General features: G+C 37.3%; 4 protein-coding genes across 11 annotated transcripts in view; 1 reads left to right on the forward strand and 3 right to left on the reverse strand.

The window, feature by feature from the left end:
* Positions 1 to 7,816: 7,816 nt before the first annotated feature.
* On the reverse strand, positions 7,817 to 10,221 carry p2ry1 (purinergic receptor P2Y1). The gene is made up of 2 exons (XM_028465619.1): positions 9,794 to 10,221; positions 7,817 to 9,211 (listed from the first exon to the last, which is right to left on the reverse strand). The coding sequence occupies exon 2, from the start codon at positions 9,180 to 9,182 to the stop codon at positions 8,082 to 8,084; it is 1,101 nt and encodes a 366-aa protein (XP_028321420.1). The 5' UTR covers positions 9,183 to 9,211; positions 9,794 to 10,221; the 3' UTR covers positions 7,817 to 8,081.
* An 18,277-nt stretch (positions 10,222 to 28,498) lies between these two features.
* Positions 28,499 to 101,186, reverse strand: LOC114474075 (muscleblind-like protein 1). 8 transcript variants are annotated; one of them, XM_028464050.1, is made up of 11 exons: positions 100,971 to 101,186; positions 80,408 to 81,454; positions 54,145 to 54,315; positions 48,099 to 48,302; positions 44,624 to 44,863; positions 42,590 to 42,643; positions 41,465 to 41,615; positions 37,726 to 37,761; positions 37,033 to 37,115; positions 36,696 to 36,769; positions 28,499 to 32,277 (listed from the first exon to the last, which is right to left on the reverse strand). In XM_028464050.1, exons 2-10 carry the CDS (start codon positions 80,579 to 80,581, stop codon positions 36,713 to 36,715), a joined length of 1,170 nt encoding a protein of 389 aa, XP_028319851.1. In that variant the 5' UTR covers positions 80,582 to 81,454; positions 100,971 to 101,186; the 3' UTR covers positions 28,499 to 32,277; positions 36,696 to 36,712. The 8 variants fall into 8 exon arrangements, with proteins under 8 accessions (XP_028319851.1, XP_028319852.1, XP_028319850.1 ...); XM_028464051.1 differs by lacking the exon at positions 100,971 to 101,186 and adding an exon at positions 95,411 to 95,540 and having other exon boundaries at positions 41,465 to 41,582; XM_028464049.1 differs by lacking the exon at positions 100,971 to 101,186 and adding an exon at positions 95,411 to 95,540.
* A 26,525-nt stretch (positions 101,187 to 127,711) lies between these two features.
* On the forward strand, positions 127,712 to 128,887 carry LOC114474818 (succinate receptor 1-like). The gene is made up of 2 exons (XM_028465352.1): positions 127,712 to 127,728; positions 127,889 to 128,887. The coding sequence occupies exons 1-2, from the start codon at positions 127,726 to 127,728 to the stop codon at positions 128,852 to 128,854; spliced, it is 969 nt and encodes a 322-aa protein (XP_028321153.1). The 5' UTR covers positions 127,712 to 127,725; the 3' UTR covers positions 128,855 to 128,887.
* Positions 128,888 to 134,114: 5,227 nt separating this feature from the next.
* aadac (arylacetamide deacetylase) overlaps positions 134,115 to 144,179 on the reverse strand; it is a 10,738-nt gene continuing 673 nt past the window's right edge. Inside the window, exons 2-5 of the mRNA XM_028464792.1 lie at positions 141,976 to 142,204; positions 141,520 to 141,589; positions 138,473 to 138,644; positions 134,115 to 136,419 (exon numbers count right to left, since the gene is read on the reverse strand). Of these exons, the coding sequence (XP_028320593.1) occupies positions 135,811 to 136,419; positions 138,473 to 138,644; positions 141,520 to 141,589; positions 141,976 to 142,204 (1,080 nt within the window). The 3' untranslated portion in view covers positions 134,115 to 135,810. The remainder of the gene's footprint in view (positions 136,420 to 138,472; positions 138,645 to 141,519; positions 141,590 to 141,975; positions 142,205 to 144,179) is intronic.

Consider the following 144,179-nt stretch of genomic DNA (forward strand, 5'->3'; position numbering starts at 1 on the left):
CGGAGCCGCATCCAGTGGAAATTGGGGGTTAGGGTTAGGGTAACGGAGGGTTAGGGTTAACACATAATGACAGCTTTCATGACACCGTATTCATGCTAATTACAGGTGTTATGTTATAATAATGACAGAGTAATATCAGCCTTTATGTATAAAACTTCCAGTAAAGTGTTACCGACTTGTGTTTTAATTAAAAATCCTACATTTTAATTTGGGTGCAGTCACCGATTCAGTTTATTTGTGCTCAATATCCAATGATTTAAGTTTGTTTTCAAAGTTATTTTTTATTTGTGTTTGTTTCATAGATATTTTTGTGTTGTTTCCTCTTGTTAAAGTCAAGACAATTGAAAAAATATATTCTCATTTCAAGTTTTCAATCGAGAGGGTGAGACTCATGTCCATCCACACATAAAAATAAGTTCTTTGGGTCAAAGTAGGCCAACGCCACAGGAACCAGCCAAGCCAATCACCCCCAAAGATACTCATCACTGTTTCATCTCTGGTGACATTTAATGTCAAAGGCAGTCACCATCCACCCCCCCAGGGTTTGAGGTACTTCTGATAGCTGATCATTCATACTCGAAGGCTGTATTTGTCATGTCATGCTATCAGACTCAGTGTGTGTATAGAAAAAACTACAACATAGGATGCTGCTAAAATATTTAACATGATTTTTTTCATTCTATCCAACTCAATCAAAACAATGGAGTTAATATGTTCCTTGCTTTTCCTCGTAAATTCAGTTTGTTTTTGTTTGTAGCTTTGAGGCGTACTAAAACTTTGTTATTGTCTTTTTTTGCAGAGTGTGACTCGTTTTGCTGAAGTAATGCGCAACAAAATGCTTTATGTTGTGCAAAAATTACAATTTGTATGCTCAGTTGAGAAAGAAGCATTCAACCTGTTTGGCTTGGAGTGCTTATGAAAGCACAAGTTGTAGATAAGGATTTCATGTTTTATTATGTAAGCAAAGGAAATGAAAGCATTTCTTTACGTCATGTAAACAATATAGTTGTCCGTTAATGACGCACAGTGTTAACATAACAAGAAGGTAGGCTATGTTTATGCATGAATGAGTGTGCATTAAAAAAGTGAGCTGTAAAACATTAGGCTGTAACCACTAGATTCCCTCATTAGGTAGATCTCAGTGCATATAGAGATAAGCACACTACTACACTAGAACTCCTGCTAATCAAAGCACATGTTTCTCATCCATTGCAGGACTCCTCCATGGTTCCCGGTTTCAAATTTCAAACTTGACACAAATGACCAACCTTAACACTCTTGGTTGTGAATAAAAGTGCTCCAGCAGTTGTCAAAGATGATACGCAGCCTCTCTGTGCGTTTTTTCTTCTTCTGTGGATTCACACACATTTCATTCTTTCTAAGCTGGCTGTTGCTTTTATTAAATAGGTGTGATTTGTCCTGAACTGACCTGCGGTTTGTGGTGAGACTTCAGAACGAAGCCTGGGTTTCATTTCATGAGCAGATGGGAGGGACCTCTTTTTGAATAAGGATATTTTGAAATGAAGAGAAATTCCTAAAGTTGGGTTGTTTAGTCTACGTAAGTTTATATTTTCAACAACATTTCCAGGTATTGAGCGTGGTGGGTATTTTTTTATTTAATATAATCTGAATTTATTAAGGCATAGACATAAACACAAACGATCTAACAAATTAACTAATAAATAGTGTATGCATTTTATTAGAACTATAAAGTATAGTTCATACATTTAATACAGTTTCCATCTTTAACCCAGCTGTGTTTTCACTCTGTCTGGACCATTTAATAGCATCTTAATTAGGTTGTGTTCTGTTCTGTGTCCAATTCCGGTTGGTTTTGGCCCCAAGCAAACTGTGACATGATGAAGGATGGGGACTGTCTGGTGATGTCTCACCATAAATCTTTGATAGCAGAGCTCAGTGTTTCAATTGTGCTATCCTTATTGATTGAGCTATGGTCCCCTCACCATCAGCACGGTTCAGTGGGAAACAAAAAACTTTGTTGCCACAGTTTAACAGCTTGAGGATATATTTTCACTTGCATTTATTTATTCTTTTGTTTGTCTGTTAGCAGGATTACGTCAAAAGTACTTATCGGATTCTGACAAAATTTTAACCAAAGGTAGACCTTACACCATGAATGATTCCATTAAATTCTAAAGGGGATCTGGATCAATATACTGATTCTGGATCATCTTAAAGAAAATTGAAAAATATATGGCAAAACATCAGAAATATATATCACGGTTTGTAATTGCCTGATCTTTATGAAATTTGAGTTATGTTGGGTTGGTTGCTCAACAACTTCACCGTGTTTCATCTGGATTACAAATTTCATCCTGATTTCACCTCACCCTCTCCTTGTCCATGCCTTTGTCTCCTCAAGACTGGATTACTGTAATGGACTTTTTAATGGGATCACCTCCAAAAAACATTCAAAGATTACAGTACATTCAGAACAGTGCCGCAAGAATCCTAATGCAAGTACGCAAGTATGAACATATCACTCCCATTCTATACTCGCTCCGCTGGCTCCCAGTCCTCTTCCATATTCAATACAAAACTCTCCTTCTCACCCATAAATGTATCAATGGCTATGATCCATCATACCTACAAGAACTCATCCCTCTCCAAAGCTCCACCCGCACCCTGAAATCATCCAGCAGCCGGCTCCTCTAGATTCCCTCCATTAAGCTCTGAACCATGAGGGATATAGCCTTTTATTTGGTTGCACCCCGGCTATGGAATAGCCTCCATGTGGAGCTCAGAGGAGTGCAGAGTCTGGACTCATTTACAGCTGAACGAAAGACACATTGGTTTAGAAAAGCATTTAAGTGTTAAATCTTGTGTAGTTTTATTGTGTTTATGAATGTAGCACTTTGAGATTCCTTGGAATGAAAAGCGCATTATAAATTAAATCTATTTATATTATTATTGAGGATAGAAATTTCTACCAAGCTTTTAAAATGTGAATGATCATTGTACTATGATCAGGATCACTGATTCAGATAACTGCCAATATCTGACAAAGAGGGGATTAGGGGCTTGGTGGAGGTTTTCACTCTGTAACCTCTCTCTCTCTCTCGCTCTCTCTCTCTCTCTCTATTTATAGTAGATTCACCGCCTTTGAATAAGAGTGATTTTTTATCGGGGAAAGTTTTCAATATTCAAATAAATCAATCCATGTATTTGACCACTTGAAATACACATCATCATAAATTTTCTAGTCCCATCCCTCAAACACATCACCAAGAATTGCTCTTTGGAACGCAAACTCTTGTCCTCCAGGGCAGCAGTTCTTGATGATTTAATGTTTCCCTCCTTCAACGTGATTACAGTTGGTTTGTGAGCATGCGTTCTGATGATTCAAGGGAGTTGCACCAGGGTAACACCTGAGAAATGCCTAACCCTCCTCCTCCCTTAAGAATCGAGGTCCGCTCTATTGTGGAAGCTCAATCGAGCAACATTAAATGGAATTTACATCCTCGTTCCAACGATTAATTTGTCTTTCTGTTCTTTACTAAGGTGAATACCTTCATTACTTTTCAAAGTGTTTAAAATGCTGGGTGTTTATTTGAAAATTACCTGAGGGTAATTTACATTTACTTTCATCTATTCTAATCCGATTTCACCCTATTGTAAACAAAGGCACAGAGACAAAGATATGGGTGCCTATTTATAAGCCCAAATCCATGTCCATGATACAGTGGTTCCTTTGTGAGAATAAAACAACTATCAAACGGGTAACAGAAATACCACATACAACCGCCTAGTGCTGCACATTGCACACGCACTCTTTCTTGGACCAGATATGCAGTTTGCAACCCAAAGCTAGGAAATCAAAAGCTGTTTGTATTCATGGGCCTCGTGCAGTGAAAAGAGGGTAGTTGGGTTTCCTGTGCCCACATCATGCATGCAGCCGCAGGGACCTGGCAACGGCTCCACACTTCTGTCTGCATCAATAACTCCTCACTATTGTAACAAACATAAAGAAGGTCTTGGGATAGGCCAGGAGTAAAAGGTAGCACTCTTTATTCCTGCCTCGTCCCTTCACTTCCTCTCGGCTATTGAAGGAGAGAGTCAAAGAGCAGCGCGGGGGAACAAGGAAGAGCAGTTAGGACACGTCTTCACACATTTCTCTATAACTATTAAGGTCTCTATGCCTTTAAGACAGCATTTGTGTCTTCATGAAAACATATTTCGGTAGCTGAAACGTACATTTCTAAATCAGTAATTTTACTTGTACTTACTTAGGTTTTAAAAAAAGTTTGTTTTAAAATGATCAATGGACATTGTGAAACTACAAAAATTTAAATGCCCAGACAAAAATAAAATGCATCACATCATAGCCGACCAACCAGATTAAACGTAATGCACCACGCCAAAATACCATTGAATGCAGGTTATTTTCTTAGTTTCAGAGTTCATAAATTTAGCTAAACTTGGAGCTAGAAACATTTTCATTTTGAATAGAATTCATTAGTGTTATTTTATTTAAAAAATAATTGTATATTTTAACAAACCTTTATTTTATAGAAATGCCTTTGTGCAAGATCTAATCTTTTCCTTTTTAAGTTTATACGTACATGAGATGTTTAGGGAACCATGGCAAGATTTTTTAACAAAAATAAATGTGGGAGAGGGTTAAAGTAATTAGTAACTTTTACTTTGAGTACTGCTTAATTGAGCAACTTTTTACTTGTACTTGAGTATTTTATATGTGACTTACTTGTACTTGAGTACAATTTCAATCTACGTTAAGTTGAGACTTCATTCATTCCGACAAGGTTTTTCAGGAAATGTTTTATCTCCTGATGAAACAACACCCTAACTTAACATACTATTCATAAAGAAGACAAAATAAATCTCGCTGGAACTATTACATGGAAGTCAAGTGAAACTTCAAATGAAGCATCAAAGGCAATCAGCAGAACTCCTCTGACAAAGACTAGCAGTCGAAATATTTCAGGACATGAAAATGTCCAGAAAAACCTTGTCCGAACAAAATAAATCTCAACTTAACATACTATTAAAAAAAACAAAACAAAATTAATCTCGCTGGAACTATTACATGGAAGTCAAGTGAAACTTCAAAGGAAGCATCAAAGGCGATCAGCAGAACTCCTCTGACAAAGACTAGCAGTCGAAACATTTCTGGACATAAAAATGTCCTGAAAAACCTTGTCTGAATGAACGAAATCTCAACTTAACATACTATTCAAAAAGAAGACATAATGAATCTCACTGGAACTATTACAAGTAACAGTATTTCTACTTGAGTAGAGTATATCAGCACTCTTTACGCCTCTGCTGAAAAGTGACACATTCTAAATTAAGTACATTGTGTTGTATTATGTAAATCATAAACACACGTGGCTCACAATATCATGTACATCTGATTTACTTCGTCTGTGTACACTTATAACTGTCAACATTACACATTTACAAAGGAATACGTATTACACATTAAAAACATTGACACAGACCTGGGTACGATACATATCTAGAGAGCGTCACAGTCCTTTCATCAGAATGTTTACAACAAGTACAGAACAGAAGAGAGTTGAGGCCACAACACAGATGCAGTGCACTATATTCACTAAGAAGTACTGATATAGATCCTCAATATATTAATGCAATCACAAATCTGATGACTGAGTGTACGTGAGGAGTGTGTTTTAGTTTTAATACCCTCGGTGCTACAAATGAGTGGGGGCACAGATAATTATCGACTCACAAACATCTAATTTGCAAACAGTCATAAAAATCAAAGTAGTAGTTTCCTTTTTTAATCACATCTAACACTTCTTGCATTTTCCTCAGAGTATACCACAGTAAAAAAAAACTACTACAATCACTTTTTGCTTTTAATCTCAGTAAGTAGAAAATGAGAGCGCACTGGAACTACAATAGTTTACGTGACTACGTGACATGTTTACACAAAAATCCAACATCTAGGTAATGAAAGCATTTGTAAGTAGGAGACTGTAAGTGTACGTCCAGCTGTGGTGCTTTGATGATGATGCACTCATGCTCTAAATATCTTGGAGTAAGGAGAGTGTCACTGGACAAGAGCAAATCTAGAACATCACAACATTCTGTGCACCAGGTTTGAACAAACAATCCAAATCAAGGGTTTCAAACTCAAGTATGGCCTTACAAAGCTTCCACTTCGGACCGCAGGAGGAATTTGTTTTTTCAGACATTACGTTTCGACCAATAACAACTAAAACATGAATCATTACCCTGCGACCCTGAAAAGTGGAGCAAGCAGGTCAGAAAATGGTTGGATGAACATGAATCATTGTGTAAATCATTATCAAGTATCATTTTAGATTTCTCAGTCCCTCGAAACTGTAACCATTTTTTACAGGGACTTGAAATTTATATCTGCTTTTGGTTAAACAAATTCGGTCATTTTAATCACAAATTGTATGACAGAACTTTTTTTTTCTTTTAGAAAAAAACCCTGCAGTTTTTGCTAAATAATTCCTGAAAGAAACAAAAAGATGAACAAATTCTAGGACTTTTGAGGTAACAGATCCTGGAGTGACTAATATGTATCTGTGACTTCATGTTTTACACCTTAGTTATAGATATTTCTCAATACATTTTGAAATTGCTCTTTTAAAGCTGCAGTATGTAAGGTTTTTTTGGCGTCAATTGGTCAAAAATCCATAATCATCTTTGAGCATATTGTAATCCAAAGTGTTCTGAGTGAACAGTGAATCTCTTCTCCTTCTCTTGGTCATAAAAATTAGCTTTAGAAAAAAAAAAAAAAAAATCTCTATATTTTTCTGCGATGGCTCACTTGAGATTAAACTAAATTATAAGTGGCCCCTGAAGTGAAATGAGTTTGAGACTCCTGATCTGAATTGTACTTTCAAACGCTTAAGTCAACATTTAGTATGTACTTCTTGTTTTTTTAAATTAATAAAGGCTAAAGTTAAGACAAGTAAGAATAAGGTTAGCTGAGACTCTGACCTCAGAGCTGTCAGAGAGAGAAAGAAGTCCACTTCATTCCTTCCTCACCCAGTCAGTAATAGATGGAGAAAGAAATTAGCAGTGATAAGTAACTCTCCGAGCAGTCAGTGCCTGGTCATAGTGCATTACAGTGACTGCACGACACGACCGTGCAGCAATCTCAGGTTTCAGTGCATTTACTTTTCCGACTGAACAACATCCTCTGTACTTTTCTTTAAGCATTAGCTTCTCGCCTGCTGAATAGCTATTGATTAGTAGTCAAAACGTGGATGAAGGTGCCATCCATTCACTTTCCTATTTAGCAGAACTGAATGATAAACAGAGCCATACTGCCTCTCGAGCAACATATCAACTTCGACTGTTTTATCATTATATCCAAGGAGCAAGCAAAGGCCAACAACAGGATATGATACATTTAAACCAAAACTCATATCTCAATATTTTTTCTCAAAATGACTATATACGATATTAATCTTGATATTTTTAACTGAATAAAGTCTTACCAGAAAGACAATTCTTGGTTAAATTTGCTGATGACAAATGCAACACAGGCACATCTATTTACAAACAGCTGCACAATATGTGTTTGTCCTATAAGGGACAGCATGTGTGAGTGACTTCTGTAGTGTGGCTTGTTTAGAGGAAGGTCTGGGTTAGGATGGACTCAGAAATCCAGTTCAACTGAGCATTTCATGTTGTTTTGAGAAGTAACGAAAGCAGCGACTCCTAAAACAAGTATTTCAAGTGCTATGGAAACATTGTAAAGAAGGACACTGTTTGACTGTGCTGTATGAATAATACAGTATATAATACTTGTATGATGTGATTTGTACTGATTGTAAAAAAAGAAAAAAGAAAGAGAGATATATCTCAATATTGGCAACATTGTCATTTTCTATCTTGCCAAAAAAGAAAACTCTATATATCTTGAATCGTGATATATTGCCCAGCCCTAGAGCACAGTACAAATAAGTTACCAACATCAACAGCCTATATGTAAGCAATGTCTGTCACAGGGTTAAGGGATTTCTACCTTCTTAAAGAAAAACTCCCGTTAGTTTTCAGTCGACACAGTGCATTTATCTTATTTAAAGTCCATTCTAAGGCGAACACGCAATAACACAAAGTCCCTCTGTCACGTTCTGCTTGCGGTCGCCGTTCTCCACGTACTCGGCCAAGCTATTAAGTGCTGTTTCTTCGCTCTTTGACTGTAAAACATTGTTCCCCTTCCTGGAGGGTTTTTTAGTCGCGCGGGAAAGCTTTCTCCTGAATGTATCTCCAGCCAAGAAGTAAAGAACAGGATCCACACAGCTGTTGAGGCTGGCCAGGCCCCGTGTCACCTGGTACGTGGCATAGACGCGGTTGTTAAAGTCGCACATGTCAGGGCTCTGGAAGTACAGCCTGGCTCTCATGTTAAGGTTTTTCATCACGTGGAAAGGAAGGTATGAGCAGGCAAAGACTGCGAGCACGATAATGACCAGATGAATGGATTTCTGCCTTAGGGGCGCATTGTCCATATCATTACAGATTAACGCTTTGACGATCATGCCGTAGCAACAAAATATGATGATGAAAGGGATACAGAATCCAAACACAGTCAATGTCATGCTGTAGATGAAATAACCTGGTAGTTCATCCTCAGTGGTGGTGTCATAACAAGTGGTGGCATTGCGTTTCAGGCCAGTTCTGGAATAATATAAGATGGGGGACATACTTAAAAAAACTACCACCCACACCAACGCACTGGTAATAACGGTATTTTTCTTTTTCAGTCGACCCAGCGACTTGAGCGGATACACGACCCCACTGTACCTGTGGACACTGATGCAGGTGAGAAATAAAATACTCCCATATAGGTTAACGTGGAATATAAACCGTTGGAGGCGACACAGGAGGTCTCCAAATATCCAATCGGTTTTGTTGAAGTAGTAGAAGATGAGGAAAGGCAGAGAGAGGACGTAGCAGAAGTCAGCCAGAGCCAGGTTGAACATATACACAGAGATGCTGCTCCAGGGGCGCATGTGGCACACGAACATCCAGATGGCCAGGCTGTTGCCCACCAGCCCGGTGATGAACACCATGATGTAGACGGTTGGCAGGTAATAAAACTGGAAGCCCGTCTTGGTGAGAGAACATCCTCTTGTGTGGTTGTGGAGCTCCGTCACATTGAGCAGGGAGGTCAGGTTCAGGACTGAGGTCATGGTGTCAGGGACAGAGGGTGGTCCTTGTTCTGCACGAGGAGAGATGCATATAGAATCAAAAGCAAGATTTTTTGATTTATTTATTTTTATTACTTTTATTTTTTAACACATTGTTTTCAAAACACAGCCATGGTATGCACATCTAACCCTGTTTATAATATAAAATATGGCTCTTTTGCACATTGTTTCTCTTCTTTTAAGTATGGATTAACTATTTTGTTTGAACTGTGTTCCTGTTGTAATTTACTGTATGGCAATTGTGAGAGTTTTAGTCCTGGCTTTGTTTTATCACTAATATTCTGTTATTGGTCATAACTGTTCCCTTTTGTCATGTTGTAATTTCTCTCTATCTTAATACCTTTTAAACTTTAAGTATCCTTTTAAAATCTGCCCAGGGACACCAGATGAAAACGAGTCTGGACATTTACAGCATGTCTGTTTATTTAATGTGCATTGTCCCTTTTAAATAATCAATAATAATAAGATCACTTGTCAACAGAAGCCAGATTCACTCGAGAACATTTAGATTCACACACAGACCTCTAAACGAATAGCTGATTGTGCCTTTTTAACACCAGTAGTCACAGTAAAAAGGAAATAAAGGCACTCACCGCTGGGTTAGACTGGAATTCCACATTCCTGTAAGAGTCACAGTCCCAAAAATGTCAGTGAAGACGCGTGCAAGCTTTCAGGTATCCTCCTTCATTCTCAAACTGCGCACAAGTTTCGTTTTTCCTTAAGTTTTACACACAGAAACCTCACGGTGTAACGGAGCAGGTCTGCAGTAGTTTGGGTCACGCACACGGCGGAGCAGAGGGACGCAGCACAGACAGACAGACAGACAAACAGACAGCTGCCTGCAGGCTACGGCATGAACAGGCGGCTCTGTGGATCTGTGGATCTCTGCGCCACGGCACGGAGAGGAGAGGGCGGTGCGCGCGTTCAGCGTCTCCAAAACGCGCGCTGTCTCTCTCGTGCTCCCTCCTCCAGGTGGACCATTAAAGCGCACAGGCTCGGACGCGTGCGCACCAGTGGTGTATCAGATACTGATCTATTTCTCTTCTCAGTGGTAGCGACATACTGAGGACGTGCTTTCACTTTCCTGAAGTTTCAGGAAGAGGCTGTCAATGGCAACACCTAAGATCCGCCAAATAAACTATTGCAGCAAATTATACAAGGGCTTGCTCGTCACAAAGCAGTCTGTCTTTATTTCTGCGCCCCCCCAAAGATAAATACAACATGTCAACAAAAATACAGACAATGGCTCCAAACATAAAAGGACCAAAAAGATTGCACTTCTTTTTGACCTTCGACAGCATGTGCAGGCAAGATAAAAATAAAAATAAAATTAAAAATACAAATAAGCACCCAAAAAAGGAAACAGTCATGACAGTCACATGCATATGAATTGCATCTTTTTTTGGAAGAGGGAATGTGGACAAACACTCCACAGCTGGGGTCTCCAAACCCCAGATCACAGCACAGAGCCATGAGACAGCTTATCCTTCATGGCCCACAGACACAACAAGAATGGGATCAACCCATTCCTGAATTTCTGTGGTAAATGATATGCATAGTCTAGCATTAAACACCAAATACAAAAAGGTTAACTCCACACTTAAACTTTATTTAGGATTGTTTTGTAACAGCCACAATATATTCAGTTCCGTGCAATGCCTTTGGGCTGGTCTATCTTGTTTCAATAATAAAAGCACACACTTCCTGAATGGTTGCTTGAGTAGCAACGTGTTTCACCTTGGCATGCATTTCATTATCATTAATAACAAACATAATTGGAAAAGCCGGTATTTTAATCAGCTGGTGCTTTTCCCCATTCCTGAAATGAGGAAGAGATAGAGCATGGATTTCCCCTTAAATCAAACACAATGTTTGTCATTTAAAAACCTCTGACACTGTTATTTAAAGCAAGGTGTGATTTCTTCAGAACTTCAACGTACACTTCTCTCGTACACTTTGCAAAAACAAAAAAGTTTTCTTAGGAAAAAAAGGCTTTTGTGCTTCTTTTCTAACTTCATGTCATGCCGATTTGTTCCTACAAATATTTAAACTCATTTTGGTTCAAAATATTGATTGAAAATGTTTATCAAATAGCTTTGGTTAAAATGACAATAAAGTAGAATTAGGTAGTTATGAAAAGATAAGAAATACAAAAAAAATATCAGAATTTTCCACCAAAAAAAAATAAATCATGAATCCAATCACATTGTGGATGGAAGAAAATGCGTAAAGTCCTTAACCTTAATTGCTCTGGAATGGTCAAGTACAGTGATACATGGTTGTATGGCTAATGTTGACAGATAACACTGGTAGTTTACCCACACACACACACATATATTATTCCAAACACAAGAAGTGCTGCAGGGGTGGCCTTATTTGACTTCCTGGGTGAAGATCTGCAACCTCACGCTGTGGAGTTTGCATGGTTTCCTCGTGCATAACTGTGGGTTTTCTTCAGATTCTCCCTTCTTTTTAAAAACCATGTATTTGAACTAGATTGTAGTCTCTAAATTGCTCGGAGTGAAGGTTGCAGTGAATGACACAGACTGGTGTACCATAGTTGTATCTTAACATACCAGCAGACCGTAATGACCCGTAGATGAAGTACGTAAAAATAACAAAACACTGTTCTCTAAAACTATATGTTGTTGTTATTGAAACATAAAATGATGGCATGATTAAAGTGGTTAAAAATGTAGAAAAAAAAAAAGAGTTGTTTTTATGTATATGTCTTTTTGTTAAGCAGCCTGAATGTGTTTTTTGTTATAGTATTACAGGAGTCCCTGAATGTTTAATTTTCTTGGAGGATGAATTAAATTCAATTAAACTTTAATTCATTTCTGATTTAATTTAGTTTGATTACATTTATGCAGTGCCAAATATAACACATCCATCTAATGGCACAGTTTGACATGCACCAGTATAATTATGAAAAAATACACACAAAAAATATGTGATATATTGGATTGTAACAATAAATTACACAATGCAAATTATTATTTCTGTATTTCATTGTTTGTTTGTTTTTGGCATTTTTTGGAGTAAAGATGAGAGAATGAAAAAAACAACGTAAGAAAATAATCTTTTCATGACTTACAGTAATTTCAACTTTTCTAATGGGGAAGAACAAAAATCAAGGAACATAACTGGGACCTTCAGTAAAAAAGACAGGCCTTCTGTGATGTTTATTTCTTGTGAGTCAATTGGTACTATGGAGTTGTGTTGCTATGTACATTCCTTCCAGGTGTGAAGCTCGATAAGGCCGGGGTTAAAAGTACCTTTTTTTTTTCACAGTTTTGCTGAGTGTAGATAAATTATCACTGCCCTCAAATGTGCTGAACCCTAATTCCATCTTTATTCAGGTTTTTTAAGTAAAAATAGCCTGCTAAGAGAGGATAGCATACTGACACATCACTCCTCAAACAGTATTCTTATCTTTAATCAGCCATGGTTCCCTCTTTTGTTTCGCATTAAAAGCCGCCTAAGGCATAGGCAGTAATAGCACATCACGTCGCAGATAGAATCACAATGACAAGCAATGCGACGTCACGTGAATTCAACCTAATGACGTAAATGACAATCATTGGCCTTTATATTAGGCTTCAATTTGCCTAAAAAACAAGTGGACTCAGCATGTTTAAACTAATACAAACCAGTATCTTTATTATCCCCTCCCCAAAAACAAGAACACAATTATTTTTTATTTCCACACCTTCAAAAAAATTGTACGCACAGTGCGTACAGGATTCCAGCTGGCGGCGCCACTGTCTGTGAATATCATCTGCTTATATGGTAAACACAAACCTCACAGCCACACAGTGACTGCACCATGCTGAGCTAATGCATGCATAAGACAAATAGGCTGACGTGTTTGTTATGAAATATTTGTATTACAATAATCTACATTGAACTACTTTGATTAGGGGTGTCAAACTGATTTTAGTTCGATCATAGGTGTGGAGGGGGTTAGTTTTCAATATCAGCTCAATTTTAAATGAATTTTGTGCCATTTTTTTGTGAGAAATTGTAATATTTGTGGGAAAAAATTAGAGTTCATTCCACAATTTGAAATTAAAAATGACTGCAGACATGTGGTATAAAGAAAGGAAACATGCAAGCCCCTAAAAATGTGTCTATAACTGGATTATTTGGTCATTTACACAATAATTCATGTTTTGTCGGACATTTTTACTTTCTCCAGAGTGCCAAATTGGATGCTCTAAAGGGCTGGATTTGACACATGTAACTTTGATAATCAAAAGTGTTTACGTTTTATTTTAAGTTAATTAAACAATAATTTCTTATTCCGTAATGTATATGGTCAGGAAAACGTGTATGACATGAGTAAGTTGGTATATATAATTACCAAAATTATTACACACTCTGAACCTCCTTCCACTTCTTTTGCTTGTATAATTCCTTTCAGCCTCCAAATCCTGATACATCACACAAAAAGGAACACAGGCATAACTTACAAGCATGGCTTGGCATTGATATTTCCTTATCAGCTTTCCAACAGACCACACTACAAAAAAAACTGTTGATTCTTTCTTTCCACGTTTCTTCTGTCACTCAGCACCAAAGTATCCTTCAGCCTTTCGCTGCTATCGCATCATCTCTTTTCCTTTTTTTGCGTGAGATAAACAGCTCAGTTGTTATTTCTTGCTCAGACATCTAGCCACACATTTATTTGGCCACACACCTGAGGTGATTCGTGACTTCTAATATCAGAGTTGTATTTTATTTTTCTGTGATTTTTCTGTTCTTCTGGCCTAAATTCCCATCATCACTGTACAACATTCAGCCACATTTCCACTAGTAGCATATCAGATAACGTGCTTGGCTGGCTTCCTGTGAAATTCTTTGGAGTAATGATTTTAAATTGCTTCCTTAGAAACAAACTGACTGACAGTTAGACTGCTGTGCAAAACATGTGAGAAGTGCCAATTTGGGCTTGATGCAGTGTAGCTGTAGCTGTGTGAATTCAACTTAGCACAAGCTGGAAATATCAACCTATTGTTTTTTAATGTTGTGTTCACTAAGCAAAATAGGGTTTGTTTGGTATCTGACTAGATCATTACTACAGGCCTGTACTATGAAGCTGGATTTCTCCTTATCGCACTAACTTTCGGGACTTAGCCATATGTCTTGTTCTACAATGCTAGCAAACGTTTTTCCGGGCTGAATTACCACGGTAACTTAGGCTTAAAGTCTGAGAGAACGTCTCCATGTCCCGCCCTCAACAGATCTACTTCCTCTGCCAATCTACCAGAAGCGACGCCTCTGTGCACAAGCATTGCAAAACCTAACAAAGTTGCATAATTACACATTTATTGTTAGAATGTCACAACTTTTGATTAAAACATGTTTATTACCTGTCCATGAGAAATGTCGCCAAATCCTGATCCGTTCAGAAGTCCCTCCATCTTTGAAAAGCAGCTCCAAGATCAATTCTGTTGCGATCACAAAGATGTTTATTCACAAGCTTTGTACCTTTTCTTTACTTTTTTAGTAGAAGCTTTATATGTTGGCATGTTGGCACACTCCTCCATGACGTTATGATACCGGTTTGCTGTTGTGACAGTGCATGCGCATTCACTTTGATTGATAGTGACCTGCTCCGGGAAGTTGAAGCCTATTGGCTGGGCAAGTTGGCGCTTTCTTGCATTTGTATCGGGGTCTATAGGACAAAGGCAGGACTTATATACATTAATGTATATGAATGACCACCGGCAGTAGACCATATTAAAAGACTAATTTAGTATTTTTTCGCATTTCAAAAGAATCATACATAAACATAGATTTCTCAGAAAGTCCGGATATCAGCTTTAACACCTAATCTGGTTGGTACCAGGTCATGAAGTGGATTAGATCTGAGCGAGTACAAAAGTCCCGCCTCCTGACGAGTCAGTTCTCTTGGAAAATGATCTGCCCATTGTTAGAAGATCCTTGTTTAGGAAAGAAATATTATTAATGGATAAATGCAATCCTTTCATTTACCGATGACATCCTTTAGCAAAGGTATAGACAGCCACAGTTAGCTGATGAAGCCTGTGGAGAGACACGGATTACTGTAAATCATTCATTCATACATACGCTATGGTGACACGAACAGTGTCACCAGGAACATACTACAGTGAAACAATGCATTCTCTCATCCCAGTGTGATAAATTGAGGAGGACTTCCTGAATAAAAACACATCTGTGATCTAATAAAGCGAAACTAGCTGATCAAAGCGCTGTCCGTTTGTCATCCTATCGATTAATATTGTATAATATAACGTTTTGATACATTAATAGTGTCGACAGATTCCTGTCTGTGTTTTTTTCTTCCTGCTTTTACTGCAGCAACAGTATTGTTTTTGGTCTGAATTATGGATTTTAATTCTTCATATTTTTTATTGTGACGTAAATTACTCTACATATTTCTCTGTGATTGTGATTGGTCTGACGCTAGAACCTGTCACAGGAGCCTGTCTGAAATTACCTACTGTATAGCTGAAGTGAACGTATTTATATCCAGCTTCGTAGTACAAGCGCCTAATGTTACAGTATGTTCTCTGAACAAAATAGGGTTTGCTAGGTAACTGACTATAGATTATCAGTTCAATAAGGAGCTTTTGTAAATGTTCTAATAAATAAAAGAAGAAGAAGAAGAAGAAGAAGAAGAAGAAGAAGAAGAAGAAGAAGAAGAAGAAGAAGAAGAAGAACGTGGATCAGTGGTAGAGAGGGTCATCGAGTAACGGTAAGGGTTTGGGGTTCAAATTCCGCTCTATCCTTGCCCATGGACACAATGACAATGACTTCATTGTCATTGTGTCCATGGGCAAGGCACTTTACCCACATTGACTCTTATGAATGGGTATGAATTGTGCATGAATGTTGGTGGTGGTCAGAGGGGCCGTAGTTGTGAAATGGCAGCCACGCTTCTGTCAGTATGCCCCAGGGCATCTGTGGCTACATTGTAGCTTACCACCACCGATATGACCGTGTGAGTGACTGGTGTAAATGAAGAATGGTTTCTGTACACGCTTTGAGTCTCCTTGAAAAAAGCGCTATATAAATCCAATCCATTATTGTTATTAAGAAAAACAAGAAGAATATAATTGTGAGCAAAAATCCTCACAGTGGATGGAAATACATTTATGAACTATTTAATGTGTTCAGAAGAAAATGGCTGAATTTGCTTTTCACTGACTTTAAAAGAAGGGTCAGCTATGTGAACTGTAATTTTTATTTATTTATTTTTATTGTCTCTGTCTCTCTCTCTCTCACACACACACACACACACACACACACACACACACACACACACACACACACACACACACACACACACACACACACACACACACACACACACACACACACACACACACAGTGTCAGGAACTGACAAACAGCACCAAAGGTCACCTCCACCACTGGATACCTCTGACTGCTACTGTGATCAACAGGTTAAACTTTATGACCAAGCCTTCATGCTGGGCCGACTCTAGCTTCCCTCCCTCTTTAGTCTCCGTTCTCTTTCCAGATTTCTGTCACACCCATTCGTCACACCCACATTCTGTCTACTTGAACTGCATGTCAAGTTATCATTTCCTTGTTCCTGAGCAACATTGACCTGCTGTCTTTTTTGTAATGTGATCAATTTAGCTGAATGTCAGCACAGACTTTCAATCAAATAGAGAGAAGGTCAGAGTGTCTATTATACGGAAATACCATCAGAAATACATTTCCTGTCAAGTAATCACAATGTCAAAATGACTCAAAAATGGAAAAACAAGGGAAAGGAGTATATTGAGAGAAAAGTGTTAAGTCATGTCAGAGACATCTTATTTTACAGTTTTATGTGTTAAACCTTTCATCAATAAAGATTTTTTTTTTAAATACAAAATGAAGAGAGCCTTGCTAACGTGACATTTATAAGCAGATTCACAACAATCTGGGAAAAAAGTAATATTATTTTCATTTATTTTTGAAGAAACATCTTTCAAATCCTATATTTTATCATGTGAAAACATGAGTGACCTTATAAAACTGTAGATTTTATTTTTTAATACATTTTGATTGTAATCAGGTTACCAAGGTAATCAGGTTGGTTTCACGGATAATTCCACTTCATAAGATGGATTTAAATAAAAATGGGAGATATTTTCAGCTCACAGATAAAATTAACCAATATTAACCATAAAATGTGATATTGGTTCTGTGATGTTTCATTTGATACAACATATAAAAATGTATTTATGACATTTCATTTCTAAAGTTGATTAAGTTTTGCACAGATGTTTATTTGTGGAATTACTCCAGTGGGGCATCACATTAAAAGTACAGCAGCTCATCCATCCATCCATCCATCCATCCATCCATCCATCCATCCATCCATCCATCCATCCATCTTTCAACCCACTTGGTCCTTTTCAGTGGGGAAAAAGGAGAACTAACTTGTTATATCCATGGATATGTGACCTAAAATGAGGTTGTGGGAAGGGGATCTAATATATAATATATATAAAGGGTATATAATGGTATCGATTAATATCAGAATATAAAAATTCAGTGTTGAAAAATGTTAGATATATTAGATATTAGGGAGAAAAAAACCCCAATATTGAGCATTCCTATAGGCAATTTACTAGAACTTTGCCGTTTAAATACATAATAAGTGCCTCTGTACTTTTGGTTAATATGTTCTTTTTTTTTGACAGAATAATGATTGTTTTATGTCTGAATTAGTTTAGGATCAAGTTGTTCAAGTTCAAAGGAGCACTGTAAATATCCTTAAGTGTATGTCATATATTGTATATATTATTATCCAGTGAAAACCATCTATACCTGGTGGATGAAAAGAGAGCTGATATCCCTGCAGGAAATTCAAAATAAAAGATAAGATAAAAAAAAGTTAAAGCAAACATATCCATTTGTATTATTTCATTCCCTCACCCAATGAGAATCGGTAAGGAATCAAATTCATAAGCAGTATCGATAATGGAATCAGAATCACAAAATTATTATCAATTCCTCTATCCCTAGACATGAGGTTGTCAGATTGAAATGCTTTCCTGTATCTCAGCATCTTGTTGTCGCCCCATTTCTCTAGTAAAGTAGATCTGGAAATGCTGAGAAGCTCCAAGCAATGTGAAAGAGAGATAGACAGGCTAATGGTACCCATTAGTGCAATGCTCATATAGCTGAGCCTTATGATGGGGTTAATGTGAGCTCACAGGAAACTCTAGAAAAGCTAGATAATAAATCTGGGATGTACACTGGTTTTAAAGGGCCGTATACATTCTACCTGGACCAAAGTTAATGTGATGATAATCGAATATTGTCCTATGATGGCTACCTTTGTTTTTATAGTATAGCTCAGAATATGGCTGTAGAAAACATATAGAGTAGGAGTGCAGGCTGTAATTCTCTAAGCTTTAGTGTTTTAGAAAATAATCTACTTTGTATAAGGGAAATCTATATGAATACATCAGCCACGCTTTAAAAATACACCACGCTTGTCCCGTCTGTGAACCATATCTAAAAAGATTCTGATTCACTAAGTCTTTAATGGAATAACAACAGCTCTGACAAATACAGGGAAGGGAGAAATGAAAAGTAGAACTAAAAGGGGAAATGGCATGATGCAACAAGTTCTCTCTCACACACACAGTTAATTTTTTTTTTTTTTTTGGAAAAGATTAACCACATTCCAAAACTTTGACACACACACAGATTTATTATTGGATTTATAACATAAGTGCGTTGATGTAAACCCTCGTTACAGACTTGAACAAAATAAAAACAGCAAAATGTTAATGTTCATTTACACAAAAAGCTTGATGAGCTTTTGTTCAGAAAATTAATGATAATATTACATGAAACCACATGGCAGCTTGGGAAACCAAAAGAGGTCCTGAGGTAGTGTCTGTTGAATTAAAGATTAACTTATGGGTTTAGCAGAGCGGTGCAAAATGGTCTATTTTTAACCGGCAGTTTCTAATCTATTTTATTCACCATGACAGAAGCGGTGGGGTGATGAATGAAGCTCAGAAGTCAATTAAATACAAGCAGAAGTTAAAAATTGTTCTATTTAAAATGGGTAGTGATAAAGAAGAGTGGCCAAGAAACAGTGAGAGAGGGTGAAATGACCTGGATTAGATCAGTGAGCTGAAAGTATGGAGAATTTTTACTATGATGACACAATTATACTGTAAAGATGAACATCTGGATAGAACAGATCATCAAAGGGTGAAAGTCCAACAACTCTTGCCACAGAGGCAAAAAACAGACCAGGCAGGCAATATTTCACAATCAGAGTTGTGTAGCATTTGACTCCAGAAGAGAAGAAGCAGACTTTGCTATACATGAGTTTCAATAGAGGAAAATATTCTAGAAAATGCAAATCTTGAATCTTAAACAGAGCTGCCAAAAAACAGAAGTTGGTGGGGAATTAGGACCTTATTGTGCCAGCCAGCAAGCCTGGAACAGTTTAAAAAAAAATCAATTATCTTAGCAAATACTATGGGGAAAGTCTGCTCCAGATGTGAGGCTGGGTCCCTGTTGGAAGATCAGTCATAGAAGGATGCAATGGCAAATTGATAGATCAGAACAGATGGTAATTGCATTACGAGTAGGCACCGTACTGTTACTATGCTGTAGTCTGATGATTGCCAAACGGTTTGTCTCTCTTGGTCGTGGATTGTGGACAAAATTGGTTAAGTGTGTCCACTAATGTCCTCAATGTGTTTTTGTGTTTGTTTGTGTTTTTTATGAACCCCCTAGCCCCCAAATCTATCTATCTATCTATCTATCTATCTATCTATCTATCTATCTATCTATCTATCTATCTATCTATCTATCTATCTATCTATCTATCTATCTATCTATCTATCTATCTATCCCTCTGGTTCAATTGAATTATTCTACATTTGTCTTAAACAGAAAAGGCTTTTACCAGACCTTTTCACTTCTTGTGAAACACCTTTGGGATTCAATGAGCACCACTTTCAGAGCCGTATAAGGATTATGGAAGAATCAGGACCAACTGGTCAACCTTGTGTTTGTGTTTTTAAACTCATATTTTTTGACAATTGACAGTTGTGTCTACTTTTTCACAATCTTAAAATCATTCACTTTCAATCAGTTTTCAAAAATGCTTCATGTAGCTCAGCCATAGTGGTTTGTTCTGGTTTTCTGAAGTGTGTTGCTGAGCCACTGTGTTAACTAATTTCACACACAGGCTTATGAGGAACTGCCTGCTACTGGTTCTGCTGCCAACATGAATACACTCAAGCTGAAGGTTGCATCAAGGAGCATGCAAAGGGTTGGGTTCAGCAGCAGGAAATAATAAAGTGATTGCTTTGGCAGGTGCCAACCCAAATAGCACTCCTAATTTCTAAAATTTCTTTTTCAACCAAGTTGCCCCACCGCTATGATTGGTATCTTGTGTTTACATAAAAATAAACATTTCCAGTTTTCCTTTAGTGCTGACTAGATTATATGATCAGATAATAGAAATGTATTGAAGCCAAAAATGGAAACTCTCAGTGTTTGGCCAGTGACCAGTAAACTAAATAGAAGTTCAGTCACCCAGGGGAAGCTTTATGTGAAGCAGCTGCTTCTCCTAATAGAGAGGAACCAGTTGTAATGGTTAGGGGGTCTGTTTTGCTTTGCCCCTTCCTTTGGAGGTGTAAGCTACCACGCTGTGCTAAATTGGATAAGACCCCTGGGTTAACCAATGCTGGGCTAGGGAAATTGATGCTCTGGGAATACCTCGAGTCATGCCAAACATTTTGAGTGACTCAGCATGGTGATGGGGACATAAAAGCGGGAACATGGAGTAGAAACATGCAAGGACAAGTTTTGATGATTGTAATGGGTTGAGAGATCCATAGGAAGTATTTTATCGAAAGTAGAAACCCTCACTAACTCCCTCACTGTTCCATATTCACAGCCTAGAGGGTGACTTGAATCGTACTTGGCTTTTCTCTGATGACTATTAATTTTATCCTCCAAGCTGTCCACACAATCCTGTCACATGGAGTCGATTTGCAGCTGCTAAAACACATTTCTTTTTTTTTTTCTTTCCAGAGTCTTCACCCCATGGGTTTGAAATACAATAGAATCTTTCTTTAGGCTTGACCCTTTCTTTCATTGCCTCACAATCTTTTGATTGGTCTAAAACACTGGTAATTATTTACCCATATTACAAAAATGACCCGCTATCAAGGACTTCTCTATAATTGACATCATGCAGTATGCTAATAGAATCTACAGTGTGACTTCTGTGACCTTGTTTCTTTCTTTTATATTGTCTATGTGTGCCACACTTAATGCCGAGGGACATCCTGCCACCAAGTGAATAGTGGCTTTTCATCTGTGGGCCTCAGCTGTGCCTTCCACTTCCTGTATTGTCAGCAAAAACACCCGCAAGTAGTTCGAAACCCCAATTCGTCCCTGATGCATTATTTAAGAACTAGAACATTAAGAAAAAAAAAACTCCAAGTCCTTTGAGGAAGGAGGATGTTTGAAGTGACCAACTGTAATTTCAACACTTTCTTGGTGCAGTAAGCAATTAATCTTGTAAGGAAAAAAAAGCTTGAACTGCAAATACGGTAGTTTGACCCTGAGCTGCCATAAGTTTATAATCATCGGACTCATATTTGTTCTATATTAGTTTAATGAAAAAATATTGTCCATTGAGTCATGGATTTCATCAAACCCTTGACGGATTTAAGAATTTAACAATAGACCAAACAACTCTTGTAAGTGAAGAGAGAAAATTAGGCCAATTCAGGGTCACTTCATAGACAACATTGGAATGAGATCTAGAATATTGGAGGCCAATCCAAGGTCTTTATTTAGCTCAATTAAGCTTACGAAACTATGTATTTCTTAAATGCAGGGGGTATTGTCCTGCAGAGGAGAGGTACAGTAGGTTCACATTGCCTGCAACATTTCTATGAGTTCTTATATCCAGGTAATTTGAGATGCAGGACAAAAGATTCCCAACAAGAGTGTTGCATTACCCTCACCATCTTGTCTTTATACTCATGCTTCATAGGGCCCTACTGTTTTCCAAAGGCAAGCAATGCGCATACACCTGCCTTTCCATGTCATGTCATAATAAAATGTGATTCATCAGACAAGGCCACGTTCTTCCTTTGCTCAATGGTCTAGCTCACGTTTCCATTGTTGGTGTTTTTGACAGTGGACAGAAGTCAGAAATGCGACGCTAAAGGGTTGTTTCAAACACACTCTTTGTCCCGATACCTTTTTACTATCAATAGTAAAATAATTAATTTCATCACTTTGTTAAAGGTGCAGTCTGCAGCTCTTATAAAAGTGACTTTTTTTAATCATATTTGCTAAAGCTGTCACGAAAGGACAGCTTTACATCAAACTAGTAGTTTGAGTGAAAAAAAAGACTAACTGAGTCCCCACTGCTGCTCCTGCAGCCTTTAGCAGATTGCCAGAATGCACCGCGACTGAGCAAAAAGAACCAATCAGAGCCATAGTTGTGTTTGATGGGCTGTCTGACAGCTGTTGCTCACGGGCCCTGCCCCTTTCCCGGGGCTGTAGCACCGTCTTTTTTACAGTGTATGGTCTGGAGGAGTAGAAGATGGAATTGGTGACTTTTCTGCTTGCAAGGCAATTACTGCTTCTTGATTTACATTATGTTTGATTTGTAATTGTTACACTACAACTCTGGAGTGCATGTGTTGTCCGTGAGTGCGCATCAACCTCCGTGTGAGCTGCTGTAAGTGACACTGTGTTGTTGCTGCTGCTGCTGAGGTGTGTGCACATAGAGAGAAGCACTGCAGTAATATGCTTTAAACAGAGCATGTTATATTACTGTGATGGGCTAACGTTAGCTTGTTAGCTCCTCTGAGGGAGGGACTTTGGAAAGTTTGGAGGCAGGGCAAGAGAGCAGCGAGGAGGGAGGGGGAGAGAGGGATCAGAGAGTCGCAGACTGCACCTTTAACACCAATATTCCATCATTTGACAATATTTGAGAGACTCTGACTACTTTATGTTCTACTAGTGTATCAATTTGGACAAAGTCATCTAACCAATGCATTTGGCTATTTTTTAACTGGTGAAAAGTTCCCTGTTTTTCTTGCTTATGACAAAAACTAAAGGACAGTAGGCTATAGTTAATTACCACATGATGTATCCTACAATATTCTCCTGTTAGTAGTTTTAAGTTTAACATGAGTTTGTGTTCCTACATCCAAACAATCTTAAATTGTCTGACTGCATTAGATCCACATTTTTTCAGTTGTTAAATTTCTGACACAATGTATCCTCCATTACATGGTGCAAGTTGACGAAATAAATGGATATAGACCGAAAATGTTTGGCATCAATAAACCGTGTTTTTGAACAAGATAAAGTTTCAAGCCCCGTGAACTCACTGGCCGGAAGGCTGCATTGCAGAATAGTGGCGCAAATTGTCATGATGATCCTCACCCAGTCAGATCAATACCTTTTCTTTTCCAAGAGGAGATGTGATTAATGTAACCTGCTGCACCATCTCAATCCACTTTTTCCATCAACACAGGAAAACACTCAGCGCGCAGCCGTGCAAGCTCTAAAGAACATTAAATGTTTGAAGCCTGTTCCTGATGGCACTTAGTAGAAGTGAGTCAGCCGGTAAATAATGCAAGTGGTGGAGATACAAAATAATAAACTTATCATTTCCAAATGAAGGTGTCAGAGGAAGATTGGTGGTAATTCAAGGTTTCTGTCTTTTATTCTATGTTTTTTTTGTGTGTGTCTTTTTTCTTTCCTGCTCATCATGCTTTCCCCCCATGGTTCCACACAGCTTCCTCTTCTTACCTTTGTTCCGTAATTAGCATTATAAAGGAGTCAAAGCAGTAATTAAGGGTGCTGTTGAAAAACAGCATACATTGACAAATTCACATCAATGTATCTCATTGTTAATTGAGCAGAAGTAATTTTTTTTTTTTTTGTCTTTGTCTTTTGGCTCAAACATAGCACTTTTGGGTTTCTATTGTAACGCTCATTTGCCCTTGAGAAAAAAAAATGACAAAATGGTATTTATAGTGCAATCAGGCAGAGTCCTAGCGACTTATTTATTTATTCAACCACTTGGGTTACGGTTAAAGTGACAGCTAAAATCATACATTCCTTTGCCATCTTAGCAGCTTTAAGTGTTGTGTATTGGTTGAAAAACTGCTTGTTGCAGCTGGTAATTGAGATTCTTGATGCTTCGTCGACATGAGGCTCTCTACATCATGCTTTGTGAGACAGGCGACAGAATAAATTGCCATTATTAGATCTGCAGTGGTTCATTAGGCCTCCACGTGATACGCCCGTGGACTGAAAGCTTGGAGATTGCTGAATGGAGAGGATATACAGACATGAGAGAAAATGAAGGGACAAATGCTTGAAGGGAGAAAAATATGGAGGGAATGTGACAGAGCGGAAGAAATTAATATGCAACAGAAAGAGAGAGAGAGAGAGATGGAGAGAGATATCACCATGTGATGGAGCATAAGCAAAAGGGAGGAAGACAAAGTTTGAAAACACAATACTGATTAAAAAGAGGTCAACTTTTAGCTTTACTGACATTTCACATACTTGTTTCAGTAAGTTATTCAAATCCAGAAAAGCGAGCAAAAGGAAGCAGTTCATTGAGCATACTAACTAGCACTTTCCTGCTAGAACTGTTGGCAACTGTTAGGCACGCACCTTTGTAGCTATAATTATCACCATTTGGATCAAAGTCCCAATGAATTATTTGCTATTGATTAACACCTCTCCGGTCGCCTCTCCCTTTTTTTCCATCACTCTGCTTAAAGGTCAAGGTTTAAAATACGAAAGGTACGAATCATAGAGAACCTAAAGAATCAACATTCTTTGTGGCTCACCTCCATATGCAATTTGAAAACCCAATATGTACCACTCTTTAGAAAATCAAACAAATACTGCCATCTAGTGGTAATATGGAGAAATACAACCACCACCAAGTCAATCATGTTAAATGTTCTGAGGAAAAAAGGACATTTTGGTTTGTTTAAGGGGGTTAGAATTACAATGTGTTCTCATCCGAAACTCAAATGTAAAACCTTGACTTCCAAGTAATTGTACTATTCAAATATTGTCACATTTAAAGACCTGTATTGAATAGATGTATACATTTGGTTGGCACGTCTTTACTTAAATTTTTTTTTTTCTCCTTTCAGCCTTTCAGAGTCTTTTTTATTATAATGTTTTTTTTACCTTGACACTGTTTACACATTTTTTTTTTAACTTAACATCCCCAACAGTCTAAGGAAGGTGATATTTCTTTATAATCTACTTCAAAAGCAGGAACCTGGATTCAAACATCTTTCATTTAACAGATAATTAGCTTGGTAAACCAAATTTGCCGTTTTACAGTGCTGTCTAGTGTTGTAGTACTCAAGACTACATTTTAAAGGTCTTTTGGTCTCAGTTGTCTTGGACTCAAAAGCATTTTTACTCGGCCTTGTCTCGGTCTCTGGATTTTCCGTCAAGACCTGTTGAGACTAGCACTGATTTCTCCTATTCTTCAGCTTTATTAATGTGATAATAAGGAGGAGAACTTAGTAAAATTATAAATATCGTCAATTGATGTGATAACCCACCCCGTGATAACTGCAACCTTCCCAGAGTTGTGACTAAGTGACACACACCTCTGCACACATGCGGGAAAGAAAGGATTGTGGTGATGAAAGATGGTGAGTTTGATGTTTTTGTTATTTTTGCATTTTGTTACTAAACTTGTTCAGCAAAGCCATTTGATGTTATTTACAGTTGGACTGTTTCGGATTGATTCATGTTAAAATTTCCAATTATCTCACTGGTTGTTCTTCCTTCTTGAAAATCTATTGGTTTGCCTTGTGTGTCAGAAAACAACAAAAAGTTGGACCAATTATCTTATTTCTTGTCAGAGAGACAGTACCTGTAAACACTTACTTACAAAAAAAATGAATAAATCATGTTTTAAAATTTAAAAAAAATAATTCTGGACTTATCAGTGGCTTTTTATTACATACAAGAGTTTCTTTTTTCCCCAAAAACTTATTTAAACCATTTTAAAACATTTTTTTTGTTTTTTGTTTTGAGTTGCAGACTTTTTATTTTCTGTCATTTAAAAGAAACTAAAACTCAAAAGAGAAAGTTCTTTGAGTGTTCAACCTTGTCATGGTTTTTAAAATTGATTTTTATGACCTGGTTTATGGTCTCAGTGCATTTTGGTCTCGGATACTGTGGTCTATAGCAGTGGTTCTTCACCTTTTCACCCCGCAACCCCCAAAATAAAGGTTCCAGAAACCGGGGACCCCCACTGTACCTGAAGGTGGTTGAACACAGACATGATCATTGTAGAATGGTCATGTGGAAACAGGGCCATTTATAAGGGGGAATGAAGGGGAGAGATTTTTGGGGTCCATCCGTAAAGTCAGCAAAATGATCCACTGTTGTACAGGAAGTTAAGTATTATTTGTGCTATAATATATTAAAGCTGATATCTGGAGTTTCTGAGAAATCTATGTTTATGTATGATTCTTTTGAAATGCAAAAAAAAAAAATTCCTAACTAGTCTTTTACTATGGTCTACTGCTGGTGGTCATTCATATACATTATTATATATGAGTCCCTCCTTTGTCTTATAGACTCCTATCCAAATTAAACGATCGCCAAATGTGTCCAGCCAATAGGCTTTGATTTCATGTTTTTGAGACTGTCAATCAAAGTGAATGCTGAACTGTTCATGGAAATAAGGCCACGCGTCACAACAGCAAACAGGTAAATATGATTTTGGCTCTTACCTGAACCATAGACCTATATCAATGTGACCCGATGAGACATTGTTTAGGCGTGGCTTCTGGTAGAATGGCAGAGGCAGGGGGAGGAAGTGGAGCTGTTGAGGGCGGGACATAAAGACATTTCTCAGAAACTCCAGATAGCAGCTTTAATCTTAAATATCCTTGTTTTAATCAGAAATTAAATGAGTTAAAAGTTGCAAATTAGAGTGGTCAAAAAAGGAGGGGAGGCGGTAATGTTATTTAAAAAGTAGGAACAATTACTTTAAACTGGCAAATAATGGGTATATGACAAATGGTGAATGTGATTAAGATGGCAAAAATAAGCATGGAATATGGTGAAAATAAGGTTAAAAGTGACAATAATGGGTCAACATATGTGACATTAGGTGGAAAAGTGGTGGAAAGGGTTTACAAGTGCTGAAAATGTTTTGTAAGTAGAAAAAATGTGCAGAAAGAATATTGAAATTGAATAACGAAGTGGAAGAAATGGGAGTAATGTAGCAAAAAATGCATTAAAATGAGCAAGAAAAAGTGATGAAAATATGTTAAAATAAGGCAAATTTGGTGTAGTCTCAGAAAAAGTCTAAAAATAAGCAAAAATTGTTCAAAAATATTTCATTTTTCTTGAAAATATCTGGCAACCCCCTCCCAGGGGCCCCAAATGGAGGTCCTGACCCCAAGGTTGAGAACACCTGGTCTAGAGCACAACACTAGTGCCACCCAACCACGTTACTATTCAAAATGTAATTAATCACAAACACACATTTTATTACTTCAGTTCATGTGTCAATTTTTATTCATTTTTTCTTTTTTTTCTTCATAACAGCAATAAACAAATATAGCAGTACAGGCCCTATGAAAAGATGTGTAACATAAGTTTCCTTTTACTGAACACATTCATCAAAGTTGGCACAGCACAACAAGTAATATTAACTACCTTTCATGGCTTTGAATTATTTGCATGATGCTGTCGCTAACACAATCAAAGCAAACACATTCCTATCAGCATCACTGTGCACCGTTTCCCACTAATTCATCATTCCCAGTCTTCTCTCATTTCTCATTCTAATAACTTTGTATTTTATGGCTTTAGACTTTTGCAATCAATGCAGTCAGCTTTCATACATGAAGCATCCTTTTCATTGGGCCTGCAAGAGTAAAACAAGTAGAAACAAACGGCAGCAGGAGACAGAGTACATCATAGCACTGCAAGCATAGAAATCAAACAAAGAACAAAAACAAGTTCAGTTTACCGGCAAGCAACGCATGCTTGTAGAAGATGGAAGAGGATAGTGAGAAAATAGAAAAGTTCCAACTTAACCTGAAGACTTATTTTTTTTAACTTAAACTGATGTGGATCTTCAATTCTCTCTAATCTGTTTCATCTGCTAGAAACATGGCATAGGACGGGGAACATAAAGAACACACTCAAAGCTATGGTGTTTGTTTTTGTGTTGCATGTTGTTCTAAGTGGTGAATTTTTATGTATATTGGCATTTTTTTTTAAAATATATATCAACCACTTTTGTATTTTTATATATATTTTTCATTAAATATACTTCATTACATTACACAGAGAGAATATTGTATGCTGTAAATACATATTTTTTTTTTTTAATGATTTCTTATTGGATATTATTGTGTTGTGAATTTGAATAACAGACATGTGTTCTCGTTTACATGCATTCCTCTGTGAGTACAATGACGGGACATGTTGTGATGGCTCAGGCCTGGGAGGTTGGCTATGACACACAGACCTGCCAGACAGCATCGTGGCCTCCGTTACAGCGTTAGCTGGAGGCAAAACTACAACAACAATTTCATCGAGCGGCCAGGTCCAAGAGGAAATAAACAACAACCTGAGTTTTAAAGCCTTTACCCACTGCCAGTCCGCGTTAAATGTGATCAGACAAATGAATTAGACTGAAAACCATCATCAACAATGCTAGTCTTTGCAAGGCACTCTTTATATTAAGTACAATTCGTGTTAAACAGCATTAAATTTGTTTTATCTACGTTATAACAGTTGATTATGTTGTGCTAATATCTGGATAGATTTGTGGGGTTTGGGGCACATTTTCTCAACTAACCACTTAAGCTATAGGCATTTTCACCCATTCATATGAAAAAATAACTTCCTGTACATTAATACTGGCAGTGGATTATTCACGTTCAATGTATTGTACAGTAGCCTAGTATACGACAGGTGCTTAAAATTATCAAATTTTAATGTTGTTTTATTTTCTAATAAGTGATTCAAATATATGTTTGCTGGAAAAAATAAAAAAATAAAAATAAATAAATAAACTGAGTTTCTCTGTGTAGGACATTGTGTAAGCTGTTATATTATGTTTTGTGTTACATTACTATTGATTAGTGAATAATTGGGTAGGGTTTAGCAAATTTAAATTGATTTGCCAGAATCAAATGTAAAAAAGAATAATCATATTAATTAAATAATATATTTTAAGTATTAAATAAGTTAATAGTGTTTTCATAATAAAGAGGAAGCCTTTCCTTTGGTAATGTTAATAGACATTCCATTAAATCTAATCAGGGTTATTCAGAATATAAGTTCAACTCACCAATTTGATACATATCAGTTTTTTTTGTCATTGATTAAGGTGTTATACAAACCCATTTAATGTCAGATAAATGATAATATAAATAAAGAAAATGATCAACGAGGTTTTTTCTTTAGTTTTCCTGAGGTCCAATAGACGTTGAACTTTTTTTGTTTGCCTCCAGCTAAAGTCAGGACACAACAACAAATGTGCACTGGTCTCAAAGACTGATGGGGTTGGTGGTAATATGCAGGTCAGAGGACAAAACCAACGCAGTCAGGCCTTCACATACTGGAGGTTCGTGGATGCCTCCACCAGACGGTTTACCTGGCAAAATGCAAGCTGCTGACAATAAAAGAAGAACATTAGGCCTTTTTCTGAAGGGGGTATAAGAGCGAGAACTCAGTTCCCTTTAAATGCAAGCAATTTTGTCGAGCCTTTTATTATATTTTCATAATTTTTTGTAATCCTAGAAAAATTTTCGTCACTATTGACAACTTTATCTTTTATTATTCAAAATAAGATCTCAATATACATGATTCTCTCTTTTTGTTTTGTCTATGTACAGAAGTGCAAAAAAGTCAACATCAATCCCCTCTCCATCATCTTCAGATACTCGCATGTCATCTTTATTGTTTGCCATTGGCTAAGGTGAGAGTGCAAACCTCAGTACCTCACGCACCACTTTCTTCTGACACCGTGAGCAAATATGGAGCTAGTTTTCCCACATGGCCTAATTTCCAGGGAGAATAAAAATATTTAAACAATAGTCACTTTTTTTTTTTTTTTTTTTTTTTAAATGGATACAGTAGAAAATAACATATTTACTCTAAACATCTAAGAACTAGAATTTTTTAATAATAGTTTTTTTTCCTTACATGACTAGTTACAAACCTTACAATCAATAAAATATTACTCAGTAATCGGCTAAAGGTTGCCACAGTGACAACTTAGCCTCTCTGCTCTAATAATTTATCGCTGTTAGATACTCTTAATATAAAAACATCTCTGCTCACAGAGACAAAGAGACTAGACAAATGAACAACATGTATACAGTTCAGTATTCTGCATCACACAGAACATATTGAGTTTACAATCATATTCTAAATTAACATAGCTTGGAATTTTAAGGGAACTGCATGAAAAACACACAAACGCACAGTGTACCTTCTTTTCATTATAGGAAGAAATATAAATATTATATCTAAAACCAAAATTCAGAACTAGTCTAAAAAGGAATTCAAACTAAATAATAATAACACACATTGTTAAAGACAGTGGAGGGAGAGGGAGACACATCGAAGGTTGATCAAACACTCGCCAAAATGTGACAATCCCTATGGCGCTCTGTGTGTTAATATATAGTATTGATTAGGCATCTGGATGGATTAAAAAAATGGCGTGTTGCATTGTGCTGACCACACATTCTAAGGCTTAGGATGAGTATTACAATCATATGAATGATCCGGCCACGTTCCCTGCACTATCCAACACTTTAAATTATGCCTGAAGAAAACAAAACACTCATTTTAAAAACCCTATACACAGTGAAATAAGAAGACTTTGGCTGATTCAACAAATACCTTTTAAATAAGTCAGCGACCATATATACAATATGCTTTTTCTATTTTGACACCAAGGTTTAAAGTATGTGTATACGGACAAAATAAACAGGTCAGCTCATACAACTCACTCACATTTATCGTTTATCGTACGGACTGAACAAGAACTGATCACTCATTGCTTTTCATAAATTCATCAACTTTGTGTTTTAGTGACTGACCCACAAAAACTCTACCAAACTCAACATAAAGATTAGACTTAATGATCAAAAATGAAATAACAAATCCATAATGTCTCAAACAACTTCATGTCACCAAAAGCTATTCCTTTAGGACATCTGAGTATATTATTGAAAGTATTGTCAGATAGGTGATCTATTTATTAGTGATGACAGGTCACAACGATGGACATCACATGCTGCCCAAGAGAGAAAACGAGTATTAAAGGGAAAAGTTGAGTTTCACACGTTTGTAATACTGTTTAAAAACCATTCATGTATGGAGAGATGAATAGCACAATACAGGGATTCTTGTAAAGTCGTGTGACACGTGCTTAAGAGATAGAAAGATAGGCTACAAAGGTTTAAAAGACACCTCACAGACATTCAGTTGCTAGTTTGTCATTGAGTGCATGTACATATCTCCTCCCACCATATAGAAAACACAAAAAAAAACCCCAACATAATTCATGCATATGTTATTCAGTCAGAATGCAAGTATTTTTTACTTCAACTGAAATCCAAGGTAGACCTTTGTGTAAACAAATGAACACATCACAGGCCAATGACCAGCAACCAATCAATAGATGAACAACATATATCATGGTTCTCGGTCAAAGAACACATTCTCATCCAGTTGTCATTTCTGAGTACTGGTTCACACATCTTTCTTCAACATTCAAAGTGTGTCTGGTGAATAAAGGTGAGTTGCCTCCATGAAACAAAAGGCAGTCTTTGATGAAATTATGGTTGTTTTTTTTCCCCATTTGGTTTAGAACAGTATGCATGAAACCCTTTGAACAAAGCTTGCTTCCAATGTTAACATGCAGGTTAATACCAAAACAGTTTGGTTTTGGTATTTCCGCTTCATTCAGGAAGTTACAGGCTTGAAGGTAGATTCAAAACCAGCGCGTTCCTGTTCGCTCTGTCAAAACAGTCACATGATACAGGAAATCAGATACAACACAATAATCAGGATCCTTGAATATGTGTGTTTTTAAGCCCTGTGTGGGTTCCTCTTTTAGTTAATAATGTATTTATATCTGAGTAGCTTTTAGGTTTGTGGTTGATGTTTTGATCTTTGTGAACTTGTGTTTCTCTGTGCTTTCAGAGGAGTATTCCATTATGCGGGTTATGTTCAAACTCTGAGTATCCCATTCCTAAACGCGAGGTATGTTCTTCTCTGAGTATGTTACCCTGGCAACATTGTCCGTGAACTAAACCTGGTCGCTGGCAGGGTTTATCAAAGAAACCCTGGGTTTCTACCTGGCTCCGCCCACCTGAACACCATTTCTGAGCACTTTAATGAACCTTAACACTCTTCTCTGAAACACATTAGTAACATCACACACCACAGACGTGCTCACATCATTACTAATGTTGTGTTTCACGTTTTTTGAGGTTTTTTTGTGCAAACGGTAGTTTTCTTTATAACATTGTAGATGTAGATTATTAAGTGAAAGACACTGAGAGGTTGATCTGCATTAAAATATCTACTGACGTCTGTAGTAAAGTTCTCTGAATACAAACTTGTGGATAATATAGAGGAGGAGATGACAATTTAAATAAATCCACCTTTAAGGCCTGATCGTTGATTTATATTGTTATACAGTTAAATCTGTAGATCATGCATCTTTGAAGGTATGATGGCACAGTGAATTGTGACGCTACGTTTGGAAGTGATGGATCGCGGGTTCATGTCCGGCTTCAGTGTTTTCTGTATGACATTTTTTAGGACGTTGAGATGACTTTGGCAACAATATTACATTAATATTGTTGCAGCAGGTCTCTCAGATCTATGGACACAGATCAGATAGTGGAGCCCAGAGTTCACAGTAAACATGGTGATGCTGCTTTTAGTTGTTATGCTGCAAAGAAGTGGAACAAACTGCCAGCGGAGCTGAAGTCAGCATCCAATGTGAACATTTTTAAATCAAAGTTAAAGGCACTTTTTTTCTCTACTGCATATGATTGAGAGAGAGATTTTTTGTCATGTTGTTGATGTAATGATGATTTTACTGATGATTTTAATTGATTTTACTGATGATTTTAAATGTTCTTATTGATTTAAATGTTCTTATTGATTTTAAACAATTGAATGTTTTATCATGTAAAGCACATTGAGTTGCCTTGAGTATGAAATGCGCTATATAAATAAATTTGCCTTGCCTTGCCATTAAAAAAACAATATAATTGATTCAATATCAAGTGGCTGTCGCTCTCTTTATATCCAGTGTAATAGGAGGGCTCTCTATGCAGCCATCCTATGCTGCTGCCACGTCTCCTCAGACACACTTTATTCATATTATTCACCGCTCGTCATGTCACTGAAGAAACAAAGTGATGAAGTGGCCAAAAAGTGTGACTAACTACGGGTGATTTAAGCCACTATAGTCACTGAAGACTGAACGCACCTTTAGAACAGGCTCATATTCCTCAAACACCGGCTTATTTCACCCATTAGGATGAATAAATCACTATTTTCCATTTGGTTGTCATGGCAGTTCGAGTAATCTGTGATCCATTGATGATGGCTTTTTAATCACGCGCGTGCACGAAAGTAACCCAAGGTTTACATACTGAGGGTTGATTGACCCACTTCATACCAGCTGTAATGGAATCAGATACCCAGAGTTTCCCATCGTGGGGTATGTTGACCCAGAGTTTATGGATAGACTCAGAGTTTGTTAACCCTCCTTTATGGAATACCACTCAGGTGTTCCTGCTTTTGTCTTCACTCCCATTTCCGTTAGTGTGTTTGTGATGTAAGTGATTAGCCTCCCTCCTGTTTGGCACTCAGGTGTGCTGCGTTGCCTGATCAGCCTCCCTCAGTGTTTGGAGACAGAATGTTTGCTTGGTCATTTTCTGCTGCAGCGAATTCACCACAGATGAAAGTAACAGATTAAAAGTACTCACGTTCCTGTAATTGAGTTGATTTTATGGGCACTTGTTCTTTTTTGAGTATGTTTCGAGATCAGTAATTTTACTTATACTTAAGTAAAGTAATTAGTTACATTTCTACACCAAAACATTACTGATGAAATTGTTATTATTATTATTATTATTATTATTATTATTATTATTATTATTATTATTATTATTATTATTATTTTAAATGATCAACGGACATTGTGAAACTGCAAAAAAAATGAAATGACCAGACAGTTATTTTATTTAAAAAATGATTGTTCATTTTGACAATCCTTTTAATTTATACAGATGCCTTTGTGGAAAATAAATTAAGTTCCAATTGTGCAAGATTTGTTCTCTTCATTTTTAAGTTTAGACATAAAATGTTTACTGTATGCAAGGGAACCGTGGCAAGATTTATTACCAACAATAAACGTGGGGGGTGGAAGTAACGAGTAACTTTTAATTTGAGTACTATGTAATTGAGCAACTTTTAACTTGTACGTGAATATTTCATATGACTTACTTGTGCTTTTACTTGAGTACAATTTCAGTCAAGTAACAGTACTTCTACTTCTATCAATACTCTGCACTTCTAGTCTTTACCTCTTCATGTGAAGTTAGGTTTTGTTCCTTGGTTTAGTCTTTTTTATTCTTTGAGTTCTGGATTAAAGTGGACTAGTTTATGAACACTACTCCTGCCTGCAAGAATAAGCTGTATAATATTATTAGTAGCAATAATATTTTTAGTCCCTGAACACATTTTATCACCATCTTTTTTGACTAAAACAAGTATGTAAATATCTGGCTTTACCAAAGATAAACAATGCGCCGTTTGTAGGTAAGTGTCTGTTTAAAGCAGGGTCGTGACCCCATATAAGGTCGCATGGAATTTAAATGGGGTCGCATGAAACCCTAACCCGTGAAAATAATAATTGCTAAAAATATATATATCTTTAAACATAATTATTTTTCAAATTAAAAGTGGGTGGATCTGAACTTGGAAAAAAAAAAAAAAAAACATCCCACGTTCAATTTGTAACTGTTGCCATGTACAATTGAAAGATGTTGTTCATATCAAAACACTTGAAAGAGATAAAAGAATAAAAGAGAGGATGCCCTTACTTCATCACTATCCCTAAAACATAATCAGTGTTATGTGAAGATAGACATAAAAATGAAAATTACATCATTAACACGAAAAATTGTGACACAGAGACTCTGAAATAACTCTAACAAACTCATTGGTTTCAGATTAAAGTTCTGCTGAATGAGTAATAGGATTACTTAAAACAGGTTTAAGAAAAATCTTAGTGGTAAATTATGTAATGCCACTTTCATGAAATAGGATCTTTCCTCATCTAGTTTTTTGTGTGTGCGTGCGTGCGTATGTGCGAAATATCCTCCAGGAAATAAAGAAATCAGTAAATCAACCTTTAAGCAGATTAGCTGTTATCGTGTGAGGTTTTAAAATCCCTCGACTACAGAAACCATTCTTTATTAAAACCAACAAACTAATAATAACTTTTTTTTTGACAAATCTAAGCAGTCGCAGGATAACACAATAATTAAATGTAGCTTATATTTGTGTTACAGGTTTTAAAGCACCTCAACAAAAAGCTTGAAATAATGAGACTGGATTTGACTTTTCGTTTATGGGCGTTTAGGGCGACCGTGGCTCAGGTGGTAGAGGGTTGTCTTCTGATCGAGAGGTTGGGGGTTCGATCCCAGTACCTGACTATGTGTCGAAGTGTCCTTGGGCAAGACACTGAACCCTAAGTTGCTCCCAGTGGTCGACTAGCGCCTTGCATGGCAGTCCTGTCCAACTGGTGTGTGAATGTGAGAGTGATTGGGTGAATGAGCTGATATGTAAAGCGCTTTGAGACTGCTTCAGTGTGGTGATAAAGCGCTATATAAATCTAGTCCATTTACCACTTATTGTTTTAGAAATGCATTTTGTTGAAAAGGTGAGTTTTAAGCCAAATCTTTAAAGCTCTTGTGACTCCAGAGTAACTTTTCTTCTTGATAAAGTAACAAACAATTGTCCGTGATATAAATGTGTGCTTAAGACATAACTAATGTATGCTTAAAACTAGTGATGCACAATATTATCGGCCAGTTATTCATTTATATTGGCTTTAAAATTCAATATCAGAAATTCCGCCGGTAAATTAACCGATAAATCTCTATCAAAATCAGATATTGTAAAATATTGGCATATCGGATTTCGGACAAAAATCCAACATTGTGCATCTCTTCTTAAAACATAGCTAAAAGAAAACAAAACTAAAGGCTACATAGTTGTGTAACAAACTCTATCCTCCATTAAAATAATGATTGTTAAATGTCGTACAGCACCACTGGGTCACAATCTAAATGGGTTGTGGGTGTTTATGTGTTGTGTAATGGTGCTGGACTGGATGCAGTACATACTGTTCTGAGTGAGACTCCTACATCTGGGTCACATACTTGTGTGTAGTCAGATGGTCTGCAGATATGATTGGAATCTGATTGAGATGGAAAATACAAATAAAAGAGAGAAACACACAGTGTGTTGAACTTAAACCAGAGAAGAAGAAAAAAAAATAAAAATAAATCTGTGCTCTAAATCAGATAATAAACAACCATTAGGAAACGTACACAATGGGATATTCAGAGTAACTTTCACAGATTGGAGACAAAGATTGTGCAGGTTTCATGCATTCCATATAATAAAAGTGCATTGAAAAATCCATAAAGGAAAGAGAATGGCGACAGAAAAGGTGCAAACCTGATTGGCTGTTGCTGTTGCAAAGGGAACACTTGTGGCAGATGTGGTGGCTGCAGACACAGTGGCACCATGCATCATGGGTACTTAATGGGAAAGATCACACAATAAGTTGAATAGGAGCAGACACAAGCAGCCTTTTTAATGCGTACACCTCCAAAAAAAATCTAACAAAAAAGCAGATAGCAGAGAACAAAAGGCTCGATAAAATGCATTGTTGCAAACTCATTAATAAACGAGCATAAAAGCTTTACATGATAAAGTTTCCTAATCTGTAAAATAAGACTATAAAATGAGGTAAGTGTGTTCAAAGTGAACATAAAAGAAAGCAGGTGGGGAGCATTAACTGCAACAAGCATTATATGACAAACAGAGCAAGCTTCAGTTCACATCTCCAAGATATTTTGAACGAAGACTGTGTTGAAGAGCAACATATTTAATTCAATTCAACAATTAAATTGATATTCAAAACTTGCAAAATGTCATCACCCACACAGCTTACCCATCACAGTAAAAAAAAACAACAACATCGCGTTTGTCATTTTGACTAAATGTCACATAAACTAAAAAAAAAAAAAAAAAAAAAAAAAAAAAAAAGAGCGAATGTGCTCACATTACAATTACAAGTGAGCTGAATGACAGTGAGAGACTAAAACATGGCCTCAGACAAAATCAGTAAGGAAAGCTGGCACCTACCAACACTTGTTGCAGGTGTCATGCACAAAATCGAGCCTGCCCATCATGCAGTGCAATTGGAAGTGGAGTGTATGGAGGGAGAAATCAAGAAAACTCATTATAGGAGTTATAAAGATAGACATTAATCAATGTATTATGATTATAGTCAAACTGTGCCTCAAATGTGTTACCCTGCCCAGTCTCAGTGCCTGTTTCTAAATATATAATCTATACGCTAATGTAGCCACACATCAAACAGAGCAAGAAAAAAATATCCATAACAACAGCACTCACTATTGGCTGAGAACAAGATCATGTGACATTTTGGGACCATTTTGCGTCATAAAAAAGCACGGTTAGCCCCGCCCCTTTTATAAAAACTAGCACCTGTGGGCTCTACAATTAATAGGTTGGATTGAGAGAAGAGTGAATAGAGAGGTATATTGAGTAATGAGTAGCTAGTTAGCATAGCATAGATTGTTCAATGGAGATTTTATAGGACAGACTGGGCATGTCTTAACTGCTCCAGAAGTTCCGCCCATTATCAAGGCATTTTTTAAAATGTTCCTCCTAGTGGCAGGTCAGGAGAAAGCAGGGGTTTAGTTACTCTTTAAGTGTCGTTCGTTACCCTAACCCTAACCCTAGCCCGTTGTTACCCTAACCCTAACTCCACTAGATTCCTCCACCGAACCTGAAAAATGCCAACATAGCACCAGGTGTCATAATTTAGCGAATTACACTTAATGACACCTTATTCATTGCTAATGAAAGCATAACGTCAGTCTTTTATATAAAACTTTAAGTAAAGTTTTGCCTAAATTTGTATCCCCATTAATAATGATACAGTTGGTCCAAACGTATGGACTTCCCTATTTTTTTAAAAAAACATTATGAAATGTGTAATCCAGATCCGATCCAAATGAAACTCTGTGAGCTTATTGAGGAACCAACATGACATAACTGAGTCACATTTTATAAGGATTGGTCGGTTACGAGCCGAGATATAACATTTTTAATATTCTCTATTGATGATTGATTTTTTTTTTATTTTAAGCTCATCCAGAATCACTATACTGATCCGAATCCCCTCCAAAATTCAATGTAATCGTCCATAAGGTGTATCTTTGATTATAATTTTTTCACAACCCCTAAAGTACTTTTAACGTAATCCTCCTGCTCACAGACAAACAAACAAATAAAGGTCAGTGAAAATATTACCCTCTTGATTGAGGTAAAAATGTTTTGGCATTTTTTGGGTTAAGTGGAGGAATCTAGTGGGCTAAGATAGGGTTGGGTAGGGTTAGGGTTAGGGTTGGGTAAGGTTAGGGGTTGGGTAGGGTTAGGGTTAGGGGTTCGGTAGGGTTAATTAGGGTTAAGGTTGGATAGGGTTAGGGTTGAGTCGGGTTAATTAGGGTTAAGGTTAGATAAGGTTAGGGTTGGGTAGGGTTAATTAGGGTTAACTTTGGTTAGGGTTAGGGTCAGAGGTTGGGTAGGGTTAATTAGGGTTAGGTTGGATAGGGTTAGGGTTGAGTCTGGTTAGGGGTTGGTTAGGGTTAGGGGTTGGGTAGGGTTAATTAGGGTTAAGGTTAGATAAGGTTAGGGTTTGGTAGGGTTAATTAGGGTTAACTTTGGTTAGGGTTAGGGTTGAGTAGGGTTTGGGGTTGGTTAGGAGTTGGGTAGGGTTAGGGGTTGGGTAGGGTTAATTAGGGTTAACTTTGGTTAGGGTTAGGGTTAGAGGTTGGGTAGGGTTAATTTGGGTTAAAGTTAGATAAGGATAGGGTTTGGTAGGGTTAATTAGGGTTAACTTTGGTTAGGGTTAGGGTTGAGTAGGGTTTGGGGTTGGTTAGGGGTTGGGTAGGGTTAATTAGGGTTAAGGTTAGATAAGGTTAGGGTTTGGTAGGGTTAATTAGGGTTAACTTTGGTTAGGGTTTGGGTTGAGTAGGGTTAGGGGTTGGGTAGGGTTGATAAGAGTTTGGGTTAGGGTAAGAAACAACACTTATTGATAGCCTTCATGACACCTTATTTATGATAATGACAGGTGTCATGTCATAATAACGACAGCGTAACGCCAGCCGTTATGTTTAAAACTAAGTAAAGTGTTCCCAAAATTTTAAGTGAAAAAACATTTTTCTGCTTAATCATTCAGTTCCCCTGAAAGATTCAAACCCTAATCAAAAGCAGCCTTTAACCTTCTCCTTTTTGATTTTTAAATATTCACTCCAGATCGCCAAGAAAGATTGTCAAGTGTGCCAAAGAAAATTGTCAAGTTTCATCTGAGTGGTTTAATTACACAGCCACAGAACTTAAAAGGTTGAATGTCTGGCTACTTGTACTTTTTTGATAACAGTTCAATTAAAGTGCCATATGAATTAAGCTTATTTTTGAATAACAGAAATAACAGGACGTTACCATTCTTAGCATGTCATTACTTCATTATATTAAATTGTACTGAAGTTGTGTTTTTAAGTTATGCTTACTTAAAATCAAATAAAGTTCCATTCACTCAAAAAATATTAAAGTAACTCAGAAATGAAGAACATGTTACTCCAACTTGACATAATTAAGTTCGTAGAACTTTTTCTGTAACTTTGAATTATAAATACTATTTACTTACTGTGAACGTTTGGGTTTACGGTGCAGTAGATTGCAAACATACAGCAACAGTTAATCAAGGTATGTTTGTAGGTTTTTTTCCATATATGATGTGTGCCGCTGTTTGAAGAAAGTTAAAGTGGCTCTTTTCTCAAGGGAACATTTGATTGACCTGATTTCTCAGCGTTTCTTGGATTGACCTGTCAGTCCACCAGTGGGAGACATATGGGATGCAGGCACTTGAATTTCTCACAGGAGGGAATCACAGACAGACTATTCTGGGGATGTCAGTTGAGAATGTAGGGCACAGTGTAAAATGGCACAAATCTCTTAAATGTATTGTTTCTCCCACTTCCAAACCCAAAGTCATGCTACACATAGAAATGCAATTAACACCATGCAAGCATTTCATTGCAATAAAAAAAATAAATAAAATAAAATAAATTAAAAAAAAAAAAACAACAACAAAAAATATTTTAAATAAAAAAATAAAATCAGTTATAATAGGTGAGATTTAATAAGTAATTGTGACATTAATATGAACGACTTCCTCAAACATGTACTCAGGGCAGGTTCGGGTTCATATACTGTACATTTATCAATTACAATTCCATCTTCAATTATCCATGTTCAATTACAAATCAATTACGATTACAATGAACGGCATTTTTCCAACTACAAAAGTTCAAATTTAGTTCATCACAATTACTGAGCCATTAATAAATAACCTTATAAAACATATCCTTTTTCTTGTGTTAGCTTTCTGTTAGCATCTCTTATGATAACGGGTCGGTTTTGACCCATGTCTTATATCAGCTGTAAAATACACTAAAATATATTATTTATCATCCAATTTAGTTTTTGTTGTGGACGTCTGAGCCTTTTTTCTGTCTGTATAAAACTCCATTTCACTTTTTTTGAAACATATTTTAATAACTACGTATGTGTAAGCCATATAACATTGTTCCCCAGTTTTGCGTTTAAATTGTAATTGATGGGTTTTTTAAAATCACATTTTTATGTCAATTATAATTACAAAGTCAATTATATGAACTCAATTAAAATTCAATTATGATTACAACAGCATCAGATTTTTAAATTACAGTTACACTTTTAATTACGTCATATCTGTGATTAACTACCATTTATGCGATTACTCAGGGCTTACCTGATGGTATAAAGGCAGCCTGCTGTTGAAACTGCATGTTGGCCAGGGCCTGTTGGTATTGGAATACACCAGCATTGAACATAGTGGTGGCACCGTTGGCTTTTTCAAGTGCAGGTCTCTTTGGTAAAGATGGCAATACAGTGGAGAGCCCCTGATGAAGGGACAGCAACAAAATACAGGGGATGGTAGGGAAGGAGGGAAATCACAGGATTGACAGTAGTGATGACATTTGGGACAGAGGAATGAAGAAAATCATTAGGTTACAAATATTAGCTACATTACGTCTTTCAGAATCAGAAAAAGCTAGTGTAACTGACTTAAAAATGACTCATATCAATTATGTAATGTAGAATATTGTACTAAAATGACTATGACAGTGCATGTAATTTTCAGATAATCAGTTTGATTGATAATGCATTCTTTGTGACAAACGGAAGTAAAACAAAGCTGCTAGCTGTGCCAGCTAAATGAAAACATTACACAACAACAAGCCATGTTTAGACTCTATAGGGGTCGACACCTCTTTAACAGTTACACATGCACTGCAGAAAACAACATATTCATGCAAAGACACTATAGAATACTACACAACTAGGGAAGTTTTTCATGCATGTTCTCATGCTTTCACCAAAGAGGGACTGCAGGTGATGAACTGACTTCATATGACAAATGTCACATTAGTTTTTAAATAAGTTTAGCAACTTTTTCATGTATCTGAACTCTGTATTTATTTATTATTTATTTACATCCAATTTATTTGAACTACTTAATATCTTGTTGAAGAAAAAGATAATTAAATGAGGGGAAAATAATTAAATGTTGAGTAATGAATGAGTATACACTACTAATATAAATACTAAGCTTGAGGTTTCAATGTTAGTACAACTAAACATGTTTAGTTTCAGCATGTGTAAAAACTAAAATGGTATAAAGGGCAACGGGCTTCCACTCACTTTGTGAGTAAAGTCAAGGAATTTGGGTTAAGAGTGTATATAGGTCAGTTAATCACCTATCAGTGCTTCCTCAGTGAAGAAAAATAAACATATTTTTTTAAATTTTTAAATTTTAGCTTTATCTATCACACCACAGCTACATGCCAAGCTAAAAGGTGAAAGGTCATAGTACCAGGTCAAAAGTTGCGTCGATGGGTCGCTTCAGTGATTTGACAGGCCAGTGAGTCTTAATTAGCAGGTAGCGAGCACATGATGGCAATGGGCCAATGGGGTTCAAGCGCATTAACACAAACCAGCAAGCGCAGGTGCATCATGGATACAGCAGTGCAGTGTGGGTTGGTGAGAAAAAAATACAAACAAAAATAACAAACAAACAAACAAACAAAAAACCAAATCATTGAAATGCAGTATACAACGGTAACAAGGCTACAAGACTAGCATGCACATTAATGATCTTATGTTCACTGGAAAAGGTTTATGACAGGATGCTCTTTCAATTCATCCTTAAATTAATGGTGTTAAAAACTTTTTTTTTTACCGGTACAGTATATCAAATTATATAATGGCTTTTTTTTCAAGTGCATCACTTTTATATTGACTGTGATGAGGCTATATTTCATCCTGAGCTAACATTAGCATGATCTCTCAGTTCAATACAGTTGATGTCATTAAAACTCATTAAAAATTCTGGAGATCTTTTAAGCCCATCCTTGGGGTCAGTTTGAACCCTCCTAGGTGCAGAGTTATATATATATATATATATTCTTGTGGTCATTAATGTTGTCAGTAAATTTGAGAAGATTTGGATGAAAACTATTCAAGATAAAATAATTCTTATATGAAAGTTAGTCCTCGTGGTGGCGCTAGAGAACAGGTGAAAGTTTAATAATCAAGGGCTTATTTATGTATTAAACAAATAAACAAAGTGCCTGACACAAAAACTTGGTCAACAATTTTCTGAAAATCATTTTCCAGAGGCAAATATCCCTGGGGTCAGATTGACCCCAAGGGTAAAATAAGTTATGAGTAATATTTGAGGATATTAGGAGGGTTAAGTTAGGTAATTGAAATAATCCAAGTCGTCAATATTGTCATCCTTTGCCACTGTCATCTACTGAGCAACACACTATCAAAGTGAACACTATTATACACAATGCTCTCTTCGCTAAGAAAATAAAGCTTTAGACTGTGAACAATAAAACTAACAAAAGAGCAGCCAAACGGGAATAAACAAGAGGAGGCAGCGAGAGGCTCAGTCACATACTTGCATGATCACTGCAGCCTGCTGCTAATAAAGCACATATTGACTGTGTTGCTCTGTAGTGCTTCTTATCCTACTGAGTCACACTTGAAGACAACAAAAGCGATGAACGTTTCAGATAAATGCTTCCATATACGAAAAAATTGCTGATAACGAGAATTGATTGATACATTTCTGTAACATCAAACGTCATTAACCTATTTTATTTTAACATTTAGCAACAAACCATGTTTAAAAGAATGTATGTGATTTTTTTTTGTTTTTTGGTTTTTGTTTTTTCGTTTGACCACATTTACAGCAATATTTGTAAAATTTGTGATATTTACCTTTTCGTGATAAAACATAATGTCAACGTTAAATCTAAATGTTTTATATTAAATGCTAAATGTTAAATCAAAATGCTAAATGTAAATGTTACATGTGGAATCTAAATGTTTAAATTAAATCTATATTTAAATATTACATTCAAATGTACATGATACATCTAAATGCTAAATGTTGAATCTAAATCTAAATGTTCAATGGAAATATTAAATGGTAAATCTAACTGTTAATTGTTAAATTTAAATGTTAAATATTAAATCTAAATATTACATTTTAATATAAATGTTGAAACTAAATCTAAATGCTAAATGTAAATCTTAAATATTAAATACAAATGTTAAATGTTAACTCTAAATGTCACGAGTGAAACTAAATATTTAGCTAATATGCAAATTCACCAGAAGTACCAAAATATGATAAAATCTCATTGAGAATGGCTTTTCTCTTTTGATTTAATGTTAAAATTTTTTTTTTAGATGAACAAAAAAAAAAATTTTTTTAAACGTGGTTTTTTGGTAAATGTTGCGATATGTTGGTGTTCATTTTAGCATGCACAACTTTTTCAATCGATGCTCCATAGATAAGTTCTCATAGGTTCCACAGACGTGTACCACTACCTACCATGGCTGCTGCAGCGGCTGCCTGGTTGACTTGATGTTGGGCGGCTTTAATTTTGGCCTGCAGGTGAGCTGGAGGGTGGAAGTACTTGCATTTTTCTCTTGAACAGCGGCCTTTAATGTAGTCCATACAAACAGTGACTGTGTTGTCATTGGTGTCAATCATGGTGCTATCTGATGGGTGGGCGAAGCGACAGTCGTTCTCTCCACGTGTACAGTTACCTCGCTGGTATTCCCTGCATACCTGAACACAGACATAGGAGAATAATGAAGGGAGACAAACCAACTCTGAACTTTATTTCACACAATATTAAATAATCCATCTAATCAGTCACGGTGAAGCAACTATCAATTTAGTTGACAGGGGAAAAAAAGAGCTGAGAAATTTTATAGACCGTTTTGACTCATTACTGTTGATTAAACAGCAGAACAGAGCCTAACCACAATGTTCAGACTCATTAATCACTTTCCCCCCCACAATATTCAAATGAGTTATTTTGTTGTATTTCTGGAGAAGTGCATAAGGGGGCAGCACTTACACAGTATGGCTGGCTTCACGCTCAGTATATGGGACTCAATGAGGTACATCATAGGAGAAATGAGGCTGCTTATTCTCATGAGAGGCTAAAACTGACGTAGTCACCATCCCAGACATAACATGCAATAAAACACACAGAGCAACTAATGAAAAATGAGGCAGTCATTTCCCCCCCAATAACAAATGTTGGCACTTAAAGAGCAATGAGATATCTTTGAATCAGTGCTTAAGCATCGCAAAACCCAAAGTTAATTATGAATTTCATTATTGTGTTTTCTTTGTGCCAAGAATTCATCGAAGTTATTTTGACAGAACAAGTCATTTGCCAAGTCACTGTCTGCCATGTATGAAATATTCGACTTGCCGTAGACCAGGTGACACCTGAAAGGCCATCAGCACCTGTTCTTGTTGTATGTCAGCTCATCATCCACAATCCCTGATCTTCTGCACCCTTTTTGCTCACGAACACGAGCCCATTCAATTCTCACCAATGCTATTATCACTAGTACTGCTACTAGTTTTATTGAAAGAAAGATGAGGTGAAGGGTTGAGAGAAAGAGCTAGAGCTAGAGCTAGAGAGAGAGAGAGAGAGAGAGAGAGAGAGAGAGACTGGGTTGTTGTTGTCAGGCAGATGTTGAAGAGGAGGACGAGGGAGGGAGAGAGAGAGAGAGGGGTGGGGGGGGGGGGGGGGGGGGGGGGGGGGGGGGACGTATGGGTGGTTTCTAGATAAAGAGTAAAGGAGAAAACAATCAGATCTTGAATAAGTCTTCATGGATGAGGTGAGGCTGATTTAGAAACTCAAACAGGAGCAAAAGGACGGCTGCGGTTTTATTACAATGGTTGCGAACCATTGAACTTCTTTCAAAAGTGAATAATTATGCAGCAAAAAGTGATAAATCTTTCAACGTCCTGAGTTTGTCAAGCCAAAACAATCTGCTTGTTAAACATGTTTCCTCCCCCCATGGTAACGATTCCTCAGGGCCTTGTACATCACTATTGTTATAAGTAAGAAACACATGGATCGTATGAATGACTCTCTGGTCGTTGCACAGCTTTCCAGCCATGTTTTATCTAAACATCACACACAGCAAGAGCTAAATTAGCACTTCTTCTTCTTCTTCTTCTTCTTCTTCTTCTTCTTCTTCTTCTTCCTGACAGCAATTATAGCTAATCTAAGTCAAAGTTGCACTGGTATATGAAGCCTTCAAATCAAAAATCTACACCGGTTGTTGACCACTAGCTCTTGATAATTAAGAAGAGAAAAGCCGTGAACATTGAGCAGATTATTTCTGCTATTGGCTAATAAATATTTCACGGCCTTTGCAAGCTTGCCAGACTGTGTCGTCAAAGGCCATCAATCTTCGGCCAGAAGATTGCTTCATTTCTCAGTCTGATTCAAAAGCCGCTCATTCCTTCTCTCCACACACGCACACGCACACGCACACACACACGCACATGCACGCACACGCACACACACACACACACACACACACAACACTTTCCTGCTTCCAATTATTGTCAAACCGTTACGGCACAAGCTCTTCTAGCCCCTCGATGTAATTCAATAAGCACTTTGTCTTTTTGTTTCTGTTATCTTTATCTCGACTGTACTCGACCCCTCCCCTTCACTCATTAACCACAACAGGTTTACATATTGATTCCCCGTTGTCCTGCTCCATCTCTCCTTCCTGTCATTACCCTATTTCCTCACTCTGCGTGTTGTCTGCTCGCTCACTGTCTTTATAGACTTATACACTCTCACCCCCATTAATTACCCCGCTCCCCAACATTACATCTTAAACACAATGTGCCGGCCTCCTGCCTGCCCGTAACGATTTCTCCTTTACTTTAGCTGCCAGTGTTTCTTGGGCGGAGCTACATAATGGATGAGATTGACAAAATGCCCAATTAATGAATATCTTAACACAGAAAGAGGAGGGCATGTTAATAAGGTTTCAAATGACTTATTGCTTTCATAGAAAGGAAGGAAGAATATTTAAAAAGAAAATTACTCATCGGGACAAATTTGGATCTTGAAAAGTTAAATAGCATTTACTGCCATTTAATGGGTCAGACAGCAAAAAAAATGTCTCACTAACATCACTTTTTATTAGGTAGGTTTGTTGTTTTTATACCTTGGGGTTGCCTGGAATTAAAATGGGTTGCCTGAAATGTAGTAATTGGTATAAAAAACGCAGGTAAAAAAAAATAGATACAAAATGTATTTTTAAAAATATTATAATTTTTCAAATACTCATCAGTGACTACACACAATAAATATGAAATAACTGTATTATACACTTACACTTTCTCAAATATAAATGTAGTTAAAATGAACTATAAAAATATCTGAGGTGGCGCATCGTGTTGCTTGTCACTTTGTGAACTAATCTTGGTTACTCTGTATTTGTAACACACTTTAATAAACATGATATAAAACTATATCTAGAAAAAAAAATGTCTAAGGGGTCACCGGACCGTTGTAAAATTAAAAACGTGATTTTCTAATCGCAGAGGCTGCATTTTTTTTTGTTTTCCTTGTCGTGTCTTGTACTGTCCTGTTAAATTCAGAGTGTTTAAGAAGTGCAGTCTACATGTTTACATGTTTCATGAAACGTCAAGTTAGTTAGATATGTTGAAGCGGTAAAGCCACAGATTTGTTTGCTTTTAAAGCTTATATTTTATATTTATTCAAAATTTCAATAAATCTGAAATTGTTTATTATGAAACAGATTGATTCATTGCTTGTGTTCTTTGAAAAATACATGACAAGAGGCCCTTGAAAAAATAATAGCATATTAAATCGAGGAAAAAAAAAATCATGATGCAGCATTTACTTTATTCTTTACTTTATTAAAATCTAGCATTTAATCTGTAATGAAGATGAAAGTTATGACATAACGTGCAGTGTAAACCTGTTTGAGGTGTTTCCTTGTCTTACCTCGAGTCTGTCTGTCCTCATGAGTTTCTGTGCAGCAGTGGCAGCAGTGGGTACAGGTACACTGTGGTTGCTGGTGACCAGTAGAGGAGCACTGGGCAGGATGTCAGCAGGTATCAGGCCAGGCGACATAGGTCCATGGTAGGGGTTAAATGCTGCTGCAGCGTTGGCATTAGTTGCAAGGCTGGGTGTGACTGAAAACATGGGCTGTGGAATGGATGCAGTTTCAGAGAAGAGTGAGTCAGTAAAAAAAAAAAAGAAAAAAGATTATTATTGTAATAATCATTAGAGTTTACGTTTTTTTAACTAAACATGTGTGGCCTCGTCCATTTTAAACAGCATTACTTTTTATTATTATTATTATTTTTTTTTTCTACACTTAAACATTTACAAATTAAAAATCAATATAAAATCAGGGAATCATTACTCTATTAAACCTTAATGGAACAAAATGCCTTAAACATTATAGTAATATTTCAATCAAATTGACTAAAGAACAATGCAATAGAAATGTCCTGCAGTCACTGCTTGACATGGTTCAAAACAATGCGTGGTGAGCACATTAGCTTACTAAGGTTTTAATTAACTCTTGTTACAAGTGTTGCATTACTGACATGCTCTATACATGAACTAATCTACAATATACTATATCAACACGTGTGGGCTTTGGGACCACTGTAATAATCACATGTACGACAGTCAGAACAACAAAGGATAATGTTTCACAGAACAAAACATTAACAACAAAACATTGCTGGTGACTCAGTGACAACTTTTGTTGAAAAAATTACTAATTTTTGTTCACTATTTAAAAAAAAAAAAGAGATTACTTTTACTAATGTGATCGTTGAAAAGCATTTTTGTTAACCTATGATAAAACTGATTAAAAAAAAGAAGTTTTAAGATGATTGATAAAATGTAACCACTTTGACCGACATACAAGACAACCTCGATTAAAGGACAGCCTTTTCCTTTGGCCATTCTAAAGACCGGTATTTCATAAAAACACCTTTAAAAACAAATATTGCCAGATTTGATATAATTATTATTATCCATAAAATTATCCCCAATAATATAACATTTTTATTGGTCAGTTAGAATACTTGGTAACACTTTACTTGAAGTTTTATACGTAAGGCTGACCTTACGCTGTCAATAGTATGACATGACACCTGTCATTAGCATGAATAAGGTGTCATGAAGGCTGTCATTAAGTGTCGTTTGTTACCCTAACCCCTAAACTTAACCCTAACCTTGCCTAACCCCACTAAATCCCTCCATCTAACCCAAAACAAATGCCAACATAGCTCCAAAGGTGTCATGATTTAGCGAGCGACACTTAATGACAGCCTTCATGGCACTTTATTCATGCTAATGACAGATAATGACAGCATAATGTCAGCCTTATGTATAAAACTTCAAGTAACATCTTGTGAAATACCATCATTCATTATTATCCTAGAGATACATGAGAAGATAAGATTAATGATAATGAAAGAAAAACAAGGTTTAGTTGAGAAGGGGAAAACTTTGTAAGGTTGCAATGGCATTGTTCTGAAATTACCTCATTTTGCATTGTCCTTCTCACAGAGCCAGCCTGAAGCTGGATGACATAGCACACTGCCAGCCTCCCCGGCACGTTTATGACACCAGCCCCTGTCTGTGAAGCATTTCTTGAGCTACTGCCAGCAGGACATGGTGAGTAATCGACCAACAGCAGCAGCCAAATGTGGAAAGTTGCGTTTTTTTCAACCAAACTCCTTGGCAAAATGTAATGGCTCAGAAATAATAGGAATATTAGTGTATAGGCTCTTTCTAATTTTCTGAGTACAACCCTCTCGAGAATGCCTGAAGAATTATGTCGTATCACAAGGAAAGGTTAAGAATTTCGCCAGGTGCTTGGATCTTACTTTGAAATATTCACTTTTCAAGGTTGAGCCAGGACAGACATGATGTCATAGAAAAACACTAACAGTTGAAAAATGCTGTGACATCATCTAGCAAAGATTTCGGTGACTGTGCAAAAATGCCTTTTTGGGTTTTCCACCTTCTCATTAATACATCTGTTTTTGCATCAGTTGATTACTGGTATAAAACAGCAGGTTTTATTTCAATTCAAAACTGCATGAGTGAGTTGTGTTTGTGTGATGTTATTCATTAAAGATCTCAAATGGAAACTCAGTTATCATTGAGTTGGAATAGGGTTGTAATGTTTTGTAATGTTTTGTGGCAAAAGCTGTGGATATTTATGTGACAATGACAAAAAACAATTGATTGATTGATATTTTTCCTTCTTCTGCTACTCGGTGAAGGCGGTCGCATTCTTCTCTGCTCCCACTTGGCTCCCTATCTACCCTTGCTGCTTGTTTTGTCTTTTGTCTTGTGAATCTAAAAGGAGACTCTCTCTGCATTTTATCCAAAAACCAAAATTATGGATATGGTCAGCTGGACTCTCAATGCAAACAATAAAATTATTTCGACAAAAAGATTGGGCAGGGTGAACCCGTGTGTCTGGACGGAACATTTGCAGCCAGATACACGACGGATTCTTGGACTAAGTGGAAGGTCGTGTGTCTGTCCATGCTTTTCATGGAGGACATCTACATGATTGGATTTATGGTAGCAGGGATGCTGCTGATTGGAGCAGGCAGCTTTCTGATTTATCGCAAAGTCTGTGTTACGTTGGTAGCTGTTTTGGGAAGGCTGCCAGTCATTTCTGAACGGTGGGGCATAGCACTCAACACTCAGACTAATGTAATGAACAAACTCAAAAGTAAGCAGGAGGCTACTTTGGAGCATTTACGCGGGATTGAAACCAACTTGAAGAGGCTGAGTGCTCGGCTTGCAGTTTGAGACCACAATATTGGATTTTGCTGCTGGAGACCAAAGACTCAAGGTTACCAAAACTGTGCTAGTCTGAATCAAAAACAAATTGCTTATCATCATTGGCCTCTCCCACATGCCAGCCGCTCAAGCCTGCCTGTCTTCTGTTTCACCAAGGATATTGTGCAGACTGACGCTTCGTCCCCCTCCATCTCCCCCTCCTCTTCCCCCATCGCTACCTCGACTTTTGTTCTCTGAACCAGATCTACCAAGGTCGTCACACATCATCTCACTTTATCAGAAGGAAAGCAAAGGGTTTCTTTTTTAACGCCTCCATCGGCCCTCCGTCCCTCCTTCCTCCCCACAAGCTACAAGGGAGCATGTGAAGCGCCTACAGAGGCTGCACGCACGCCCCCCCAGCGGCTGGCAATCCCATCTTTTCTCCTCCCTGCAACCCTTCCTTTCTCCACCCTAAACCCCCATCCCCCGCCTATCCATTCCCCTTCTCTTAAATTTTTTGTACTGTTTTTAAACTGTACCTGGCGAATAAAATCCTTTCTGATTCTGATTGATTGATTGTTTGAGTGATTGACTGTGGAATCCTGCCTGTTCAACGTTGGGATGTGGCTAATGTATGTGGTGGCCATTGTATACACCATGTACAGGCATATGTCAGAAAACATATGTAGCTTACCTTCACCGTTTTCACACTGGTGTTAATCTCTAAAGGTGCGTTCACACTGACCGCAACTTCAGCAACTCTGGCAACTAGATTACATTCAAAATCAATGTAAATGATGCAACGTCAAGCCACCTCCCTTTAAGCGGGGCGACTTGCATGACTCAATCGCGTAATCTGAGTCACTGGAAGTCTCTCAAAGTCAAAAATGTTGAACTTTTCAAGCAACTTCGAGTGACTCATTACGTTTGGTGTGAACGCACCTTAGTGTCTGTGTAAAGTTGTTTAGGTTTCAAAAAACGCAAAACTATCATTTAAATAACTTAGTAAAAAGCGAACACTGAATGACAAGGGTTGCTGGTTTTCTCACTTTTTTCCTAAATTTCCTAAATTCTGGCATAGAGTAGCACCACGATCTCGTGGTTAGCATTATATGGGACTATATTGTGTACAGTTTTCAAATTCCCACTTGTATTTATGTGGGTTTTTTTGGGGTAGTGGTACATGATACAAAAACATGTGTGTTCATTATTGTTCAGTGAATCAGTGAGTGATAGAAAGCCCATCAATAGATGAAAATGGCATTTTTGTCTAGGTTTTTTTGTAAATTGAAAGACCTTTTCCTCCTATGTATTGCTGTAAACAGGTGTATTTCTGAGAAAGAATGTTTCCTGGTCTTATCCTTTGTTCTCTTGAGCATGATGTGTGCTCTTCATGGCTCCTCTATTGTAGAGGTCTAAAGTCATCGCTCTTTCCTGCTGCAGTTCTATCTCCTTCATTTCCCCTACCTGTCTATTCTCTGTTCATTTATCTCCCCCTGCCATGTTAGTGTCTTCCTTCGTTTTTTTCTGCTCTGCCCTTCTTTGTCAGCCTATCTTCTTTCTTCTCTTCTTTCTCCTAAGCCTTCTCCCTCCCAATGACACAAAGAGAAAGGGCATGCTTTCCAGTTACTTTGAGATCTATTGCTCCTTTAAATCCTTTCACAGTTTCTACTGTTCCTTTTCAATGGCCCTCTTAACGTAGCTCCACTGTAACAGATAGGGATGATAAGCCATTAGCTAAACGTGTACGTCTGTGGGTGGCACACACCATGGTTATCTTGAAGTCTTTAGAAAAGCAAGAACTTTGAACACCTGACCTTATTGAAACAAATAGTTCCTATGAAGAGGATCCATAAAGTCAGAATCAAAAGAGTTCCAGTCTTAACCTTAAAGATCTACAATGTCTGTTCTGATCATTGTCATAGCTTTAATTGTTTCTTATCTGTGTTGTTTCCAGTTTATCCATTTTATTTAACTATCTCTTGTCAGAGAAAATATGCTACATAGAATCAAGCTTCATACATAGTTCTAATTGTATAATTGGACCAATGAAGAGACTGTCCATAAAGGTAGTGTAATAATAGTAAACGACTACATTTTTTTTAAAATTACAGTAACCAGACTATGACTAATTTAGAAAAAAAGTCAATGTGAACTGAAAATAAATCAAAATATATTGATATTTTTGGAAGGTATCCAATCAAAACAGGTCAGGTTAATAAATGCTAATTGAAGTTTTAAAAAAGAAATGCATAAACTCTTATGCTTAATATTTGTGTTTCCTGTGTTTGTAACAGATTCAGTTATTATTGTTTTTAGTGTCACATTGGGCATTTCTTACCTCTACTACCTCTTTATTTCTGGTAACAACAAGTTTTATTTATTTATGGATTAATGTACACGGTACAGTCAGACACTTAAAAAAAACGTATCACACTAAAACAAACTAGGCCAAACCATCATCACATTAGGTGAAAAATTTACTTTTAAAAATATCAATTAATATCTAAGGTATTTTGAGGGAAGATATTTGTATACATCATTTACATTTTAAGTAAGATCAAGATTCCTTCCTTTTTTATTATTCAATTGAACATTTATAATAATAGACATGGAAAATTAATAATAATCAGTCTTTACTATCTATATTGTATACTGTATATACTAAAACTAACATCTGATGGAATAATAAAAGCAATGTAATTAAATATTGGAAAATAGCGATGTGAGTAATCCTTTGAGATTTTATAAACCATTTCAATGATGCATGACAAAAATATTTCAGCTTCCCTATATCATAAGTTGATATCTATAAATAATTAAAAAAAAAAAAAAAAGTGGGTCACAATTTAGTGATCTTGGAAAAACATGGGTCCCAGGGTGAGGCCAGTTGAGAACTACTGGGTTAAATCATTTTCACACCCGCTTTGTCCTATTTCAGGGTTGCTGGAGTCTGCCTGTGCCCATCTCTGGCTCATACTGGGTGCTAGGTGGGGGTACACCCTGAACAGGGTGCCAGTCCACTGCAGGGCCACGCACAGACAATCAACCAATCATGTTTTTTTTTTCTAGAATAGTAAAAAAACTAAAAGAAAACAACTAAAAAAAAAAAAAAAAAAATAGAAAAACTCATGAACCACTAAACTTGTAAATATTTTTTTTTCTGTGAGCTAAATGTGAAGCGATGTGAAAGGATTTGAATCAAAGTATTTTGGCTTGCCCTCACCACTGGCTGTAGCTGAGTGCCAGGTATCATGGCGTTGGCAAGCTGCATTTGTTGGGCCAGCATGACCATGTTTTTCTGCTGGATTAGATTGTTCCTCCCATTGATCTCCAGCTGAGTCTTTAGGTGTGGAGGAGGATGCAGGTACTTGCAATTCTCCCTGGAACAGCGGCCCTGGAAGTTCGACAGAAGAAGAGAATGTAGGCGGAGAGACAAAGAGGGAGGGATGAGGGCGATAAAAAAAATAAATAAATAAAGGCACTGAATTAGGAAAGTGTTTCATTTAACTGCAACCAGATGTACAGTAAAGATGAAATAAGCGCTATCTTATTCAGCAGGTGTTGAGCTCATATCACTGACATGTGACTTCCTACAGATTTAAGTTGACTCCCAGGTGTCCATGTTTGTTCAACTAAAGGCAGTCTTTCAGAAGCATGAAATACAATTATTGTAGTTTAACCACATGTTATTAAACTTAAGCAAAAAAAAAAGGAAGATATTGATGAAGGAACACATTTGGAATAAACAATCATTTTGATACCACTTAATTTATTTAGCACACACAGACAAACACAAATCATGTCATGGTCATACTAAGCCACTTTATTCCATTACCTCTGAATAGGATCATTTAGTTGTTGGCAGTGATTCAGCACTATCTACGGGGTTTCAATACTTGTTTATTGTATCTTTAGAAAACTGCAGCCCACGTTATTGAAGCATTGGATTATAAAGGGCAATCATATTGATTTATTTTCCTTTAATAAAAAGATAGACCAGAAACAGTCATTAGAAATCCAAATAAGTAATGATTTGGGGAATCTCACTAAGTCTAGATCTGTATCCTTCTTTGGCACAGCAGAAATTTCCAAAATGGCCAAGTTGGTTCAGCTCTGTGAATCAAAGCTGACCTCTTTCTGACAAAAACAAATGACTATTATCAAAATTTGACATGAGTTTAGGGAAAAGAAGCTGGTTGGAAAAGGAACATATGATTGACTGTTAACACACATAAAGGCTGTGTTTGAAATGGCATATGTACTATTAGTATGTTGTGCGTTCACGTTAGATAGAATGCAAGAAATACCCAGATGTATACTATATTGGGACATTTCTTTAGTATGCATGGTGGGTACACTAGTCATACTTAACCGCCCCATGATGCATTGCGAGTGGAATTTAAAATCGTCCTGGGACCAGCTTCAAGCTAAAAATGAAACATCCCCTTTTCAAAACAAAAACATCTATTCTTGTCTTCAATTTGTTTTTTAACACTTTTGTAAATAGGGCTGTTATTTGGAAGTTAACCGATAGTTTTGTCAGTAGCACAATGGAGGGTCTCCAAAAATCTCCAAAATGTGTTTCCACAAGTTTTATGGATCAAATGACCACATGTTGATATTCTACTTGGTCACTTTCTCACTTAAAATGTTTTCAGAACTTTCAAAGGTGACAAATCAACAGAGACATTTAGCCTCAGTGTGTCTCAGGTTTTTGTCGTTGTTGGTTAAAAATGCATCTTGGGAAACTTGGAGGTATACTTTAGTGGGAACGGTCACCATAATAATCATACTAATAGTATATAGTAGACAGTATATACTCATTGAGTGTGTAGTGTATAGCACGTTAATATGCAATTTTGAACACATGGCAATCAGATTTTGGGTTTAGTAGTGTCAATGGTGTCTCTGAAAAGGAGCATTTTCAAGGAAAACGGATGGATGGATGGATGGATGGATGAATGGGATGTATATAGAGTTTATCATAAACATTGGGGTTTGTGTATAGGGGGGCGAGGGGAAGGGATCAGAGCTGTGGGTCATTACATTCACCCAGCAGCTGGCAATCCAAAGGGAGAATGAGAGAATGTAATTTACACTCCCATCGTACTTGGTTCACTGAATACTCCCCTGACAGGTGTATTCTTCCTAATAACACCTTTTTATGTACATCCCATTTCTTTTAAATTCCATTCATTTCGCCTCCATCCTCTGTTCATCCCCAGCACCCTACTCATATTTTTGCTCTCCTCATCATGAATACAGACCAGAGGGAGTAGAGAGGTTTCTACCAATCTGTGAATGTTCAGGTTATGTGTGCAGAATAAGCAAATCTGAAAACCTCCTTTATTCTTCTTCTCAGATTTAGTTTTACCACAGTGAAAATATCCAAAATCCATCGAAAATCTATCTTTACCCATTTTGCTTGCATATGAATCTATTTCCAGCATGATGGCAGGAAAAAAAAAAAAACACCCTGCATTGACTTTACTGCAGCACGTCCCATGGGGAATTAGAGGCTCACAGCCTGCGACTTATCTCAGGGAGATTACCTGCACGTTGCGGTCTGCTATGACACCTGCTTTCACAACACAACACAACACACACAAACACAACACATGCACTCGGTCACTCGGCCTTTATCCCTCACACTTATCATTTTCTTTCCCTTTTTATTTTTATTTTCCCGTGCAACCAGTTCTGCCTGACTCCAACGAGAGATCTGTTTTAAATCGGATCGAAGGATAATATCAAGAGTTTCCTCAGTGTTGTCATTAGAGGAGAGTAGAAAGCAGAGTATTCCCAACCTGCTGACTGGCCTGGAGGCTCACATTAACAGTGCTCAGAGTCTGGGCCTAATCCCCTGTGTGACTATTGATCACCGTTAATTGGTTAATGTCCTTTGATTTGTTTCTTTTTTCTAAATGTCCTGTTGGGGACTAGACTGAATTATTAGAGGGAAATGGTGGGAATAATAGGCTGAGGATTATAATGGAAAGTGTTTTATGAATGTAACATGGTAAAGTGTGCCGGGTTTTTAATGTTGGACAAATAATGATTTTGATCATTAGCATGAAGTGCAGGGCAAAGTTGAAAAGATTTTAGTATATATTGTTTTTCCTTAAACAGGAAGGAAAATATCAGTCACTCACTAGAAATGAGGCAATGAGAAAGTTTACGCATTAAGAACATGAGCATTTTTTTCTTAAATTTATAAATCAAAGAGATCCTCCTGTTGCTATGCACCTCAACTTAGATTTTATAATAGATTATAATATAATAGTATAATTGTTGGGAAAAAAAGGAGATAATTTTAGTAACAAAACCAGATTAAGATAGAATTAAAATGTTGCTTTAAAAAAAAAAAAAAAAAAAACACTAGATAAAATGAAACTTCATCATATCTATACAGACATATGTTTCACATTTAACACTTGTAGCTTTGCTGCACTGGATTACAGAAGGTAATTTATTGCATATTACACAAGAAGACAAAAGAAGGATGGATGGATAGATTGATGGATAGATTATGTTTATGAGAGATGCTGTTTTTTTTTTTTTTTAATTGTGCTTTTGTGCAATGACAAATGAAATGATTCTGATTCTGGATGGCTAAAATTAACCCTCTCTTTTCTGAACACATTGCATTAATACAATGTATTCTTTAGTAATATATATAATTTATTCTTTGTTTTCTTCTAAAAAGACATGGTCTGATCCGTTTTGTGTTACAATAGATGGCATGTGAGCCAAAGCTACTGCTGATCACTCTCAGTGATACCAACGACCTCCTGGCTTTCCTACTCCTCACCCATTCAGCCATTTTACCCTCTGTTTAAACAGTGTCAGCACAGGTTGACTTAAGGCTGTGATCCAAAGCAGTGCTCTCTCTGAAAGGGCGATGTGCCATGACCAGACTAGAATTCAGTTGACTCTCTTTTTTGACATCACCTGTCTGCCTGTCTTCTGTTGAGACATTAAAGGTGCAGTCTGCAACTCTTATAAAAGTGACTTTTTGTCTTATTTGCTAAAGCTGTCACTATGTAAGGACAGCTTTACATCAAACTAGTAGTTTGGGTGAAAAAAACATACTCATCCAGTCCCACCTGCTGCTCCTGCAGCCTTTGGCAGATTGCCAGAATGCACCGCGACTGAGCAAAAGGAACCAATCAGAGCCAGGATTGTGTTTGATGGACTGTCTGACAGCTGTTGCTAACAGTTGCTTCCCGGGGCTGTAGCGCCATCTTTTTTTTTACAGTGTATGGTCTGTAGGAGTTAGAAGATGGAATTAGCAACTTTTCTGCTTTAAAGGTAATTATTGCTGCTTGATTTACATTATGTTTGATTTGTAATTGTTACACTGGAACTCTGTAGTGCATGTGTTGTTTGTGTGCACGCAGCAGCCTCCGTTTGGGTGCTGTGAGTGACACTGTGTTGTTGCTGCTGCTGCTGAGGTGTGTGCACATTGAGAGAGAGAAGCGCTGCAGTAATATGCGTTTAACAGAGCATGTTATATTACTGTGATGTTGCTGTCAGACTAACGTTAGCTTGTTAGCTTCTCTGAGGGAGGGACTTTGGAAAGTTTGGAGGCAGGGCAAAAGAGCAGCAGGGAGGGAGGGGGAGAGAGGGATCTGAGAATTGCGGACTGCACCTTTAATATGATTAGGAACTTGCTGCATGTGACTCTCATACATTCTCTAAAATGCACCACCATCCTTTCTTTCCATAGTTACCACTTTTACAGATATAGGGTGTGAAAACACAGATATAGTAGTTTGATCATAAAACCTTATTCACCTATAGAACAATGAGCACATATTGTATGTAAAGGTAATTGAAGAAATCAATAGCAGAAGCTCATTACAAACGATCGAACAGATTAAGCTAATAAAACTGATTACCAATTAAAAACTCAAAATAAAACCAATAACAAGACCCAGAAGAACCAAGACTCAAGAGTTAAATAATGACAGGTCCAGTTAACATCCTGGTAATAACAAAATTAATCAGCACGCACATATGAATCAGTAAGGGATCAATAAACTAGTTCTTAATAAATACCCAAATACATGCACCCATGTATGGATTGTAATTCTTTATAATGAAATTTGACCAAAAGAACAAGGTTAAACTACTAATAGATCCCTATGTGCGCATACCAGATTGTTTCTTAATAAAAATGAATACAATCCTTCACGATGTCAGTGGAATGTTGTTTGAAAAGACAATTTATAAATTTTAAATACTGTGACCATTGAAAAATGGTTTCATGACTGAGTAAATAGAAGTAATGGATATATTTCCTGCCATTTAGGGTGAGGTTAGACTACCTTATTAACAGCAATAATAATTATATGCACATATTCACTTATGCAGTACTACTAATATATGTGCTTCAAAATTACACTTGACTAACCTTTGATAAACCAGCCTGAAAAAAACACTCTTGAGAAATATTTTTGTATACAGCCTCCAACACAACAATCAAACTGAAAATAGAAATGAAGACACAGTAATATCATAATTTAGCCTGGAACGCCACTATTTGTAAGATGTGTGATGCAGTAACATCACACGCTCTTATCGATTTTACAAAAGAAATTACAAATGCTCTCGACAGAAAAAAATACTCTGTGGGGCTGTTTGTGGACCAATTCAAATACAATAAAACATGAGATTCTTTTCACCAAACTGGAACAATATGGCATGAAAAAAGTGGCCTTACAGTGGTTGAAAAATTACGGGTTCTGTGCTGGGACCAAAATTATTCAATATATATATATATATAAATAATATAGTTAAATCATCTGAAAAACTAAAATTAATTCTGTTTGCAGATGACAGGAACATAATTGGCACTGGTGAAAACTTTTAAACGCCATCACAAAAGAGTTAATCAACATTAAAAAATTTCTAGATCAGAATAAGTTTTCAATAAATTTTAGCAAAAATGATGACATTTGGTAATAAAGCAATGAAATATGATTTGTTAATACAAATAGAATGTATCAATATAGAAAGAGTTCATGAATGCAAATTTCTTGGAGTTGTCATTGATGATCAAATGAGCTGGAGAAGTCACATTAAACATGTATCCACCAAAATATCTAGAAATATTTTGATTCTGGCTAAAGCGAGATATTACTTAAATAATAAACATTACGCTTACTGTTTTGTTCCTTAATTTGACCTAATTTAAGTTATTGTGCACTGGTATGAGGAAGTACATACAGAAGTTAATTACAGCCACTCTTTATATTATGAAAAAGAGCAATTAGACTGGCTACATGGATCATACTAATACTCTATTTTTTAAAATATAAAGTGATGAAATTCTTGGATATTGTAGAATTTCAAATTATTCAGTTCATGTGCAAAGCGAGACACAAATTACTTCCGAGTAATTTAGAAAAGATGTTTTGTGAAAGAGAAGGAAGATATCATCTGAGAGAGGAGTGAAACTTTAAAATGTGAAATTAAAGAACAACTAATAAAAAAAATGAGTGTAACAATTGATGGAGTGAAATTGTAGAACAAACTCAGCACAGATTTAAAGCAATGTTCAAGCATAAAGCAATTTAGAAATAGACAAACTAGTTGTTTTTACAAAATATAATTAAGAAGGTGTTTAACTGTCAATGATATGAGATGAGCAATGATATTGTCTTGAGAAATGGACCAGGTCTAAAAGACTGACTGTATGCTGTTAACATACTTATGTATCATTTGCAAGGAAGGATTGTAATTTACTGTTGCTAATGGGTGATAGATTGTGATGTATAATAGACATAAAGAGACAGGCCAATTGTGTTAAATACCGAAGAATGTGTTAAGTTATGAGACAGTATGGAAATGGGTGGTAGGGTTAAATAAGTTGAACTTCTTCCTTTTCACTTTCGACTGTCACCACACATAAGGTTTTTATAATAAAAATATACTAAATGAGTAAAATAAAACAAAAAACTAAACAATATTTATACAAAAAGTACACAAAACGACAACAAAAATCCACAAAACTACACCAAAAAAGATACAAAAATACACAAAATGACTCCAGAATCACACTACAATGGCAACAAAAAAAACAATAAATTTCACAAAAAGACAACTGAAAGATGAAAAAAAAAACATACACATAATGACTCCAAAAAAAACATACATTACAGAAAAATACACCAAACAACAAAAATATGAAAGTGACTCAAAATACACAAAACTAAATATTTATACAAAAAATACACAAATTGATCACAGAAATGCACAAAACTACACCAAAAAAGATACAAAAATGCACAAAATGACTCCAGAATCACACTACAATGGCAACAAAAAAACAGTAATTATACAAAAAATGCACAAAATGACAACAGAACGATACAGAAATACACATAATGACTCCAAAAAACATACTGTACATTACAGAAAATTACATATGAATATGAAAATGAAAAAAAACAACATTTATCTTGTTCATGTCCCATAGAATTAAACCAGGGAAATTGCACACGCTATTTTATTTTGCACCTGCAAATATACCCCTTTATATAACACTACAGAGTACTGAGTATATACAGCTCTTTGTACATCCAACCTTCACTCATTTGGCCATAAATGACAACTCTACTTAAGCTCCCACATGAATGCATACTTCTGACGGGCACTGTAGTGTATAATAATTCACAAACTGATTCTTAAATGTGTTATGGCTGCGCTGTGAAAAATATGTCTCCAGGTGAATAAAACCTGTCGCATCATTTTTCTCATTACCTGGCAACAAGGACAAAAAAAGAAGGAGTACAGAGGCACAAACGCAGGAGTTTGAGGACATAGCGGAACACTTGTGGGTCAGTACAATTACTGCAGTCACAGCGATACAACTTCTCCTTCTAACAGGTTCAATGACATTCCATCTTCTCAGACCTTCCCTGTGTTTATTTCTATAATTACCAGCTGACTCTGTGTGATCTTTTGATCTTCCCACCCTCAATGATTTATTATAACAAAACGGCACATGATCTTTTCTGCATTTTCTCTTTTGCTCTCCGTGAGCCTCAGATCTGAGGAAGCTGTGGCTGCTCGTCCAACACTCAAAGCACTGTCACCAGTGTGACAAATGTAATGCTTCAGACTAGATATCCACTGTTCCAAACCGCTGTTCATTATTAATTCTCTCCCAATGGCACTGCCACTCCTTCCTTCACTGAACGAATACCATCAATCATAAAAGCATCATCGTAATGATGGTCGTGATCAGAAATCCTAAGTATAGCCACGCAAAAGCACAAAAACACACACTGAGTAAGTGCTTGTCTAGCGTCCTGTTCACAAGCTTACGTCAGAAAAATATGACATCATACATAGCACAAAGAACAGTCTGTGTATGCAGAGTGCTGCCACACACACACATGCAAACATAAATACACTAAGGGATTACTATTGCAACAACACATCATCAGTATGGTAAAACATAACCTGTCTCATGTGGATCTTGTTGGGTTCTTTTTCTTACAATAAACTTTACATTTTGTTAAGTGCACTAAGATGACTTTGTTGTAATTTGCGCTATATAAATAAAGTTGAGTTGAGTTGAGTTAAAGTCACGATGGCTTGTTCTCTCATGCCATTTATTGTGGTACGTTTTTTTTGGGGGGAGGATTAAGATAAAATGTTTTGCTTTTTTTTTTTTTGTCATTTCTTCCTCTCTACCCAACTTTCTTCTAAAAAAAAAAACTATGTTTATATAAGTTGTTTTCTTCTAACTATCTATCAACATATGAAACATCCATAGTGCACTGGCATACTAGCATAATAGGTACAGGATAAAAATAAAATGTCTTGTTTTTTTTTATAATTTCTTCCTCTCTACCGTGAACCTATGTTCAAATCAGTTAATTATTTTTATTTTTTTTTCTTTCTTTTTTTCTAATCATCCATCAACTCTGGAACATCCCTAGTGCACTGGCATAAAAGCCCGGTTCAGTTAATGACCCCAACATCTCATTCAGCTGGGCAGAACTATAAGCCTTGGGGACAATGCATATGAGATAGATATCTAAAAAGAATTACTGACAATGATTAACACGATACCGGTCGTTGGCAAAGACACTGAAGTAAAAACTGTGCATGAGGTCGCAAAAATGTGAAGCTTCTGAGAAAGCAGCACTTGTAGCACATCACATGTAGATGTAGAGATAGAGGAAAGCTTTTATCTGTAGTGCTCAATTAACCAAACACCAATTACAGCCCTCAGTTGTACCACTCAGTCTGGCAGAATGTGTGTATGTTTGGGGAGCATGCAGCCTCAAAATCATTAGTACAGGAAGCTAATGTTCAGTGGCCAACTTGTGTAATGGGAGCACTAGACCATGCACAACTGATTTCTAATCTCTTGTTCTGTGTTCTCATCTCTGTCATGTTTAACCACTGAAGAATGCATCAACAATTGACATTTTAAACCCAAAACCTGTTAAAATTGTTAAAACCTATTTAATGACATCTCAAAATAAAAGTGCCATACATACTGTATAACAGCCAATACATTATGACCACTATGGCAAATGTTGGTTCTATGGACTAGGGTTAGCATGGACACCCTTACTTTTCTTACTATGATGCACTGTGTACTGTGACACCTCTATTAGAAACAAATCCTTCAACAAATGTTTGGATGCTGACCCATGCAGGGATCTGTATATTTAGAATTAGTCCATGATGGTAATCAATCTGTATATGCTAGTCCTCCCAGTGCAGTAAAGATCAGGGTGAACTTTGGGACAAAACCAAAACAGGGCCACAAAATGTAGTTCGTAATGACATGCAGAGGTGGGTAGAGTAGCCAAAAATGGCACTGAAGTAAAAGTAATGTTACATGTAAATTAAATTTACTCAAGTAAAAGTAGAAGTAGTCATCCCAAATACTTACTTGAGTAAAAAGTGAAAAAGTACTCAGTGAAAAAGTACTCAAGTACTGAGTAGCATCTTATTTAATCAAAAAACATGAAAATCACAACATCTATTCTTAGAACTTATACATTCAAAGGGTTTGTAAGGAAAACGTGACAAAGAAAAGCAATTTGACCTTCTCTCCTTTACATAATTTCCTTGCATCACCCTTTCCTCTCTCTGCCTCCCTCCTGTACATCACCCCACCTTCTCTCTCCCTCCTGCACACCTCTCCGTGTCACCCCTCTCTATACCACCCCATCCCCTCTCAAGCCTTCCCCTCCTCCTGATGCTGAACCTCTTTTTCCTATTTACTTTGTACCAGTATTAATTGTATATAGATAAATGAACTGAAAAACCAAAAATAACTGCTAAAACTTAAGAGTGACATAAGCTCAGGCTTCCCAGGGTGACCTGCATTTTTTCAGGCAAAAGAGTGACTTTGTGAAGTGTTGGTTAATTTTCAACAGGAGTTGATTCTCAAGGTTTTTCCCAAGCAGTTTGCTCCTTTTGGCCCTGAAAACGATAAGACTAACAAAGTCTCTCACAGGTTTCACTTGAGGGCACCAGTGTAAAAGCTTCAGAGTAGGGTAGAGTAGCCAAAAACAGTACTCAAGTAAAAGTACTGTTTCATGTAAATGAAATTTACTGTCGTGGGTACATTTTTTTCAAAAAGTTACTGAAGTACATGTAACGGAGTAAATGTACCTCGTTACTACCCACCTCTGATGACATGGGACCATCAGACCAACTTTGGATGAGCAAAAGGTTTTCAGGTTTACTTTTCTAGAACAATTTTTTGTCACATGTAAAAAACTAGATCATAAAGTACAAAACTATGGATCCCATAATTTTTTTTCCCCCAACTATTCCTGTTCATGCAAATGCTTGTTCTAGCTTACTCAAGGTAAAGTACAATGTGGACAAGCTAGCAGTCTACCACAGGTTGTAAGAAAAATTGAGAGACAATGACAGACACATCTGTACATCTACAAAAGGGAATTAATTCCAATTTTTTGGATTGTAAGAGAAAATCTAAGTTTCTTTTCCTCTTCTTTTTGCAATAACCCTCTTCTTTTTTATATATCCATTAAAAGCCCAATTTAGCGTATTCCATAATTCACTCTACCAGTAAGGCAGACAGCAAGCAGACCCATTAAAACACCCTTAATTGAAGACTAGTGAACATCAGCACGACAAATTCAACAGCTTTTAAGCTTAATTATTTTCATCTCGTCTTTGTATTGCTCCTTCTGCAGATATATTGGCCTAAGTAGGCGATTGGAACCTCCTTCTGTGTCAAGCTTTATCTCTCACTGTCTATTGTATGCAGCTCTTGAAGAACCACTTAAATTTCCCCCATTCACTCTAATGAAGACATCAGTAGAGCTTAATTGTAATGTATCTGATACTAAACCTGAATAATAAAACAGAAAGATCAGGTTCTGCTTTTGGTTATTGTTTTGATCTCTAAGAGCTATATGAAGTGGGAGGTTGTTGGAAACCAGCGGGGAGCTTCCATTCGCTCCAAAAGACTACATTAGGCATATTGAAGAAGAAAAATAGTTAATGTGCCTTCCTGGTATTATAGGTTGCATATCAAATGACTTCTGGTTTCTCTTTGACCTCCTGGAAAAAAACTAATCAGGATCAGATGCCGTAAGGTCAGATGGGAAGAATGTTTTGTTCAGTCCTGCCAATGAGTCATGGGCATGTGGCAGATAATCACGAGACCACACCCTGAGGCTTCCATGAAACAGTCCAAAAAAGAGAAGAGAAAGTTATCAAACACTAACAGAGATGTCAATCGTTGTGTACGTTCATTGCCACACACTCCAATTCCCCTCTTACAAAGGATGTCACTGTACTGGCATCAGCTGCTACTGTCATTGCCTCGAGGTTAAAGCAGATAAGAGAAGATTAGCATTCATTACACCTGATGATATACCAACCGCAAGCACCCACAAAATGATGCACTGGAATTCTTTCAATCGAGCACAAAAGCCGCTAATTCTCTGCATAGCTGATGTGCAGCTCCTGTCTTCTGGGAATGGAAAATAAAATGCTTTTTTTTAATGCAGAGCTTAACATTAAAGTGGAGCAACAAAGATATGTAAAAGTGAATGGCCAAAATGAACATTGAGCATGAAAAATAGAAACTATATAATTTTCTTTGCACTCAAATAACTTTATTACTACTGTTCTACTACTGAGATTGCACATGATATGTATTTTTAATAGCTTTGAAGAAGAATAGTCAAATATTTACCTTTTTCAATAAAATTGACCTTTTTTACAAGTTTGGTTGAAATTTTGTTGCAATGGGGGGATCCCTAAAAATCCTTCAATCTTCAAAGGGTGATGTGACAGAAAACGTTTGGGAATCACTGGTCTATAGCAATGTTGAAGTGTAACTAAACCCTGAGTTTTTGCTGACAGATGTCTAGAAGGAAATTAAAAAATGCCTTGATTATGGGCTTGATTAAGACACACCCACTCTATGCTATACAATCTATGCTATGCTAACTACCTACTCGATACTCACTATCACTCTCTAGTCACAATCCGATCTCGTCACAGATTGCAGAGTCCACAGGTGACAACAGTTTTTATAGGAGGGGCGGGGTCAAAAATGTGGGTTTGTGAAATAAGAAGCCACCAAAAATGCACAAACCACCAATATTGAATGCAAATTTCTATTATAATAGCTGTAGTTTAACATATGAAGGGCAGTAACTCTGACATTTTTATAACAAAATATACACAATTGAAATACTTTGACTACAATGTCAAGAGTTGAACAAGAATTGTTCACACTTTACTCGAAGTTTTATACTTGAGGTGGACATTACGCTGTCATTATTATGACATGACACTTGTCATTAGCATGATCAAGGTTTCATTAAGGTTGTCATTAGGTGTTGTTTGATACCCTAACATTAACTCTTCCTAACCCCACTGAATTCCTCCACCTAACCAAAAAATGCCAACATAGCTCCAAAGGTGTCATAATTTAATAATGACAGCCTTCATTACACCTAATTCATGCTAATGACATATAATAACAGTGTAATGTCAGCCTTATGTATAAAACTTCAAGTGTTACCCAAGATACATTCAACAACACTATATTCATACCCAAATACATTTGTTTGCAGCAGAAAATAATGTATGTAAGCATTAAAGCTTTTTTTTAAATAAGGACAATTAAAATATGTTATTAGTTTTAACCTTTCTGTCTTAAATTCTAACCATTCTTATCCTTCACAGGGTTGTTGGATGGGATACTTTCCCACTTGGCTCAGAGCGCAAAACAGACTAGAAAAGGGTGCTTGTCATAGGCCCAAAACAGGGATAAATCACATGGTGAAGTCTTAAAATCCTTTTTCAATTTTGCTAGCCTAAATAGTTTAAATGGCAACTAAAAAAGAGTAAACAAATTGACAGAGTGGATAAAAAACTTAAATAAACTGAAAAAAAGCTTGTTGATAAGTCATTCCTGCCTACAGCGAACAATCAGCGAAAATCAGTGAAAATGCATTACAAAGCTAAATACAGGTTAGGGTTCTTTTTAATACATAATGTAATACATCATGCGGAAAAGCATGGCACTGTGTATCTTAATTCCTCTTTGCACACAGTGACAGAGTCATCACTGCTCCTCCTTTGCCATATAGTGCTCCAGGCTGCACAGCCATCCACATTGTTCCACATTGATCAAAGTCGGCTTGTACCACTTTAGCGGAGAGCTGGAAGACAGAGGGCAGGGCGATGGCCTTCTTCAAGCCTCCTTGAAAATGAATTCATTTCTTGTGACAGGAGCGGTGACTAAGGGTGTGCCAAGCACTTTGAGATGACTTTTGTTGTAATTAGCGCTATATACAGTAAATAAAGTTGAATTGAAGTATGTATCGTACTTCAGTCAAAAAAGTAGTATTGTTATTCAAAGTAGGCCGTAGATTATTTAAGGATCAGACACCAATCGTTGAGATTACATATTTGGGAACGCATACGCATGTCATCCAACTTCTAATAAAAGCATTGGTAGAAAAGCTGCAATGAGAGACAGCTAGCTGTCAGCGGACCCAACACAGCCCAGCAGGTGATGGTGGAGCCTGATATCACTGTAATCCAGTCCAAGCAGTTTGAGGAACAACGGGAAGTCCTGCAATACACTCCAACAACAAGAGGATATCATGGAACAGTGTTTTTCAACTTTTTTTGAGCCAAGGTACAACTTTTCATTGAAAAAAATTCCCAAGGCACACCACCAACTGAAAATGTTAAAACAATTAAACTCTATAGCCTCTATTAACAATATACAGTCATGATCATCAAAGTGTCTTGAATAGGAATCAAATAAACACTATTTCTACTTTATAATAAAAAAAAGTGCAATTAACAATCTGCATGTGTTTTTTTTTTTAACATGATTCAAATGAATAAGAGCAAAAAAAATCTATTATGATTTTTATATATTTATTTTGCCAGAAGAAGACGGATGGATATATTAATTTTTTAAAATAAAATATGTAATTAACAATATGTAGTCATTCGTATTAAGGAGTTTTGTTAAATGCTGTTTTGTGTTATTTAATGTAGTTTTTTAATATTGGTATAGTTTAGGACTAGGACTAGATAGTACAATCCCTTAGGTAATCAGTACTTGGTGTAGAGGTGGGGATAAAGGCATAAAAGCTTCACAGGGGTCTTCAGGTGGGCACCCTCCTTCATTAGTGTTTCATTGAAAGGCTCACGACACCTCCGTAAGGCTCAACTGCGACACCTGGCATCCCAGATGTGCCCCCCTCTGCTTTTACCCCTCGATGGTCACTTTGCAGCTCAGGTGGGGTCCTTTCTCTTTATCTATAGCCAGCTAGTGCTTTGTTCAGTAGCATCAGACAGTCACTTGACAGCTTGTCGGAAGGCCTTTCCTCGCGCTCCCATTCTTTTGAGAAGCTTGGTTGTGGAGGTGGCAACAAATCCTCTACACCCAATCTCAAAAGGAAGCACCTGGGAACGCCAGCCATGTTGTTCTGCCTCAATTGCTATGTCGGAGTACTTCAGTCGCTTACGCTCATATGCTTCACCAACTGCAGCTTCCCATGGTACAGTTAGTTCCACGATGAAAAGCGACTTCTGAGAGGTTGACCACAAGAGCAGGTTCGGCCTAAGGTTAGTTGTAATGATCTCAGGCGGAAAGGTGAGTCTGGTCTAAGTCAAACAGCATTCTCCTGTCTCGGGCAGTGTCTAGAAGGGTTGCTTCCAGTTTTGCAGATGGCTTTGCTGGGAGTTGTCCTGCTCTTACAAATGGAATGATGTTTGTGTGCCTAGGCATTGGAGGAGGGAGGGCATTGTTGGTAGTTCTCCTTCCTTCCAAAGTTATCGCCAGTTGTTGTAGGACAATATCATTTTATAATAGTCTATACTTATATTACACATATACATATATATATATATATATATATATATATATATATATATATATATGGAGAAGGCCTGGAGGGTGAAGGCATCAGTGGTGCCCGTGGTCGTCGGGGCACTCGGGGCACTGACCCCCAAACTGGAAGAGTGGCTACAGCAGATCCCAGGAAATACTAGACATCTCGGTCCAGAAAAGTGCAGTGCTAGGAACAGCAAAGATACTGCGTAGAACCCTCAAGCTCCCAGGCCTCTGGTAGAGGACCCGAGCTTGAAGGAAAAAGAGGAAGGGTTTGTTTTTTTTATATATTATTATTATTATCATTATTATTCATTTATTTTTAAGTAATAACAAATACATGTATAATGCATTTTTATAATTCAATTTTGTTCTGTCCAATGTTTTTTCGACCAATTAGGTGAAATTAAATAATTTCCCACGGCTCACCTCACAAGTGTTCTGTGGCACAGTGGTTAAAAAACCCGGCATTCTTCAATCTTGCACATGTTGACCAAATGACTGACAAGCCTCTATAGTTCACTGACACACTCTTTTATTGCTTTCTTTTGCTATCCATACACCATCTATCTGCAGTGCCTTCATCTCCATCTGTCCATCACTGTTGGTGTTACACCGTTTGATTTCAAAGAACCCATCCATCACAATTTCAATCTCATCCAATCCGTTTTACAGCGAATGTTTGGCTTTTCTATGCTTCCTTGGTACAGTACTTGTACAATCCCTGCACACATCCCATTAAAATCTAATATTTATAGCCACAATTATGCGCCTATAATTTTCTGCATCATTAATGGCTCTCAGGTTCCTTTTCATAATGATTTCTTATATCCTGTAGACTTGCATTATTTGCGTGTTTCCAAGTGGTTAATGAGTGGATACTCTTGATTTTACTGGTTTATGTGAAAAACATCCGCTTCATAGCGCCCATGAAAAGTCGATACAGCATTGAGACAAAGTGCTGCTGAACACTGTCGCTCTGTTAATTAGCACACCTCTAAAGATTTTTTTCTTATTTTTTCCTCAACTTTTACTGTCTGTTTTAATACTAATACTAATATATGTTCCCCACTGTCTCTCAATCAAATAATATTTTATTTTTTTATGTTTTCATCTGTAAGTCTTGTTATCCCGTTCTTTTAACAAATATTCTAAACCGAAGCACAAACAACAAGCAAAGAAAATATTCGTTCTTCTCATAACCATTACAGAAATCTCACTGCTGTGTATGAGGCTGGTGTCTTTGAAGGATGAGATTTAATAAAGCTCTCATCCAACTCTGATTATTTTCTAATTAAGGGAGTGTGTGATGAGGGCCATTTAGAATGCGTTTATGGCTCTGGGCGGGAAATTACAACAAACACACGGATGACATAAACACATAAAAGTAATACTAAGTCAAACTCTTTTAACTTCACTCCCCTGGGAATAGAAGTCCTTAATCAGCCACACTTCAAGAAATTATAAATCCATACAATCGTACACTGTTTAACGTGCTAAATATCTTTTCATCAGTAATCAGGGTGTTCTTAAATCACTATGCCAACAGACAGAGACATTTTATAGCTTAATGGACTAATAAGTGTGCATATGTATATAAAGTGAATACTTTTCATAAACATTTTAAGCACAAATCTATGTAGTCATTAACATTTGTTTTGTTTCTTTTGCAAACGGTGACATACGTGGGATAACGTGTCTTTTGAGTGCCATCTACCTCTCGTGGGCCAAATTTGAATGAAATTTAAATTAAGACTATAATTTCCAATAAAATCTCATTAAAAACTGCAATCATTGGATTGTCATACAACTAACTAGATCATTTAAATTTCCTGATGAAAAAGCAAGTGGGGATGCAGGCGAGACAAGAAACTTTCACAGAATCAGCTTTTATTCTGAATGGATGATCTATTCAGCTTTTATTTTCAAGGGAAATTCTGCAACCAGTATAACCCCTCGGAGTCAGTATAACCCTATAATCCTCTCAATCAGAAAGATTTCACTGTTTCAAAAGGTTTCAATGGATAATTTTTATATTTATTTTTTTGCCAATTATCAATGTCCAGAATGTTCTGTACGCTTGGTACCCTAGCTGGTATATTCAGATTAAATGTGGAGGACAAGTTAAAGAGTAACTAAACCCCAAACCCCTTTTTTTTCCTGCTGATTAAATATGTATTTGGGTATTAAGCAGTGCCAAATATTAATCTGAGTCCCACTATTCACATTTTAGTAATAATATTTTTATTTTGCACATTTAGTTGTAAAACGTCAGAGTTACTGGCCTCTAAGGGTTGAACGCGGGCGATTACAATTTAATTTTGCGATTGGCTGAAATGGATTCTTTATATTCCCCTGCATCATCAACATTTACTGTTGTTGGCCCCGCCCCTCCTATAAAATCTGAGAAGAAAGAGGGGGGTTTCCTCCAATCACAGCGCTCATTAAGCATTGATTGACAGTTTTAATGAGGAAGTCCACTGTGTTCCGTGTGCAACAGCCCTCTGTCGTGGTGATATTTTTGACTCTGTGCTTCTATAAAGAGCAGATTCTGTGCTAATCAGAGGATTCATCACGCTATGTGTGTATTTACAGACACATCTCTGCTATGTGTGTATTCCCGTCTGTCTTTGCGTGTGTGCGGACGTGTGTGCACGTCTTATCGCTATGTGTGTGAGGTGGTGGGACAGCAGGACTGGTTGCCCCTGAGTGGTGTCTGTAAGGCTGTGTGAGCTTCACGTGTGATTGTGTGTGTGGTTGTAGTTACACATCTCAGCTTATGAACTCGCTATGTGTGTGTGTGTACAGACACATCATTGTGCGCATTACCGTCTGTCTCTGCTCACAGTGGTGTGGACTGCCTGAGTGGGTGTGTCCTACTGCTACAGCTGTAACGCCCATAATCAAGGCAGTTTTCGAATTTCCCTCCTAGTGGTAGGTCAGCAGAAAGCAGGGGTCTAGTTACTCTTTAAGCACCGAAAATCTACATGAAGGTGAAAATTTAGCAACAAAATCCAAATATGTCTTTTAATCTAAATAAGGTACATAGTCTTCCTAAATGCTCAGATCTCCTACCATCATGTCAACCCAGACAGCATTTTTGTCCAAAATCTCTACAGATCTCTCTTTATCTGCTGTTAGGTTGTTTGCACACACTCCACCCAACTCTTTTCATTATTTTGCTCTGATACAATGTGTTCTGAGCGCTATGAGGTAATGGCCTTCGTAACAACACATGCATACGTAATAAGTTTTAAAATGACACAGCAGTGAGAGACTTGCCCAGATATCCACATCCTGCCTGTTGTAGCAATACCATTAACCAGACACCAAAGCCACTCTTGTGATTGCTTACCTGAGGTGAATACTCATGATTTTTCAAACTGCATTCAGCATCCCTGAGGTCATTGCGTATATTTGTCTCCGCTTTTATTTTTATTTTTTTTTTGTTTTTTTTCCCCCGCTTATCTGTTGTGGCGGGGTGTGTGTGTCATCACTTAGTTAGTTGGTGTGTTGGATACCAGACGTGAGTTACTACACCTTCCAGACTCTTTAGACGAGATGAAAAGCAGAAGGTTGTGGCAGATAGAGGGGATGGGGGGAAGGCGAGGTAGTGGTAAAAAAGAATTATGATGCTGTGGAATGACAAAAGTGAGAAAACCAGTCGGCAGAAGATGCTTCGTCACAAAGTGAATTATTGGGCTGTTGCTCCCTGTCTTTGTGAACTTCACTTCACTCCTTTGTATACCAAATATGTCCCCAGTCTAATTTTATTGTTTTGTTGTATGAGTCTGTATCTTTAAGCCATTCAAACATATAAAGAAACCAGAGCGAGGGAAAAGGAGAAGGAAATGGCCTGATGCAATAGAGAGGGATGGACTATGGGGAATGAATGAAGCACTAACTGATTACATATTCTGTCCACAGTAGCAAGAGCAGAGGTAGCAATGGGACATCACGACTCAACATCAATGATGATATTTTGTTCAGACTGTCCAAAAATCCAAAGCCCTCCACCATAGTAAGAGGGCAGATGCATTCATAATGCCAGAAAACTGATCCAGACGATCTGGGAGATCATAGGAAAAAAAAAACCCCAAAGTGAAATAAAAGAGTGTAAAAATGAACTTTCTTAAAAGAAGGATGAATGCTTCATCACAGCCTTGCCTGAAATTAAAGGACACAATTTATTATTCTGAAATGAAAGGTGTCTTTTCACGTCTTGCATGTATCGCTGCTGGTAGGTTATTCTTGAATGCCCTTGTGTGTTTTTTGGCCCCTGGTCTTGTTGTGTCACGTCTCCATGCTGATGCAGCATGTTTAAAGATGGATGTGGGTGTTTGTGTTGAGTCCATGCTGATGCAGCTTATCCATGGATGCATGTAGAAACGGTGCACCTCTCTAAGGACAGGGTGACACTTGGAGGAGATGCTTTAAAGGGGGGGGGCTCTCACTCATTGTACTCAAGGTATTGCCAGCTAGAAAACTTGGTTTATTGTCCACTTAAAGAACAATGAAATGAAGTACCTTTCATAATTATTTATTGATTTGAAGTTGAAAACCCCAACAGAAAACACTAAAAGGCAAACTGTTTTAGATGTTGGTCACCAGATCCCCTCTATGGGTTTGGATATTTAATGGCCGCCATGGCTAGCTAGCTAGCTCTCTATGTGACACATCATTGAAAGCTTGGTGTGGTTACTTTTATTAATTATTGACTATCTAAAGCTGCTACCCACAATAATATTTTATTAGATAAAATCAGTACACCTCACAGATCAATGAATCGAACATCATTTACTTCAAAAAAGAAAGGAAAAAACTTTAAATTGCAGCTTGAAAGTTTGTTTTCATCCCTACTATAAAAGGTCATTTTGTTGATATTTTTGGGCATTGTATTTTGGGATGTGGAGTCATGGAGACAAGTGCATGGAAGTATTTTTACTTCATTCTGATATTACGGAGAATATTAAGAACAAATTATAACAAAATTATTGGTGAATCATTGGCCTCCTTGTCTGGCGAAAACCACAAGAAATCACGGTATGAATTAAGCTAAAACTCTTCAATGCATCCATACACAATCCCAAGTCCCACAATGCACATTTTGAAAAAATGTCCATAGAGTATTTACAGTGGAAATCAAAACAAAACTTTCAATCAGCAATTTTAACCTTTTTCCATTGGAGTAAATGATGTTTGATTCATTGATCTATGAACATATACTATGATTTTATCTAAAATTATTATGGTAGCAGCTTTAAGTTTGAAGTGATTGTGACTAATAAGTCAACACTGTTAATTGTTGACACAGATTTTTTTTCACAGACTTTTGTTTACCTGATGAAGACAAGGACAGAATAGATCAATATTTTAATTAAGTAATAAACATAATGTAAAGACCACGGGGTCAGCAACAAACTCACGGGCGTCTAATGATTGTTTAATGAGTTCGGCCTCCCCAGAATAAGATGGAAGAACTTGCAGAGGAATGGAATTAGCTCCAGTAAATACAAGCTATCACATTGCATCTCCCAGACAAGCTGGGTGGTGGAAAATCACCAGCAAATCTTGGGCAAATTCTATCGAATTGGTAAACCTCCAAAGGAGACATTCTGAGAGAATCTCCTACTTTCAATCTGGGGAAATAGCAACTACCGATATATTTTTCAAATGGGACTCAATGTTTATATCTCAAAATGAGTGTGCAGTGCTTCTTACTGCAAACCTCAGGTTTAGAAAACTGATACATCGGTTTTCTGAACAATCAAACATAAATTGTGTTAAATCACAGATGACTGCTCACCATTCAGAAGTAATAACCTAATAGAGATGCATATATCATAGATTTTTAAATGACTGTCTAATTCTCCAAATGCCTCCCGCCTAATTTACCTCAATGGGATTAAGTCAAAACACCTCAAACGGATAAGTAATTGAAATGAAAGTGTCTGGGATGTCTGTAGATGTGGAAAAAAAAGTATGTCTGGATGTGGGGTGGGTTGAGTGGGGGACAGATTAGCAGAAGTAATGAGAGCAGAGAATGAAACAGGCAAAAAGCAAACTATACAATACACTGGACTCACTCTCCTCCTGTATACTGTGCACTTACATACACCCACATCCCTACTTGTTTCTGCCCCTCGGCCCTCATCTTAAGATATATTACCTTTCCTACTCTCCTGTTTACCGCTCCCTTTGATTTGCCTCTAATTCTTTCTCTTGTGGTCACCACACAGCATAGAGCATCATGGCATGTATTTTAGTGACACTGCTGTTTTTCTATATGAGAAACTCTGACCGTGTATCCATGATTAACTATGTGAGTTATAGGTTTATTATTGAAATGAGACAAAATCATTAGTTATAATTCAAACAGCAATTAATCTCCTATTAGAAAGTTGTCCTCTGGTAATTCTAGCTTAACTACAAGTAAAATTTACAGTTTTTTTTTTTTTTTTTTTTTGTAATAAACGCTTTTTGGCTTGTCTCAATGCTAAGCTTTCTTAAAGGGATCCTCCACTGATCACGGACTGTTGAAGGACTTGCACCCAAAAGGACTTCTATCCTCAGGGTTTGTGTCTTCAACAATCTGTGATTACTCACTAACTTCATCCACCAGCCGCGCACTGTTTAAGGGAGAGTAAATGCCCCTTTGGAAAGCGCCTCTTCTCTGCTTCATTGTCTACAACCAAACCGTAGAGTTGAAACTTTCGTCCCCTACTGTCATAGATTATTTTTCGGGTCACAACTGTTTTCATTCTCTTTCGCTAAACAAAAAAGTGTGTTACATCGACATATTGAACTTTTCCTGATTATTTAGAGCAACCAAAAGTAGCACAAAAAAAGCTGCTAAATGATCTAAAAAGCTAATAAATGATCTAAAAAGCTGCTAAATGATCTAAAAAGCAGGCTGAATGCTTCACTCTAATAGAAAACAAAGGGATACTTACAGGCAAATGGGTGTGTGTGACATCATCAATCACAGGATTTCAAGATGGTGGAAAACCAGTTTTAAAACCATAAAGCTTGGTTGGTTTGTAGTCTCATTTTTGGTGGAAAGGCATAGATCTTCTAACAACGACATTTCAAAGATGTTTGGCCACGTTTGTAAAAACAGTGGAAGACCCCTTTAACATGTCATTCTTAAAGAAATTCTTTTTGTTCCTAGGTATTCCTGCTTGTGTCTCCATCTCCCAGTGACGTCAGTGTGTTTGGGTTGTGGGTGATTAGCTGCCTCATGTTGTGCACTCAGGTGTGACTCGTTCCCAATCAAGCCTCCCTCATTATTTAGCTGAGTGGACACAGAATGATTGCTGTTTCATTGTCATATTATGCCTTGCGTTCCTGCTCCCATTCCCGTGGCATTTCTCCCTCTCAACTGCCAGGCTATTTTTTTGTATATTGGGTTCCTGTTATTAAAATGCAGACTCCTCATGCCTTCTGCCTCCTTTCCCTGCATTTGGGTCCTCTACCACCACCATACCCAGCCGTCGTGACAGAGAGGCTGTTGAATAAATAACCCTTGTGTTTACGACAGATGCTCAGCATATGATTACTATCAAATTACATTGGAGCCCAAAAATTAGTCCATAAACTAACAAAAAATGGTGTATTTACTATTTATTGATGATCATGTAATTAGAAACCACCACAAAACCACTGAAGTATACAAAAACTCAAGAATACCAACAATAAAACGCATGTAAACAACTGAGAGTTTAAATTTTCAAATACTTTGTAGTGTAAAATGATCGTTGACAAAATATATTTGCTTTAAATTATTGTACAAGTGAATGTAAATCTCAGCTGAAACATGATATGTTACATATAGAAATTACTCTTTAATACAAGTCAAATTACACACAAATGAGGTCTTCTTGGCATGTCGGTAGGCAGATAGCCAGCTAGCGCCGACCCTACCTAAGTAGGTAGGAACCAGGTAGGGTAGGTTTAGGTAGCTTGGTTGGTTTGTAGATAATGGAAAAAAAGTTGTTAACTTCAAAGATGTTTACTCTTGTGTCTTCAAATGCAATAATGAAACCAGCTCTTGTGCTGCGAGTTTCCTCAATAATAAGAGCTTCAGGCTTTTGTTGTGGAATCTAATAATGACAAGATTTAATAAAGTTATCACTGGGGACATTGAAATAACAGAAGGGCTTCTGTTATGAAAGAGTTGGACTTATTGAGGAAATCAGCGCGCTGTCAGGCAATCTGAACATGTTCACATGTCACGCCATCATGTCGTAACAGAGCTCCTATTTTCATTTTTGGCTCACCTCCACCTGTTTTCCAGCATAGTCTAATTATGCCTTTATTGTATTTGGATGTGTTTTGTTCACTTGAAGATGAACCAGCTTTGTTTCGGTACTGCCTCATGCTGACAGGACCAAAAGGACAAGCATCTGTCCTAAGTTTCTTTCAAATGAAAAACCACTGGCCAATTGTTTTATAATCTTGTTTGATGTGTTGTTCATTAGTTCAGATTTGCCAGCTTGAATATTATAGGCAGTGGCTATCTGTACAGTTGCCATATCAATATACCGACATTCTATCCGTACGCAGTGCCCCTCATTGGCCAGTTTCGGTCATGTAACTAAGACTAAACCTAACCTTAAATACGTAAACGTACCAATAGCACCTGGGGTTGTCCATACGACAACCGTACGAATAGACACTTTCAAAGTTATGCAGACTTTAGAAAATGACTTCTTTGGATGGGAGATGTGTTATAGACAAGTTTTGCTCATAGAGGCGGCATGTACGGCACTTACAAAGAACTGGATAAGTCCAAAGTGTATGGAGGAGGAAACTTGCTTGTGTTAGTTTTTTTATGAAGAGTAAAGCATGGTAATTTGATCTAGCAATCATAAAGCTTTTTTAGGTGACATTCCTTCTTAAAAGAAGAAAACAAACTACTTAAAAACATATTGTGTTAAACTGGCCACGTTTCCCTTCTTATATAAACAACATTATATAATTTCCTATTTAAGAGACGTTACTTAGTGAAACAACACTGAGCAGACTAGCTTTTTTGAATCAATTCCATCTGAGGTTTTGTCTTTTTTTCTCCACCTATCATACATCACTGGTATATATGACCTTTTGACTAGATTTTTTAAATAATACCTTTGTATTTCTCATTCGTCTTTAAAGCAAATAAAGCCGGGTGGTATGACGAGTTGTCCAGGACTGGGGAGCCACATTTACAACCGTCCGTCTCTTTGTACACATTTTTCTCTCCACACTTCTCTGCCTGTTCTACTCTAACCCCTGTGCCCCTCCCTATGTGCAATGAATTAATCTGCAGATAAAGCTAATCTATCATCCTGTCATGATGACAAGGGAGGGAAGTAGACGTTGGAATGCCCTGGCACCAATTCGGTGGGAAGGGCTCTGTGCGTGGTGCAAAAAGCTTCCTCTAACATTCCCTGCTGCGCCTGCTCCTGCCCTCTCTGCATGTTTGTTTTCAAGATTGATCCAAAGCCACAGCACCTGCCCCTTCAGTCTTACCTAGTGCTCCCAATGCCACCCATAGCTCCAACCAAACAGCCTGTAACTGTAATAACACCATGCCTGGCTTAACAGGGAATTCACCCCTAGGTATGAAAACAACTAAGCTGCAGCCTGGGCTTCTTGATTCACCTCAAGGCCTAGGTCTCTAGTTACTCTGAATAACACGCTGCCTGCCAATCAGACGGGCCGTAAATTAGAAGGATGCACCAAACACATTGGAAAGAAAATTGTCATCCAATACATCAAGACTTGTGCCAAAGTATTCACAAATTCCTACATGATATTGCCCAATCAAACACATTCAACAAGATAAGTAAAGTGTGAATTTTAGGCTCCATGTACAAGATTAGCTGGGTTTCCATTACCCTTGAAAATGCACAAAATCTCAATAGCACAATAAAAACTGGTATCGGAAACACCTAACTTTCGAAAAAAAAAAACAAAAAACATAACACTCAAATATTGTTAAAATGTTTTTACGCTTTCGTGAGGAGCAATTTCAGACTTTTTAATATTTTCTGCAAATTCACGTCACAAAACGTGACGTACCTGGTCACATGACCACTGCTCTCCAAGAAAACCTGGCACGGTACGCGTAGACAGACGAGGAGACCGAGACATTTCTAAGCATTATACTCTAAAATGATTATTGCCACATTAGACAGCAAACAACAAAGGAATAAGAGCATCCAAATTCCTGCAATGAAGTCTCGCGGGATGAGATTTCACGGGAGTTACGAGGCTCCTGCCCAAAACAACCTTTAATCGAAACACGCTCAAAGCACAAATGTACTTTTTCGACATTTAGAATTATCCAGCTAGTGTGTGACTTCTATGGTTCTAGTACCAAGGTCTTTTTTCCTCTGTCTCGATGCATGCCACTATGTCTGACTTGATGAAGTCACTCTACAGTTAATAACAAAATTCCCCGTAACTGGATGTAGTGTAAATAACAACAACGACAAAAAAAACACAAGTGTTACATACTTGTATTTTATGTATTTTGTGTGTTACAATATTTTGTAACCTAAACAACTTGTTTTACATTTTCCTTCTTCTCAAAGTGTAGCAAATGTGAAATAGCACCAAAGTTTGCCTTCCATTAGAACTTTATCAGTTTGGGGCTGTTGACATATAATAAATGAAATGTTATTTTGACAATAACACAATCGTCCGTGTCAAGCCCAAAATACACTGGTTTGCATTTTAATTTTGGAGCATTTATTTTCTAGTAGCCCATTTTTTTGCCCCTTTATTCCATCGTATTTCCCCACATCAACACTGAAAAGGGGGCTGCGGATTGGAACTGTGTTGGCTCAGTGCCAGGGTAAAAATAGAGTAAATTACAGAACCTTCTGAGAACACCCCACTGAGCAACATGACCTCAAAGGACACTCACTCACTCACTCACTCACTGAGGTATGTCAATGTTTCATTACCGATGCTTCTGCAGAAAACGTTGTAAAATGCATTCAAAACTAAACTGCGTATTTAGCTGATCAACTTAATTTACTTCAAGCCCTAGTCTCTCAAAGTAAAGTAACATGACAAGGATAAATAGCACATCATAGGCGTTTCCCAAACTCACCTTGAGCGAATCAAAACAGGCAATGACTCTTCCGTTTTCCACTTGACAACTCTTGGCTGGGTGAGCAAACTTGCACTCATTGTCCAGTCGTGAACAACTTCCTCTCTGGAATTCCCGACAAACCTCCAACGTCAGCCACTTTGTGTCCCGCATCGGTGTCACATTCACTGCCATTTCAAAGCAGGCTGTTGGGGTCGATACGGAAGAGTAGATATCCAGCAAATGCAATTATGAGAGTGTCTAATTGTTGGAAACAGCACCAGGGTAATTGATGGAAAGTGATAAATAAATGACATGGGAGAAACAAGTACAATTTGTAAAGGTTTTCGTCCACAGTGATTCTCAAGGGGAGTCTAGAATGTTTGGGCTGGACTACCACCTGCCGCCCATCCTAAGTGCCTGTTTGTGGCTCAAATAGAAATCCCTCAGGGCCTGTCACCCAAGGGTGCAGCCTGGTGATAGCCACAGAGATTTTCTTTGTAATCTTTCTCCTTCAAACACACAACCCCACAAACACACACACACACAAAAACACACTCCACTTCTCTTCCTGGTAGCTCTTCAGCTAAACTGTCAGATGAGATCAATGACAAAACGCATTATCGATCACATTGGACCATGATGGAATGATGCAGGACTGTAGAAGGGAGGAGAGGAAGGAAGATAAGGGGGAGAGAGATTAAAAATGTTGGTGCTGTAAATTAAGGAAAAGGAGGAGGAAGAGTTAAAGGTGACTGGTGGAAGGGGGGGGGGGCAAAATGACAATTTCCCGTTCGGGATTCGGATCTGTCTTAGGTGAAAGGGAAAGTGGCTGACTTCCAATATAAAGAGCAGAGTGACATGAATTGATAGAGGCCCGACTTGAAGAAGGACGGTTGGAGGTGTGTATCACTGCTGATTGAGGCAGCCTCAGTAGATGGTGCTAGCAGTCATGGCAGTCCATGGTGCTCCTTGTGTGTGTTTCAACAAACACAAGCAGACACAGAGGCACAGGCAGCTCGAGTGGAGCCAAACAGCCACAGGGTCGACGAATGAAGGCACTTCTCTCTGTGGAGAAAAATGGAAAAACTGTCAGTAGAACAAGGGTTGAACTCCACCTCCACAGAAGACAAAACAGAAACAGATATCAGAGGATTTATACACCGTACTAAATGAGGATTCCGTGTACCCTTCGTTCTTCAGTTATTCCGTTTCAAAACCAAATCAAAATAACAAATAAAGAGTGTAGTTATTTTGTTTTACTGACTAACCAAAACAGAAATACAGGACAAGCAGCGTTTTTCTGTTTTAAAATTAAATCTCCTTTTTGTGCAATATTTAAATATTTACAGGAAAACTATGACTGAGAGCTTCATGTTTTAAGCGAACCACACAGAGAGGACCCACTGACGGGGACAGACTTTTGCTGCCTGACAAAAAAAGAGCAATGCATAAGTCACATTAGATGAACTGGTGAACTGAAACGTTAATACATAAATTTAAAAAAAGGATATTTTGTAAAACACACATATGTGATTAAAGGAACCAGAGGTGGTGTAATGAATCTACTGTTGCTCCTAGTTTATTTGTGATCAACTTTCATGTGAGTTGACGGCTGCTGTTAGTGGCTAGCGGTATTATAAAGTGCAAAAAATAATTTTTTACTGCCCTCAAAAAAGCTGTAATTGCTTTTGCAAAAGTGTCAAATCGTAGAAGTTCTAACATCTATTCCTCACACTAGCCTCACAGTCAATAGTCAATCACCAGTTTATTTGGATACTATTTGGGCCGCAACACTGTTTGGTAAAGTTGGTACGATAGTCACAGATTCAGACTTCCAGCATCAATAACTCTTTAACGAAACGTCATCAACACACAAATTAAGCATCGATGTGACATGAACAACATGATATAAGATCATTTTACTAAACGCAGCAGAGTTAAAGTCCTCCCCTTCTGTCTGGTGATCTTATAACATGAAGCTCCCGTCCATAGTTTCCCATAAATATCCAAATATCACACAAACTGAAGATTTAATTTTAAAACAGAAAAACAATGCTTATCTGATTTTATTTCTGTTTTGGTTTTAAGTCAGTAAAACAAAATAACCACACTGTTTATATGTTATTTTGTTTAGGTTTTAAAACGGAACAACCAAAGAACAAAGAGTACACGGATTATGAGGGGTTTTCATTCTTTAACGTTGTGCATATTCCTTCTTAAAATACAATCAAGCTGGATGAAAAATGAATCTTATTTCAACTATATAACTTGGGTACACACAATTTATTTGAACAGAAAACAGCAACAAAAAGAAGGAAACGAGAAAAGATGGTGAGCAGGAATGCAATTATGTAGCTAATACATCAGATGAATACCTGAAGTCGGATTTACAATTTTTAATAATACAAACAAACATGACCTCAGGCGAACACAAACCCTACATGCAGAAAAATAAGAGATAAAAACACAGACTGAAAAAGGTAACTGACAATGAGAGACAGCAGTTAAGAAAGATATGGATTAATAGGTTATCAATCTGCTAATTACCATGGGAATTAAAATGTCCAATCAACAGGTTTCTAAATTGGAGTCAGTATTTAGAGGTAGGAAATGAGCAAACGATTTTTTGAAGATCACCGTCTCCACACATTAGTAATTAGGTCAAATATTGAACTACTACTTTTCCAGGTTGAAATAATGCACATGATGTATTCGACCATTTAAAACAATGCAGCCTCTGACCATAATTCTCCTTTTTTATAGCTCCAAATGTGAGCCATGCTTTCATCTATTCCTGGTTTCACTAAATAAAAAGGATTCTTTACAATTCATAAAGGCCAGAGTCTGACGCAGGATTTAGGTGCTCAGATCAGCCGTCTCCACATTCCACAATAAATACAGTGCAAGCTACCTATCAGCATTTAAAAGCTCGCTAGTACCAGTTTTCCTACAACTTCCCTATCACCAAATCCTCAATGGCCACGATAGTCTTGTCTGGCTAACTATCTCTTACTTCCAAAAAGGACCAGGGCAGGTTATAGAGCTAACTTAAGAGCTTCACATCACAAGACTGCAAAGCCAGGATTAAGTTCCAAAAATCCGCCTTTTAAGACTGCTTCTAAGCACTGTGACAAAAAAGTGTCATCTCTGTAACACCTCTATCAGTGCATTTACATGTTTCTTGAGAAAATGGAATAGATAGCTTAATCCGATAGTAGTAGATTGCACATATTGGGGGTGTCCATACACACATCATAATCAGTCACTGCCTTTCCATTAGCCTGGGAAATGCACAAAATCTAATTAGCACAATAAAAACAGGTATTGGAAACACCTGACTCTCAACAAAATAATTAAAATATCATTAAGAAGTTTTTAGGAATTAATTTCAGAAATTTTGCAAAAACACAATGGAAACACTTTTTTCCGCAATTTCACGTCACAGGATGTGACATACCTGAGAAAATGTGGTGCGATACGTGTGAATAAAAGAGGAGACCAAGACATTTCTTTGCATCATACTTGAGAAAAAATTGTAATGCCATATTAGTCAGCAAATGACAAAGTAATGTGGAGTGTTATAAGGAGGTTTTCAGCATCCAGTCTCACGAGATGAGATTTTACAAGAATTACGAGGCTCCTGACCAAAACAACTTTCAACAGAAACATGTTCAAAGTGCAACTATACTTTATAAAAATTGGAGAAATATTGCTTTTACTTTGCAAAAAACTGTAATGGAGACACAGCTCCTGTGATGTTAGGAGGACATGACAAATACATTTGCATGTGGTAAAAACAAACAACTGAAAAAGAAGTCCACAGTTTTAAGAGAAGGATCCATATTTTTAGTAGACAAAGCAAGCATTATATTTCTGTTTTTTTGTGTATGACTTCTGTTCTATGCATCTGGAATCCAACAAACACTAATCCGCTGAGTTTAGCAGAATATAATCAAGCTGTTCTTATTGTTTCATTTCATGTTCTTAGTTACAATGCCTTTTATTTGACATAAACCGTTTTATCATAGACAGTTTTATCATGATTATATAATGGCAGTTTACCATCAAATGGACCAAAAAAATAAATAAATTCACAGACAATCACAGGCACACACCTTAATGCCTACAGGCAGATTAGACATCCAAGTCAATCTAGGAATAACAATGAAAAAATGTATCAGAATGAATTAATGCATCGTTTTGTTTTCTCTGTGTTTGTTTGTCACTGCGTTGGAAGTAGACAGATGGAAAATGAAAAGAAACCAAATATGCATGTCGTAAAAATGTCCAGACAACTATTTAAAATAACAGCGGGACAGAAAATTGTCAAGCGGAATTATTGTTTTTTTTTCTTCCAAAAACAGGACACAAACCGATACTTAAACGGTCTAGGGCGTCGGAGCTTGAAGCAGTGAGGAAATATGAGAACAGAATGAAAACCCACAAATTATCCAAGAGTTCTCATATCCAACAAGCACCAACATAATGGAGAACATTCCTCATTTACAATAAAAGCATGAATTAAGTTAATTATGGAGACCTTCCTGCAAGTCCTGTGGAAATGAAAACAAGTTATCTCGTGTTTAGTTTTGAACAGATTTCCACACTGATGTAAAAGGTCAAAAGTCAATCTATAACAGATCAGTTCGGTGCTACTTTCACACTAGAGAGAGAAAGAGCCACACCTCAACACATGGTATTGAAACTTAGTAGTAACGACTGTGAAAAATGAATCTGGTATTGAGAAAATATATAAATAAAGGAGTCATCAATAAGCATCTTAGCATGCGTGAATAATGCATGTGGCCATTTCCCACAGCCAGAGGCAGGAGGTTTTATTACGCCATAAGATCAACTAGCCAAGTAATAAGTTAGAGGAGAGAGGATGGAGAAATAGCATGAAAATATTATCCATCCAAATGTAAAGTCAGGTTGTTTTCCCTATAAAATGACACCTGACCAGAAGGCTCAATCTTGTGGTAACCTTTAAATGAAATTATCATTGTTTAGTTGAAACAACCAGTATGACAGTTATACTTCTAAAACACTGAGGAGATACGACCAGAAATTGAGCATAGCGTTAGTTTAGGTAGGCCGCGGACGTCAAGCCAGCCACACCTCCAATCATCCAATAGCACAGATTGGCTCCCCATTTGGGCCGAACGACTTTGGAAAATAATCTAATTGCAATTATTTTTTTTTTTTTTCCCTCAATATTGAGATTGCGATTTAATATGCGTTTATTTTGCAAGGGCCTCTTGTCATGTATTTTTTAATGAACACAAGCAATAAATCAATCTGTTTCATAATAAACAATTTCAGATTTATTTAAACTTTAAATAAACATAAATGTTAAAGCACAGGATACAACAATAAAGCAAACAAATCTGCGGCTTTACCTCAACATATCTAACTAACTTAACTTTTCATGACACATGTAAACATGTGGATTGCACTTCTTAAACACTCCCTGAACTTAACAGCACAGTACAAGACAAAAAAAAGAAAAGAATTGCAAATGTTTTATGATATTGCGATATCGCAAAAACAATTAATCATTCAGCCTTACTCCTCATTGGCCCCAAGCATACATGAGGCACTACTTAAACCGTGACAGCTGCCTCATACTTCCTCAGCAAGCATCTCGCAAACCCACCTCCACCCCAACTCCTCCAGGTCAGTATGTATCCAACTAACTGGGCATTTTGTTGTCATTAACATCTGCTCTGATCTGTTCCAGGTTTCTGCTAACCGCTCTCCTTGCTTTAGCCTTTAGCTAAAGCTCAGGGAAGGTCAGGCAGGAGTACTCTCCCTACTTCCGACTTTCCACTTAAGCACATGGAAAGGGCAAGGAGGTCCCGGAACAGACCCATACCGCCAAATATACGATTTGAATGCATGTCACTGTAAAGCGCTTGAAGGCGCTATATACATTCTAATGCACGATTATTTTAAATAAGTCATTTATTTTTGACTAAAGCAGTCCTGACTTAACTATTTTGCGTTATGGAGGTTAGGTTGGGTTCTCCTCCACAAGACAAGCTTAAAGCTGATATCCAGAGTTTCTGAGATCACGTCTCGATGTCCCGTCCTCAACAGCTCCACTTCCTGCCACTGTCTCTGCAATCTACCAGAAGCCGCGTCTCTACTTCTCTGCAGGAGTAATGCAGAACATAACAAGGTTGCATCGGGTCACATTGATATAGGTCTATGGGTCAGGTAAGAGCCAAAATCAGATTTACCTGTTTGTTGTTGTGATGCGCGGCCTTGTTTCTGTGCACAGTTCCTCATTCACTTTGATTGACAGTCTCAAAAACACATAGTTGAAGCCTACTGGCTGGGTGCATTTCGATTACCTTTATTGTTACATATGTAGTATTACATCCATCCATCCATTTTCATATCCGCTTATTCCCGTTTAACAGGGTCGCGGGGGTCTGCCGGTGCCAATTTCCGGCTCTCATAGGGCGCTTGGCGGGGGTACACCCTGGACAGGGCGCCAGTCCATCACAGGGCCTTTTGCAAAAAAGGTGTTTCTATAGTGCTTTTGCGACACATTTCAATTCCACATTTCAATTCCCGTTTAACAGGGTCGCGGGGGTCTGCCGGTGCCAATTTCCGGCTCTCATAGGGCGCTTGGCGGGGGTACACCCTGGACAGGGCGCCAGTCCATCACAGGGCCTTTTGCAAAAAAGGTGTTTCTATAGTGCTTTTGCGACACATTTCAATATCGAAACTTCTGAAATACCTCCTCATGAAAGCGTAAAAACTTTTTTGCAATATTTGAGTATTTTTTCAAAATTAAGGTGTTTTCGTTACCAGTTTTTATTGCACTACTTCGATTTTGCACATTTCCAAGGGTAATGGAAACACGGCTAGTGTTAAGGGACTTGCTCAACATCCCACAGTGACGGCCCAGGTGAAATTCCAACTGGTGACTCTCTCCCTGTTTCCTTAACCACTAGACCAGTGGTTCTCAAACTTTTTTGGCTCTAGCACCCCCTTTTACAGTATTTCTGAATGCAAGTACCTCCTTTGTACGATTACAACATTTTCCTCAGAATACCAGTTCATGATAACATTTTTAAGTAATATAATTTTGTAAATATGGAATGAAGCAGTATTTAGCAGCTAAATACTGTTTCATTCCGCATTTACAAAATTATATTATTTAAAAATGTGGTTCCCAACCTTTTTTGGATCATGACCCCATTTTGATATTAAAAATTTTAGGTGGCACCAAAGACACTTTATAGTTTGTTTTACTGTGTTACAAATACAGAGCAGCCAAAATGAATGACAAGTTGTGCCAGCTCAGATATATTTGTAGTGCATTTTATTTGAGAAAGTGAAAGTATAGAGTACAGTTAACATTGTGCGTTCTTTTAAATTTAAAGAACATATTATTGAGTTGTTGTTTTTTATGAATTACTAAAAATCTCAGGTGATCTCATTTAAATTCCAGACAACCCCACATGGGGTCACAATCCCAAGGTCGAAAAACACTGATTTAGAATATATCTATTTCTATTTTTATCATTTCCAGTCTACTCCCACCTCGTGTGGGACCAAGACTTTTTATTATTTCATGTTCTAATCAATATAATTTCCATCATCATTATTATAACTATAATTTTAATGAAAAAGAAACATTATGAAACCCGTTTTTAATGCTCACATTTGTTAATTTTCCACTCTCTCTCTCAAGTACCCCCTGTAGTGCCATCACGTACCCCCATTTGAGAAACACTGCACTAGACCACCACAGTCCAATGATGAGTTAAATATTTACAACCAAAACTCCTCGCGTGTTGAATATTCCGATCTCCAAGTTCATCTGAGTTCAGCAGCAGCAAAGTGAAATATCTCAAACACGGCTGACCACTATGATATTTGATTTTTTTTTTGTTCCTGACCTAACCGAGTAGGAGCTCAGACTTCAGGTGGGTTCTAAGTAGAGAGTCAGAAAAATACGAGTTGCTTGGAGTATTAGATCACGTTGTTGTGGCTCGTTTGATCGCGCATGATTTATTGCTTGGAGGAAGATCAGTGGTGGGACAGAGTTGTTATGTGTGTGGTGCGCTGTTTTGAGATTATCGAAGCACACCACACACAGTATCATCAAAACTGTTATATGCCTAATAGTGTAGGGTCTGAACAGATACAAAATCTCTTCAGATTTAGAAAATCCTTATGCCCTGCTTTACAAAGAAAACTATGGATAAAAAAGAGGAAGAGGAGATAGAATTAGGAAGGAGAAATTCAGTAATGTCAGAGGTTAAAGAGTGCTAACTGTAACAGCAAAACGCAGATGCTTGTCGTTTAGAGTTACATTGCATCACAGGCTGACTAGAGCTATCATCTATAAATGACCTAAGCTGCCCTTTATACTGAAAGGGGATTCAGGGAGTGTGGGGGAAGGGTAAGGAGGCTGTGAAACAGAGAAAAGGTGACAGTTTAAGGTTAGCAGCAACAGGGAGAGTGATGGGAGAAATGCAGCAACAACTAAGAAAAGACAGGTTACTGTCTGGTAGTGAAAGGAAGAAAATCACGGTGAGATCTCGTCGGTATGAAAGACAAATCATCAGAATCAGAAAAACTTTAAAAGGCATTAGAATGAAAAAGTTCAGTATGAAGGTTGAATTTTGAGCCTCTGTTGCTCTGTTGTGATACCATCTTGACATTTCTCATCACTCTTCATCAATCGTCGTCTGGTTCTCACATACTCTGCTTCTCTTTACCTTTTTCATGTAAGCTTTGGTGTTCCTGTCTGAATAGAAATCCCTTTGCTTTCTGCTAATTTGCTTTAAATGTCATTACACATAACCAAGCCATACCTGTTTTATCTAATCTGTCTTGTCTGTCAACCCTGCAATCTCTCTTTTTATTCTGTATCAACAAAACACCTCTTGCTGCAGCACTACCACTTTAATGTTCTGCAAGGTCATTAATAGCACAATCATAAAAAACCATATTTGAAGCGAGAGAAAGGTAGTAAATGCTGAATAGAAATCAATGCATGGAACTAAATCACTTCAGACAATCTATGTAATACTGACGCATGGACCTTTACCATTATGGCTTACTACTAAGGTTCAAGCAAGGTATTATGTTTTCATGCTCATGTTAGAATGTTCCGGGTCCAGGGGAACAGACATTTCACTGAATGGTTATAGCACTCCCCTTTTGGTGTTTTCTATCTTCAAGAGCATGGATACAATCCTGCTTGGAGGTATGACACAATTTTCTTGCCCCATTTGAGGCACCCCAAGAGTGATGACTCTTTTAGCAATTGCCTATTCCATCCATGGTCGCAGTATTGATTTCAAAAGGAAAAGGAAAAGAAGAAGTAGGAAAAGAAAATCAAAGAAATTAGAGTGCCGACATTTTAAAGCATTTAGTTTTTGTCTGTATGTGCTGGTTTATATATATATATATATATAATTTCCGAATTCATGCTAAGATGTCATTCAGCAAAAAAAAAAAAAAAAAAAAACTGAACCCCAATGCGGTCAACTGACTTTTGGTATTGCAGCTCTCTCAGTATCAGTGTGTGTAAGTTAGTAAATATTGCCTGCAATAGAAAATGCTTTAGAACCGCTCAAGAGATGACACAGTGTTCTATAACTAAAGTCTAATTCCCATATCAATATCTGAAAATAAAGATGAATAGAAAATGTTGGGGTTTATTTCTAACCACTGTATCATTTATTTACAGAGGATACTTTATAATGTTACGTGGGCTATGTGTTGACAATAGATTGGCACAATTAGGTGCTGATTTATGACTACCTTGACTGGTTTTGTGGTGTTTTCTGTCCACGCAACAACTGATTGGATCATTAAGTTGTGTCTGGTGTATTACTGCAAACATCTGGCACGAATACCACAAGAACCTCTCCTATGATTTATCTCAGGAGAAATTCAGGATGCTAGATATTCTTGGTTTGAGCCTCGACGTTGTCTTGCTTTTATGCATTAGTTTTGTACAAATAATAAATACAGTTTTCTAAAGTGATCTTAAAGAACTTTGTCTGCCCTCATTTGTAGCATCTAAAACAAGCTCACAACCTGTCAGTTCCCAATAGAATGCTCTCTAACATAAATTGAACAACTGAACAACACCGACTTTAATCGTTCACTACTTTTAAAATGCTGAAATGACAAAAAAACATCTTGAACCTAACTATTGTGTCCATCTTTTATTCTCCCTTTATTTCCTCTTCTCACTTGATGCTTGGTAACAAATGTCATCATGTCCTCTTTGCCTCTTACACCTCTCCTTGATCAATTATTCTTCTGAAGAAAGCCCGGATTGTGCGCTTAACCTAAACAGTGATAGCTAGCTTAACTAAACCTTTGCTATTCAGCCATATCTGAGTTTGGTGGAACAAGAAAACCCAATGTGGTCAGGGTTTAGCTAAGCCAGGCATCATCTTGTTATCCTGGATCTATAATTCCACTTTGGTTAAATTCCCCCTGTGCATTCTTACATAGGTCTGCCCTAACTTTATCCTTGGCCACCGTCAGCCAACTGGTAAATTGTTTTGTGATGGAGCTGATGTTATTAATCTTTAGTACGTGGCCAAGGGAGGAAATGGTTTTTAATCAAGCTTAAACTTGGATCTTGTCTAACAATTGCTTGCTCAACCCATGTTAGCCTGACAATTAATTAAAACCTCTTGGGCTGAGTGATGATTCATCTTCAATCACATGCTTTGTGAAGTTATCTACACCTCCCTGCTTAGCTCGAGACACGTGTTTATGTTGATAATTTACCATGAGGCAGCAGAACTGCATCATCGGCATAGAATATGCAGCCATAGCAAGGAACAGAAGGTCAGCTTGTTCATTTAAATTCAGGACACAACCTCTGGAGTAATGAGTGCATGTATGCACACCAGCGCCTATCCTCTGCCCTAAGCTTCCCTTATCTAGAATGTTCACACTCACATAGACAGAACAGATCTGTGACTCTCCCTTTTTCTATAGCTGTAAGACAAAAATAAGAGAAGGTAGACGATGAGGGCAGTCATGTGGCACGTGCGCAAGCTGTCGTCTGCTCCGTATTATCAGCTTATGTAGTCAAATAGCCTGACACTCATGCATAAGCATTTAACGCTGATGTGGAGTCATGTACACTTAAATACATGGATTTATGAACAGGTCCAAGAGAGGGCACAATTACATCTTTTCTACAAGTGGGCATACATTTTTATTCTGCCTTCAAATTTGCTCCTCTTCTACTTTCTCTGCTGCAGAGAGGCTGTATACCTGGCCTGGGTATACTGCCTATGTGGTGTAATGCAGCTCCAGCAGGGGTGTCATTGAGTTCATAGACATAAACCAACCCACAGCCATACAAGTCTGCTCGTCACAGGAATAGCAATGGAGGAGGTGGGCTGGGGTTAAGATAGTAGTCTACATTAAGAAAGAAAGAAAAATGGGAAGAATACAAAAGAACAAAATGGAGATGGCGAGAGAAACAGATTTTAAAAACAATACAGAGATTGATCAGAGATGTCTGAAGGATACAAATGTGATACTCAGAAGGAAAGCAGACAGATTTATTTGGAAATAAATGTATGTGGGTATAAAATGCTCTCCTGTGTTATTCTACCATCTTCGAAATTTCAAAAACATGGCAGGTATGGCATCACACGCACGCACGCACACACGCACACACATTATGAATCATCATTTTTTACATTTATCTTTAAATAAACTATCAGTGCTCTGACACATGACAACCTGGGAAGACAATGCATACACCTGAAGGGAGAAAGACACATTAATGCACAGTTAGGAAGATCTAAGAAGTGGGTGTCAAGAGTAACATAATATAGATGTTGTATATGGTCATTCCCCTAATAAGTGAGGGTGAGGTTGGAGACAGGAGGGGGTATAGCATTTTAGGATCACTCGTAAAATTCTGCCTGGAAATGGTTTAATGTCGGCCAATAGGAAAGATGACCTAAGGAGAAATGTTTGTGAGCTTTGTTAGCAGCTTGGTTTGTGAATGTCAGTCGTTAAATTATAGAGATCACTTTGATAGATAGATAGATAGATAGATAGATAGATAGATAGATAGATAGATAGATAGATAGTCCTCTTTGATACAAATCACATTTCATTCACACACAATATATAAATATAGAAATAAAAAGGTTAAAAAAGTGCAAAGGCGCAATTCATTGATCTTTGTGTTTCAAATCAGTTACTGTTGGTTCAAAGTGGAAACAATGTAGAAAAGGAATGGATTGAAAATAACACACACACACATACACACACACACACACCTTGTACTTGTCATCAAACCAGCTTTTGACCAAACAGTTGGTAATATGTACATTTTGTCCATGACCAGTGATTCAGCTTGATTCAGTTTGACACCTAAATCTGTGGAAATCACAGAGGGCCACTCAATGGAGCCAACTGTATTTACTATAGATTACATTTTCCACTCATGTGCATTAGTCCAGTGACAGCTTAGCAGGCTGCAGGGAAAACAGAAATTATTCACCAGTGACTGACTCACTGGTGATTTTTTTGCCACTTCCCATGTGGCCTAACAGGATGTCCCTCTTGACCATTGGTCAAAGCGACTGCCAATAAATCTGCCACACACATTCTCAGTGTTGAATTTCTTGGACTTGGTCATCTGTGTTTACAATCTTCCAGATGTAACCTAGATACAAAAAAAAAAAACTTCTACAAGACATATCTCAGTACAAATAACAACAATTGATAATATAGTTTTCATCACTGAAAAATGCCATTTTGTATAAATTAACATGTACTATCTAGAATTTACAATCATTGAGACATGGTTTATGAAACCTTAGAAGCCTAGGGTCCCTGGGTAGATAATTTTGAGGGCTTTACAATCCTGATAACCATAGAAAGTCTTCAGAGCCATTTTCTAAAAATGAACTCAAGCAAGGGAATTACATTTTTTTTTATTATTTCAAATTAAAAGTTGAGTACCAAATCTTAGAGTTTTCAGAAAACTAAACATAACAGTACTGCCACAATAAATGTATACATTAAATATAGTTCATGCATTTTGTCTTATGGATGGTTTAGATAATCTATTGTACTAGCTGTAGCATCTCTCGGATTTCCAAAATAAGAGTATTGTGGACAATTGAGTAGAGCAAGTGAGGTTTCTGTAAAAGTTGTATATACTATGTCAAACTAATAAGGGGTTTTGTTTGCATATTTAAAAACATAAATAAATAAATAAATAAATAAATAAATAAATAAATAAATAAATAAATAAATAAATAGGTCAGTGGTTGCTTGAATTGTAAAACACTTATTATAACAATAAAAGTAACAGCTTTTGGTTATTTTTGGACTGGCATTTGGTCACAAGTTTTGAAGTTACGCTCCCAAAATATTTAATGCAATGACCGCTCTTCATGTAAACTCAATAAATGTGTGGCTAAATGGGTGAGACAAGCATCGGCAGGTGTTTTGTGGTTTTGAAAATTGGGTCATCTTTTTTTTTTTTTTCTTGTCATTTAGGCCAGCCACAAACACTCCACCAGAGTATTCATCTGGCTAGTTACTTATTAGATCACCAATCACATGAGATTCTAGTTGTGTTTTGAGCCGTCTGACTGTCCTGCTATTGCCAAAGGCAGCTGAGATAATGAGTGTGGCTAAGAAAACAAGACCATAAATATAATAAGTTTATGCACATATAGGCTGATATATAGGCTTCACTCAGGCGGTTATTTGGTTTATTTTGACCGCGGTATGAATTTTGAAATGCATCAAAGTGCCTTTGCACTCTAATGACCTTGTAGATCAGTGTGCTCTCATCTGCATAGAGAGTTTTATTTCCCCAAACTAATCAAAGCCCAACACCAAAAGAAAAACTCAGAGTGATATTTTAAACAGAGGACAGTTTAGAAAAAAAGAGTCAAGAGCAAAAATAGGTTGTGACGAAGTAAAACCGAAAGAGCACAGGAACTTTTTTACGAGAATATCCTGTAAATAGTGGCAAAAATATTGATCAATGTCAAGTGTGTCATAGCAACTCTGGTATATTAATATTGTATACATGTGGGTACATGGTGATATATGAAATAGTAATAAATAAAGTAATAAAAACTTGTACTTTTCCCTCTATCTAATAGACTTTATTTACATCCTTATACTCGTCTGTGCACATACACAATTACCGTACCTGCCTATATTTGGAATAATGTGCACAGTTTAGCCTGGCCAAGATGGACAAATATCATTGCTTGTATTGTAACAAAAAATAAAGATGATTTTCTTAGCTCATGTTTTTCTAGTGTAAGTATGAACTCTACTTGACTTTTCTCAAATCGGTTCACAAACTGTTTTAATTACAACAACAGTTTTTATCTTTAGAATTTATTTGGTTCCACGTGTTTGTGAGTTCAAGTATGTGTTTCTCAGACTGACACGGACTGCCAGGATAAGAATGGATTGGGAATCATTTCCTAAGGGCAGCTGTAGTATAAACAGAAGTATTCCTGCTAATATAAAAGTGGGTTCGTACGGCTGTTCATGTACGTCCAAGAGTTAGTGTTTTATGTTATATTATTCATTTTCACACATGTACTTTTAGTCGTAGTCACATGACGAGGATTGCATTGCAGTTATATAAGAAAGAAAGAAATTGCTAGAAAACGGAGTGTTTTCGTGTGTGTATGTGTGTGCACTAACTACTCTGGGGAACTTTAAATACTGACATTACCCATTTTTTTTGCAGCTCTGCTTATTTCAGCAGTTAAAAAAAAAATCTCCCAATGGGAATTTGCGATACGTACACACTTCCGAACCCTTATTTATAAACAACTATCAAACCCACTCAAATACTTGGACACATCACACGCTAAACATCCAGATGTGATTTAAAAAGACTGAAATAGAGGGAGAAGTATCACACAAGAAGGGTTGTACAGAAATATTTACACAGAGTCACAGAGAGTAAGAAAGAGAGAGAGAGACGGGTAGAGTAAGAGAACAGTAAAGACTTACTGGATCACTGCAAGGACTCATCTGAGTGCTGCTGAAGGGAGACTGCAAACAGATAACCTCATGCTTGCTTAGCGGCTACTCCTCTCCTTCACTCCCTCTGACACTGCCCTCCTCCCTCCTTCCCTTTTCCTTTTTTTTTTTCCTCCTCCCGTTGCTTCTTCCTATGTCTACACTCCTCCTCCTTTTCCTCCCCCTCTTCCCTTTCTTTCCTTCCCTCTCCTGTCCTTTACTTCCTCGCTTTTTCTCTGTTTCCCTCCTGGCACAGACTTTAACTGTATTCAGATACACCAGACTCCATATAAGGCAGCACGGCTAAACATGTCACACATAATTTAAGCTCTGCAGGCAGCAAGTTCACCTTTTCCAGATCATGCTTGGATCACAAGAAAAAAAAAAAAAAAAGGGTGGGAAGGGAAAGGAAGAGAGGCGGGAACACATGGAGAGCCAACAAACTTCTACTGTCAACAGCCACGTTCCTGTTATTTCACGTTATTAAAGAGCAGGTTTGCATCCGTGTGTGTATATGTTGACGAAAGCTGATTTTCAGACTGGGAACATGCTGAACATGGCTGAAATGCAGTTCACCTGCACTACTCCAATACCTTTGTTAAAGCTGATATCCAGAGTTTCTGAGAAATCTATGTTTATGTATGATTTGTCCTATAGACCCCTATACAAATGGAAATGATCGCCGAGTGCGCCCTGCCAATAGGCTTCGACTTCATGTTTTTGAAGTGAATGCGGAACTGTGCACGGGAACAAGGTCACGCTTCACAACATCAAACAGGTAAATATGATTTTGGCTCTTACCTGACCCATAGACCTATATCAATGCAACCCGATGAGACATTGTTATGTTCCGTGATGCGTGTGCAGAAAAGTAGAGGTGTGGCTTCTGGTAGATTGCAGAGGCAGGGGGAGGAAGTGGAGCTGTTGAGGGCGGGCATCGAGACAATGTCTCAGAAACTCTGGATATCAGCTTTAAAGTTTCTGTAAGGTTTCGTTTATTGAGTTTTTCAGGGAATTTCATCTCCTGGCATGTTTTTGACTTTCAACTGTCAGTCTACTTCAGAGGCGTCTGCTGTTCGCTTTGATGTTTACTTGACTTGACTTCCGCCTAATAATTCCAGCAATTTCTTTTTTTCCTCTTTTTTTTTTTTTTTTTTTTTTACTTGTCTGCACATGCTGTCAAAGGTCAACACCACAGGAAGTGAAACCATTATGAGACAGCAATGCATATTTTGTTATTGCAATAAAATACATTGATTTATTTTATTGCTTAATTGTGACCATCACCAGCCCTCCCTAAGGAAGGGTAAGAAATCTTCCTCTTTTTGAATAACATGTCAAGAGATAAAATTTCCTGACAAACCTTAACATCGAAACCTTAGCATATTATTCAAAAAGAAGAACTATTCTATTAGTCCAATACTCTCCCCTCTGTCTTTCCACCATCTGCACACAGTAATCTTATACAGATGCTGTTTGTTGGATCTGCCTACCTGCAAGGGTTTCCATACTCTGCACTTTTATAAAGCATGACAGAAAGAAAAAGGTGTGAGAAACAGAAAGCCAGAAGGACTCCTACTGTATGAAGGAAAGGTGAGTTGGGACACACAATAAGCATAAACCAAAAAAAAGGGGTGGGATTAAAAAACTAACAAAAATAGAATACTAATGGACATGCCATCTACAAGGATAAGTGGTTACAGTGAAGAGAATAGAGCGATTTCTGCTGATGATGTATCAGGTTTAACACAATCAATGGTTTAGAAATAACTTGCTTACTGAACACTCTTCTGTCTCCTGTTGTCTTTCTCTCTGCAAGGCATTCAAACCATGCAGATTTTAGGATGGAAAAAATGACGGGATATTGTTGAAATAAAGAAAGACTGATCGTAAATAATAACAATAGCTGCTTTTGGTTGGTAGTTTTTTCCTACCTCCTCCACAGCTTCAGTCCACTCACAGGACAGCAAGAGTCATAGCTCTGTTGCCATGGTGTCTAACTCCATCAAACACTACGTCAGGTATGTGTGCATGCGTGTGTGAGAGAGTAGTGTTTGTTTGTAGATGTGTGTGTGTGTGTGTGTGTGTGTGTGCATGTGCATGTCAGATGGGTGTTATAAAGTGACTCAGAGCCACATCACTGAATTGTGGCTGCATTATATCAAGGTGTTTGGCATTTATCACTATATTGACTTTTTGCAGGTGTGTGCATTTGACTGCATCTTTCCATATGTGTGAATACACGTGCATGCTTGTGAGCATGCACGTGTCACCCAGTTCAGGGCGGAAAGTGTTGTTTGAACAGCATCCTCTTTGATGGATCTCTGTGCTGCTACATGAGGCGATGTTTAGCTCTAGCTACCATAATAAATGTCTTTGTGAAGCCAAAGCAAGGTACTGCAAACACTAATTATAAAGACGTTTAATTTTCATGATGGCAAAACATCAGCACAACAGTTTCCTATTCCTGGTTTCCACAAATAGTTTTGTAAATACTATGATTTTCAACCGCAAGAAAACACTTCAGGAATATAAAAGAGGTCTGACTAAAAATAAATGAACCAACAATAAACATGTCTTAATTTATTTAACAGGGGACTGTAAGTGAGAAAAGTAATAAAACACAGACAGAGACAGAGTGAGCTGCTGCAGAATCTGCGTTGCCAGGTTGGGCTTAGAGTTTTTTTTTTGGTTGAGTTTTTAACCGTTTCTAACAATAATAATAATAATAATGTGTTTATATAGCACTTTCTATGACACTCAAATCGCTTTACAGAGACCATTATTGATTCACACCAATCATACCGCAGCATAATTACCAGTTCCATCTGGCATTGTTACTATTATGAAGGGCTAGCTTGTTGAAAACTGTTTGGTTTTGGAGTAAATTTGTGCAAATTTGTGTTTTGAATGTGAAAGTATTAAATTATTAACAAAGAGATTTAAGCAAAGCTGATTATAGTAATATCTAAAAAGTATTGTACCAGGGACAGTGACTGTAACTGAGCTACACTAAAACAAAAAATATTTATTATTATTATTATTCAAACAATACAATGTGACTCATAACTCTCTTTACTCTCAGGGAAATGTTATGGGGTTGCTATTATTTCTCTATATATATCCTGACTTTGTCGAGCCCTTAGAATTGTCCCCAAGTGTTACTGTGATAAAGGAGGACTCAAAGGACTCATAGCATTTTAATTAATGCAGAAGAGGCATTCATGAGTCCTGATTCTGTCCAAAAATTCAACATTTTAACCTGACCTTCTATGAACTCACTTGCTGTAGTTTGGACTGCCGTGGGTTCAAACTGAGAAAATATGAGATGTGAGAGTAAAAAAGCTGCTGACCTTCACACTCTGGTTCTGCCACACATAAAAAAATAAAAACCACTGCTGAAATAAAGAATAAATTTTCACGTATTTTATATAGTTATTTTTTTTTTTCTTTTATTGACTTGTAAAATGTAAATGTGTCAGTGTTTTTAAAATTATTATAATTAATGTAATTATTATAACAATTATTATTATTACACTTATATCATATATCATCAAATATATATACAAATATGCTGAAAAGATTGATACATAAATGACATTAATTGAACAATGTAAATATTTAAATCAATAATTCTTCTTAAATTGATATTGTTTTGTAAATTGGCCTGATTTCAAAATTGAATTATTTTCTGGTTGCACCTTCATTTAATAATTCAATAATCTTTAGCTTATTGGGAATTTTGAGCTTGTTTACACACACTGTGATGGTTAAAAAAATGGTCCTTTTGAGGACCTCATTTATTGTGTTTTGTTTCTTAAACTGCAAGTGACCTTGATTTTGTTATAGATTTATTGATAATATTAACCCAAAAAGGGTGAGATCAATTACAGAAACTATGTAGGGGGACGCTTTGTCCCAAAAATGTGTTCCCCGAGTTTGAAAAAGGTTAACAACCAACGTTCTACAGCACACCTTTCTGTGCAGAAATTGCAATTTCTGTGACCTTGTGGCCTTAGTGGAAAACATCCATCAGCACAAAGTTGTTGAACATGTGTCGTAACATACACAACTCACAACGTCCTGACAGCTAAACCATTGCCACTGTCAGTCAGTCCCGTCATGTCGACTATTATTAATGGCAAGATTTAGCACAGGCTAAACATTTTTTTGCTCTGTTTTCCACAGGCAGCTTCTAGATATCAAACGGACTGCTGTACAGTATATTAGTATCAGAGAACAAAAAACAGTGCAGAAGAAAGTAACACAAATAAGATGGAGAAAAATCTTGACTTGTAAGTTTGTAAAAATGGGTTTGCAAAACAACAGAGAGAGATGATCCAGTCTGTTAAAGATGGAAAGTAACAGAATATACAAAACAGGTGTTATCTGGACCACATTATGTATTTTTATGGATTTCATTGCACGAGTTTTATCAATAAAAAAAAACAACTTTAGAAAAGTTGACTTGGTTTAAAACAGAGTAGAATGAACAGCTACATATATGAGCAACACAAATAAGAGTCTTCAGAAGCTTTAAAGGACTATGTATAAACTATTAACTATAACATTCTAATTGGGATTTATCATTTGTAATTCAAATGTCTTCAATAATGGATTGTTTGTTTGTTTTTTTATTATTTTAAAATCATCATTGCCTTAATGCAGTAATATAAATTTGATAAGCACTCAGGGGAATGATATGTCATTCTGAAATGCAGTCTGTGATAATAAAGTTTGAGAGTTCCTGCCCTCGGCTGAAGCAATCTCCCTTTCCAGCCTTTCTGTTTCTCTGTGGTGCAACAGATATGGTTGCAAGGCTCTGCGACTGTTAAACCACAAAATGACCCTTAACAGGGAAGTCAACCCACTCCACACACACACACACACACACACAGACAATGTAAATCAAGCTTTGTTTCGTTTCTTTGTTTCATCAATGCATCATCTCTTGCACTTTAAGCAATATTTTGTCTGATCACAATCTTCAAATTTGTAAATGATTCAGCTATATTTTCTAAATACTAAGGAAACTGTTTAAATTAATGTTTTTTTTAATGACAGGAAATGTCATTAAGTTTTTTGCACAATTGTAGTTGCAAACAGATTTTAAAGAAGACAAAACAACATGAAATACTGAATCTTACTCAGGCATTTCTCATTAGTTACACAGCAGTCCTCAGTCACTATAAAATATTTCATGCAAAACCCCACACGCACAGTCACATTAATATATTTCTGCAAATTTCAGTCGACAAGGGCAAACAAATCGTGCACTCTTGCTAAATTGCAACATCTTCGGCAAGAATGTGATTAATATTGTACTTTCTACAAACCAAACTTTCCTCTTGTTTATTCAAAGAAATTAAAAAAAGAAAAAATCTATACAGGCTATAGAAGTTCTCTAAATTATGACATGTCAAATATTAAAGAGTGTAGCTATGGGTTTGGAGCTTTTCAAAAGCTAATAACAAAGAGAGCATTGTGTAAAAGAATAAAAATAAAAAAAAACCCAGCAGCTATTCACACTTGAGAGCCAAAGTAGTCTTACCTGCTTCCTCGTCTGTCCTCAGTCTGGGTGTATACGTACGAGTGTGTGAGCGCGCACTCAGAGACGACCCTTTAGACAGGAACTGATGAATCTGCACGACTTCAGCCCTGCAGCCTGCAGTGCATTCTGGGGTTTTGGTCTCACTCTCTCTCGGCTCTCTCTCTCTCTCTCTGTGTTAGCACAATGTTAGAGGGGGATGTCCTCACCTCCCATCTGGAGAGGAGAGTGAACTCATACAAGCTGCACTCTCTCTCTCTCACACACACACACACACACACGCATACACACCTACATAAGTGATGCAGAAGATGGCTCAAGATGACGACTGCCGTGGCTTCGGTTGCCATGGCACCAGCCTCCTCCCCCCTCCTCCCACCCTGATCCTCTCCCCTGTAGTTCAGGACCCTCTTATTATGTTTAAGCGGGAAAATAATTAGTGGATGAAAAGAGAATGCATTTATGTTTCCTTCCTTTCACATGTTTTAGCTGCAGCTCAAAATCAGCTGATATAAAAATGAAGTAAGACACGTGTGCTACATGTCGCTATAGAGCACGTGTCAAACTCATGTCCTGGGGGCCAAATCCGGCCCTTTGGAGCATCCAATTGGGCCCACATGCAGGAAAATGTGAAAATGACAGAGGAAACCTGAATCATTGTGTAAACTCAACACCCCCGGTGCTTACAGTCATTTTTAGTGTTAAAAACTTCAATTTTCCTTAAATTAAGACTTATATCCCTTAATTAAATGGACATTGGTCACAAAATCTATGGAATTTATAGTGAAAACCCTGTTGATACTGATATATATCACTTAATGCTTGGATATTGTCAGTTTCTTACATATTTTGTATTTTATGTATACGTAGAAGTGCAAACTAGGGCACAATAATGTTTGAAATTACTCATTTTCCAGCATAAATCTGTGGCCCACTTAAGCTCAAACTGCTTCGCATTTGGCCCCTGATCTGCGTTGGACACTCCTGCTATAAAGTATTGTGAAATGAATAACGAATAGTGTGAGGAAAAAGTCAGATGCAGATTGACTGGGGGATGGGGGAGTTCCTGGAATCAGTCTTCAGTTCCTGTTTGTTGTTTCTCTTATTTCCTCACATTCATAGCGAGGCCTGCTGCGCTTTGATAACACACATTTGAGCCACCTCACAAACAAAGATCTAACAGCTGAACTGGGCGATGAAAAGGATATATAGGTCTAAGAGGCACGGCCCGAGATAAACACACAGAAACACTGAGCGTCCGTTGGTGTAATCAGCACAATTTCTCTGACTCAGCTTCAACTGCTCTGTAAAGAGTTTATTACTAAGGATACCATGAAATAATACGCTGACGGTGAGAAAAAGGAACCGAAACAGAGATTAGGCTGTATTGTGAAATAAAGAGCGTGATAGACGAATGAAGATGAGACCTCCTCTCTGCCGTTTCCCATGGCGACAGAGTGGGTGGAAGGCCATGTCCGTCCTTCAGGCGCTGCAAATCAGCAGCTCCCAGCTGAGTCCTGCCTCCCAACCATGGCACCGCTAACCACCAGCGTTCAATCTTTACACATTTAGCTTCACTCTGTTGTGTCTGACTGTTTTGTTGCCTTGTATTTCTGTCCTGTTTCCCTGCTGTGCACCACCCCACTGCGCTTCAAATCTAATCAGACCCCACGAGGCGACTCCCTGACACTGAGATATGTATTAAGAGCTCTGAATGAAAAAAAAAGCACTGTGGCTGTAATAAATGATAATAAAAAAATGTGATGTGCCTACGTTTGTCTATAGTAAATGGCAATTATATAGCGGCAAATAAAACACAACCTTTATCGTGTAATGTGAACAGGAAGGATGAAGAATTCAATGAGCATTGATTGATTGATGCCATTGCCAGGAATAGAAGGAAGTATGAAATAGAATGGAAGCCAACAAGTGAGTCTTAACAAAAGAACATTTCTATGTTTGTTTAACCCTTGAAATATGGAATGGCAGAGGGTCACAAAGCTCTGTTAACTGTTTTGAGATTTGTTTTCTCTTAAAAAGAAAAAAAATTTGGAATGTAAAATTTGAAAATAGTAATATAAGTTAAATATTTTTTGTGTGTGATATTATGTAGAGAACCTTGTTTTGTTTTGTTGTGATGGGGTGTATATACGTATAAGCTTTGCTTCAACCTACACCCTTTCGGCTGAAGAATTGGACAATTAAATGTTTGTTCTGCACTTTTTTTTGTTTGTGAAGACAGCGAAAATAAAACTCAAAATTTGAATTCAATGGGTGCTTCATACTCTACTGCAGACATGGGCAATTGGCAGCCCGGCCCTCAGTCTAATTTTGTACGACCCCCAAAACAAATCCCCAAAAACTTAAGAAGTTGGAAGGAATATAAAGCCCGACATAAAAAAAAAAAACTGAATCACTCCCAAAACACACAAAATGACAGAAAATGCACAAAGTACACATAAATACACAAAAAATTCCAAAAATACACAAAACAATAAAGACAGAACCAACAACCACTTAAACAATATGAGTACAACAACACATTACAGAATAGCTCCAAAGACACACAAACTGTCAACAAAATGGCAGGAAATTACAAAAAACAACAACAAAATTACAGAAAGTGACCCCAAAAATGCACAAATCAACAACGAAAAATGCATAAAATGACAGAAAAATACACATAATTACAAGAACACAAAAAAATAACAAAAACACACATAACACCTCAAATAACACACATAGGCTGAAAACTAACAAAACAACAACACCACAAAGACAAAACCCTTTCCCCCCTGTATTAATGCTCAGATCTGTCATTATCCTAAATGCTGACATGAATGTTGATCATGTGACCTTCAAATTAGATACAATCACATTTTTGTGGCCCCTGCTGTGATAGTGTTGCCCATGCCTGCTCTACTGGCTGCATAAATCATTTGATAAGCACATGGCCAAAAAGGTGCAAAATAGGAGGAAGGCGAGTCAGCAAAAGACACTATGATATGTTGAGCAATGATTTTCACAGATCCAGTATTTCCTGATGGCAGTGGCTTTTTTCAGCAGGACATCACAAGGCTAAAACAGCTATAGATGGTTGGAGCGAGACACCAACCAGGTCACCACATTTCCAGAACTTAATCCAATCCAGAATCTGTGGGATACACAAAGGAAATCCATGGTGGGTCTATACCTCATATTTCAGGGACCTAAAGGATGAGCTTTTATTGTCTTAATGGCAGATACTGCATAATGAAACAGAAGTCTTGAAGTCAAAAAGTGAACCCTTACCACAGTAACACCAACATTTTAATCAAGCATGTTAGAGTCCGATATGTAACAATACCTGAATTGTTATTTAAAACAAAAATGTAATAAAACTTGAAATGTAATAATGGGTCAATAATGCAACAAAATTGCTGAGCCCAAAATATAATCAAAAAATGTTATCACTGGTCATTAAAGTAACAGTTTGTTACATTTTGGGTTCATAATTATATTATGAGACAGGCAAAATAGTGTAATAATTTTATTACATCATAGAGTGAGTCAATGATTGATGAATTAAAGGGTTTCTACAACAAATGAGTTTTCATGTGTACAATATTTCATGTGTTCATACACAATGACTGCATTATTCATTCTACTTTTGATAAGACATGTTAAATTAGATTACCTACTGGCAGTACAGACAGATTGTGCTATATTCACAGTGCCAGCAAAAACCAGTCTCTACTCAAGGTCTCATAACAAAGCTCTGATAAGCAGAGCTCTGTAGAAGCAGTAATTTTCCATCAAAATCCTTTCTCCCTTCACTCCCTCCCTCTCCTTCCTCTTCATTACGCTATAAAATATATTGCTTTACTCTTTCAGGGTTCAGTGCGTCACCCCTCTTGCGGAAGAGGGTTGTTGTATTTATCCTTTGCTCTTTTCTTTATTAAATATATATTTTTATACATTCCTGTCTCAGTGTGGACTTTATCAATACAAAGCAACTGTTGTGGGTCTAAATCAGAGGACAGCTGAAATGTTGCCAAGTCCAATATGTAACAACCCAAAATGTAGCAAGAAAAAAGTAATAAAACCCAAAATGTAAGAACTGGTCAATAATGAAACAAGATGCTGAGCCCAAAATATTTTCCCCAAATGAATGTATGCTGTAATAAAATGATTACACTATTATGGGAAAAATGTTTTGTTTGCCTCATAATAGGGCTGGGTGATTTTGCCTATAAAAAAAAATAATCTTAGATTTGAGTTTCAATTTGACTTTCGGTTAGTTTTTTTAATGCACTTAAAAAGGATTGCAGACATAAAATATATTGTCAAAAGTGCAACTTTATTGCTGTGATTGTCCTCAAGAGTTAAAATGCATAGAACAATCCTAAAATAAAAAGCAAATGAGGCTCTGTCATTCAACAATTTCAAGTTTTAACCCAGGTTTAAGCAAAAGTGCAACAGCAACTTCACAGCAGCTTAAATTTTCTGATTAAGAAATCAGAAAACTACATATTTTATAACAGGGGTTCTCATCTGGTCTCATCCTGGGACCCACATTTCACATTTTTCAACAGTCATTAAATCAATCATTTTTTTTAAGTCAACCAATTAAATTTAGTTTTTCAAAAATAGCTGTTGAAAACATACACACACACACACATATATATATATAATTTTATTTTTCCCTTGCAACATGCATTTTACAGCAAAAAGTTCTTTTAAAATAAAAGACAAGTCCAACATGAGAGACATTAGGTATTTGTTCAATTTTGACCAGCTGTCCACGGCCCACCCAATACAGGTCTGCGACCCAATTTTGGGTTCCGACCCACCAGTTGAAAATAGCTGTTCTATAACATATAACATTACAATTAAAAAAATAATAAATTCTTCCCTTAGCATCTCAGCATAGTGTAAATAAAAAATTGAACATGTCTGTGGCACACATATAGCCTACTTAAAGGGTAAACAAATGTAAACAAAGAGGGGGCTGGCTCGCATCGGAACGCAAAAAAGTCAGAAAAAACTGTGTTGGGAAAAATAATAACAATAATTACAATAAAAAAATAAAAAATTTAACTCGAATTTGCAAAATAAAAATCGTTTTTATCTACAAATTCGATTAATCGATTTATATATATATATATATATATATATATATATATATATATATATATTGTTACATTTTGTGCAAAAAAGTTTTTACATTTTGGGTTCAGCATCTTGTTACATTATTACATTTTGTGTTTTTTTTTCCCCTTTTTGTTACATTTCGGGTCGTTATTACACATCAGTCTCTAACCAGGCACAATCCACTGCATGCAATTGTTCCTTTTTTCAGCCATTGAGGTTGGATTATTTATGGTGGTGGTCTTTTATCTTATTGTTCATTCTAGAGATGCTTTATTCTTTTGTTTTGCTGAGATATTCTCCAAATCTAAATATACTGTACTGAATAATGCTTTTTGGAAGAAGCCCACATTTCAACAAACTGACATAATCACTGGACGCTGACGTGAACTGTATCATGACAGCCTGAAGAATTTCTGCCAACATGAAAGCCGTGGTGATTAGTGTGCTCTCCTGTCTACAGGCTCTGTGTGTCACATCTATTAATTGAAGACATTAACTCTAATCAGTCATGACCAAACACAAACACATAGACACAAAGCTCACTGCACATTGAAACCATTCATTAACAACATTGCGTTTTCAGCTCCTAGGATCATGAATAATGATAGTGTTGGTCCTACTGATGTATTTATTCAACTTCTGTGTTTTGACTCTTAGCTTGACTCTGCATTTAGTCAATGATATGTTTTTTAAACACTTCAATTCTCATCATTGTCTGTCAGAAGGTGTGGGAACAGCAATGTTGAGATAGTAAACAAACTATTACTTTAACAACAATAACACCACTTTTTCTGTAGTGTAGTATGTATTAAATGTAAGAATTAATCCTTGTCCTTGACATTGGTTACAAACTTTTTAAATCATTTATTTATGCATTGTTTGTACCAGATCATATATTCAATTGCTGAATTAAGGACTCTAGGTACAAGGACACAACTTTATCACTGGTCCAATACCTGCTTACAAACATTTAGATAATAAAATTAACCAAGACTGAAGTTTATTTTTTTAATTTGCCATAAACATACCTTAAGCACGTTTCAAGTGAATGTCATGATTAGGCAGTTCTTCACTTTATTTTGATCCCAGCATTGTTTTTTTATTTTTATTTTTATGGTTGCAAACACTGCAGAATGTAGAACAACGCCTTGCATGCCTGACTAAATAAAACACAACATTGCAGCTGAAATGGTCTTTGTTCCTTCTTTCCTGCTCCCTAGTCTTTGATTTCCTATAGAACGGGCCACAAATTACACAATCAGATTCAGTTTCTGGCCTTGGTTTTTATTATGCTGCACCTTTTATTTCCTTTGTTTATTTATTTTGATAAATTTCAAATGTGAAAATCATCAACACAACAGAGCTGGAATAAATGTTGTGCTAATTTATAAAAGACAATTTAAACGCAGGTGGTGTGACTTTCTTTCATTTTATTTTCTGGACAATTGAAACATGATTATGTCCAAACCTTTACAATAAAAACAACACAAAAGGGACTTAACAACCAAAAAAGTATTGTCTGTGCTCCGTCCAGTGCATCCACGGCTATCATTTTGGCCTTAGGTAGTTTTATCATTTATAGTTTATTAGTGATTGAGAGATGGGTGGAATTGTTGTTTTTTGCTACAAGATGATTTATTGTTGTAATTAGAACTATATACGGTAAATAAAGTTGAATTGTATTGAATTTAATAGTAATTTGACACTTTCTTAGCAGATTTCTTCCACTTCTGTTTCTTACGTCACGATTTACGTTTGCACAGTGACTCAGGAACATTAGAGCACATGGGAAAGTGGACAACACACATGTTTGCCCTGGGGTGACAACTACCCTGCTAAAACCTTAGCATATCTGAAAGGGGTACAATTTAAAATCTAATGTTATTGTAATGCTCCTTATACATATACAGTACATAATACTATTTTCAGGGATAAAGTAATGTATGTACAACAGCACAAAGAAAGGAGACAGCCTGTGCTGGTTGAGTATTGAGTATCATCAAGTGTGCAAAAAAAATCTAATTTAAAATCACATAACCATGCAAGCACCCCTTCACAGTGCAATATAACCCAAGGACAGTGAGTCAGCAAGACAATATGAGGCTAATCTAATCTGTGCTGCGGAAATCTGAGACACACTGGGAGCTGTGATGTCACAGGGCAGGACCTTCGCTCCATCTACCTGCAGCGAGACGATGAGAGAGGAAACAAGAGCGGATGTGTGAAGTGGTAATAACGCCTGTCCGTGTGCAAATTCTTTTTTATTTTTTTGGCCTAGACTGTGTGCATTGAAGCAGGAAGTGGAAACTCTAGTATCACACTGCACATCGCAACCACCTGGGGAGTGAAAAGAGAGGAGACGAGGGGAGCTGACCTTCATCAGCGTCGGCTTTGTCTCCCACGCAGAAGCATTTTACAGCTCTGAACAAAAGATAAACCATGGTCAATTTTTTAAAGATTTCATTTAAATTAGGCTTCAAGATGTTGGATTATTTTCACTGAATTTATTGCCTTTCATGATTAATTTTATATTCACACAGCCATTCACCCCTACATCAAATTTTAAAACTCAAATGAACCATGTGTGTTACGGTTTCATTTAGGCTTTCATCAAAGCGATCAACAGACGCCTCTGAAGAAGACTGATCTCCCAACATGTTTCAACTGTCAACTGCCAAAGTACACATTTCCTGAAAAAAAGTTGTCTGAATAAATGAAACTTTAACACATTATTCAAAAAGAAGGAAAAAACAACTTTCTGGAATCAAACAAACTTTGACATACATGTTGTCCAGACAATCTGAGGAAACCTAACTAATTTAACTCCCACAATATATTAGTACAAACATGAATTCCAAAACATTTAATGAAAAAATTGGGATGCTATTTACAACCATTTAATGACAAAACACGTAACTTATTTATATGCCCCACCCCTTTCCAGCTGCACACTTGGTAGCTTCTATTCCCACACAAGCGTTCGCCTACACCTCCTCCTTTCATCCTCATTCATGAGAACATGGCATGACTATACCTGCCAAGTATCCCGTTTTGGCCGGAAAACTCCCGTATTTTACCCCTCTTTCCCACCATCGTCCCGTATTAGTATTTTACTGGAGCTTGGGTGGAGTGGTGGGATGGCTCGTAGTGGGCGCCAGAAAAATTCCCATATTTTCAAATCCATGAAGGGGTCAAAAGTTTGCTGCGGCTGCTGCTCAAACTAAGAGGTCGTCAAAATCTCAACCACTGATTCCCAGAGGATGGGTCGCAACCCACAAGTGTATCGCACAATATATTATTTGGGTTGCCAAATAAATTTGCAATATTAGGGTAGCTCCACTCGTTCAACCCGGGTCCCACAGACATGTCATCACATTCATTTACGCATTACATCCTCATTAAACAACTGGGTTTGTAATTGACAGTACATGCTGTTAATTTCATATCTTCTGTTGCGTAGGGTAACTATACGTCCAGATTTACCCGGACACGTCCTCTTTTCAGGGTATTGGTAAAACCCGGAATTCCAAGGTATTTCCGAGTGATTTCCAAGGGTATAAATATGCATATAAACACATATTACTGGTATATTAACCCATATAAACCAAAAAAATATGGAAATGGAACATTTTACTGCTGCAAATGTATATCACTGGTATTTTGTGAACAGGACACATGTGGTTGGATATTAGATAACCCAGAAAAATATGGAAATGAGACATTGTACTCCTGCTCATGTATATATACTGTAGCTACTGTATATCTATTTGGTGTTTCAGTGTTCTGGGACACATACTGACAAACTCTGTAGGAATAAAAACAAACAAAGTGTCGTGTACTGATCTATTTATCCAAATGTAACCAAAAACAGAACATCACAAACACAAGTCCAAATAAAATGCCTGAAAAAAAGGATGATACTTTGCCAAACATGCCAAACAAAAATCAATAAGCCAGAAATAAAGTGTAACCCTTTGCAAAATGTAACATGAACCTGAAAAACAAAACAACATTTAAACATTGGGATTGGAACAAGACTGGAAAATACTGCAACTTTTTATCTAATTCTAGTTCTCTTCTTAGGTTGTGTCGTGTTACTGCACATGTGGCAATACCAATTTTGAGGATGTGGAGTTCTTGGGAGTCCTGTACAACTATAATGAATTGCTCGGAAATCACTCGGAATTCCATGTGTCCTGTTCACAAAATACCAGTAATATATTATACATTTGCAGTAGTAAAATATCCCATTTCAATATTTTTTTGTTTATAAGGGTTAATTTACCAGTAATGTGTTAATATGCATATTTTTACCCTCGGAAATCACTCGAAAATACCTCGAAATTTTGCCATTTTGACAGGTGTCACGGACTGAGTTTACCTCGTACTGAGATCGATTATGAGCATGCGCACTACCGGAAAATGCATTTTTGCTAGTTCCGCTGTGAATGTAGGATAATCTCAGTACGGAGGTAAACTCAGTCCGTGATACAGGACCCCTCTTTTCACGGCTGGATTTTACGAACGGACTGGATTTCCCAGGGCCCCTGAACGCAACACTTTAGTTCAAACTCTGCTCATATTTGCTCTATTGGAGAGATCCCACCAGTTTATGAAAGCTAAGAAGTTGCTCTTTACAGCCAGTGTCAGTAAATTGCGGTAATTCTACTCACACGTGACCGTTTTCACATAAAACCATTGAAATGTCCCTGTGCTGTCCTCACAACACGTGACTGTGTGCTGCTAGACAGCCAGCTAACCATGAAAGAAATCCCCGTAGACAAGGCTTGCTATTCTTGCATTTATGGAGGTCTCTTGTAATCAAAGTTGACAATTGACAACGTTATACATTGTGCGTTGTTCTTTGATCATGTGATATGCTAACAGACAGCTTGCTAACACAAATCAAATACATCAGTAACCAGGCTAATGAAAACACAACAGAGTTCACAAAACTTACTCAAAGTAATAAATCCACACATTTCTGGGCTCTATATAAATGCATTGAACATTCAATACTCACGAAGACGAATATTTCCAAAGGATTAAAAGTTTTAGAGCCCACACAACGTGTTTATGAGGCTTTTCTGTCCTTGTTTCTGCTGCACTGCTAGCTTGGTGCACGAGAAAAACCTCAAACATTGTCTATGCACTTGGAGCACCCACTCTGCTATAAACAAAGATCTTGTGTGTTGAGAAGTTTCACTCTGATCACTGTTTTTAACCACAGCTTTTTAACGTATTTTAGCATGAAATTAACTTATTTATCTTGTATATTATGAACTTATTTGTAACTTTTAAACTAACTTAACACTTATGAAATTAATAATGTCTTTGACTCAAAGGCATGACACTTCCTGCTTGATATAATCACATTATATCACTACAATAATAAAACATTGCATAAACATTTGTGTTGTTACATGCCATTCAACATACTACTCAGTCTCGAAAAGTAAACCAATGATCTCTGAGATGGGTCTTAGGAAGACCCTTGCAGTCCCTTCCTTTACTATCCGCACTTCCACTTTTGCTGACCTTTTTGTCACTGCTGGGCAGAGTTTTAATGACTAGTCCCATGGGCCGTTCGTACCTGTTTGCTTGAATGTCTTTTAACAAAACTATGTCTCCTTTAACATTTGGATGGGTGTCAGTCCATTTTATGCGTTTCTGCAAAGCAGACAAATATTCTCCTTTTCACATCTTCCAAAATGAATCAGCAAGATGTTGAACTTGTTTCCATTGTTTCCCAAACAACTATCATGAAGAGAAGTTTCCATATGGAGCGGAAACTGTGCTTGACTTTTGAGTGAGCTGGACAGTCTGGGTCGGTGGATATTGGGACAAGAGGCCTTGCATTTATAATAGCCATTACCTCGGCCATAAACGTGCTTAAAACTTCATGAGTGAGACGTGTCTAAGCATTGTTTTAACAACATTGCATCTAAGGTGCGCCTAGCCACCCCATAAGATGTTCCCATGACCCTTCCATGTGGGACGCGTGTGGGGGGTTTAATGTCCATGAGCACCCCTTCTCCTGGAGGTACTTTTCCACTGCTTTTTCGTCTGTAAGGTCAGCAGAAGAGAGACGTCCATCGACTCGTAATAGTCCATGATTGGATTAAGCTTTTTGAGTGCATAGCTTTTGTAGTTTATCTGTTCTCCTCTTTCTATCTTTTTGTATTTCTCTTTGTAGTCTTCCTGCTGTACTGAGCGAATGATAACGTTTTCAGCTTGAGTGAGTTCTTTCACGTTTATACATTCTTTAAGACTTGTCCATTCTTTTTGTTTATTTAACTTTTGTTTGAAAGATACATCGTTATGAATAAGTCTAGCTACTGCTCTGCATAGTATTGTCTAGCTTAAGAATACTTTAAAACATTCTGGACTCAACTGGCTGCGATACTGCAGTTATCAATGTTTTGACTTCTGGTCGTGTTTCTTTGTCATTTCCATGTTTCTTTTCTAAAGTCTTTTTGAGTGAGTACATGCATTTTAGGGCTTGCTCTCTATTGCTTGGGAGCCTCCATCTTGGGGAGCAGGACGGTAGAGGAGCAACCAAGGAAGGTTTTGTCATCTATTGACAGTGAAACTTTATTGTCTGACTCGGATCTATCAAACACAGAGTAACCTAGCTTGTTTGTGTTGTATGATAAGTCAGCAGTGTCCATACACTTAGTGACTGCCTGCGTGTTTTGGTGTGACGTGTCACTATAGTTCTCCCTCACTGTAATAACGTTTGGACATAAATAAAATGTGCGACCACTGTCTGATGTGTGTGTTCTGTAAACATTTACTTCTGTGCTGTGAGCTTTCCCTACACACACCTCTCCCACAATAACCCAACCCAAGTCCAGTCTTTGTGCATAAGGTGCGTCATTGGGCCCGTTAATCTGCTCTCGTACTTTATGTATCCTGAGGATATCCATTCCCAGGAGTAAGAGAATTGGAGCGTGGTGGTCAACTGGTTGGATTTTGTTTACAATAGGGAGCAGATGGGGATGATGCTCAGCAATCTCAGGTGAGGGTATTTCAGTTCTGTCATCCGGCACTGAGTCGCATTCAATCAAAGTAGGTAGCCAAACATCTGTTTTTCCATCCATGGATTGCATGAAGAAGTTCACCGCTCTTCTGCCTGTAGTTTCTGCTTTCCCTGAACATGTTTTCAGTGTGCATGGGGCAGGCATGGTTTTGATTTCAAACAGGTTGAAGAACTCCGTCTTAGCCAGAGACCTATTGCTCTGTTCGTCGATCACTGCATACATGTTAACTGCTCTGTCTTCATGACCTTCTGAGTAGACTTTCACTAAGCAGATCTTTGAGCAAGAGCGTGAGCCATTACTTTGACCACATATCTCTGTGCACTTTGAGATAACCGAAGGAGAGTTTGTAGTTTGCTCATCAGCTTTGTATTGTTCACTTTGTGATGTGTCACTCTTGGGAACAGGAGTAAGACCTGGATGAAGTGCTGATATGTGCTTGGAACTGTTGCACTCCACACATTTAACTGCCACTTTACAATCTTGTGCTATATGCTGCACTGAACCACAACACCTGTAGCAAATGGGATGCTCTTTGAGAAAGGCTTGTCGTTCCTTGATAGGTTTGTCTCTAAACATCTTACATTTTCTGAGTGGGTGTGGTTTCTTATGAATTGGGCATTGTCAATCTGGTTACTCCATTTTCCTTTGCCCAGGATAGCTTTGAGTTTTATCTGCAGCATCTGTTTTGTGAACAGACACAGTAGTTTTGCGATTGTATGCTGTGGCCCTTTCTGTGTGCATAGAAACTTCCCTGTGATGGCTCGATGTAGCGAAGCTTGGATCGTTTCTCATTTTAGCTTGTTGCTGCACAAACAGTACAAAAACTGAAAAAGGGGGAAATGACACACAACGGTTTACTTTATACTGTGATACCACAGTGGTCCACTTTTCCTGTAAGTTGAAAGGAAGTTTCTCTACTATTGACCTTACTCCTCGAGCTGTGTCCAGATACGCCAGAGTAGTGCACCATCTGCTTTAGCACACTGTAACTCTAAAAGGAGGTCAGCAAGTTCTCTTAGCCTACCATTGTCTTTGTTTGATAGTCTTGGGAAGTCTTCTACCTTTTGTAGTAGTGCGTCCTCAATAGCCTCCGGGGAGCCATAACACTCTTCGAGGCGCTGCCAGACCATCTTCACACCTGCAGTGGGATTGAGGGTGTGTACAGCACGGATCCTTTTTACCTGTTCTGAAGATTTTGGTCCTAACCATTTTGTGAGCAGGTCTAGTTCCTCTCTAGCTGACAGATTTAAGTCTTCAGTTGCCCCAACAAACGAGGCTTTCCATGCCCAATAGTTCTCAGGCTTGTCGTCGAAATGCAGTAAGCCGGTACTGACAAGTTCTTTGCAGATGAGATACTTTGCAAAATCTTGTGCTCCATTTGACTCAGCCGAGTTGTTGTTTGGAGGTTGAAAGGTGTGAGCTATTGGGTTTAACGGATGGGTGTTTGTTGTGTACCCAGGTACCTGTTGTTCTTGTTTTATTGGAGGAGGAACATACTGGGTTGCAATAGTTAGCTGGTTAACTGACTGATTGTCTCTCGTTTCTGTAAGTAGTAGTGGCCTGTCAGAAACTGCAGAAAAGAGTAAATCACAGTGTTGTGTAACATATTCACTGGTTCGTTGTACTGTATTAAGAGGCTCAGCTTCAGTAAGGGGCCTTATATTTTTCTCCCCGCTCTGATTTTCAAGTTCTTCATAAGCAGCAGCTTCTGCTTCAGCTGCAGCCACTGCTTGTTGAGATTTCAGAATATGAAGGCTGACATCTAAATCTGCTTTCTGCTTTATTATATTAGCCTCTTTTTCAGCAAAGGCTAGTTGAGCTTTGGCTGCTTGCATCCTGGCGTAGGCCTTAGCGGCTGAAGACCCTGATGATGCGTAGGACCGGCTGCTGGTAGCCCTGGACCTGGTATCGAACGCGGTGGAGTTTGCTGCCCGTCCAACGGTTGGCCTGTAGCATCCAGCTGCCCTGCATCGACATCTGAACAATGCTCTGCGTCTGCATCATTCTGGGCTCTATATAAATGCATTGAACATTCAATACTCACACAGACGAATATTTCCGAAGGTTTAAACGTTTTAGAGCCCACACAGCGTGTTTATGAGGCTTTTCCGTCCTTGTTTCTGCTGCACTGCTAGCTTGGTGCACGAGAAAAACGTCAAAGATTGTCTATGCACTATGAGCACCCACTCTACTATAAACAAAGATCTTTTGTGTTGAGAAGCTTCACTCTGATCACTGTTTTTACCTACAGCTTTTTAACGTATTTTAGCATGAAATTAACTTATGTATCTAGTACATTATGAACTAATTTGTAACTTTTAAACTAACTTAACACTCTTATGAAATGATTAGTGTCTTTGACTCAAATGCATGACTGTCCCTATTAGAAGATCTATGCCTAACAAAACACATTTTTTTTTAACCATATTCGTTTTATTAACTTTTAAATCTGGGCCTACTTTACCCTGTGCACCGCCATGTTGAAATGACGTCATTGATGGCGTAAATCGCCCCTTTCAGCCTATTGAGTTCTATGGGAGGTGAAGCATTCAGGATCATTTATCAACTTTTTCAGTCAAAATGACAACTTGTGCTGCTTTGGGTTGCTCTAAAAATTAGTAAAAGTCAAAAAAAAAAAAAAAAAAAAAAAAAAAAGCCAAAAACTGTTGTGACCACAGGGGGCGACAGTTCCAACTCTGCTGTTCCATAGACGTCATGAAGAAGAGAAGAAGAGAAAAAAAAAAAAAAAAAATGGACAGAAACCATTAAACCATACTTTCAACCACTGGTTCTTTGCAGCAGACAGATACAACTTGGGTTGGCATTATTGAGCAGCAGTCAATCCTGGTTGCCTGCATTTACATACACATTGACTTTTTTAACTTTTATTCATTTTATAGAGCAACCCAAAGCAGCACAAGTTGTCATTTTGACTGAAAAAGCTGTTAAAGGATCCAAAATGCTTCACCTCCCATAGAACTGAATGAACTGAAAGGGGCGATTCATCATCAATGACATCATTTCAACATGGTGGTGCACAGGCTCTCAAATGTAAAGTAGTCCCATTTTTAAAAGTTAATAAAATGAATATGGTGTGTCCATCTGAGTATCTTTACCTCCATCACTTTCAGTTTGTGTTCTTTCATTTTTTCTTCTTAAAGTCCATGCAGAGTGGACACGCCCCTCCCTGGACATTAAAACTATTAGCTGACCCTTCAGTTTCCATCATCTGGTCTAGACCCCATCACTTCCACAGACAACAGACAGAATAAAGCTCTGAGTCAACATGGCACCATGGGATGCACTTATTCATTGACATCTTTAATTAATGATTATTTAATGTTCTGTAAGCCTTGAGTTTTTTTCTTCATAGTTTTAATTTCTAGCACGGAAATGTTTCTCATTGTCTCAATTATTATATGATACGTTTCAAGCACAGATTGTTATAATGCATAATAAATGTGATTGACTTGAGTCATCACACATTTCAGATAGTTTTTAAGTCTTGGTATAAAGAGACTTTAACAGGATAACAATGATGTGCAGGGCTGCACTAATGTTGTCCCTATACAATAACAACAACCACTGCACACGCCACCAGAGAAGCTTCCAGCTAATATTTTACAAATATGTGATGTGACAAAAAAAAGTTCACTGATGCTGACATTGAAATATTGTGTGACAATAAAGATATTGTGAATGGCCTTCACAGTCTCCCGACTTAAACATTATCGAAAATCTGTGGGTAGATCTTAAAAGAGCTGTGCATGCAAGACGTCCTAGGAATATTGCAGAACTGGAAGCCTTTTGCAAGGAAGAATGGGGAAAAATCCCAAATAATAGAATCCAGAGACTTGTTGTTGGCTATAAGAAGCGTTTACAAGCTGTGATATCTGCCAGAGGGGGTGTTACTAAGTACTGAAGGTACTGATGCTGTAGGGTGCCCCGACTTTTGCACATGCCAAAATTATGTTTTTCATTTTTGTAATTTTGTTCAATTTATAAAATAAAATGTAACTATGCATTAATGTTTCCTGACAATATTGTCTTTTTTTCCCATATACCAGAGAGACAGTAAATATGAATATAACTTTTTAAATATATAAAATATGCTGTTTTTAAAGGGGTTCCCTGACTTTCGCACACAACTGTATTTGCTTCTGTCACAGTTCATATACGAGGCCTAATGTGAATTGGGTATTGAAGGATTTTTAAAAAACGGGTCAGCAGTAAAAAAGTTTGGGAACTACAAACCTTTCACAGTCCTGTACCCCTTCAGACATTTAACCTGAATCCTTGTACCCCCTTCTCCTGCACACTTAAAAAAACACAATGATATGTCATATATACATTGTATCCCAACTGTGAAATTTGGCATTTTCAGTGAGAAACAATATATTCTATTTTGGAAAAAGAAATTGACCAAACATTTAATACTTATATATATATATATATATATATTCATCACCCCAAAAATGTGAAATCCAACTCGCTACAAGATTAATGAGAGGCTGAGGTTGAGAATATGCACAGAACTCTGCGTTGTTGGGCTGAATTTGTGAGAGTCTGAGTCTTTAATCTTAATCTTGGAAAAGTCTTGTTCTGTGTTTTGTTTTCAAGTTTATCAAAACTGAAAATCCATTTTCAAGCCAGTACATGGTGGCAAAGGGCGTCAAGCATGTTTGGCTAGCGCAAAGCAACGTAGCTCTCGCCATATTTGTGCTTTTTTGATTAGATTTTTTGTCACCACTAGAGGGTAGACTTACAGAGGCCAATAAGTCATTTGTGGCAATGCATGGAGGCTCCTGACTGCTGCTCTTTTTATATTCTAGTTTCCAATCTTGTCACACTGTTTAAAAAAAATTTTTAAAAAAATCACGTACCCCCATGACACTTTGCGTACCCCACTTTGGGAACCTAGGCTCTAGAGACTTTGATTGGAAACTCTCAGAGACTGGCAGAAACATTCACTCTAGAATGTGCCTGTTTTATCCGCTTTTGACTTTGTTTGTGTGTTCACACCACCCAAATGAGGCAGAGTGTCCGAACAAATGAATCCTAGAGCGTTTTAACAGCTCTAGGGTCCGTCAGTGGGAATGCACCCTGAATTTTACTTAAAATTTAAAGCTATACAAGTCAAGACAAATTTTTAACTCTCTGTGTCTTGGCAAAAAAGTCGCTTCAACTTGCTTGTTTTTAAAGTTAAGTTTTTGTTTGGGACTGCTGTGCTTGACTAAAAGAACAAAAAAGACAAGGGAAGTCTTTGAACATTTAGGTACCATGTGATCAAAAACAGAGGGGAAAAAATAGATTACCTTCAAACTAAAAGTAAAGGAAAAACAGCTGATATGAGTCTTTTTTTTCCCCATTGACTGTAAGAACAGCCAGTACAGACTTACTGGAAAAAGTGACTTAAGGATACAGTTCGACGATGCTGTGATGTGATTGTTACATTGTCTAATGTTGTTTTGAAGAAGCCTACATATTGTTTGACAAGCAGTATGGTGGTTTAAAAACCACTCGCTGTCTCCAGTGAAGCATTGCAGTGTGGTTTATATAAAATAAGAGGTTTCACAGCTCCCTGGTTCTCCAGCAGCAGCAGCAGCAGCTATGATGTCATTGGTAGAACAGGAGGGCCATTATTTTCTGTATGCTAATGCTCACGTCCGTGAAACCTGGTGATGCCAGTAATGAAACAAGAGAAGACTTTGAAAATGCCTGATGTCTGATAAAGCGTCGGATCGTGTGTATGTGTAACTACCTCCTGACTATTGAATGGCAGCTCTTGTCACCTCACGTGAACCTGTAGAATCCACAGAGGTTGCTCAGCACTTTGTCTGAAAACTGCCTGTTCAAAAGCTAATTTGAGGAAGCACTTTATACGTACACTGCCATTTAAGACATTTTAAAGCAGTGGTTCTCAACCTTTTTTGGCTCAAATACCCCCTTTCTCTTACTTTTGAATCCAAGTACCCCCTTTGTCCGACGAGAACATTTTGCACAGAATTCTGTGAAAAGATAACTATAGAGCATAATGATGGAATGAATAAATGATAATGCACATTTTAATCAATCTAATTTTGTAAATAAGTGGAAGGAAACAGTATTTAGTGCCTCCTGAATAGATTTATTTCTATTGTTTTTATCATTTACAGTCATCACCCTCCTGGTGGTACCAAGACTGATCTTTGTATTATTAGTTCATGTTCTAATCAAGATCATTTCTATCATCTGTCATTTTGTGTGTTTTTTGCATCATTTTGTGTGTTTTTTGCATCATTTTGTGTGTTTTTTGTGTCATTTTGTGCATTTTGTTGTTGTTTTTCTGTTATTTTTATTATTCAGTATATTTTTCCTCTTATTTTGTGTGTATTTGTTGTCGTTTTTGTGTTATTGGTGTTATTTAAATTATTCTATCTCAGTGTGTGTGTTTTTGGTGTTGTTTGGTTGTTTCTAATGTCTTTTTTATGTTTCCCTGTTATTTTTGTGTATTTTGTAGTGATCTTGTGTGTTTTTCTCTTATTTAGTGTGTCTTTGTTGTTGTTGTTTTTGTGGTTGTTGTTGTTTTGTGTGTTGCTGGTAATATTAAGTATTTTTTTCTCTTAGTGTGTGTGTTTTTGGTGTCATTTTGTATATTGTGTTGTCGTTTGTCTGTTCTTGTTATTATTCAGTAAATTTTTCTCTTATTACCTCCACCAAGCACAAAGCGCCGCTGCGCGCAAAGCACAGAGCGGAAGGTTTTGTCTACCCTCCGTTTATCTGTCATTCAGTCTGTCAGTGTGTTAGCAAGATAACTTGAAAAGTTATGAACGGGACAAGGAACAGGTGATTCAATTTTGGTGATGTTTCGGCTATCAAATTTTCCCATCCACACTGTGGAACTTCTTGTTAATAATGTCATAGGTTCTCTCAGAGTCAACAGCTCAATGTTGACAGGTAGTCAGGGTAATCCTGAGTTTACCATGTTACCTTGACCGGGGCGTGTTAGCTGAGCATGAGCTGCTTGGCGGTCTGCGCTCTCCGAGTGCTTTTCTAGTTTTGTCTGTTTTTGTTGTTGTTTTGTGTGTTGCTGGTAATATTCAGCGTGATTATCATTTTTAAAGCGCCCATATTATGCTAAATCAAGTTTTCTGTGCTTTAAACATCATAAAATTGCTATTTAGGCTTCATACACATGCCCAAAGTGTTTTTTCATTGATTCCCTCAATCGTTAGTTAGAGAGTGATTTTCTCCTTTCTTACTGCAGGGTGAGCCCAAACACCTCGCTCCAATTTGATGACGCGTTCCCACTTTGATTACAAATTTGCTCTCTGCCGTGACTGACATGTAAACAGACACGTTCACGAATGTGAGCATTTCAGCGTCCTGTATGTATGTATTTTCTACAGTCTATGTATGTACCGGCGAATGCCCCGCCCCCACGCTCTGCCTCGTGTTGATAAAGCAGCATGAGCTCGGCTACGGAGTGGCTGGGAGGAGGGCGGGCCATCCTCATGCCCTACATCACCGTGTCGTGAAGAGGAAGTCAGTGTTCCGTCTATAGACACGCCCACTCATGAATATGCATAAGTGGGACACAAATCAGTTAGTGTAGAGTTGCTCAGAAAGTGACTTTTCAGAGGCTAAAACTCTAGAAAACAGGCGAGTTTGGGAAAATAAACCTCAAATACTATGTTTTTGGAGTTCTTAGAACAAATGGAGATGGGTGAAAAATAGCATGATGTGGAAACTTTAACTAAAAATAAACATTATATAACCCCATATGTTTATTGCTTTCATTTGTTAATTTTCCACTCTCTCACTCTCTCTCAAGTACCCCCTGTAGTGCCATCGCGTACCCCCATTTGAGAAACACTGTTTTAAAGCAGGCTGCTGTTAATGTGAATTCACCAACATATAAGCTAATTTATGAGGCAAAAACACAGAAAGACAGTGTTAGCCCATAACCTTAATACATAAGCAAAGTGTTATGATAAAACCACCATGACCACATCTTAATATTAGTTGTGTGTGTTGCTATTAGCACCCCATCCTCGACCCTGACCTCCCCAAGCACCAATGAGACACTCAAGTGTTTGCTCTGCAGTAAATAGCATAGCAATTAGCTGACAGTTAGCTGACCTGATGGTGGTTTTGAATTTATACGTCCCAGTACTAGACATCAGAGGCAATCATATCAGTAACGCTTAGGAACCCTGACACAGCATACACCAGCAGCGTGTGTAAAACAAGCCTCTGCAACTGAGCAAGAGAAAATGAAGCAGTAGAGCAGAGATTACAAGAAGAATAACAAGCACACAGTTGATTCTAAGTGGAGGATGGAGGATGACAGTTCTTTTTTAAGCCCTGGAAAGAAATATAAAACATGTGGTTCTAAAAGGTACCTAAAGATCTGAGAAACTATCATGATCCCCACATTACTAATTGATAGAGGCATGTGCTAGGCTAGCTAACAGATAGATAGTAGTCAATTTGTACTATAATATTTCAGTGCAGTTTGCACTTCCTCAGTTTGGGAGTTCTAGATCCCTCCCAAAGTCCAAAATTATACAGAATAATTTCAGTTCATCTTAAGCTCAGTGGAAGAGAAAGTGTGCTTATGAATGCATGCAAGTCAAATCTGCACAAAACAATCCTCGGTAAACGATATGCTATGCAAAAAACAGCCGAGTGGTGTGATTGGAGATGATCCAGCATCGTGGCCAAAACACCTCACTGACAGAGAATGTTGCTGACTTGTTCAAAAAGCATCAGTGCAAATACAGACAGACTTTCCTGAAAACCAAGACAATCTGTGATTTAATAGAGAACAAATGATTCAGTTGTATGTTTTTGTTGTACACTCCTTGGGGATGAGAATACACTGGTAGGCTCAAGTGGATTTAATAAGTGTAAAAATATTCATATCCAACTGAAAGTGTTAAAAATAAATTAACAAATGAGCATACTAAATGTCGCTTGACCTCTACAAGGCCAAATATTTCGTGATCATACTCAAGTGGAAAGGCCTGTTCAAAGAGTTTGCCTTTGGCCCCTAAAATGCTAAGTCCGCCACTGTATATATTTCCGTTTGCGTGGGTTTTCTTATTTTTTCAATTCAACTTTCAACTTTATTTATATAGCACAAATTACAACAAAGTCATCTCAAAGCGCTTCACAAAATATAGAATCCATAGTTAGAAAGAAAGAACCCAACAAGATCCACATGAACAAGCTTTTAGCAACAGTGGGAAGAAAAACTCTCTCTTTTTTATTGGAAGAGCCAGGTTCAGAGGTGGCAGCCATCTGCTTCCACTAGTTGTTGGGTTAGTGAACAGAAGGGCAAACAGGAAAGGATAGAAGGATAGTTGGTCCAGGTGTCCCAGACTCGTTGAGCCTCGAACCATCGATCAGGAACCACCAGCTCCAGCATTAAGACTGAAACAGAAAAGAGAGCCCTCTGTGGGCGAGGAGAAGGCACAGACTGCAGGAAAAACATGATATACTATGATACACTCGTTCCTAATGGTTGGGTTATCATTAAACGTCTTGCAGCATCCTCCATGCTCTGAAACGCTACCAATACAGACAAGGTTTTGTCTCGTACTGGTTACACGTAATGAGTCTTTAAGGTAGGTTTATATCTTGTTTTTATGTTTTAGTATTAAAGGTTTTGTTCTCCAGTCTTCCTTGTTTGGTTTTGGAATCCAGTACACTGATTATTTCACTCCAGGTCAGTCTGTCTGGTACAGTGACCTTTTGTGTCTTTGGTTGATCATTATTTTGTACGTTGTTGTTTTGTTATTAAGTATGGACTGGGTTTATAAGCACTACTCCTGCCAGGTGTCTCCTTCTTGCTCTGCAGTTGGGTCCTAGACCACCTAACCATCCTGTGACACACTTTATCAATCACATTGGATCAATTAGACACTTTTTCAAAATTATTTTTGTTGGTCATAAAAGCAGTACATGACTTAAGGCCTCTGATAATATCATTTAAAATGATGGGGGTAAAACTGGGGCAATTCACCATCTCATATCTGCCAACTTTGTGTAAAAAATGAACCACACAAATAATTAGTGCACACATTTAGTAATAAACCTTACGATTACACTTCTGTGTCTGTCACGTTTTTATTCCACTTGCCAAAAATGAAACGTGTACTGACTTTGTGTAAAACATTCATTAAAGTAGCTGAAATCTATATTGTTTAATGTGTTTTTCTCCTCTCTATTAAATTACCTTTTTCCTTATCCTTTTTTTGTGCAAATATGAGAGGAGAATTACATTTTAAGCTTAATGCCAACACTGCCCTCTAGTGGAACAGATTTGCTTTAAATTACCCTGGAAAATACATGAAAAACCTTGATCTCATGCATGTGTGTAAACTTGTTTTCTACAATTAAGGCATTGTTTGATTATTTCAAATTTGTAAGACTCAACTGTGATAGATTTTTAATGTTTTTTGTTTTTTTTTATCCTCAGCTAACTTGCAGTTTCAATTTCAATATAAATATAATATTCACAGAGTAGATTATGTTAAACAAATCTCTCTTCTTAGCTCTGTTTTACTGCAGCTTTTATTAATGGTGCGTTGTTAAGGAAACAAGCCTTGGATTCCTACTAGTCTGATTCATGATGTATTGTTGTGATTTTCCACTAGAGGACGCCATGGTTCTCTGTTTGTAAAACTGGTCAACCATCTAAAATTTATAGCCTGTAGATTTATCCACTCGGGTTGTGAGAAAATGTTTTTTAATGGAAACCCAACTTCCATTTGATTCAGATATAAACACACACAATGTAAAAGTCATCAGAAATGAGCAGCAGTAATGTGTCTTATAGCAGTGATTTAAAACCCGCACAGGAGCGTATGTGTTTGTTTTTAAACTAATATAAATCCGCAGACTGGAAAATGATGTCCTTAAATCTTATTTGTCCACCTAAACTGACTTATGGAAGCTGGCCCTGTTGCATAATTATTCCAAACAGTGATTTGTGAGCATGCTCCCAGTCTGCTGCTGGGCCAAAACACAAAGACGCACAAGCACCCTCTAGATCAGTGATTCTCAACTGGCGGGTGAGCCCAGCCAATAGGCTTCAACTTCCTGTTTTTGAGACTGCGGTACCGTGCACGGAAACAAGGCCGCGCACCTATATCAATGCGACCTGATGCGACTTTGTTATGTTCCGCAATGCGTGTGCAGAAAAGTAGAGTTTTGGCTTCTGGTAGATTGGGAGAGGCAGTGAGAGGAAGTGAGGTTGTTTGGGGCGGGACATCGAGACATTTCACAGAAACTCCAGATATGTAGCTTTAAATTAGAAATTTAGAAAATGAACTCAAAATACAATATTGTGATAACGTTTTAAAGTTTTCTAATAAATAACAATGCATCAAATTTATACAGCGCTTTTTTTGGACTCTCAAAGTTGCTTTACAGAATTAAGTAAGCTACTGTTGTAGCCACAGCTGCCCTGTGGCAGACTGACAGAAGCAAGGCTGCTAAAGTGCACCATCAGCCCCTCCGACCGCCACCAACACTCACACACTAAGCAATGTGGGTAAAGTGCCTTGCCCAAGGACACAATGACAGATACCACTGGAGTGACTGTCCCCCACTGTGGCACCTGGAATTCTCAGTGGTCTCCCATCCACCTACTGACCAGGCCCAGACCTGCTTAACTTCCAAGATCTAACAGGAACAGGCCATGACAGGCTGGTATAGCCAAATCTACAGAAACTGGCGAGGGCCATTTCACCATATGACAATAAACACATTGTGACCGTCTACAAAATGCCATGTATCATTGAACCAAAAACTATACTTTGAAGTTGGGTGTAATAAAAGATATTCTTTCTCTTTTAACTCACAGCGTTATATTTCAACTTTAATCTCGACATTTCGACTCTATTCTTGATTTTCCCAAAATTATTTTCTTAATCAAAATTGGCCCTAATCCGCTTCTGTACAGTTCTAGTGATTCATGAAAGAAAGCAAGAATTTGGCACTTTTTCCTTGATTACCCAACCGAGCACATGAGAAGATGAAAACTCCACGCACAAAATGACCTATGCATGTAACACTCTGACTTTGGTGGAATTGAACGCATGATTTAGTCGAGAGCCAGTGTTTCTCCTCCAAGCTTTGTGACCTTAAATCTAAACACTCTCTTTATAATAAACTTCCTATAAAATCCACAAAAGCTCTGTTAAGTCATAAAAGCTTGAATGAGGTCAGGAAAACTGTTGAATAAGGTTCAACCTGAAGCCTTGATAAACCTTTATGACTATTTATTTTGTATGTCATATAGACAGGCCATTTCATAACTCACTAACTTTCTCACTTTTAAACTCACTTTGTGTGTGTGTGCGTGCGTGCGTGCGTACGTGTGTGTGTGAATTTACAAGGAATGCAATAACAAACACTGGTAGGTCCATAGACCCTTTTTACTGCCTTGTTGTAGGCCTGTGTTCTACAAAACCTGAATACATTCAAGGCATCTTTAAAGTTTCCAGAGCTTCAAACAGAACCAAACAAGCCTTTATTGAGTTCTCTCGCTCTCTTTCTTGAGGACAAGTCCACTTTATTACACCTAGTTCACTTTCCCCTGCAGGGTAATGTAGAGATAAAAAAACAAGGAAATATTACGTAGACTTTGCCTCACATGTCTCTCAGCAGCAGATCATGTGCTCTTTAAAAGCTGACAAACATTAAGCGCTTTGTTGCCAAAATATTCAGCAGACTCCCAGTCAAAGTCAACATGACAATGATGAGAGTGTGTTATACAACCACAGGAAAGGTTTCACACTCATGTGTTTGTGTGGCTAAATGTGAGCCAACATTATTATTATTTTTTTTTTTTTTTTTTTTATACAGCAAAGTTATTGAGAAGTCAATATTTACTTACATGTATATTGTTTGTGATTTTACTATTGGTCATCTCTCACTTTTCTGACACAGGATACCTAAGCACCCTAAGCACACCCATAAACATAACACTTTGTACAAACAGAAAAACCTGAATCACAGAAATATATGTCAATAAATATTCATGTTACATAACATTTTACGTATTAACAAAATCTAAAATCTAATCCAACGCCTATCAATATTTTTTAAATTGCTCAGCCGTACAAAGGTTTAAAAATGAGAATAATAACTGAAAGATGTTTATATGGGAAGTTTGCCATTTCTAGAGCGTAATGCACATGTTTTAAACTCAAGGCTCAGGGGCCAAATTCAGCCATTTGGAGCATCCAATTCGGCCTGCAGAAGAAAGTTATAATGACAGAGAAAACATGAATAATTGTGTAAATTGAAATCAACAATATTTACAGGGGCTCACAGTTTTCCCTGTGCTTATAATGCCTGATTGTCATTTTTAATGTTAAACAATTGAAAAAATCCTTTAATTTTTCAAAAAATATGACAATATTTCCCTTATTTAAATAGAAATTGGTCAAATAAACTAGGAAATTTAAACTGAGGACCCTGTTGTGACTGATATCTGTCATTTTTTGCTTGGATATGGTCAGTTTCTTACATATTTACAATTTTAAGTATACATAAAAGCGTAAACTGGGACACAATAATGTTGAAATTACTTGTTTCTTCCGCATAAAATCTGTGGCCCACTTGAGATCAAACTGCTCCGTATTTGGACCCTGACCTGTAATGAGTTTGACACCCCTGGCCTAATGTCAATGTCATCATTTTCAGCCCTTCCTAAAGAAGGGTAAGCTAGTCTTTACAAGGAGTATAGACATATGAAGAAAGGGCAGTGTTACACCTGAGTGGGAGGAAATTTGAGCGTAAAGAGATTAGAGAGGACAGGACAAATTTGTCACTTTGTGCTACTTTTGTTCAGAGTAGTGGTTCTCAAACTGGGGTTCCTCAAGAGGTAGCTTGTTTTCACCAGAGCCGGTCCGTCTGTCTGTTAATGTGGATGTTTTATTAGCAGAATATCTCAAAAGGCTGTGAATGGATTAAAATGATATTTGGTGAGCTGTTAAAAGGATAAAGGAATTCAATTTTGAAGACTGTAATATAGACACAGTATCCAGAAAAAATCTTTGAGCAAGGGAATTTCAAAAAGTCAAGAACGGATTCAAATGAAATTTGGTGAGGTGATCTAAACTTAGCAGAGGTTTTATTATTATAAAAATATATATATAAAATGTAAACATCATTTACCCAAAAAGAAAGAAAGGAAGAAGGCCAAAAGTGCTGCTTATGTTCATCTCCACTGTAAACACGTCAGTTTGTTGACATTTTACCTCATTGCATTGTGGGATGTGTAGTCCCGTAGAAGGATGTTTATACACCATGATTTCTTGTTTTTTTCTTCAGTAGAAAGAGAGAACAGTGATTTGAATGACACAATTTTTGTTCTCATTTGTTCCCAGTATTCCCTTTGGTATCAGAATCCAGTAAATGCTGTGCCAGTAGAGAACACATCCCGATCTCTCCAGTCATGTCACGAGTCAGCAAACCCTCATGGCTCTACGTTTACTCTTCCTCGTGGACACATAGTGGTTGCACCTGCTCTTGTTTTGTTTTTCCTTATTCTCACTACCAGCAGCAACATGAACAACTCTACCATGGTAAGTCTGTTCTGATTAACACAGTCAAATACTCCTATGAGGAAAGCAGTTGGCTTTATTACCTTTTCAAAACTGTACTTAATTTATAATTATTATTATCATGGATTCTTCAAATAAACTTTTTCTTTCTCTTGTATTATTGTTCCACATTTTGCTATAGGGATTCAACTGCACACAGATTGATGATCTGCTGGAAAAGCACTACCTTTCCCCATTTTATGGAATTGAGTTCTGCATTGGGTTTCCAGGAAACCTTCTGGTTGTTCTTGGTTATTTATTTTGTTTGCCTGAGTGGCAGAGCTGCAACATTTACCTCTTCAACCTAGCAGTGTCGGACCTCATTTTTCTCTGCACTCTGCCACGCCTTTCCTACCTGTATGCACACCACCAATCAGAAACCAGTCCCTACACCTGCGTCGTCAATCGCTATATCCTCCATGTCAACCTATATTCTTCCATCCTCTTTATGGTTTGGCTCAGCATGGACCGCTTTCTCCTCATACGACATCCAACAAGGAACCACTTCCTCCTGCGCTCTCGGACAGCCCTGGTGATAACCGGGATGAGCTGGTTGGCTGTCAATGTGGAGGTTGCACCAATGATTGGACTCATGATCCAGGACTTACAAAGAGGAAATTGGAGTCGCTGCAAGGATTTTGCGAGTCTAAAAGGTGATATCAACATATTAGCCTACAGCATTGGGCTAACATTGACTGGTTATGTTTTCCCTTTGTTAGGGCTTTGTTATTTCTCCTACCAAATTGCACATCTGCTTCATAATCAGGAGAAAGCCCTGCATCGCAGAAAAACAGCATATACGCGACCTCTCAGAGTGGCGGTGTCAGCCGCAGCGATGTTTCTGTTTCTTTACACTCCTTATCATGTGCTGAGAAATGTGAGAATAGCCTCTCGACAGCCCTGGGCCGGGCTGCAGCTGTGCACGAGGATGTACATTGAAGGTTTGTACATAACCACTCGACCTCTGGCCTTCCTGCACAGTGTCATTAACCCCGTCTTTTACTTTCTAATGGGCGATAAGTTCAGAGAGATTCTGTCATCACGATTGAGAAAACTAGGCATCAGGAATAAACTGCAGAGAGAAGCCTCATGTCACCACATGGCTTGACTAAAAAAAAAACACAGCTAATCCAAATAATGTGAACCAGTATTTTGAATATGGATGTATTTTGTGTTTTAATTGCTTTATTAATCTATATGTCAAAGTATGTGAAGCGTAAATCAATTTATTGCTATTTCCCTGTATAATTTTAATCACGTCCTACTTTTCCTGATTACACACAGCTAGATAATAATGAGAATATTGATTTGTTATGTTTTTGTAATTTAATTACTGTGTAGTTATGGAACATTTTTAAGGTGTCATTTTTAAATTGTTGTAAAATATTTATATTTGTAAATATGTGTAAATATTTCAATGAATATTAATTGAACAGATTCTAACTTTTTCTTGACTGTTGTTAGTTCTTTGTGTGTGCTCAATACTATACAGTCAAAACTTGAATACATTATTGTGAGCCCAATGTTTATATATCTGGAAAATGACATACTGTATATATATATATATATATATATATATATATATATATATATATCATACTGCACTATACTACACAAAATACACAAGCACTTGTATGTTATTTCCACCAAAAATGTGTATAACCTTATAATTATTACACCTTGCACTCTTATTTGACTTTTCATTTTCATAATTTACTTTGTGACTTTACTGCAAAATGTTACACTTCGTATTCAGACAGCATCTTTTTTCACTTCACAATCTTGCAGTAATAGAAGCTAACAGTAGAAGAATGTGTCTATTGGCCCTATCCCGCATGTTTTAGATTTCTCCATCCTCTAACACACATGAATCAAATGATTGTGTCATCGTGCAGCTCTAATAGTGAGCTACCCTTTACATTTAAGTACAGTGGACAAGGGTAGCATCAAAATCATGCTGACTGGAGGCTCTCCGGGATCGGACTTGGGTTCCTCTGGGATACAGTATTTTATGAGTATCTGACCTTCACAGTCTTTTGGCATGTCCTCCGGCCCTCTGGCAGAAGTTGTTGTGCACCCCTTCTGAAACCTAAATGTAAAATAAATATCACACAAAAATCATCACTTCTAAAACAAAGGTTTAAATTTCATTAAAATATGTATGAAAGTAAATTACATCATGCATTGTTCACTTTTACATTTTTGAGTTTCTCAAGAAAACTTCAGACAAAACACCTAAAGTAGGGTTAGGTTGTCCATGAATAATTTTTTACACGCAGTTTATCCCTCATCTGATCTGAGTAAAATTCTGGCTAAGGTGAGGTTAGAAGACTTCATGTTTTGTATGTTATGATGTAAACTAGACAAAGTATGTAAGGGAAAACATGAACTCCATTTATTGAAAACACGATACCTATTTGAGAAATATAACTGTGTTGTAGTATCTCATATTACAATGAGACACATGATTCAAACAGAGGTCTTCAATGTTTTTCCTTCAAAATACGTCATTCTAAGTTTGTTTTAAAAACAGCACAGTTTTGTTGGGAAACATTTTACAATCCCGGAGACTAAAAGGGCCTTTTCATATGCCTGACTGAGTTACTTTCTGGTATTTGTCATACATAATCATTCCTGATGTTTTTAAGCTTGTTTGTACAGTCCAAATCTTTGTATGATAGATTAAATCAACTCCTTTGTGGCCTGGCTTGTAAATTATTTTGAGCAAGAGTGTTTTTATTTCTGTTAAAATACCAAGGCCATGACTGTTGTCTATAATAAAGTTCAGCTCTTAATAATCTGACTTGGAATGAAGAAGATTGCGAAAAAAAAAACTGGGTAGATAACTTAACATTTGACTTACTTGGTTGTGAGACAAATGCGTTCCCCTTTAAGCTGCAGTGTTGTGCTGGTTACTGAAAAAAAGTAACTAGTTACCGTTACTAGTCACTTCATTCACAAAGTAACTCAGATACTATTTTGATTACTTACACCAAAAAGTAATGCGTTACTGGAAAAAGTAACTTTTGAGTTACTTAGAATTAAAGAATGTATTATTTATTTTGGGTCATTTGTGTCCATACAGCTTCATATCAGTGTTGTAATAATATACTAATCCACTGTTGATCAACTGCTATAAAATGATAAATGATGTGCATATAAAGCACAAAACAGCTGCTCAAAAATTAAAACAGTAATTTTTCAGCCTTAGCACAGTAATGTAAAGTAAGCTGTGCATATTCCAGGTGCACATTCTGCTGTTGAAAATGCTTATAAAAATAAATGTGGAAAAACTAATTCACAGCATTTTTCTCAGATACACAATGCTACATATTAGTCTAATGAGCTGCTGTTAGCAGTGACTCAGCAGCAGCGACAGGCTTCTTATTTACAACAACATAAGGTGCAATAGTTTGGATGACCTGTCCCTGGATAACAGTCACAGTCCGTTAAAATCCAGCCGCAGCGTTAGCTTAACTTCACTGATGCATCTTTTGGAGACAAAAATAATGCGCGTATTTCCACTCTGAGAAGCACATCCTGCTCTCGCATTGACTCGCCATGATTGGCGCACATGATGTATTAACAGAGACACGCTGATAATGCTTCTTCGTCTACTGTTTTTCCGTGTTTGGCACGGCATCTCGCAAAAATATGTAGCGCCACTGTAAACAGGAAGTACACTGCAGCTAGCAAAGTAACGGACAAACGCACCATATTGTAACAGTAACGGCGTTATTTCTTTAGAAAAATATTGCGTTACAGTACTAGTTACTGTCAAAAGTGATGTTGGGGCGGAAACGCGTTACAAGTAACACGTTGCCGCCCAACACTGGTATTGATGTATGCATTTATCATTTATCTTTCATGGTAGGGGCAGTTGTAGTATTGGCCAGCATTGTAATAATCAATAATGGCCACCTGTGCTGAACACCCTGAACAGGTTGCCTGTCCATTTCAAGAAAACTATAGTTCCTCTCAACCTACAATACTGATTTTAGACTGAACAGAAAGTACCAAGAAACCATATCATTCATGGAGAACTAACCTTGCCTGCTAGATGTATTCTGCTGTTCACAAACGGCAAAAGTCACTCAACGACATAATGACCGCATATCCCAAAAGAACGTTTTTTCCAGCGGAGCCTTGTTGTTGTTGTAGCAGCGTCTCTGCCTCGCATGCCGATGATGACATCATCATTTGTTACCGTGTGATTGGTTAAAACAAATCATGGCGGATAGGCGCTTCGCCCAATCGGCTTCAAGCATTCTGTTCATGTCCCTCCCTGGTTCTGAAAGGATTTGCCAGACACAGATCGATGTGGAGAACTCGAGTTAGAGGGAGCGCTACACATCAATCTGGCTCTTGCCAGATTAATGGAGAACACCTATAAACTTAAAGTCTAGTGCTAACAAAGCTTTTTAGTTTGGAGTCAGCAGTCTTTGAACTTTGAACAACCCCATTGATTAGTTGGGACAGCAACTGAAAACAACTGCATGAAAAGAAGAGAAAGTTTGGGCAAATGTGCTGTTTTGAAATATCTCAAACCCAATTAAGACCTTTAACAGAAAAAGAGATTGGTCGGACTCGGAACTCAAAACATTGGAATCACAGATTTAACTTGGCTTGATGGAGAGACAAAGTTGTTTTATTGTCAGAGAGCATTTAGATTAAAAATGGTGAAAACCATCCCATTATGAGGCAAAACTAGAACTGTTTTTTCACGACTAAAAAAAGAAACGTCATTTTTGCTGAGCTCATTTAAAAAGTGAAATATTTTACATTTAGCAAGCATGTCTTTGTCACAAGAGAAAAATACAGCATGTTAAATATTTGTTTACATCTTACGATATTATATTACAGCTAAACAACTGCTAACCAAACAAAGTTTATCTCATCAATACATTTTCCATTTGCTGTGAAGTCAGCTGTGATAAATACAGACAGAAATGTCAAGAAAGGGACAATCAAAGAAAAAAAATGATGAAACACCAGAGCAAGGAAAACAACACACATGAAATGTTGGAAAAGCATTTTGATTAGTAGTGTCCAAATATAATGTCCTTTTCTATACTTGTAACAATTTATTTCAAGACAAACAAACAGACATAAAAAAACCCACAATAAAACTAGCTCTTGGTCCAAAGTAACTCTCAACTTTACCAGCATTTCTTCTTTCTTTTTAGAACTACTTTACATCTATTTCACAAACTTAATACTATATTAGCACAGATTTCTAGGCAGGATAAGAATCAGGATTCAATAACCAATATTAAAACCCAAAAAAAGGACATTATGCTAAAATACTTCACCAATGTCTACTTTTGAATAAGCATGAGCAATAAGTATTTAGTCCATTGATGTAAAATTAACACCAAGCCTTTAGGTTGGCCATTAACCCTTAGAATTACCAAATAAAAACTAAATACTCCAACTATCCTAATGGTCAGCATTAAAGCAGCATTGGACTTATCTAAGGCTAAATGGAATAATGTCAATGCATTGGGTAAATTGTTTGTATTGGAAAAATTGGTCTAAATTTCAGATGGAAAGCAGTTTTAATTCCCATCAACAAAAGGCAGGACGAAGACATCAAAAGTGAAAACATATACCACTGATATACAGTGTAAACCACATTGAAAAAATAGTGTTTTTTCTTTCACAAGGAACAGTAGAACGCAAAATAATGAAGTGGCCTGAACAAGCCATTGTCCAAATCGTTTTTCTTTCTCCTTTGCCTGGAGTTTATTAGTGTTTGAAAAAACAAAAAAGTGTCCTAGAAAGCTTTTTTAAAGCGATACACAATCCATCACGCAAATGCACTTTACAGGATAGGTTTGAAGTGGAATAATAAAGCTTTGCCACTAATTGGTGTAAGAAATGTCTTCACAGTTATTTAAATCAAATCTTTTTTAGCCTTAAAACAAACTAGATATCCTTCAATATGTGCGCATCACCATTTTGGAGATCTGAGCCAATCAGTCAGTATTGACTGACCTAATTACATCGAGTATTTTTCTGGTCTAATGTTACTTTATAGTCCAATGGTCTTTTAAACATTTTAATTCTTGGTTAAGTGCAGTGTCGGCGTCATGGGGGGACACTCGCCCCCCAGCTGACCTACTGTGAGAATCTGCCGTCTGAAATAATGAAAATGCAAGAAAAGGAAAAGCGATTTTATAGAGTACCGAAGATTCTCTTCACAAAGGTGAGAAATGTAAAAAGCTCACAGAACAACGCTATAAAAAGTGGATTTTAAACTTATATCTGCGGTCGGGAGGAGCAGAGTCTGCTGATGCCCGTGTCTGATGATGTCATCAACAGTGATGTCATCAGAGTTCAACCAGAATGTTCAAACTGATGATGTCATCAACAGTGACTTCATCATCAGTGTTCTATTCTATGCTAATGCTAATGCTAATGCTAAGCTAATGCAGTGCGACGCTGTCTGTCTGTACACGATAACTTGAAAAGTTCTGAACAAATTTTGATGACAATTTCAGGAAATGTTGGTAACGGGTCAAGAAACAGCTGATTACATCTTGGTGATGTTCTGGCTACCAAAAAAAAAAAAAATATATATATATATATCCCATTAATTTTCCCATCTACTATTTTTGTACCCTTGCCATAAAAGTCAAGATCACGTTGGTAATCAAAGCTATTAAATATTGCTATTCAGGTAGAATCATTTCTTTAGCAAATGTACAGTAAAGAAAAAGCTAATGGTTTTATTTAGGGCTGTCACTTTATCGTGTGATTAATTCATTACAGGAAAAATTAACACGCTAAAAAAAATCGCCATTAATTGTTTTTTTTTGTTTTGTTTATTTTGCACTTCAAACAACGCGGAACCTTTCTCATTTTAAGAGTTCCCGCTATGCCCATAATACTGATGCACAGAGTACAATACAAGACGGGAGACTGCCGAGCTGCTCAGCTTTGTTTGCGTTCATTTTGTTTGCAAAATGCGCAAAAAAGGGTTTGCCTTATCACCGCAGCTTTGCAGCCTTTGCTACCACCTTAATGTAGCAGCGAGCACGGACAGCTAGCACGGACACTCAGACAGTGCTAACTGCTACATGCTGCACGGCATGACCAGTGGACGTGCACTATAGCTCCATCTTGCAAATTTGATGTCATTTGGAGCCAGAGTCTGCGCAGTAGGGTCCGGCGGGAGGAGCCTTAGTAGCACGCCCCGCCCATTTTTTGTACTGCCCAATCATCGGCTGTCAATCATCGTCATATGTCGTCAAATCCCGCATTTCAACCTCAGATAAGTTCTTTAAAACAAACTTCACAAAAAAATGAGCACTTGAACACAATGTAGGGTGATAATAACTAATGATCTTAGCAGAGTTTAGGTGTTGATTTCCGTGAGCTTGTGTCGTCCATTAATTTTACAGTCTACGGCCGTGACAGACAAATGAACAAACTGGATAAATACTATCTGAAGGAGAGAAAAAGCAACAAGTTTGGTGTCAGAAAAGTGTTCTTACTGTTTATGATGTGCTAACTTATAGCACTACACATGACGTTTTATTTCACTTGTATTTTCTATTATTTGGAGATTGACAAAAGTACACATCAGTATCACAGGCAGCTCTCGGGACGAGTCTCAAACACAGCTGAATGTAAATGGCTCCGCCTGCATCTCTTCTAGTCTGTTAAAAACAAACAATAAATGACTTTATAAAGCCACTTTGTTATATATCAATGTTTTGATCTGCCACAATAATGTAATTTAAATGAAAATACCTCAAGTTTAGGGTGTTTCTCAGCAATTTTTAGGTGCGATTAAAAAAGAGATTATTTAGATTAATTCATTACAGAGCATGATTCATTAATCGCACAATTTTTTTAATCTCTTTACAGCACTAGTTTTATTTACTATTATGTATCTGTATCCGCTAAATTATTTCTGCATTTCTCTCTCTTTGATACTAATGATATACCGTATGCATGAGTTCCAAAGACTGAAGTATGACTGAAAGACGCACATACGAGTGACATGGAGAAAAATAAGCTGCATTAAAAGGAGTAAGTAAGCAGTTGCCTGTGTTTTTACACATTTTCCTTCAGCCACTTAACATAGTTTTCTGTTAGGTGTTGTCCAATCTGGAAGTCGGTTGGCCACACCGTGAACATCATCGCCCCATGAAACCCTGTATCATAGTGTTCATGCATCACCTCAACACCGGCTGCACGAAGCCGTGTAACATACATTATGCCATCGTCTCGAAGAACATCATACTCGCATGTAACGACATAGGCCTTGGGCAGGGAACGTAAGGCCATGTCCGGAACCAGCAGGGGAGAAGCTCTTGGGTCAGCCAGGGATAGGGATTGATCCGTTTCAGCTTTCTGCACTACAGTAGGAGCACTGTAGTTGTACTTTCTATGGTAGGTCTCTGGCAGGTACGTAGTCCAGTTGACAAACTTCAGTAGGCTAAGAGACTCTGGGCTGTTGTGGGAGTTGGCCAGCATAGCTTTGAAGAATGTCTTGTCGCTGGTGAAGTACTCACTCCAGAAACGCACCATGAGAGTGCGGGGCAGGATGGGCATGTCCTGATTCTGCTGATAGGAGGGAGTTTTAAGGTCCAGAGCCTGAAGCACAGGGTAGATGAGAGCCTGGGCCTTTAACTGAATCTCCTGTCCAGGTTCGTTCCTCAACTGTAAGGACAGACAAAGACCATAGTTCAAAGCTAATTAAGTAAGATTGTAGAGCAGGGCTCACCAACACGGTGCCCACGGGCACCAGGTAGCCCGCATAGACCATTGAGGTGCCCTCGGGAGCTTGATTCACCAATGAGCTCCATCTAAAATCTGATTTACTTTCCAGGATTCAAGCTCACAAAAATAAACAAATGTGACAGATGTAGTTAGTACTTAGTAAAGTTAGATACTGCTGCATGTGATGAAGTTTCAATATTAAATGAACCATCTTTAAATATTTATTTTCACTGAAAGATTGTGACAAATGTTTTTAGGTGTTGTAGATCTGGTGTGTGGGTTGTGGTATGTCATATATACACCGTAACATGATATATTTTAAAAAATGCAAGGTTGATTAGTTAAATTAGTTAATAGGAAGATGATACTTTTCTATGAAATGTGATGAAAATGAAACAAACAAACATACTCTATCACACAGCGTGGCCTGTCTGCTCTTCTCAGAGTTTACATACTTGGGCGCATTGCCGCATAATCGTTTCCATTAAAATCGTCCCATGACTCTTAGCGGTTCCATGTAGTCCTTGTACTCCTGGGACTTGTTTTAAAAGTGTTGCTACTGTCGTAGCTCATCTGTCAGTCTCTCCTCTAAGCTCGTGTTCATCTCTCCTGCTCAAAAAAGTGCTCATTTCATAGAAAATGTGGCACAAGCGGATGCGTTTTATTCCCCCGAGTCCAAATATGTGGTTTGTTTTCGACTCTGGGCTGAATTGCGCCCGCTAGAGGCCGCGGTAGTTTGGTGAGCTTCAGCAGCAGGGTCAGGTTTATGCTAATGATGGCCCGCCATTAAATTCTGCGCACAGAAATTTGAAACACAGTTTGTGAAGCCTAACTCCACAATTACATTCTAAATGGTTGAATGGCTTTTTACATTTATGACCTATTTAATATGTTTAGAAGAAAATGTCGTACCTTCAGTTAAGCACCATAGTGTACTTTCCACAACAATATTGTGTGATGAAAATTGTAATACAGAGGCTTGCAAATGTATTGCTTCTTACGTAGTATTTGATTTAAAACCCCTGGCCAGATTGTTTAAAGTCAGCTGAAATATGAAATACACATTTCATTGTGACACTGAGTACACAGAAGCCTTGGGATTTGTCTCAATTTGACCAAACTAAAACCTGGTTCACCATAACAAAATTAAATTCCATAAAAGATTTTCTGTGCCTTCATGCTGAGCTATGGCGTTATGTTATTATGTTACAAACTCACTGTGTTGGAGAAAGTCAGGGGACAAAATTAGATTTTTTTTTTTCATGAATTGCTATTGACCATTTACAACATAAAACGTGAGTCTGCAAAACAAGAACAAAAGTTTGCTTCTTATCCCTGTTAATAGTGCCATTGTTTCGGTTTCAGCCAATGTTCTCTAATAATTATTGATTTTTTAATTAAAAGCCAATAAATATCAATGGAATCAGATGCATCTGTGTAAATATGAACAAGTTGTACTATTCAAAGGTCAGTTTAAGTGGTTGAAGTGACTTATTTTAACCATTCAAATAGTCTCAATGGATAATTTACAAAAGCAAATAAAAGCAAATAAAATCAGATAAATCCTGTGTATAAATCTAATAACTGGAATGTTGATGTATGAAGCACAGATTTCACTACATGTATTCTTAAGCAGTCACTGAATGTGAGAGTAAAATTTACTTTGGAAAATGTGTCGACACAAACTGTTCGGAGTGCAGTATGTGTAACCACTAAAATCTTATCCACCTGTTATTTTTTCTTGGCTTCGGTTTACAGTAAAATATGCAACATGGCCAAAGTACTTTAGAGCCAAAAAACTGTCATTCTCCCCAAAAATACTGTACAAATCCTAACACAATTGGTCTCAACGCAGTTTTTTTTTAAATAACAAGTTATTCAAGTAATGCAGAGTGATTATTCCTAGTTGTCCAGCTGACTCTATTTACCATAATACTATATGTCTCCATAAAGTCCAGCTCTATAACTCATAGCTCTATAAAAAATGATGTACCTGTTGTGAAACTGCAGCTGCCAGGTTTCCTCCAGCACTGTCTCCAGAGACAACAATGCGGCCAGGGTCCACATGGTACTGGTCCAGCACCCCCTTCTGGAGGAAATGTTTGACCACGCGGTAAACATCCTCATATGGAACAGGGAAGTGATAGGGAGGAGCCAGGCGGTACCTGGTGAATCCCAACAACACCGATTAGCCAAGGAGAAGAAAACTGTAAGCTTTTAGAATCACATACACGCACCACCAAGTACAACAACATTTGAAAAAAGAAAAAAATCTGTTGACTAAGCAAACAAAATCCCACACATTTGACATTTGAAAGTAACTAATTAGGTGTTTCTGTGGGTATTAATGAGTGGACAATCCTACGAGATGAATCTGACATCTCAGCCTTGTACCGTATTCTGAGATTGATTCCAAAGACACGCTAACCAAAATATGTGCACGATAAATAACCCAGACTAGTGAAATACAGAGTATTGAGGATTTCAAGAGCTGGAAAGTGCAGCAGTTAAAATAATGTTGTAAGCAACCAAGAGTTACAGTTACTGCCAAGAAAAATTAAGAACTTTTCTGTGCAGCCTGGGACCAGAAATGGCAGATTCAACCTTCAAAGAAAGAGCAAACACTGGCTTCTGAACAAAAATACAAAAACCAGCTGGTTTTAGACAGTAACAAACTGGCCGATTCTTAGAGTATATTTCACTGAAATGAATGCACTGACACGTCTAACACAAAGATCAAAGGACGACTATAAGGAAGGTAAACATGCACATTTTCTCCTCGTTCGGTCAAGAACGTATGCAATACAGAGGGTGGACCACAGATGCATGTTGAAATACTGTAATTACAGTTGTGTACATTGCAATTTTCCCCTTTCCACTTCCTGATTGTATAGTGCTGTTTGTGCAGTCCTTAATGGCACATTGTGGGCCGGCCATACTGATCTAAGACACCTTAAGGACAAAAAAAGTCTTCACCATCCTCTACCACAGTAGTTTCCAACCAGGGGTACGTGTACCCCTAGGGGTACTTGAACACATAATAGGGGGTACTTGGAAACATTGATTAATATTTCCAACATGCTGAGTCATTTTTAAGCCTATATTTCAGACACTGTACATGCTTATCCAACATCTTTTCCACCCGTTGACAATAAACTGCATTAATGAAAAAAACAATATTGTGGCCTTAATATCCTACTAAATTGTTACTAACATGTTCTGCACATTACTAACAATGGAGGTAAATATATTATCTGCTATACAATAACTGTAATGCACAAAATTGATATTTAGTGTGTGTTAAATGTACAGGTTAACATTTTCAAGATGTTAACAACTTGTAAATAAAAAAAGAAAGGTTTCTAATTTGGAGTGATGAAGGGGTTCTCCTAATCAGAAGAGAGATCGCCTCGGGGGTTACATGAGACAAAAAAGGTTCTAAAACACTGCTCTACCACATGTGTCAAACTCAAGGCCCGGGGGCCAAATCCGGGCCTTCAAGAGCATCCGATTCGGCCCGCAGGAGAAAGCAAAAATGACAGAGAATACATTAATCAATGTGTAAATGAACAAATAATTCAGTTGTATATGATTGTTGAAAGAACTCTAAATTTTTCCAAAACCCTACAATTTTTTTTATCAAAATATTCCACAAAATCTCCCCAAATCAAATAAAAATTGGTCCAAAATCAAAAGGCATTGAAGTATCTTTCACTTATTGCTATAATATTGTTGATGCCGTCCATACTTTATGTCAAATTAACAATTGGAAGTGCAAACTTGGGTACATTAATGTTGAAATTGTCTGTTTTCCCGCCCATAACCTGCGGCTCACTTGTGAACAAATTGGTCCATATTTGGCCCTTGAACTAAAACAAGTTTGACACCCCTGCTCTATCAGCACAACGTAATACTGTGCAGAGAGATGAGTGACCTGTGACGGCCACTTCTCCTGGATATGTACGGTAGTTAAAATGTCAGTGAGGTTGATTGTTGCTCTGTATAAGTTATCCTCATAGAAGATTTGCTTTTGACTGATAAATATACTTGAACTGTACATGCTCGAAGAACGCATTAACAGTCTTTTACTGTGCTTATCTCTCATTCATTCAGTCCTCTGAAATGTGGCTTTGTACCACAGCTATTGATGAACAATAGCGGGGTGGATTTTATTCACCCAGGCAGAGTGGTAGCACCTGTTTCCTCAAAGTCAGAGCATCTCTCTCAGGAGCATGAACGAGATAAGTGGTCCTCAACTTTTTAGTCGCCAAATGAGCCGTTTCATGCTGAAAGTTGAGTGCTCGGCACAGGCGTTCAGTTCCTTTCTGCCTTTCCACTTCTGTGAAAAGCAGCTCTCTATTACATGTTGGTTTTTTTTGTATTGCATAACAAAGGTATTTTAAAAAAAACCCTAAAAAGTCCACATATGAAAAAAAAAAATTAAAAAGTATAATCGTCAGGGAACCCTGACATAATGAATGTTCCAACAATGGAAATAATTGCTGGTAACACTTCACTTGAAGTTGTATACATAAGGCTGACATTACGCTGTAATTTTTCTGACATGACACCTGTCATTATCATGAATAAGGTGTCATGAAGGCTGTCATTGTGTTGTTCATTACCCTAACCCTAACCCTTGGTTACCCTAACGCCTAACCCTACGGAACCCTAGCCCTACCTAACCCCACTAGATCCCTCCACCTAACCCAAAAAATGCCAACATAGCTCCAAAGGTGTCATAATTTAGTGAACCACACTTAATGACAGCCTTCATGACATCTTATTCATGCTAATGACAGATAATGACAACGTAATTTCAGTCTTATGTATGAAACCTCAAATAAAGTCATTGCTCCAGTCCTTTTGCCTTTGCTCTCATTACACTCACAACCATGTGAAAACCATCAAGGAATGGACTGGTATGTACGCTGGTGAACATCTTTACATTTTAGAATGATGTGTAACTGCCTTTGAAAAGCTCACCAAAAAAAAAAAAAAAAATGCAGTGACTCAAAAAAGAAAAAAAAAAGAACTTACTCAACAGAGAGAACCACTGCATCAAGCTCTGTAACAAGTTTTCTCGCCAGAAGATCATATGGACTCATTCCTGTGCAGGTAAGAGAGAAAAAACATGATCACAAACATAGATTTTAAAGGAAGTGAGATCTTTACACATTTTAGGAAAACAATCCCGCTTCCAATGAAAAATACCACTTAAATTGCAAAAGCAGCAGGAAATGTATCAAACTGCCTGTTTTGACATTTTTTATTTTCTCTGAAACGATAATGCTTTATAAATTCTACTTGATTTTTCAGTTTCATTTAATTTAAGATCCTGTCATAATATTTGTAGGATAATAACTGCTATTATCTATATTACAAATCTGAAAACGAAAAAACAAATATCATCAACCACATTCTTTCAGAGAACCTCAAACGTCTTATTTCGTGATGATGAAAAGAAGACAAAAAAACAGAGAAAAATAAACTTACGAGAACTCCCCAGACACCATCCACCACCATGCAGGTATATGACAGATCTCCTGAGGCTGGCATCATCTCCGCTGTGCCTTGGCTCGTACAGAACAACCTCCACTCCGTCAAACTTCTGCTCTGACACCATGACATGCTCATCAGACACGGGGGCGATTTTTTCTAACAGAGTGATAAAGTACATCACTCCCATGTAGTCCTTTAGACCCAGTAATTCGCTGAAGTCCGCCTGGAAATGTACATTAAGAAATGAGTATCTGATAAATTGTGTATTCTATGATAATACATCAGATCAATTAAATAAAGATGTTCACATGCAGCAGTTAAAATATACCAAAAAAGAAGTAAGAAAACATATATATATATATATATATATATATATTTATTTTATTTTTTGTCATTGAAATGTAAGCAAACCATTTGTATGAGAAGATATTCGATTTAGTCAATTAATTGAATTTGTAGATAAAATCAATTTTTATTTTGCAAATTCGAGTTTTATTTTTAATTTAATTTTTTTTTTTTTTTCCCCCACCACATTTTTTTTGTACTTTTTTGCGTTCCGTCCTTGTGGGTTACCGTAGCGCAATATGAGCCCGCCCCCTCTTTTTTTACCCTTTGAGTAGGCTATATGTGTGCCACAAGCATGTTTAATTTTTTATTCACACTATGGTGAGATGCTAAGGGAAGAGTTTATTATATTTTTAATTGTTACGTTATATGTTGTAAAATATGTAGTTTTCTGATTTCTTAATCAGAAAATTTAAGCTACTGTGAAGTTGCTGTTACATTTTTGCTCAAACCCGAGTTAAAGCTTGAAATTGTTGAATGACCTCATTTACTTTTTATTTTGGGATTGTTCTATGCATTTTAACTTTTGAGGACAATCACAGCCATAAAGTTGCACTTTTGACAATATGTCTGATGTCTGCAGTCATTTTTAAACGTATTAAAAAAAAAAAAAAATCAAAAATTGAGTTGAAACTTGAATTTTTCTTTAAAAGATCTGATTTTTGGCAAAATCGTCCAGCCCTAGATGCTATTCTGGGTTCTCGCTAGTGCTGTTGAGCGTAAGGGGCCCCGATTATGTCATTTTGCTCCCTACGGAGCAACGGCGTCTCCTACGTTTAGTTTTCAGTAATGTTGGAGGGATTTTCTGTAGTTTTTTTCCTTTCTTTAATCGGTACTGTCGTAATAATTGTTGCACACATGGACACAAAAGGGACTCCCAGGTGTGAACGGGTTGTTTTAATTCTCTTTTTAATCTGCATAACCCAGAAACACATTTATCAGCCGCACCATCTCTTTAATACACTTACATCCCCGACATTAATAATTCATTGTGTTCTTTTATCCATCCACCTTTTATTTAAAAACCCAAATTCCACAAGTGTTATTAGAGCTGATGTTGTAGGTTTTATATGTTTTTAAAGCTGCTTTGATTGTGCACTGCAAACTGTTCTCCTTGTGAGAACCCTGCTATAACAAATGGATTCCATAATATCTATGCCATTACATGTAGCTGGAAATTGTTCATTAAACAATAACAATTTGATACTTTGTGTCACTTATACAAATACAACAAATGTAGAATGTTTTACACACAAAAAACTATTTCCAAGAAAACTATATTTGTTTATTGTTGACATGGTGAGTTAGATCATAACCATTCACCTAATTGATGTTCAATCTTAAATGGTTCTTGTCTTTTTTTCTTTAAACTTTTATTTATTACAATTTTATATCTATAATTCCCTGTTCAGTCAAGTCGCCAACTAAACTTGTACTTTTTCACAAGGCTCTATATCAATATCATTTTTAGGATGACACTGATGTAAACTGAAACATTTTGTACAATATGGGGTTTCAAGAAAGTGCATAAAATTGTGAACAACAAATTGTCCTATAAGTTGATTAATGAAAATGTTATTGCCAATTCACATTAATGCTAGTAATAACTAAAATCCCAGTTTATGGAAAATAATACATTAATATAAACAACAATACATTTGTGTGGACTGTAAAGAGTCTTTTGAAACATGGCTGCAGAACACTGCATGCTTATTGGTTTCCTTAATAAGCTCTAATATTAGAACAGGTGAGTAGGACTATACAATACATGGATTAGCATGTGACATAATCTGGTGTAACCATCGTGTACATCTACATCAGCATTTCACTGCAACCTGTCCTCATCGGGAAGA

Source organism: Gouania willdenowi, chromosome 13 (assembly GCF_900634775.1).
Source record: "Gouania willdenowi chromosome 13, fGouWil2.1, whole genome shotgun sequence".
NCBI classification, from domain to species: domain Eukaryota; kingdom Metazoa; phylum Chordata; class Actinopteri; order Blenniiformes; family Gobiesocidae; genus Gouania; species Gouania willdenowi.

What these genes read in the sequence shown, in the direction of transcription:
- LOC114474075 (XM_028464050.1), bottom strand. Translation starts at nt 80,581, where the DNA reads ATGGCAGTGAATGTGACACCGATGCGGGACACAAAGTGGCTGACGTTG. An exon ending in CCTGTTTTGATTCGCTCAAG is followed by an intron (nt 54,316 to 80,407) that starts GTGAGTTTGGGA and finishes TCGAACTTCCAG; the next exon opens with GGCCGCTGTTCCAGGGAGAA. An exon ending in GACACCTGCAACAAGTGTTG is followed by an intron (nt 37,116 to 37,725) that starts GTAGGTGCCAGC and finishes TTTCCCATTAAG; the next exon opens with TACCCATGATGCATGGTGCC.
- p2ry1 (XM_028465619.1), bottom strand. Translation starts at nt 9,182, where the DNA reads ATGACCTCAGTCCTGAACCTGACCTCCCTGCTCAATGTGACGGAGCTC.